The following is a 144,179-nucleotide window of genomic DNA, read 5'->3' as shown; positions in this document are numbered from 1 at the left end:
TGACCTCTGTGATCATTTTTTTTTTAGGTTTTAAAAATCTTTCCTTACAGTGAATTCTTAACTAGCTTCTTAATTTACTGACATTAAATGAAAGTTCTAACAACTGTGAGGAAGGAAAGAGCAGGTTGTCAAATGCTCCCATTGCACGTGGCTCAGTGTCAAGGAGTGGCAAAGTAATGGAGCAGGTGTAACTAATAATTGATGCTATTCTCACTGTAGCTGCCGCTATTTTCTCCAGCAGATATGGAAGCTTTGATTTCTGTTCCTGAATGCACACAGATATACTTTCTTAATTTCCATTTCAGTTGGAAATCTACATAGAAGTAGACAAGTGGGTTTTAAAGATGACCCAACCCAATCCTTTCATACAGATGAAAAGAGTAAGGCCCAAAGAATTGAAACAACTTTTCCAGGGGAAGGGAATTAGTCAAAGAGTGATATGGTTAGGCTTTGTATCCCAACCCAAGCCTCACCTTGAATTGTGAACTCCAAATCCCCATCATCCCCGTGTCAAGGGAGAGACCAGGTGGAGGTGATAGAATTGTAGGGGCAGTTCCCTCATGCTGTTCTCGTGATAGTGAGTGAGTTCTAACGAGACCTGCTGGGCTCCTTCCGCTTTGCTCAGCACTTCTTTTTCCTGCTGCCTTGTGAGGAAGGCGTCTTGCTTCCTCTTCACCTCTCGCCATGCTTGTGAGTTTCCTGAGGCCTCCCAGTCATGCTGAACTGTGAGTCAAATAAACCTCTTGTCTTTGTAAACTACCCAGTCTTTGGCAGTGTTTTACAGTAGTATGAAAACAGACTCATACAAAGAAAGCTGGGTTTAGAACTTACGTCTCAAAGTCCCATGGTTTCTCTGCCCTATTACTTTGTCCTGTTAATATTCTTTTCCTTCTTCTTTCACATGTTACCTCATGGCTCATCCTCTGCATCCCATCCAGTAGAAGAGCTAAGAACTGCATTGCGATTGGGTTCTGTTTGATTTAGAAATAAATTATCCATTTAAGTGAACTATAGGAGCTGCCAAGCTGTCTCTAAAAACCTCGTGTTTGAAGGCTGGGAAGGGAAAAACATGAAGCTATTTAATTCAGCACATTCAATAAATAGATTCTGCTAATGTTCTTTGGGAGGGCATCATTTATTTGCCCTTTTTCTGTGGCTGTTGTGAGGGTATTTGTGGACAGTGAAGGGTGGGTAATTTGCATTTTAATTTAGAATTTACTGAGTTTATTGACCTCTTGTTTTTATTGTGCTCTCCTTGTACTTTTCTGTTAATCAAAAGCACATTTAATTTGTTTCTCAGTTTTTTTTTAATCTGAAAGATTAGAATAATGGGCTTTACTTCACAAGCTTATTAGAGATTAATGCGTTAATGTATGAAAATATTTGGGAAAAGGCTCGTGGATAGTAAGCTTTGTATTATTAACTGTTATTTGTGTCCTTATCCTCATCTTTGTGGTCATTTTTATCATTATAATCATGATCCTGCAATATCTAGCTCAGATCTTTCACTGTGGCTAGTTTTTCAGAGAACCCTGGTGGGAAGTAATATTTCTCCTCCTCAACTACCATGCTATGTATAATTTATGCTTATTTGTGATTGTGTTGTTATTTTTATCATGTGCGTATTTTATTCAGCAAATGTTAACTGTGCCTCTATGAGCTGAATATTATGCCAAGTTAAGGAGCAAATCCACACGGTCCCTGCTTTTCCAGGATTTACAGTTTAGTGGTGTGATTTGCTTTTGGACAATATTGATGTTGCTTGCAAGTAATAACCTACTCAGAGTATATATCCTTCGGCACACTGTAGGGTGGGTCAGAAAATAGTGGCTTTTTGTTTGGGTCCCATTAGTTGGGTGGTTTTTTTTAAATATTGTCACCTAAGCTGAGGACAGTTGTAAGTTTTGCCTAATGATTATTGAAGCACCTCACTTGTCTGCTGTGAACGGAAAACATAAACTTTTGATACGCCTTGAGCAGAGAACTCTAGAAGCAGGCATCCGGTGTCTTGCATAGTTCATCTCGTTCCTGCCCCAACAATTTCCAGGCTTGAGACTTCATCCTTGGTCTGAATGTCTGCAGCTGTGTTTGTAGCCCAGCAATATCCTAAGCATTTTGCTGGCCGTTCCTTGATATAGACAAGTGAACAAACTTTTCACTTGGGCTGACACTTTGTAGAAGTTGGCACAATTGCTTTTGCACCAACCTACTATTTATTTTTGCTCACAGCAACCTTTGATATTATTTTTCTGGGGTACTAAGAGTTAGTTTCAAAGGATGTTCACTCCTCAGTATGATTTTCTGTGAAATCTCCTGTTGCACAGACCAAGTGCATAGACTTAACAAACTTTGCTTTTTGTCTTGGGAAGTTTATTTTAAGCCAGGGCTCAAATATCACTTCTGGTGCTCTTTGTACCTTACCATTCTTTCTTTCTTTCTTTTTTTTTTTTTTTTTTCGAGACAGAGTCTTGCTCTGTTGCCAGGCATCGGGCTGGAGTGCAGTGGTATGATCTTGGCTCACTGCAACCTCTGCCTCCCAGGTTCAAGCAATTCTCCTGCCTCAGCCTCCCGAGTAGCTGGGACTACAGGTGCACACCACCACGCCCAGCTAATTTTTGTATTTTTAGTAAAGAGGTGGTTTCACCATGGTGGCCAGGATGGTCTCGAACTCCTGACCTCAAGTGATCCACCTGCCTTGGCCTCCCAAAGTGCTGGGATTACGGGTGTGAGCCACTACACCCAGCTACCATCTTCGTTTGAGCAGAACTACTTGTTCTTATGCTACTACTTACCACACTGTACCAAAATCTCTTTCCACTGGTTTAAAATATAGAAATTACTCGGCTGTGGGGATCTATAGGGTCTATATCAATTGCCTACTTTACCTTCTGCTTCCTCTTACATGGTAATCTTACCCCTGCTTGTTAAGTTACAGCTCTTGTACCCTCCTCTGATGGTTTGCACTAGAAGTGGCTCTCCACAGCCTTTTGCACTGGCTCTACATTGTGCCTGGCACACATTCTGTTGGCACCATCTCATTCCTGATGCATCAGCTTCCACTACTTAAAGCAGGCCTTTAATATTACAATGACGTAATGTTGCGTATATGTCTTATTTGTTTCAATCTTTCTTAGATTTCTGTAACATTACCACATGGGATAGGAACTCCATCTTGTTTATTATTGTATTCCAAACACTTAGCGTGGCACATGATAGGAAATCAAGCCCGTTTGATGCTGTTGTTGACAAGTAGAGAAGATGGATGTGCATGGTTCCACAAGTACATGGTTATCAACTGTTACATGCTACAAGGCAAATACCTCAGAGCTTTAAGGACATCTCATGGGCGATTAGAGATGGCTTAACTAAGAAAGCAGTGTTTAATCTGACAACTGAAGTAGGAACAGTGTGTACCTAGGAAAGGCAGACAGCATTTCCCAAGTGAAGGGGAGGAGTTAGCATGATGCCTTCAAAGACCTAAGTGAAGTCCAGTGTGGCTAGAGCACAACACAAGCAGAAGATGAAAACTGAAGGGAAAGGACAGTGTACATAGCTTTTCTCTCAGGGGGATTGGAAACCCTTTGTGTGGGAGGGAGGGTGTGTGTGTGTGTGTGTGTGTGTGTGTGTGTGTCAGAAAGTGGGGATGGGAAGAGCAGTGTCTTTTTTTCTTTTTGTGGTGTCTCCAGTACAATGGCTAGCGAATAGGAGCTCAATTACTGATTGTTAATGAGGCAGAAGGGGCTTGGAATTAGTGCATCTTTCCAAAGCTACCTCATACGTAGCATCTGTTATTACACAGTATGGAAAAGAGCTCTTTAGGGAGTGTGACATTGTTGTGCAGTCATTGGATGTGTCTGGAATTCCTTCTTCAGCACATCTTCATCAATCACATTCTATTCCTTATTTCTTGCAGTCTTAACTTAGAAAATATCTGTCTCCAAAGAGCTGAATGGGATAATTTCATGAAAATTAGACTTCGTTTTACCCTATAGAACAGGCATCCCCAAACTTTTTACACAGGGGGCCAGTTCACTGTCCCTCAGACCGTTGGAGGGCTGCCACATACTGTGCTCCTCTCAGTGACCACCAATGAAAGAGGTGCCCCTTCCTGAAGTGTCGCGGAGGGGGGCTGGATAAATGGCCTCAGGGGGCCGCATGCGGCCCGCGGGCTGTAGTTTGGGGACGCCTGCTATAGAAGAATTACCTGTTGTCTATTTTCAGAGGCAAAAGAAGCTCTGGTCTGTGGTTTCATTAAGGGAAAATGCTCAAACTGCCACCAAAAAACTTTGTTCTGAATTTCATTTATTTCTGTTAGAAAAAAAAATAGTCAAAGGAATTTGTTTAGAATGAAACAAAATGAAAATGAAATGCTTTCCTTTTAAATCACACATTGAATTTTCTTTGAGTTTAGAGTTCTTTGAACATGGTCTTGGCTGGAAGATTCAAGATCAAGATTCAAGATAAACATGAGAAAAGAATGGAAAATTCCAATAGACTTAGATACCAATAACTAGTAGAAACATGGAATTATTTGAGTGGCAATAAGATTGTAAGCATTTTGTAATAAGTTGTGCTTTAAAAGTTATTTACTAGTTACTCGAAAGCTGAATATGTTAAAATTCAGCAAATAAAGACTTATTTTCCATTATCCATTTATCTTAACCTTTGCTTCACTTGGTCATTGCTATGAAGATCAAATTGACTATAGTCAAGAAATGCATTCTAACTAGACAAAGTGGAATCACACTCTCCAGTTGCCATGTTTAATTTGTACTTTACACCTTAACATTCAAAAAGACAGAATGTTATTGTACTATGAAGCTGGTGTTGATGAGGTCACCCGGTTCCTATACCACGCTTTTGTATAGCACTTACTGATTTGACTGGCTTTAAAGATTATACCCTGAATAATATTTTAAGTGAAAGGGAGAAGTACCTGGAAATGTCCTTATTATTTATCTTGAATGTGAAGTTTCAGGGTTTAAAATAGTCTTTTATATCCATTTTAAAGTACTTTAAAAAATTTCGCCGGGCGCGGTGGCTCAAGCCTGTAATCCCAGCACTTTGGGAGGCCGAGGCGGGCGAATCACGAGGTCAAGAAATTGAGACCATCCTGGTCAACATGGTGAAACGCCGTCTCTACTAAAAATACAAAAAATTAGCTGGGCATGGTGGCACATGCCTGTAATCCCAGCTACTCAGGAGGCTGAGGCAGGAGAATTGCCTGAAGCCAGGAGGCGGAGGTTGCAGTCAGCCGAGATGGCGCCATTGCACTCCAGCCTGGGTATCAAGAGACCAAGTGCGAAACTCCCTCTCAAAAAAAAAAAAAAAAAAAAAAAAAATTCATTGTCCCAAGTGCTTATTGAGAATTTTAAACATAGATTTAAATTACCAGTTTATTTTGTGGTGTTACTGTATTAAACATATTGTATTCTTTTAAAAGTGCTGATAGTGATAGAAAAAAGTAATTAAAATATATCATACAATTCTTATTAAAAAGTTCTTAAAACTAATGATGGTTACTGATACCTAAATTTGGATTAATGCCAGAACAGGGGATCTTGAAAAATGATACTTTAATTAGGAACTTAATTTCCTGACCCATCACTTACTTCATTCCCCTGTGTTTTTTATTTTGGTACAACGAATCCTTTGGCATATAAATCTTGGAGGATACGGCAGAGTACATTATTAACCCACCAAAGCATATTAATAGATACAAAAATCTGATTTATGAAGTAGTGTGATTGACCAGAATTGATGCAAATCGTGTGTACAAGTAATTTTCTTGCCCAGGAGAATGTGTCGGTATTTATAACCTTTTAGAACTGAGTGGCAATATTTGTAACTGGCTTGGAAATAGGGCTTTTACATCTGGATAGGAAGATCAATGCTTGTCACTGAAGTAAATACCATAGGTACAGGAGTGGCTGACACGTGGGGACTGCCCAATTAATGAGCTCTTGATGCTTTTGCTATAGCACCAGTTCTCCGTATGTAGCTCCCTGGCCAGCAGCATCCACATCACCTAGGAACTTGTTAGAAATGCAGATTCTCAGCCTCTACCCCATACATACTGAATCAGATACCACCAGGATGGCAGGCGGGTGGGTAAAATTTAACAAGCTCTCCAGGTGATTCTCATGCATGCTAAAGTTTGAGAATCTCTATTTGAGAAGTTTAAATGTATTAGGATTTTGTTATCCCTTAAGAAAAATGAACCTTACTTCTCTGCTTGTTTTCTCGACAACGCTTTCCTAACATAAGCTAACATTTTGTGACACTTTGTTTTGTCCCCAGTGTCTTCAGCACAGTGCTAAGCTGTTAAGAGATGATCTCAATCATTGCTAACATGTACTGTTAATAGATCTATTTTAGAGATGAAAACACTGGAGCTTTAAGAAGCCAGAAAGGGTTGGTCATGGGGGCTCCTGCTTGTAATCCTAGTACTTTGGGAGGCCAAGGCAGGTGGATCACTTGAGGTCAGGAGTTTGAGACCAGCCTGGCCAACGTGGGGAAACCACCTCTTTACTAAAAATACAATAATGAGCTGGGTGTGGTGGGAGATGCCTGCAATCCCAGTTACTCAGGAGGCTGAGGCAGCAGAATTGCTTGAGCCCAGGATGGGAAGGCTTCAGTGAGCTGAGATGTCATCACTGCACTCCAGCCTGGGCAGTGGAGCAAGAATTCATCTAAAAAAAAATATGAAGCCAGAAAGTTGTTGAAGGTCACCTAGCTGGCAAAGGTAGGTGGTATTCAAATCCAAGCAGTCTGATATTTGATCTTTGTTACTATTCTAAAACATTCTTCATTATTGACTAATTATAGCATGCGCTATGCTGACAAATCTATTAGATTCCCCTTTACACACAGATCTTTCCAATCGCAATCTAAAATTGGTAGTTCAATATACAATTCCAACACATACTCCTGGGAATAGGATACAAAGCACAACCTCCTTGTTAGGAGGCAGAATTCATGACTGGAGATCCCAGTTGAAAAATCTCAGGTGAATTATATCAGGAAATATTCTGAATTATTAGCCCCTGATTTTTATTTATTGGATGAAATGTGAAAAATGACAGAATGAGAGGCTTCACCTGAGAAAGAAGAGTGTGCTTAGGAAAAGAAAACAGGCGATGGCACGGTGAATGTAAGGGAAAAAGCCTCTACTCTTCGTCTTTACCTTCCTTGACTGTTAATATTTAGACTCCACTCTCACCAATTTAGTGTAGTGTCCTTGGAATTTCCGTGCAATGCTGAGTGTGCCCTCTATTTGTCACTTGTCAATGACGAGCAGTGATGTTGGAATTCCGATGGGGAAAAAGATCCAATTATATTTGGGGGCACTTCGGGTCTGTAATAAGCGGCAGAATTAGGCTATTATCACACTGTGATGAAGCCATCCTCTGCCGTCAGCAGCTTGCCTTGTAGAACCTCATCAGATATCCTAGTAGGTCAACTCCTCAGTTGCACATTTAAAGCATAGGACCCTACAGGGCACAAGAAAAGGCTTTGAACAATTGACTGTAATCTTCTTTTTAATGTTATGTTTTCCGCAGGATAACACCTAATTGCTTTGTAAATGGTCCCTTTTTATTTTTTGCCTTCAACAATCTTGCACAAAAGGCAATTACAGATTTTTTTTTTTATTGCATAAAGTACATTCTTAGGCCTATTTCCTTCCATTTTTATTTATGCCGCCAAGTCATACAACTTGTGTAGTTTGCAGTTATTCTTCTTTGTCATCTTCCAAGTTACATCTTTGATTTCTTAGGAATTTTCATGTGCTTCGAAGAGGTGAATTGCTGGGGGACCACATCAACTACACTAACATGACTTGCTATAAAGGTAGAAAAGGGAGGCTTGCTCACTTTTAATTAACGATGTCACTCTCAGTGCACAGATCTCTAAGACTGAAGAGCAGCCTTGGGTAGAGAATTTGGAAATGATGAAGGCAGGTTCTTTTTGGCGAGACAAGCAAGATGCTGAAGTAACCTTCCTAGAAGTTACTAATTCTTCACTGCTGCTTCAATCTCAGAACGAGGGTTACTCCTAAAATGCAGAGTGCACCTTCCCTCTGAGCAGCATGGCCATCTGTAGCAGCGTGTGGGCTCTGCACGTGAGAGCCGCAGGAAGATGGCCTTATTCTCAGGTCTGAGTCCCCCTCTCTCTCTCACAGGTCACTGGTGCTGTTTTTTCGCGATTACACTTTTCTCACTGCAAAAGCCCAACTTCCTTCTTAGCTCTTTATAGTCATGAATCTTAATTATTCTGCCTACTTTGGCTTGTGAGCCTGTATTTTATTATTGGAAGAGTTCATGAAAAGGGGATTTGGGGTCTTTGCCTTTGTAATTAAAAACGTGGCTGAGATTATGCAAGTCATATTACTTTGTTTTTCAGTAAAATGTAATTGTTACATGAAACAATGTTTGTCCTCTTCGCATGACTTTTTCTTGGTGACTGAATGGCGCTATAGATATTTGTGACCTTCAAAAATAAGAATGAAACTGCTACGTGTGTAGAAACGGCATTATAGGAGATTTTGCTTTTTGATTTATTTGTTTGCTACTGTATTTTGTTTGCATTTGAATAGCAAGGAAAAGCAACCTTGATATGTCAAAAAATTATTCTGAATTTCAATATCTTGTTTTAGATCGTCAAGCTGAAACCTATATTCTCTGTCATTAACATACGGTTAAGGCAATTTTGGCTGGATATGTCGACACACTTCCACTTAGACATCAGAATGTTTTGGAGAAATCGGGTCTGCAAATGGCATGACTTGGACTCTTGCACAAGCTGCGTGTCTAGCCAGATGCTTGACTTTGTCCAGTCACAGAACTGCTCTGGCTTGTCTTTTATGCATACATTGAGGGACTCCTGTGAGATGCTCTGAAAGCTGGTTTTAGATCTCAAGTTCTGATTTGTTTATATGTCCAAACAGGACAGAAGTCCTAATAGGCTAAAAGCTAATGAAGAGTCCACTTGAGCAGGATGGTGTTCTTGTAGTGCCAGGCTCTTTGCAGAGTTTACAAATTAAGCACACGTACCCTTTTCACAATGCCCAGGCCAGATCAGCTCGTTCCCCGTTGTCCATGAATGAGGTACATAAGTGATTTATAGAATTTCCAGCGGTTAAATAAACAAGATGATTGACCAGAAAGCTCATTTCTGACAAGGCCACTGAAATAGTGTCAGTATTCATCAGCATGTTATCAGCTGCCTCACAAAAAATGAATGCTGCAAATACTTTGAAGTGTCCTTCCAATCATTTGATCAAATATTTTAGCTTTTTATGAACAAATCAATTTTAAATGTTGAGTTATATATCCTGTTTTGTTCTGTCAACATTGTCTTTTTACAATCTCAAATACTGCTTTTGTGCCCATTTTACATGTAGTCCATCTTATAAGCTTTTGTTCCTAATAGCTGAGTTCCAGTACTTAGTCCTTTCTGATTACTTTAAATATGTGATTTCATTTCATGTTTACAATAATGCTATGAAGAAGGTATTATGATGATTGCTATTTCACAGAACTGGCAACTGAACATTAGAAAACCTAAGTAACTTGCCAAAGGTCATTCAACTATTAAGTGTGATGAAACCAGGATTCACGTGGAGGGTATGTGACTGGTTTGTTGGTCCATAGCAACAACTCTGAGGATTTAATTTGTGTCCTATAAAGAATAAAATGTATTCAACTAACTTGTGTTGGAGACTCCTCATTTTTTTCGATTTTGTCTGAAATATCTGTATAATTCAAGAACATGGCCATTTTGACCTCATGTAAGTCCTTTAATTTTTCTGTGTCTTGGTGATTTTTTTTTAACTTCTAAAAAATGGGTGATATGTTCATTATCATCTTTCTTAAGGGATTGTTGTGAAGATTAAAATAATGCATGTGAACATACTTTGGAAACTGTAATACCAACGTACTTTGAAATTCCTTTAAGCAGGAATTTCAAGTAAGTGGCTTTGAAAGGAGTCTAAACTGAGATAATTTGGCAAAAACAAAATCCAGGCAGTTAAGATCAATTGTTTTTCTCTTGAATTTATTAGATTTTTTCCTTGACTTCTAGATTTCTATTTGAAGATGAAAAGACTTCTAAAAACAAAACAAGGAATGAACTAAATCATGAAAGTTCGTGTATCACAAAGGATTGAAGCATTCATGTAGCAGAGGTTTCTAAGTTGAAATGTGTGCTAAGTCCTCAAATGCACAGGCCCTTACAGGTGCTTGGACCACCACAACAAACAGGTTTCAACCTTGTCAAAGCTAACCTGTGATCATTTGTCATAAAGGTTGACTAACAGGTCCCTAAATAGGTGTGAAGAATATCACGGAGGCTCAGAGATATAAAGAGACTTAGTGAAGGTTGACCAGCTGGCTAGTGGCAGAGCTAGCACTAACTAAAGCCAGCCTCTAACGAAACCTTACTATTCCCTTAAAACCAGCTAGCAGGATACCACAGATGACAGATGAGTAACAGGAAGAAGGCAGTGCCTTTGGGCTTGGAAGGAATCAAGTGGGTGTTTGTGTACAAGTTGCAGTGGGTTTTTTCTTCCATCCTAATCTTGTCAGAAATATTTCTGGGTTTCCTGGAAGTTCATCCTAGGTGTGACGAGCCTGTTTCCTTCCTCTCCTGATCATTATGCTGCAGTACCGTCCCCCGGATCGCAAATTCACTTTGTGTATTTCTTGGCCACCGGGCATATCATGTGATATTTGTTTACACTCACCTGCATTTTCCATCTTCCAGGCTTACATACAGCACACAATGATATAAATCCTTAGCTGCTGCCTGGCATTTGGGTGCCTTATTTACTGTGCCATACCTCCCCCGCTGTTTAATATAATCTGCAAATCTTGCTCTCGGTCCCAAGTCATTTGTCTACATAATTAAAATATCCAGTCACTTCCAACACTGATAGGTTTCATATGTCTCACTAGTAATCTCTTTTCCAGACAGTGAATATTTTGCTTTTATTTATTTTGCTTCTTGGAAGGAGAGGGTGCAGGGCAGGCTCAGATGTTCCAGAAGTCTAATTTGCTTTCTCTAAAGTTCTAAAGAACCACAGCTTTTTTAGTGTTTACTTACTTGCCCAGTGATTTCTGACATGTTTCTTTTTAATGAAAGAAATCCTGGCCAGTAATTAGAGTAAAAAATACATCAATGGCAGCTTGATGATGGGGAACCATTTCACCTGCTTGGAAGTCTTAATACTGAAAATTAGATTTGAATACATTATCACCATGTGCCAGAATGCTTATTGTTCCCCTTTCTAATGTCAAGTAGGGACCGATTCTGGATAACAGAAATTGCATTAGACAACTAATTGTGAATTCTTAATGGCTATGAAGCTGTTAACTAGGGGCCTGACTGCATAGGGGCCTAGAATGCACTAACTCTCACAGACATCTGGCAAATTGCATGGCTGGGAAATTCTCTGATGTTGGGACCTTTCTGCGAGTTGCGTGGGAGTACTAAACAGTGTAAACCAATGGGGCTGTCCTCATTTGTAAGTAAAAGTGTCTGTGTGGAGTTCTTTACAATGCCCACACCCGTGGGCATTCCTCAGTTGCCTAAACTTCTCTCACCCGCTTAGATGCGTCACAGGCATCCTATAGCTGACATTGGAAATTGTTTTAAAACAAGGTGTGCCTTTGGAGTAGGTAATACATTGATTTAAACAAACAGTGATAAGTAGGAGAATTTGTTTCCAAAATGGAGAACTGTCACAGCTTTGAGAAGTGTCATGAACGTAGGGAAAAAGGCCAGAGGAGTGAGGTGGGGAAAGGGAAAGATAAACCTTGCATATTATGTGTTAGATTTTCCTAGACACAGACTTCGTCATTAAGGAAGTTCAAGTCTCTACATAAACCACTACATTACTCACGGTGCTGTTTGAGATTGAACCTTCTACCTTTGCAAAATGCACCTTTGCATTAAAAGTCCTAAGATCAGCCCAGCCTACTGAGCGTATAAACTTGTCCAGAAGTTCTGGTCTCCAAAGCGTAAGTGTGAAATGCAGGAAAAGATAGATGAGGTTCCATTTTCCTCAGCATCTCCCCAGTTCCCTGCCCCGTATTTGCTCTCCGAAAAGAGAAGAGCCATGCATCTTGGTAAGTCTAGGGACAAGAGATGGTACTTTTACAGTCAGTGCAGGCTCTGTGAATCTTTCTAAAAATGTAACCTAGAATTTTCATCAACACTGTTGGTTCTGCCTAAGCGGTTATCATCCCGGGAGGTTTGAGTTGAGATAGTACTTTGTTTTTCTCTGGTGAGGAACTCAATTTATTCCTAAAGTTTTTCCTGAAACTGTCAAGGCCCCAAACAGAGAACAAGCCAGTTAAGAAGCTAAGTGCTTCACCAAATAAATGCAAGTCTTAGAAACATAGTTTATTTGATCATTTGAAAGATGTAATTGTGGGCAGTGTCTTACTTAGCTGGCGCATGTTCATATGGCCATGCCAGTAGTTAAACATATGGACATGATTGTTTTTCTTAATTTTTTAAATTGACATACACAAAAAATGGAATCTTTCTATTTACAGTTCTATGAGTTTTGACAAATAGTCATGTAACCAAGCTCAGAATCCACATAAAGAACTGCTCATTATTTGAAAAACTCCTTCATCTTGCCCTTTGGTTTTATACTCTCTCCTGACCCTTAATGTCCGAAAACCACTGATCCATTCTCTTGAACTATTTGGCTTTCTGAGCCTGGCTTATTTTACTGAGCATAGTGACCTTCAAGTTCATCCGTGTTCCATAGGTCAAAAATGGTAGGTTTTTTTTTTTTTTTTTTTTTTTTTTTTTTTTTAAGGCACAGCTGTATTCCATTGTATATATGTACCACATTTTCTTTATTCATCCATTGATGAACATTTATGTTCATGGTTTCATGTCTAAGCTATTTTGATAATGACACAGTGAACCTGGGAGTGAAGATACCTTCCTGAATTCCTGACTTCACTTTTTTGGATTTATACTCAGAAATAAGACTGCTAGGTCATAAAGTAGCTCTGTTTTGAATATTCTAAGACATTTTCATACAGTTTTCCATAGTGGCTCTACCAGTTTTCATTCTGACCGACAGTGTGCAAGCTTTCCCTTTCTTCACATAATTACCAACGTTTGGTATCTCTTTTTTATAACTAGCCATTGTATTACATCACTCAGTGACGTGCTGCCTAATCTTGTGGTTTTGATTTGGGTTTCCCTGGGGAATGGCAATGTTGAGTACCTGCTCATCTACCTGTTGGATATTTTTACGTTTTCTTTGTTAGAATTCTATTCGGTGTTCTGCCCATCTTAAAATCAGGTTTTTTTGGGCTACTGAGTTGTAGATTTTCCTTATGCATTTTGGATATTAACCATTTATCAGATACTTGGTTTACAAGTATTTTCTCGCATTTTGTGGTTGCATGTTTATTTTGCTTTCTTTGCTCTGTAGAAGCTTTTTAGCTTGATGTGATCCCACTTAACTGTTTTTCTTTTGTTGCCTGTGTCTTTGGTGTCATATCCAATAAATAATTGCTAAAGGCAATATTAATAAGCTTTTTCTTTCTAGAAGCTTTATGGTTTCAGCTCTTACATTTAAGTCTTTAATCCATTTTGAATTAATGTTTTTGTATGGTTTAAATAAAAATCCAGTTTCAGTCTTCTATATGTGGATATCCACTTTTCCTAATGCTATTTATTGAAGACACTATTCTTTCCCTATTGTGTATTTTTGACAAATTTGTGGAAGATCAGATGACTGTAGGTGAACAGGTTTATTTCTGGGCTTTCTACTTCTTTCCATTTGGGTCATGTATCTGTTTTGGTGCCAGAACCATACTCTATTGATTACTGTAACTTTGTAATATATTTAGAAATAATAAAAAAAATAATGTCTCTAGCTTTGCTGTTTTTGCTCAGGATTTTTTAGACTATTCTTGGATTTTTTGTGGTTTCACAGGAACTTTAGAATTTCTTTTTATTTTGGTGGAAAAATAACACTGGAATTTTAATAGAAATTGCATTGAATTTGTAGATAGCTTTGGTTATATAGACATTTTAGCAGTAATTCTTCCAATTGATGAACATAGCACGTCTTTCCATTTGTGTCTCCTTTACTGTTTTATCAGTGTTTTAGAAATGTAATGGGTAAGTCTTCACCCCCTTGGTTAAGTTTATTCCTAAGTATTAAGATTTAACACTATTTTAAATAGGATTATTTTCTCTCTCTGTCTCTCTCTCTTTTTGAGACAGAGTCTTGCTCTGTTGCCAGACACCAGGCTAGAGTGCAGTGGCACAATCTTGGCTCACTGCATCCTCCGCCTCCTGGGTTCAAGCAATTCTCCTGCCTCAGCCTCCCGAGTAGCTGGGACTACAGGCACACGCAACCACACCCAGCTAATTTTTGTATTTTTAGTAGAGACGGGGTTTCACCATGTTGGCCAGGATGGTCTCGATCTCTTGACCTGGTGATCCGCCCACCTTGGCCTCCCAAAGTGCTGGGATGATAGGCTTGAGCCACCGCGCCCGGCCTATTTTCTCTTTTTTTATATTTTATGGCACTTTAGGTTCTGGGATACATGAGCAGAACATGCAGGATTGTTGCATAGGTACATACGTGGCAATGTGGTTGCTGCCTCCATCACCCTGTCACCTGTATCTGGCATTTCTCCCTGTTACCCCTTCCCATCCTCCCTATCCCCCACTGTCCCTTCTCTGTTGCCCCCCCCAACAGACCCCAGTGTGTGATGCTCCCCTCTTTGTGTCCATGTGTTCTCATTGTTCAACACCTGCCTATGAGTGAGAACATTCAGTGTTTGATTTTTCTGTTCTTCTGTCAGTTTGCTGAGGATGATGGTTTCCAGATTTATCCATGTCCCTACAAAGGACACAAACTCGTCATTTTTATGGCTGCATAGTATTCCATGGTGTATATAAGCCACATTTTTCCTGTCCAGTCTATCATCAATGGGCATTTGGGTTGGTTCCAGGCCTTTGCTATTGTAAACAGTGCCACAGGGAACATACGTGTGCATGTTTCTTCATAATATAATTATTTATAATTCTTTGGGTATATACATGGTAATGGGATTGCTGGGTCAAATGGTATTTGTATTTCTAGGTCCTTGAGGAATTGCCACACTGTCTTCCACAATGGTTGAACTAATTTACACTCCCACCAATAGTGTAAAAGTGTTTCTATTTCTCCACATCCTCTCCAGCATCTGTTATCTCCAGATTTTTTTTTTTTTTAGTGATCACTGTTGTAACTGGCATGAGATGGTATCTCATTGTGTTTTTGATTTGCATTTCTCTAATGACCAGTGATGATGAGAATTTTTTCCTGTTTGTTGGCCTCATAAATGTCTTCTTTAGAAAAGTGTCTGTTGATGTCCTTTGCCCACTATTGAATGGGTTTGTTTTTTTCTTGTATATCTGTTTTGGTTCTTTGTCATCTGCAAACAGAAAATTCTACTACTCAATTTCTGATTTGGGTGGCTTTTATTTGTTTACTTTTGGCTTCAGGTTAGCGCAGAAATGCGTTGGAAAGTGTTATTTCTGTTCTATTTTCTGGAAGACATTAAAGAATTGATATTTCTTTCTTAAATATTCAGTAATGTACTCCTTGAAGTAAACCATAGAGATCTTAAAATTATGTACGTTCCAACCTCAATTTCACTGGGTTAAAAGGAAGTTTTTGCCTTTGACTTTTTATATTCTTTCCCTGAGAACTGGAGCATGGACATGTGTTTGATTCACCTTGAAATGTGCAGCAATAGACACACTCTATGGCATGGCTGGGCAGTAAGTAGGAAGAAACCTGTATCATTGGATGCCAGTCTGGGTAGGGGTACCCTGCCAACTTAGATTCCTTGTTGTTATGTAAGTAAACCACTACACTTTAGAGTTTTTTGTCAAAGTGATTTAGCCTTCACCACATTTATTCTAATTTAAAATGAAGTCCCTTTTGTCTGAACTTTACTGGGATTCACCTGCAGGAGGTCTGATGGGATTAAGCAAACAGTGGAAGAGGCTATGAGTAGTTACTGTTTCTGCTACGGAAAAGGTCACCAGTCAGAGTAAGGGCAACCATGCAACAGCAGACAACATTTCCTGCACATTGACATTTCTTGCAGCATGTTTAAGAAAGAATAAAGGTATATCTCAAGATCTTTGGTAGGTATCTTTCACAGTGTCCTAAACTTTATATTTTATCACAATTAAGGAAATTAAAATCTTAAAGCCAGAGAAATTAGTCTTCCTTGACTTCAGAGAAATCCTAAAACAAGATGATTGTATAACATTTAGAGTAGGTAGGATTACAAGAATTAGAGATTATCTACTTTTGTGCCTTGAGACCGACGTGTTTAGACTGCAATAGATGATAATTAATAAATCGAATGAGCTTCAGTAGATTTGAACTCTTCAACTTACGGAGCCACTCTAGTTATAGGAGATACTGCTACAATTTAGAGGACTAATAGCAGTGGGCAGTTTAAAAAAAAAAGCCAATCCATGAAACAAAACAGAAAAAAGGTTTTCTTCACCAAACTGAGTTTCATAACTAGAAAATGTAAATAGCTCCTAGCATTCTCTTTTTCCTCTCCTGTACTTTTTAAATTCACCGTGATACTGATACTACCATTAAAGAAAAGAGAAAGCCTATGGCATTTGATCATATGCAGAAGATAAGCACATTCTCTGATCTGGCTATTCCACAGATAGCTAGACGTGCTGACATGTGCATTAGGGTACTTGACACACGCACATCAGTCTTTATAACATTGTTGTAATAACGCTCAGCTGAAACGATTCAAATGTCCGAGGGTGCAATGGGTAACATGCCATATTCACACAGAAGAAAATTAGAGAGCAATGAAAATGAATATATATCAGGTACATATGAAAACTTGAATTGATCTGGAAAACATAATTTTGCCCAAAAGAAACAAAACTTAAAAGTAATAAAACAGTATGTCATTTAAAGAACACTCTAAAACCTAACCAAATGAATTTATTTGGGGATGCATACATAAATAGGTATTAATAAAACAATAAGGAAGTGATTGTTTCCTTTTTAAAAATATTTTATTGCACTTTGGGTTCTGGGATACACGTGCAGAACATGCAGGATTGTTGCATAGGTGCATACATGGCAATGTGGTTTGCTGCCCCCATCCCCATCACCTATATCTGGCATGTCTCCCCATGTTGTCCCTCCTCAATCTCCCTACCCTCTGCTGTCCCCCCTCTAGTCTCCCCCAACAGACCCCAGTGTGTGATGCTCCCCTCCCTGTGTCCATGTGTTCTTATTGTTCACCACCTGCCTGTGAGTGAGAACATGTGGTGTTTGATACTCTGTTCTCCTGTCAGTTTGCTGAGAATGGTGGTCTCCAGCTTCATCAGTGCCCCTACAAAGGACACAACTCAGCGTTTTTTATGGCTGCATAGTATTCCATGGTGTATATGTGCCACATTTATCCTTGTCCAGTCTATCATCAGTGGGCATTTGGGTTGGTTCCAGGTCCTTGCTATTGTAAGCAGTGCCACAATGAACATATGTGTGCATGTGTCTTTATAATAGAACAATTTATAATCCTTTGGATATATACCCAGTAATGGGATTGCTGGGTCAAATGGTATTTGTATTTCTAGGTGAGCATGTGAGCATAACATGAACCGTTTTTTTTTTTTTTTTTTCTTTTTTGAGACAGTCTTGATCTGTTGCCAGGCGCTAAGCTTGAGTGCAGTGACGCAGTCTCAGGTCACTGCAACCTCCGCCTCCCAGGTTCAAGCAATTCTTCTGCCTCAGCCTCCTGAGTAGCTGGTACCACAGGCACCCACCACTGTGCCTGGCTGAGTTTTTCTATTTTTAGTGGAGACAGTTTTGCCATGTTGGCCAGGCTGGTCTTGAACTCCTGACCTCAGGTGATCCACCTACCTCACCCTCCTTAAGTGCTGGAATTACAGGCGGGAGCCACCACACCCAGCCCCTTGTTGTCATTTCTAATTGTGTTTATTTGGATCTTCTCCCTTGTTTTTCTTTATTAGTCTAGTTAATGGTCTGTCTTACTAGTGCTTTGAACGAAACAGCTCATGGATTCTCGGATGTTCCGTATGACTTTTCATGTCTCAATTTTATCAGCTCAGGTCTGATTTTGGTTTTCTTCTGCTAGTTTGCGGTTGATCTACGCTTTTTTAGTTCTAGCTGTGATGTTTGGTTATTAGCTTGAGTTGTAAGTTTTTCATGTGGGTGTTCAGAGCACTGCCTTGACTGTGTCCCAGAGATTCTGGTGTGTTGTATCTTTGTTCTCATTAGTTTGAAAGAATTTCTTGATTTCTGCCTTAATTTCATTGTTTACCCCGAAGTCAAGAGTACATTGTTTACTTTTCATGTAATTGAGTGATTCCATGTTTTGAGCGATTTTTCTTAATATGGATTTCTGTTTTTATTGCATTGTGGTCTGAGAGTGTGATTGGTATGGTTTTGGTATTTTTCAAATTGCCAAATACTGTTGTATGTCTGATTGTGTGGTCAGTTTTGGAGTAAGTGCCATATGGCAATGAGAATAATGTACATTTAGTTTTTGGGCACGGAGCTCTTTAGATACCTGTAAGGTCCTTTTGGTCCAATGTTTGAGTTCAAGTCCTGAGTACAGTTTTCTGTATGAAAACTGAAATTATCAACAAGTCTGTAGATTGAGTAACCCCAATAATACATTAATAAGTTTTTAATAGCCTTTCAAAATAATTCTGAATTTAATTGGAAGATGACATAGGTACTAATTAATGTTTTGGGGGAAAAAAGTAACACTTATTTTTCAAATAAGTGAAACAGCATATAATTAATAATTAATTAAATTAATTAATAATAATTTGTTAAATTAATAAATAATAATTAATTCAATTTCAGTATTCACAATGACTTTATATGATGTAACTATGAATAATGAAAATCAACTGTGTATAAAAAGGCTCAGATTCAGTAGTTAAAAGATGCATGCAACAGTACTGTGATTCTTTTAACCTTTGCATTAAATATGAGTAATAATGATTATGCTCTTAGTACTGTGATAAGGACATTTTCAAATAGTGTTGGTGTTACTTTAAGAGCATTTAAAACATTTCTATGGTTTGACAAAGTAATTGCATTTCTAGGAATCTGTTCTGAGGAAATAATCAGAATGCTATCAAATATAGAGAGCTGTTCATAATTTAGTATTAAGAATTTAAAATTCAGAACTTAAAACTGTAAATAGCATGATCCCAATTACTTAAAATAAGTTATGTGTATAAAACAGAAGGCAGGGTGAAAAAATTCAGAAGCTGGATAACACTGGAAAATTTTCCCTTTTAAAAATTGTTACTGTTTATTCCCAACTTGAGTGTATATATGTTCTTGGAAAATACATGCATGGCATATATATGACTTAGTTAAATAGTACTGTATTAACTCATTCTGTTCCTACTTGTTTTCACTACTGATTGGATTTTTGACCCCTCTTCGATGCTGGAGTACATTCAATAACTCTTCCTGATTACTGAATTCTGGTCATATGTAACTATCTGTTAATAATTCCTTGTCCACTTTCCCAGTAGTAGACAACCATGTTGCCTCCAACTGTCTACCCACTAAGTGATGCTGAAATAAGCATTTTCATACATTTTCTCCCATCTGTCAAATTGTGGACCGTAACATGTTTATGCTTGAATTGACTCAGTAAGTGACCTGTCCTTCGGAATGTCAGTGGTACATTTGACTTGTGGAATCATGGCTATTTGTTTTTTCCTCAGTTTGTGTGAATGATCTTTATAGAAATTAAAGTCCTTAAAATGAGTTCAAAAGGAAGAGGTCTGAATAGATTCCAGGTCTTCCTGTATTGTTGATTTTGCTAGTTGAGGTTTTGCGGTCTTGCGTGCACTCCTCCTGTGGTAGACAGAATAATGGTCCCCCAAAGATGTCTAAATCGTAATCCCTGGAACCTGTGAATATGTTAGCTTAGATAGCAAAAGGGACTCTGCAGACGTAGTTAAGTTAAAGACCTTGAAATGAAAAGATCTGGGATCATCCCAGTGGACCCAGTCCAATGCCACGAATCCTTAAAACTGGCAGAGGGAAGCGTAGCATTGGGTCAGTTACCAAACAGTGTGTATATTTGTAGTCACTAGAACACATCAAGAGTACTTACTAATATATATATTTCCCCTGCTAGAGTCATCTCTAAGTAGGCTGGACAATGTCTGACACATAGCTGACCCCTGATAAACATTTTTGACTTTTTTATACAATCACTCTTGAAAAAGTAGGTTGAGCTCTACTGTTGACTAAAAGTGCTTCTGGGGACAGCAGTGTGGAGGGGAGTTCTTGGCTGGATTTTATTTTGGAATTCATGATTTTTATTTGCAGGATCTTTAGGATTTGTGAATGTTAACCTGATATGGCAGAAAAAGTACATATCTGAAGATGTACTTAAGGATTTTCAGGTGGACTTACTGTAATCACAGGAGTTTTTATAAGAGATACAGGAGGAGTCAGAGGCAGAGGACAAGGCAGTGTGGTGACAGAGACCAGAGTGAGTCTTGGAGATGGAGAAAGAGATCACAAGGCAAGGCCCACTTGAAGCCTATAGAACCCAGTGGCTCCAAAATGACCGTTTCAAGAAAATACCTCTCCCCTGAGTGGGCACAGGCCTTCACCACTGCTGCTGCATTCCAGTCTTTTAAGAGTCTAATTAAATCCTCCATGCTGATGGCTAGCACCTTCAGTGGCTCACAGCACACAGGTGTCACGGCTTGTGAGGTGTACTGTGAGTCACTGCTGTTAATAACCCTTAAGCTCCTGGACTTCATAATCTATTTAATGTAGAAAGGATTTAAGCTTATCCCCACAATACATTGTCATTCTATTGCTCATTCTTCTGCATTTTGCTTTCTTATGTAAGACAGTTAGGGGTGGCTGTATAATTAGTGTTCCTAGAATTGTACATAACCACATTTTCCTGTTGAAGATGTTGCAAAAGAAGATGTCATGGTGTAGCTTAAAATAAAAACCCATCAACTGGATGGGTGGATGTGTAGCTGAAGTAGAGGAATGAGTCAGTAGTAATAAGGTTCTGAGACTTGGTTCCTGAAAGGAATGGAAATTGTTCAGGGGAACATTTTTGGTAGTGGAGGGGTGTGTGTGTGTGTGTGTTTGAATTATTTATATGTTTCAGGCAAATAGAAGACCTCAAGATAGCTGCTAATTATGAAACTGAAGATTCAAAGAGCACAGGAGAACAAACAGGGATATTTAGGGGTCCACAGATAATATTGTTGAGTATTACATGAGAAAAAAATTTATTTATTATAGAAAAGTGTGAAGGAATGAGTCTTTGGGAATCTGAAATATACCTGCTGTCACTCTGTGGAAAAGGTAAGGGGGGCAAAAACATCTTTTATGGAAGTCGTAGGAAATAAGTCATTATTACACAGTATCACAGATATCAAAAGAAGAGAGCATTTTTTAAAGAGGTACTCAACAGTGGAATTCCCGTAACAAGTTTTCTTTGAGTGTCAAGAGAGAAGGACTTGACTTGGTTGTGTCAGGGTGGTTGCAGAACATAATTCTGGGGGATGCCGTTAGTAATCTTGTCTGTGCTGTGAATGTTTGCCTTTGGAGTTGTGCAGTGCACAGCTTGTGCAGCTGCTGTTCAGGAAAGATCAATCACATTATTGGAAACATTTAGGGAGAGATGCATAGCTAGAGGCAGACTGGAGGAGGAGAGGGAAATGAATGCTGATACACGTCAGGAGGAAAGGGAGAGTCAGAGGTGGAAAAAGGCATGCAGAAAGTAAATGTTACAAAGAAAGTTGTTCTCAATAACTTCCTTTTTCTCATTCAAGTTCTTTGCTCTTTCCTTGATTTGGACTGCCACTTCTCTAACAAACTCTGATCTATTGTTCCAGACTAGGCAAACTTCATCTCTCTGAATCCTTCTCCCATGGCTGCAAAGAGAACTAACAGCTTTTTAAAAAGATCTGTAATTTTATAACATTTGCTGTAAATTTTGTCAACAGCCTCAACATTGTATTGAAATTGTGTGTCTGTTCTCCCAATAAACATGGCTTTTGTCTCGGGGGTCTAAAGTATTAGGTCCAAGTAGGAGATAAAAAGATGGCATAAGGAACAGACAGATGGACTTTGTGCAGATGCATGTACCGTGGCTGTGAAGTGCCCAGAAGCTCTATTAGCTCCTAATTAGAGAAGTTTGATGTCTGCAGATCCTCCTTGTAGTAGACCTCTATAGCAGTGTTTCTCAAATTGTAATGAACATTTTGCTAAGTGAAGATTCTGATTTACTAGGTCTGGAGTGGCAGGATGAGATTCGATATTGTTAACACGTGCTTAGATGAGGCCAGTGCTATCGGTCTGAGGACCACACTTTGAGTGCAAGGCTCCAGGCTAGATTGAGTAGCTCTAGCGCTGTGACTATTGTAACACCAAGTGTTTGAAACTGGCTTACATTTAGACTAGTAAGAGATCTGACCTTATGGTTTGGGAACTGGATCCTTAGGATCCTCTTTTCCTACTGATTTTTCTTTTTTGAGGCTTTGCTTTAATTTTAACTTGACAAACAAAAATTGTATGTTGATGATATACAATATGCTGTTTTTAAATATGTAAACGTGGAATGGCTAGCTTGAGTGAATTAACAAAGGCATTACCTCACACATACCTTCTTTTCTTTTGTGGTGAGAATGATTAAAATCTACCCACAGCAAGTTTTCAAGAACATGGTATATTGTTATTGATGATGGTCGTGATGTTGGACAGTAGCTATTTTGAACTGGTTCTTCCTGATATTTTGTATCCTTTCACTAACATACCCCCATCCCATCATTGGGCTCTGGTAACCACCATTCTACTCTTGATTTCAATGAATTTAATTTTTTTTAGGTCCCACATATATGTAGGGTTGTGTGATATTTGTTTTCCTGTGCCTGGCCTATTTTACTTAACACAGTGTCTCCAATGACAAGCTTTCCTTTTTTTAAGGCTGAACAGTAGTTAATTGTGTTTATATACTACGACTTTTTCGTTCATCTATTGGCGGACACTTAGGTTGATTCCATGTCTTGACCATTGTGAATAAAGCTGCAGTGAATATGGAGGTGTAGATACCACTTCAACGTAAGGATTTGATTTCCTCTGGATATGTACCCATTAGTGGGATTGTTGGATTATGCTGTTCTATGTTTACTTCTTTGAGAAGCCTCTTAATACAGTTGAGACCTTTGTCTCCACCCAAATCTCATGTTGAATTGTAAATCCCAGTGCTGTAGGTGAGGCCTGATGGGAGGTGTTTGGATCATGGAAGTGGATGTCTCCTGGATTGGTGCTGTTTTCACCAGAGTGAGTAAGTTCTCTTTGAGATCTGGTCAAGTTCCTGCTCCTGCTTTGCCTTGCACCATGGTTGTAAACTTCCTGAGCCTCTTCAGTAGCTGATGCCAGAGCTATGCTTCCGGTACAGCCTGTAGAACTGTGACCTAACCTCAGAGACGTATTGATAGCAGTTCAAGAACAGCCTAACACACCTCCACGTTTTCCATAATGACTATACTAAGTCACATTCCAACAGAGTGCAAGGGTTCTTTTTTCTTCTTACCCTCTTCGATACTTAACATTAGTCTTTATGATAACAGGCATTCTTACAGATGTGAGGTGATACCTCATTGTGGTTTTGATTTGCATTTCTCTGAGGAGTTACTCTGAGAATTTTTTTGTATGCTAGTTGGCCATTCGTATATCCTCTTTTGGGAAATGTCTCTTGACATTTTTTGTCCATATTTAATTGGTTTATTTTTTTACTATTAAATTAAGTTTCTTACATATTTTGGATAATCTTATATCAGATGTATGGTTTACAAACGTTTTCTCACTCCATAGGTTATTTCTTCACTCTGTTGATTGTTTCCTTGGCTGTGTAGAAGCTTTTTATTATGATATAATTTTGCATACAAATTTTTGTTTTTTGTTGCCTGTACTTTTGGGTTTATATTCAAAAACTGTCACCCAGATCAGTGTCATGGAACTTGACCCCATTGTGTGTTTTCTTCTATTAGTTTATAGTATCAGAATTTACATATAAATCTTTAATCTGTTTTGAGCTTATTTTTGTATATGATGTGAATGAGCATTTAATTTCATTCTTCTGCACATGGATACCCAGTGGTCCCTACTCTGTGTATTGAAGGGACTTCTTTTAACATTGTGTGCTCTTTGCAATCAATTGAATGTAAATGTGTGAGTTTAATTCTAGACTTGATATTCTGCTTCAATTATTGTTTATTTCACTACCATACTGTTTTGTTTACTATTGCTTTGTAGTATATTTTGAAGCCAGGTAGTGTGATGCCTCCAGCTTTGTGCTTTTCACTCAAGATTGCTTTGACTATTTGGACTCTTGTGGTTCCACACAAATATTAGTATTGTTTGACTATTTCTGTGGAAAATGTCATTGAAATTTTGATATGGTTTTCAGTGATTCCCTAGATCACTTTGGGTAGTATGGATATTTTGGTAATGTTAATTTTTTCAACATAGGAACATGATATATCTTCCCATTTGTTTGCATCTTCTTCACTTGATTTAATCAATATTTTGTAGTTTTCAGTGTACAGATCTTTTACATTCTTAAAATTATTCCTCAGTATTTTTGGTAGCTATTGTAAATAAGATTATTTTCTTAATTTTCTTTATAATTTGTTAGTGTATAGAAATGCCATGTATTGCATGTTCTAAAGTTTTTTGGTGCATTCTATAGAGTGTGTGGTGGTTTCTTTTTCTTTTCTTTGGTTTTTTTTTTTTTTTTGTTTTGTTTTGTTTTGTTTTGTTTTGTTTTGTTTTGTTTTGTTTTTTGAGATAGAGTCTCAGTCTGTCACCCAGGCTGGAGTGTAGTGATGTGATCTTAGCTCACTGCAATCTCTGCCTCCCAGTTTCAAGCAATTCTCCTGCCTTAGCCTCCTGAGTAGATGGGACCACAGGCACCCACCACCACACCTGGCTAATTTTTGCAAATTTAGTAGAGACAGGGTTTCACCATGTTGGTCAGGCTCCTGACCTCGTGATTGCCTGCCTCAGCCTCCCAAAGTGCTGGGATTTCAGGTGTGAGCCACTGAGCCAGGCTAGGGTTTCTGTTTTTTGTTTTTTGTTTTTTTACACTTAAGATGAGTCATCGTCAAACAGGGATAATTTAACTTCTTCCTTTCAAATTTGGATACTTCTTATTTATTTCTCTTCCCTAGTTTCTCTTGCTAAAACGTCCCATACTATGTTGGAAGAAGTGATAAAAGATGGCATCCTTGCCTTGTTCCATAACTTAGAGGAACAGCCTTCAATTTTTCCCTGCTGAGTGTAACACCATCTGTTGAGTTGTGATATCTGGCCTTTATTGTGCGGAGGCATATTCATCCTACGTATAATTTGCTGACCATTTTAATCATAAAAGGATGTCAACTTTTGTCCAATGGTTTTTCTGGATTTTTTGAAATGATTATGCAGTTTTTTTTCTTCATTCTGTCATATAGGTTATCTCATTTATACATTTGTATTAAAGTATTTTTGTATCCCTGGGATAAATCTGACTAGATCATAGTCAATGGTCCTTTTAATATTCCACTGAATTTCATTTGCTCATATTTTGTTGAGATTTTTTGCATCTATATTCTAAGATTTTAGCCTGTAATTTTCTCTTTTTATAGTTTTCTTGTCTGGCTTCTCCCTCAGGGTAATAGAGACCTCATCAAATGAGTATGGAAGTATTCCCCCTTGGTCAATTTTTTGAGAGTTTGAGAAGGACTGGTAATAGTTTTTCTTTAAACAGTGAAGACATCAGGTTCTGGGCTTCTCCTTGATGGAAAATTTTCTGTTACTGATGTAATCGCCTTACTCATTATCTGCCTGTTCAGGTTTTCTGTTTCATTGCGATTCACTCTTGGTATGTTGTCTGTATGTAGGAATTTATCAGTTTTTTCTAGGTTATCCAATTTGTTGGTTATCCAATAGTCTCTCATAAGCCTTTGTACTTCTGAGATATAGGTTGGTTATTATGTCTCCTCATTCCTTTCCGATTTTGAGTCTTTTTTTTTTTTTTTTTTTTTTTGGTCTAGCTAATGGTTTGTTGATTGTGGTTATCTTTTCAAAAAACCAACTCTTAGTTTTGTTTTTTTTCTCTCTATTTTTGCTCTGATTTGTATTATTTCTTTTCTTGCAGCTTTGGGCTTAGTTTGTTCATGTTTTTCTAGTTTTTTTGAGGTATAATGTTTCTACTGACTTAATATTTGACATCTCATCATTTAGACAACAGGCAAATCCAGGAACTCTATTAGGATATCAGAGAGGATACCAACATCACTGGTATCATAGTCATTAGAAACTAATAGTTGAGTTGGTTATGAAATTCAGTAGTAGAGAATATGGTCCTGATAAAACAGCAGACACAAATCTCCAATTTTAATAGAAAGAAAAATTTGTAAGTTTCATATTTTGCTGGTAAAAGTATACATTGAAATGTCCATTTTAGAAACTGGTATTTATTAAGGATGAACATAAATATACCTTATCACCCCAATATATGTATATAGTTGACCCTCTATAGCTATGGCGTCAGTGTTCATGAGTTCAACCAACTGCTATTGAAAAATATTTGGGAAAAAAATTTTATGTGTACTGAAATGTACATACTTAGTTCTTTTTCTCAACAATAAAGCAAATCCACTATGTGGCATTTACATTGCATTACGCTTTGTAAATAATCTAGAGATTTAAAGTATATCAGCAGATACGGAATTGGTCCTGGAACCAATCCCCATGGATACAAAGGGATGACCATATGTGTGTGTGTGTGTACTAAATATGTTCATGCTTTCATCAAAAGACATAAATAAGAGGGTCTATAGCAGTGCTATCTATAATAGCTCAAAGCTGGAATTATTCTACACGTCTGTTAACAAGAGAGTAGATGAGTAAATCAACATAGCTACACCATGAAATATGTCTGCAACAGTGAAAATAAATGATCTACCATCATGCAACAATATGAATGAATGTCACGAACAAAATGTTGAGCTCAAGAAGCCAGACACAAAAGAGTGCATGCTATCTTACTCCGTTTATGTAAAGTACGAAAAGGGAAATCTATGCTGTGAAGACCCAGGAAATTGTTTTCCATGGGTGAGTGGCTTTTTTTTTTTTTTTTTAGAAAGCACGTTGGGGTCTTCTAAGGTGCTCACAGTAGGATTTGGTTTCATAATCTGAGTGCTAATTATGAGGGAGTGTTTGGTTTATGAAAATACAGCCAACTGTAACTTAAGGGATGAATGTTAGACTATCATAAAATAGGAAAATTTTTAAAAAAGAAACTTAGGAGCTGGGTGAGGTGGCTCACGCCCGTAATCCCAGCACTTTGGGAGGCCAAGGTGGGTGGATAACCTGAGGTCAGGAGTCCTAGACCAGTCTGGCCATCATGGCAAAACCCTGTCTCTATTAAAAATATAAAAATTAGCCAGACTTGAGAGGACATGACTATAGTTCTAGCTACTTGGGAGGCTGAGGCAGGAGAATTGCTTGAATCCAGGAGGCAGAGGTTGCAGTGAGCTGAGATTATGCCACTGCACTCCAGCCTGGGTGATGGAACGAGACTCTCTCTCAAAAAAAATAAATAAATAAATAAATAAATAAAGTTTGGTTAGCTGAGGGAGATAAGACGATAAAAGAAAAAGCAATTGTAGAAGACTCCAAAGATAAATTTTATTCTCTTTTGAGCCAATTATGTATATAGCAAGCTCTATTTTTTAGGTGGTTTTGTGTGAACATAGGGTCTGTTACAAGACCTTTATTTCCTGATATGATTCTAATATAATGAGAATATAAAGAATTTACTTCTATTACGCCTTTTGTTTTCACAGGATTTGATATAACTTAAAGGAAGTGTGGGTACATAACCTGGTGAATTAATTTAGAGTAAAACACCAGTGGAAATCATTTTTGAATTTCTGATAACCAGAAAAGCCATCTTTACTGCCACATATCCTAAGAATTATCAAATTTACTTCTTCATGCGCTGTATTGCATTCTCGTTCCTCACTAACTAGCTAACTTCTAGTGAGTAATAAACTTCCTATGCCACTTTAACACCAAGAGTAACCCAAATACCTTCCTCGTTTTGTTGCAATTTTAGCACTTGTGACTATGTGAGATTATCTTGCTTTTTTTTGTTGATTTTGTCTGGTTATGTCTCTAGAGTTTAAGTTTTAAAACTATTCATTGCTGCATATCGGATGCTAGAATGGTACAAGACACGTGGTGAGAAAGTTACTTCATGAGTGAAAAATTGGGGTTAGATTAGCAGGCCCTTTTTAGTTACAACTCTGAAGCTCTAACATTGCACGTGTGGTTTTAGAGGTCCAGATGGATTTGAGTGAACAAACTCCTGACTCTGGAGATTGGCTCCTCCACAGTCTAATGCAAAAATCAGGCTAAAAGTGGATTAAACGGAAACTCAGAACCTTTCAATGCTCCCTCTCACAGTAGCAACGTTATGAATTTAGTCTGGTGGATGTTAAAACTTAGGAGAGATAGTAGGGGCCCTAGCATCACATTTACGCAGCCTTAGTAAAGGGCACAGGACAGCAATGACGTAGTACTTGAAGTAGCCGCATAGTGAAGTCTAACTCCCAGGTACAGTTTCTGATACCTCAGTAACTGCACGTGCAGATGTGAGTGATCACATACTATGAGTCTGAGATTATGTAGACAGTGTCAGCATAGCAAAGGCGTTGGGTCTGGGGACCCTTTAATTTCCATCTAGTTCTGCACCTCCCTCAGGGTTACATGAGTAATTCTGTTGTATAATTAGCACCTCTCATCAATGTCAGTTTGTTCTTACTTGATAAACAGTTGTAACATTCAGGTCAAGGTACTTGAATTGGTGCAGAGCCCTCTGGGGCGGGGAGGGTTGACCCTGTGGCTCAGTCTGCAGACACCTCTGAGGCTAGAGACAAGGTCATGGAAGTAGCTTGTAGAACCTTTCTTCCAGCCAGGCCTAGGTTGGGCCTTCTGGAGTTTTTAGTATTAATAGTGTCATTTTCAAGTGCTGCTTTGTGGCAGGAGATTTTCGTTGTCATCTTCACAATGGCCCTACATAGATCCCTTTTATAGACAATGAAATGAGGGTCTAAAAACTGCCTTATGCATGCTCACTGGATGGGTGAAGGAGTCAGGTTTTGAGCATGTTTTAGTTAAAAATGTGACCAAATGCAACTTTTTGTTTTCAAATTTAATTTTGACTGAGCCAATTGAAAAAGGGAAGCAAACCAGCCCTTCTGTGATAACACCCTCAGTGTGAGCGAAAGTGTGCGATGGTGGTTCTCAGTGTGGTCCAGGAATATCTGAGGGTTACAGCAACTGTTTGAGGCGGCCATGGGATCAAAATCTTTAAAATAATATTAAGACATTATTTGTTGTTTTGACTCTTAGTCTGATGGATGTAGAGTTTGCCAGAGTCTGCATGACATACAGTATTGAAACAGATGGCATCTAGAAGGTGTTATGGGAATCTAGCTACCTTTTCTTACACTAGACATTAAGGAGATGTGCAAAAACATACCAATGTTACCATTCTAACTATATTTGAGGAAAATACAGCTTTTTAAAAAACAGACTTTTAAATGAACTGTAATGGATTTATTTTTAAACTAATACATATTTAAAATATTTTATTTTCGAATGCTAAATGTACATTGATATAACCCACGTAAGCCGAAGCTCTTAGGGGTCTTCAAACTCTTATTTTGTTATTTTAATTTTTTATTGTGATTTAAGTTTTGGGTACATGTGCAGATCTAGCAGGATTGTTGCATAGGTACACACATGCCTTGGTGGTTTGCTGCCTCCATCTCACCCCCCATCACCTATATCAGGCATTTCTTCCAATGTTATCCCTCCCCAGTCTCCTCACCCCCACTGTTCCTCCCCTAGCCCCCCACCCTCCAGTAGACCTCAGTGTGTGATGTTCACCTCCCTTTCCCCATGTGTTCTGGTTGTTCAACACCCACCTATGAGTCAAAACTTGCAATGTTTGATTTTCTGTTCTTGTGTCACTTTGCTGAGAATCATGGTTTCCAGATTCATCCATATCCCTACAAAGGATATGAAATCATCCTTTTTTTATGGCTGCGTAGTATTCCATGGTATATATGTGCCACATTTTCTTTAGTCTATCATTGATGGTCATTTGGGTTGGTTCAATGTCTTCGCTATTGTAAATAGTGTTGTAATGAACATACGTGTGCATGTTCAGAATGATTTACAATCTTTTGGATATATACCCAGTCATGAGATAGCTGGGGTAGAGAGCCGTTGACAGGCAAGGACTGGAAATGTTGGATAGCCTCAGGATAAGCTGACAAGCTGAGTAACTACTGTTGACTGAGTTGTTCCCGTGACCCTGCCTCTTGGTCTGCAGCATTAGAGATGCATCCAACTCAGTTCTCTTTTCTAGGGATTTCAGCCCCTGGCCTTCTCTTTGTGGATGTCAGTTGCTGAAATAGCAGCAGTGAATTGGAAATGATTCCATTTCTGACCAGCAAAGATTCACAGAACATACGTATTGAATGTCATTGTTTATTTGCCTGTGAAAGTGTCTCTTGCCTAGCTTTTGTAATGTGCTCTGTTTTCGAGGGCTGGGAGCTTTATTTTCTCTGGAGACTTGACTCCGATAGTTGAGTTGTTTCTTATCTGCTGTGGTTCAGCACATTTTAGAAGTGCCAAAGCAGCGTTTTTTCATCTGTCCACTAAATTTCTTTCCCTGAACAAGGAGCCTCAGGAAAGAAGAAACGCAGCTGGCAACACAGATGCTCCCCATGATCTCAGTTTGGAGCATGTACCTGCTGTCCACTTCGGAGCCACAGTCTCTGAGGAGGGGATGTCTCTGCTGAGATGTATGAAGGTTTGAGGAAGACAAGGATTTTAGAGAAGAAAGACATCCCCAATTTTTCCTGCTACTTTCCCACTGTTCTTACTGAGTCTATTTAACGTCTCACAATTAAGATGCACATATGTTTTAATAATTTTTTAATTTTTATTTTTGAGGTAGAGTTGCACTCTGTGGTTCAGGCTGAAGTGCAGTGGTGTAATCTCAGCTTACTGCAACTTCCACCTCCAGGATTCAAGCGATTGTCCTGCCTTAGCCTCCCAAGTAGCTGGGATTACAGGTTGCCACCATGCCCGTTTTTTTTTTTTATTTTTTATATTTTATTATTATTATTATTTTTAGTAGAGATGGGGTTTCACCATGTTGATCAAGCTGGTCATGAACTCTTGACCTCAGGTGATTCACCCACCTCAGCCTCCCAAAGTGCTGTGATTACAGGTGTCAGCCACTGTGCCAGGCCTTGTTTTAAGAATTTTAAAATTACAATTGAATACTAAAAGTAAAAATGTTCTGTGGTCCTGGAACTCTTAATAATACTTAAAAGTGAAAGAATGAATTGAAGAAACGGAGATCAAATTAATGCTGAATATTTGGGGGACAGATTTATCTTTATACAACCTGTTTGCTCACGAAGTTTTATCTAGCTGTCACATTTTCTTTTTCTCATTGGTATGACTTAATGCCCTTGCAATCCTATGGGTTATAGAGCCTAGAAACCTCGATTTAAGTCCCACGTTCATCATGTGGTAACAGCGTGACACTGAGCAAGTCACATTTAGTCATTGCCCTTGCTGTAACTCTACCTGGTAAATTTTATTTTGAGTCTTAAGGAGAAAAGATCTCAACTCTTGTGGATCTGCCTGCTTGGGAGTGGACTCGGACATTGTAAAATTAAGGTTTTAACTTTCAGGAGTTCCTTTAAGTTGAGCAGTAGAAAAAGCTTTCTCTTTTTTCTTGTTTTTTTTTTTTTTTTTTTTTTGAGAGGGCGTCTTGCTCTGTAGCTGGGCTGGAGTGCAGTGGCACAATCTCGGCTCACTGCAACCTCCGCCTCCTGGGTTCAAGCTGTTCTCCTCCCTCAGCCTCCAGAGTAGCTGGGACACAGGGGCGTACCACCATGCACAGATAATTCTTGTATTTTCAACAGAGACAGGGTTTCACCATGTTGACGAGGATGGTCTCCATTTCCTGACCTCATGATTCACCTGCCTCGGCCTTCCAAAATGCTGGGATTACAGGCATGAGCCGCTGCGCCTGGCAAAAGCTTACTTTCTAGTTTCACTGTTTATTGTAATGCTATGCAGAAGGGGAAGGAGACAATATTTTGTTTGTTTGTTTGTTTGATTTGGAGTCTCAATCTGTCACCCAGGCTGGAGTGCAGTGGTACTCTTGGCTCAATGCAGCCTCTGCCTCCCGGGTTCAAGGAATTCTCCTGCCTTAGCCTCCCTGGTAGCTGGGATTACAGGCATGTGCTACCATGCCCGGCTTAATGATACATAGATAAATTTTTTAGTAGGGATGAGGTTTCACCATCTTGGCCAAGCTAGTTTTGAACTCCTGACCTCAAGTGATCCACCCATTTCGGCCTCCCAAAGTCCTGGGATTACAGGCGTGAGCCACCCTGCCCGGCTGGAGGCAAGTTTCTTATTTTGAGAGGTGGCACGTATTGTTTGGTCTTTCCCATGTGGCTTCTTTTCCAAACAGCTCTGTACATGGTGACAAGATGGCTTCTGTGTCTCAATTATGGCTTTTGTTATTTTGTTCATCTAGAAATATTGGCGTGCATTTTCATGTGTATGCTTTTCATTCCCATCTAGTAATTAAAAATAAGGAAGATACTGCTGGAAATGGTCTGGTAATGCTCCCTCCCTTCCATGGTGGGTTTTTTTTTTTTTTTTTTTGAGATGGAGTCTTGCTGTGTTGCCCAGGCCGTAGTGCAGTGGCATGATCTTGACTTACTGCACCCTCTGCCTTCCGGGTTAAAGCGATTCTCCTGCCTCAGCCTCCTGAGTAGCTGGGACTACAGGTGCACACCACCACACCCAGCTAATTTTTGTATTTTTAGTAGAGATGGAGTTTTACCATGTTGGTCTACCATGTATTTGATGGATTCTTGTTCCATGATCTCGAGACAGGTGATAGTGTTTTTGACTGAGATTGTATGAGGCTGTGTTACAATATCTGTATAATACCTGCTTGGGTCTAAGAATTCCTTTTGAGACGTTTTCTTAAATCAAACTCAACAGAAAAGCTGATTGTGGTGGGAGGGAGAGCTGCACTTGGTTATTAGCTGTCATAGCCCACACCAGGGTCTTTCTGATGGCTCAGGTCCTTTAACAACTGAGAGCAGAGAGGCATGTGAGACAGCTCATGGAGATGTCAAGCAAGCCTGCCTGTGTATGTTTTGTGGATCCTGCTTCAGATGATGCCTAACTTAGAGAAGTGGTGTATTTGTGAATGCCAGCACTTAATCTTTGTAAGTGACTTTGAAAGAAAACAATCTATTTTTACAAATTGAAGATGCTCTGGTGTTTGTGTTCCTTCAAAATACATATGTAGAAATCCTAACTTCCAAGATGGGAGGTGATAAGGTCATGGGGGTGGTGCCCTCATAAATGGGATTAGTGCCTTTATAAAAAGAGGTCCTAGAGATCCCTGGACCCTTCCATCAGGTGAGGATGCAGGGAGAAGGTGCTCTAAGGTATTTTGCTATGGCAGCCTGAATGGAGTAAAGCAAGAAAAGAAATAGATTGTTGCCTTTACATTTCATTTTAGTAACTGGTCTACTGGGTTCAGGAGGAACTGACCTCAGGCAGATGGAGTGTACTTATAAAGCAGTTTCAGTGAAACAGTTGTCCCCTGTTAAAATACAGTGGAAAGAGCTCGTGTTTTGTTGGAGTCAGATTTCCCTGGATTAGATCTCCATCAGTGCATCTCCAGCAGCCTCTGAAACCACTCTGTTTCCTCAACTTCAGAAGGAGCTGAGAAGAACCTGTGTGCGAATACCTACCTAGGCTGTTTGAAACGTTGAAAGAGATTCTAGGAAAGGAGTATCTAGCTCAGTGTGCCTAGAGCGTGTTTGACCCTCCACAGTGAAGTTATTGTCAGTGCTGAATGGAGGGGCTTGGTTCAGTTACTGTATTTTGTGTATTAATATACCAGTTTCTCAAGGAGAGTGCTCCTCTAAAGCCATAAAAATAAAAGTTTTTTTTTTTTTTTCGTTTTTTAAGAGAATGAAAGAAGCGCCTCAAAGACAAAGGGTCTTTTTTTAAGGAAAGGCTTACAAGACGGGCTACTGCTGGAGAATACATTGCCTCCAGCAAAATTTGATTTCATCCAGCCTGAATTGGGCTCTCAGAGGAAGTCCCAGCTGGGGAACTTCCAGCCACTCGAATGATCTGCATATGAAGAAAAACGCGATGAGGAAGTGGAAGGAATTAGGAGCGGAGCAAGATGAGAGATGCTCATTTTTCTTACTGACATGACATCTTTATAAATCAGCGCAGTTCTTTTCCTCCTGGATTTAAAATGTCAATATATTCTGGTAGCAAAAGGGAGATTAAATCAATGTTGGCAGAGGTAGAAGTCTAAAAGGAGGTAAGTCTTCACTAGTAAAACTAGGCAGAAGAAAAAATGGCTATTTGAACTATCTCAATAGTTTCTGTAATTTTTAGGATTATACTTCACCATTCAAGCAAGGACTGTTTCCACCTAGTTAAAATTTTCTCATAGTCAAATCTTTCTACTGAAAATTTCAGCTTTTCATTGAAGAAAAGCTGTTGGTAAGTTAATGATACATAACATATATATTCCTGTATATACTCAGGAATAATGTCTCTCTCACTCTCTGTGTGTGAATGTATATATATGATAACATACAGATTATCCTAGATCTGTGAGTTAGCGCATGGAGAAATGTTACCCTGGAGAGTCATCTGGCACTACAAAGACCTTATGTGCATGAGAAATGAATCTTTGTGTATTTAAGCTACTGATATGTTGAGCCTGTTGGTTACTGTAGCGTGATTTAATAAGATTTACATGGGTCTATTCTTGCTCAAGTCAAATTGAAAACACAAATAGTTGATTGTTGATGAAAATTTACTAGTGAATTACATATTTTAAAATAGAATAACATAGTGACACCTCAGGAGATGTTGGGAAATAACCCCCTTGGACAGCTCTGGAAAATAAATAAATTCTAGGGTGTCATATGTGGAGGTCTTTCTGGAGGACAGTTCTCTGGGCATCCTTGGAGTGACCCACTTCGCCCCGGTTATCCTGTAGTTCTTAAGAGAAACTGTAGAACATGCTTGGATGCAGCTTCCTGAGATGAGGAGGAGCTGGGTGGAAGAGCCTGGGCTTCATTCTGCCCCCGAACCAGGAGATCCTTCAGTGATTTAGCCCAGAGTGCTAGGTGTCCCCTGGGTACAAAGCCCAGGGTGGGCTGCTTTCCGTGGTCCTTTAGCTGCAGTGTAAGTAAGGCACAGGCAGATGAAATTCCATTCTGCCCAGGGAAGCTTTCTTCAGCCTTGAGAGACTAGCTTTCCCTGAATCCTAGACTTCTGCTGTCCCTTGCTGCTCTTATCTCTTATCTATGCAATAAACCTAACTTGTGGGAGAGAGAGAGAGAGAGAGAGAGAGAGAGAGAGAGTGTGTGTGTATGTGTGTGTGTGTGTGTAGAAGAGTGTGTGTATGTGTGGAGGAGAGTGAGTGTGGGGGGAGAGAGTGAGAGCGTGTGTGTGTGTGTGTGTGTGTGTGTGTGTGTAGGAGAGAGAGTGTGTGTATGTGGAGGGGATAGGGAGAGAGTGTGTGTGTGTGTGTGTGTGTGTGTGTAGGAGAGAGAGTGTATGTGGAGGGGATGGGGGGGAGAGAGAGAGAGAGAGAGAGAGAGAGAGAGTGTGTGTGTGTGTGTGTGTGTGTGTGTGTTACCAATCCTTGGGCAAGTGGTAAAAGTGCAGGTCAAGATGCAGCTGGCTGAAGCCATCGTCAGCGCACAGTAAACTTACTTCACACATTCTAGAGGCAAAATTCAGTCTTCTGCTCTTTGCTTTGAGATTTCTCAAATGTGAAAGGAAAAATTAAGTTTAAAATTTTGAGACGCTTCAGCCTTTCTTGTAGGTTATTGGCAAAGTATTTGAAGTGAAACACATGATGATAATTGTTCATAGATTGTGCCTGATATTAACTTTGAATAAGAAAATCAAAGGAACACTGACTCTCGGTGCAGGAAGAGGCTTTCTAGGTATTTACTTAATCCATGGATTTTTTTCCTCTTTGAAGGGTCATCCACCCTTGGATGCCATCCCTGGAGAGGACACCATTTTGAAGACAGCTCTGGTGTGAAGGGAGGGACGCAAACACACTTTTCCTTGGATTGTCTCACTTCATTAAATTATCTGGTAGATTTGGCTCCATAGCTCTTTAACCTGTGTCGTTCTTTTAAGTTTTCTACTTTTATGCTCCTTTTACGTTGAACAGTATCTGATCGTGGTAGGCTTGGCTTCATGTGGCTGCTGATGCTTTGCTCAAGGTATTCTGCTTTCCTGGAATACGAAAACTTCCCTTGGGAGTATTGCAGTTACAATCGTTCATGCTTTCGATGTGCTCATTTCCATGTTAAGAAGTAGATAGACTGTTGAAGTCTGGATGATGCAAAACTACACAGAAGAATGAAAGGGATATTGGAGAGAACTTGTGTGAAGGGGCCTTTTGCTGTAATTGCTTGTCTGGAATCAGTGGTCATTGTAGCAGCATAGCTAGAGTGAGGCTAAAGTTTTGTCTTTATGGCATTGTGGAGAGAGACACAGAATCTTGAGAGTACCAGTTGGGCATAGCAAGCAAAGGGGAAGTGATCTTTGTGCAGGGTCAGGGTGTAGGATTAAAATTTATATTGTACTCCATGAAAAATGTATTAGTTACATTAAATAGTTATGAGATGGTTCTGTGAATAAAAAATGGAAGTTTCTGTGACAAAACATGAATGTGTTACATGACACTACTTAGGTTTACTGGTTATTATTCGTCAGCTTGTGAAATACAGTGTCATTAGTTTTCACATCCAGAATGAGTTGGGATGCTTCATTCATTAGTAGGCTTTTGTTACTGCTAGACGGCTTTCCTGTAAAATTGTTAAGTGCCACCTTGAATCTCAGTAAAGATAAATTTTAAATTCCTAAATTCATGTCAATTCTCTTAGGTAAATCACAAATGCATACATTTGAGTGAATTTTTATTCCTGCACTTAATTGAAGTTGGAAACACTCGTTCTTTTAATGATTTCTTTTGCTAAATCTGAGATTGCTTATTAGTGACTCAAATATGATTGTTGTTCCTTTTATTCTTTTCTTATTGAGCTATCAAAGAGTTTTGCCAAAGGCGTCTAGATTTCCCTTGTTACTCTTTTTTTTTTTTTCCTCCTGAAATATGGTGTAATTCAACTGGGTCCAGTGTTTTGTCAGATTGAATAGTTTTAATTGCCTTATTTGCAATGGGAAAATCTTTTAATATTTTGCTTTGCCCCTCAAGAAATTATATTTCCAGCCATGTGACATTTCTCTCTCCTTCATTTATGAATAACAAGATGAGGCTACATGCTTAGATCTTCAGTTGCAGGTGTTATCGTTTTTCCATTTCTTTATCTTCCCTTTCATTCTCATTTCCTTCCTCTTTATCTTTTTATCTTTCTTTAAATAAAATTGTTCAGTGAGCCATATTTAAATTGTATTCTTTCTGTCTCTCCTTGTATTTTTTGAAGGGGATGGAGGTTTCACCCAGCAATTCCACTTTATGTTTTCTCTCCTTCTAGATCACCCTCATGATAATTCCGAAGTCAGTGTCTTTCTGCACTGAGAAGTGAGTAGTCAAGTCACTGTCAAGTAATTTCTTTTTGTGACCTCAGAAGGCTTCATCAAACCAACTGCATTTCACTCTCTTCTGCTCATTTGCTAAAGTCTGATTGGTTTCAAATAAAATCGGCCTTTTATAATATGCTTTAAAGTCCTGGTGCCCATCTTTTATTTTCACATAAATCATTAATTTTTTCTATCAAAAACCTTACATTGAACATAAGTGAATGGAAAACAATTTTCCTCAAAGCTTTGCCCAAAACATGCCCTTTTATACTTAAAACTGTGCATTTGTTCAAAAGGATCTCTTTAAAAATTTAAAATGGGCCTATACCTATTCAAACCCCACATTATGAACACGATTAATAACACCAAAATTTCAGTGTCATAAAAGTGTATCTGTCCTTTTTTTTGGCTTATTCAAAGCTTTGTGACTTATTTCTTGTTTTAAAACTCTATAAAAGTCTTAATGTGCCTTCCTTTAAACATGTTCTTTCTCTAAGAACCCACTCATCCTTCTTCAGCTGTAATATTCCCTGTTTGGACCTAATTCAGGTGCAGATTTCAATGATAAATACCTGTCACACAGATGATACTCCTACCTATTTAAGTGCTTCTCTTAGTCTTTTGGAAGTGGCTGTTTTAAACTTACATTTAATACTTTAAACAGAACAAAATGAAAACATGACGTATTTTAGTTTCCTAGGCCTACTGTAACAAATGACTTACAAATATGATGGCTTAAACCACAGAAGTTTATTCTTGCGCAGTTCTGGAGGTCCGACATTCAAACTCAAGGTGTTGGGAGGGTCCTGCTGCCCCTGGAAGATGGAGAGGAGAATCCTTCCAGTTTCTTCTACTCCCGAGCGTACCTTGTCTTGCCCTCTTTGACTCTGTCTGCTTAGGACCTTTTCTCTTTGATCTCTGTGCCCCAGATCTCTCTGCCTTTCTCTTTAAAGGGCAACTATCCATTTCATTTAGGGTCTACCCCAAATCAAGGATGATCACATTTTGAGATTCTTAAGTTGATGACATTTACAAAGACCCTTTTTTCCAAATAAGGTCACATACACAGACTCTAGGGGTGAGGATGTGGACATAACTTTCTCAAGCGATGCAATCCCTTGCACTCCAACATGACAGCACACTGTCCCTTCTACTTTCAACTGTTCCCATTTGATTTTCAGTGTGTTAGTTGGAAGTCTTAAAGTTTAGATTATTAGTATCCAGTAGAACAGCAGATTATATGTAAGATTATATACGAAGATAACATACATATACACACATACATATGGAAATGACATAAATAATATATGATCTCTTACAGTTTCTAATAGTGTTTTACACATACTTATTACTATGGTGAGAATGGCCAGCTGGCACTCTTAGGAAGTTAAATAAGTTTTGTTTTATATATGACAAAAGGTCTAATTACTCCAATCAAATATAAAAATTACACATTTCATTCATTAACTTTTAAATTCTTATAAATTACTTTCAAATTATCTATTTTCTTTCAATGTTGACAGCAACTTTAAAAAGTAGAATATTCTTAATTTATTTTTGAAATGGAATCTCACTCTGTCACCCAGGCTGGAGTGCGGTGGTGGGATAGTGGCTCATTGCAACCTCTGCCCCTTGATTTCAATTGCTTATCCTGTCTCAGCCTCCTGAGTAGCTGGGATGACAGGTGCATGTCACCACGCCTAGCTGATTTTTACATTATTAATAGATACAGGATTTCCCCATGTTGACCAGGCTGGTCTTGAACTCCTGACCCCAAGTGATCGACCCATCTCAGCCTCCCAAACTGCTGGGATTACAGGCACAAGCAACTGTGTATGGCCATTATCTTTTATTTTAAAGAAGTTAGGTTTGTTAATATCTTATGGCTATTAGTGATGAAAGCAGAGCCTACCCCCAGGTATTTGATGCTGAGTTCTGTGCTCCCTTCACTGTACAACATTACTGTCATATTCACATTAAATGAAGTATACAAATCATCTATAAAATACCAACATGTAGGTTTATCCTCTTCAGAGTCAGTCATTATGTGATTAGTGAAATTGCATCTATTTTATTTAATCTTTGTTCAACAAAGTTATTTAATAATTTTTTTACCAAATTTAAAAAGATGGTCAATCTTAGGCCTTTGCTTCAGTTCTTTTTCCAAAATAGTGTAATCATTTTTTATTTTTTTAAATTTTTATTTTTTTTAGAGTTAGGATCTTGCTGTGTTGCTCAGCCTGGAGTGCATTGCTTATTCACAGGCATGATTATCGCACAGTAGAGCTGAAACTCTTGGGTTCAATCAGTTCTCCTCCCTTAACTTCCCAAGTTGCTGGGTCCACAGGCCCACAACACCAAGCCAGGCTGTACATCAGAGTTTTAATTGATCTAGATCAGTTAAATCTAGATCAACCATCGTAAACCAGAAAGTAAGCATGTTCGAGTGTGCAGTACATACAATCTCATTGCAGTTACTCAACTCTACCGTTGTAGTGCAGGACGCAAACAAAAAAGAATGAGTGTGACTGAGTTGCAATAAAGTTTTATTTATAAAATCATGTGTGGGCCAGGTAGGACTCATGGGTCATAGTATGTTTTCTCTTGACCTAGATCACTGGTCGCTAAGTGGGTGTGTAGACCCTGGAAGTTAAAAATGGTCTATTGGCATACAAGAAGAAAACATAATTTCTATTGGTATTTGTTTTTATAAAAAGAATAAGAACATAAGTTTTGTTAATGTATGTAATTTATAAATACATCAAAAATGAGGAAGTGTGTGTCCAGTATTTCGCTGGTCAGGTTTGGAAACGATGCCCTGTAGAAGTAACTGGGAAATATAATGGCTTACAGGTTGATCCTAGCAAAAAGTAGCATAAATTGTTAGAGGTAAATTTTACTATGTAAAACATGTATTAAAATCTTGTTGTAACTAACTGATCACCCAGTTAAATTTGTCACAGTTTGATGCCTATTCTATGTTGCAGCTTTGAAGGCACATTTTGCCACAAAAATGTTACAAGATACGTAGATGAATTATTTGTCACAATTAAAAAACTTACTGCCTTATATTCCTGGCATAAAATATTTTCTGGAATAATTTTTACACTCTTAAATGCTTCCAGCAGATGTTTGTTTTCAGTGCTCACAGGGAGGTAGAAGAATTTATTAAAAGGTTGATCTGTTTTTCCCCCCTCTATTTTCCCTTCTCTTTCCTCGCTTATTTTAAAATGGTATCTATACTTTGTAATTTCTTGCTGATGTGATTTTAGCCAAAAATAATTAGGCAGAAATATGAGAACATTGAGAAGCAGCACAGAATTAAAGAATATCTGAGCTTTTATCAATGTCATGGCTAGTCCACCTGTAGCATAATAATTCTTCCGGGCTGCTGTAAAAAGGTACCACAGACTGGGTGGTTGCAAACAGCGGAAATGTATTGTCTCACAACTCAGGAGGCTGGTGTTGGCAGGGCCGTGCTTCCTTCAGTCCGTGGGGTAGAATCCATCGTTGCCTCTGCTAGCTTCTGATGATGATTGTCAACAGTGGACATTCCTTAACTTGAGCTACGTCACTCTAAGCCAGGCGTCCCCAAACTTTTTACACAGGGGGCCAGTTCACTGTCCCTCAGACCGTTGGAGGGCTGCCACATACTGTGCTCCTCTCACTGACCACCAATGAAAGAGGTGCCCCTTCCTGAAGTGTGGCGGGGGACAAATAAATGGCCCCAGGCATGAGGCCCACAGGCCGTAGTTTGGGAATGCCAGCTCTAAGCTCTGCGTCTGTTGTCACATGGCTTCTTCCTGTATGTCTTTGTCTTCACATGGTCTTCTTTTATGAAGAACTCCATCCTTATAACCTCATCCTAACTTGATTAGACCTGCAGTGATCTTATTTCCAAACAGTCATATTTATAGTACTGGGTGTTAGAACTTAGTGTATCTTTTGGGGGAGCGTAATTCATTCGAAAACACCAACGATTAGGGAGACGAGAGAGATTTTGAAGAAGCAAGGAGGACAGGGAGGAAGATTCTTCAGGACCAAGAAAGGGATATGGGTCTGTTGGTCATGCAAAAAAGTGAAAGATTGGCTTTTTACACTAGAGAGTAGCTGTATGGTGCACTGAGGGAGGTGAGACCTCCTTTATACCCATCAGAAGTCATCTACCCATGGAAGAGGCACTAAAAATCCGTAGGCAAAATGAATCATCTGGTTGACATAAAACAGCTTTTGTCATTAACCATCCCAGTTCTGGCAAGAAAGGCACGTTTAAAAAATGGTCAAGGAGGCAGAGATAGGGGTTATGCATAAGTCACAGCATGGACTTCCACCTACTGAAGATGATGTAGTTTCTGACACCTCTGATTTCTACACTTGCCTGTAATAGAGACCAACACTTAGCTCCTGGGATGGTACTGGTTACTGAACAGACTACTGACTGCTCCATGGCAAGTGACTGCATTGGCGTCTTTCACCCTGGAAGAGCAAGTGCTTTGTTCTCACAGAAATGGACATCTACTCCCTGTATGTCTTCATTGACCTGACTGTAAGGCCTCTATCAATACCACTAATCTGGCTGTCTCAGAATGGCTGATTCTCAGATACGGGGTATCATACCTCCTACTATCCAACCAGGGAAACAGCCTCCCAGAGAAGGAGGTGAGGGATCCACTGGTTCTATCAGATTTTGTATTACCCAGAAGATGCCAGCTTGAGAGAGCTCAAGTATGGCTTGCTCAAGATGCAGCTGAAGTGCTGGTTTAGTATAGATACTTCTTTAATGTTTTTAGAAATCAATGGCAATATTAATTTGCTTACCTTTGCAGGAATTTGTAGTGTTTTGGAGATGGGGGTGATAATATTGTAGCATGTGACTAATTCACTGCTAGGAATGGCAAAGCATTCTTCAGTACATGGTATAAACATTGAATCACAGACTTTGATGTGTGCTCTTTCTCTACTGAAAACCAAGGGGCAGAAGTAGGACAGATGTCACGTACCATTATTCCCAGTGTTCCATCAGAAGTTTTGTGCTTTCCATCCTCACAGTTATGGCTCTGCAGGGTCAGAAGTCCTATCCCCAAAGAATGTTCACTGCGGGACATAGCAAGTTTTTCACTAACGTTAAGTCCCATCTGCTTCTCAGACACTTGGAGCTTCTTGTATCCAGGGAGCAGTGGGCAGGAAGAGAAGCCAGTATCCCATCAGTTGTAACTGACCCTATGACTGTTAGACCATGCAGTTAAGGGAGAATATGTCTGGGACTCCAATCTTAGCTCTTTCAGGGGATCTGCCTCGTTTTAAGCCAAGCACATGTACTTTTTAGGCAAGCCCCAGCCAATGACTAAGCAGGGCATCATACAAGAGACTAGCAAGTTCTGTTTACTGAAGGACTCTTCTTACGTACAATCTTTTTTTTCTGGAGCTTCTACTTGGATCGATAGAAAATTTTTCAGGAATGCATTACTGTCTGATTTCTTCTGCCTGAAAATGCTTCTACCCTTTTATTTCTGCAGGTGCTTTTTCTTGCCCTCTACTTCACCATTTTCATTCCTATCTTCATCTCAGCATCTGTTGACATCTTAGCTTCCTGGAGAACCCAGGCTGTGAGATTGGACTAGGAAGGAACAGGGTTGTAGATGGGTGATGCTATGACAACCAGGACGTTTGAGTGTCCTGTGGGTGACCAGCATGGACTGATGGCGGTAATCAAGAGAGCTTCTAAGTGACCTGTTATTATACAAGAGCCAGGGAGTTGATAAAATGGGGAAGATTACAGGAGGGGAAAATTATGGTTGCATTTCCTAGAGCTGAATAAAATGGTGCTTGGAATTAGAATTTTCTTGCTTGAATGAAACCAAAAGATGTGATCTAGGTCAATAAAGGAACATATATGGAGATGTTTATTATAGCTTATGGTGGTGGAGAACTGGGATAATCAGAGTTTTCCTTACTGGAACTCTTGATGTTTTTCCGTTTTGATTTTTTTTTTTTTTTTTTTTTTTTGGAGACAGGGTCTCATTCTGTCATTCAGACTGGAGTACAGTAGCACAGTCAAAGCTCACTGCATCCTCCACCTCCCATGCTCAAGTGATCCCCTTAACTTCCGGTTCCCTAGTAGCTGGGAATACAGGCATGTGGCAGCCATACCTGGCTAGTTGTTTTTATTTTTTATAGATGAGGTCCCACTATATTTCCTAGTTGAGTTTTGAAATCCTGGGCTGAAGGTATCCTGCTTTGGCCTCCCAAAGTGCTGGGATTACAGGTATAAGCCACTGTGCCCAGTGTCTTAATTTCCATGAAATCAGTGACAATATTTATTTTTTTTGCCTTTGTAAGAATGTGTAGTTGGGGCTGGTAATCATGTAACATGTGATTAATCCACTATTTTGGCCTGAAATAATATCCCAAAGCTGTCTTTCTAATAGGAAATAAGTTTATTTAACTTGGGGTTTAAAGCCTTTCAGTAGATTCTTCATATTTCTGGGGTAAAGTTCAGACCACTTCCAAAACACAGGCTAGGTACCTAGTGTGTCAGCCTCTGATCACCTTCCCCTCATTCCAGCCACATTTAGTTGCTTACATCTCTGAAAGATGCTGTGGTCTCTCAAACCACACAAATTATGCTATGTTGGTTTCCAAGTGTCAAAGTGGCTTCGAGTAGTCCATTTTTCCTGATGTGTACAAGTCAATATACCACTTGCATTGACAGACCCATTTGCTTATAGCAGGCGTCCCCAAATACAGCCCGCGGGCCGCATGCAGCCCCCTGAGGCCATTTATCCGGCCCCCCGCCGCACTTCAGGAAGGGGCACCTCTTTCATTGGTGGTCAGTGAGTGGAGCACAGTATGTGGCGGCCCTCCAATGGTCTGAGGGACAGTGAACTGGCCCCCTGTGTAAAAAGTTTGGGGACGCCTGGCTTATAATAATAAAAGTAATTCACCATTGTAAAAATGGTATAAGCAGCTTATTAAAAGAAAGGCAAAGAATCAATAAAGCAGTGGGTAACTGAATAGTTGTACAAGCTTTAGGTTGAAGCTCACTGGAGAAACCAACATAATTATTAGAATGAAATCAGACATTCAGTGTATTTGCAGAGTTTTTAAAAATTATATGTACCAGTTGACCTAGTTATTGATTACTGTGTAGTAAGCTGCTCCAAATCTTGGCCTTTCTAGTACGGCGGTCTCAGGGTAGTGTGACTTACACGTGTCCCCCAGCTCCCAGACACCCCGTTTCTAGAGTCTAAGGCAGAAACTCCAGGGTCTTTGATGACCCAACTCTAAAAGTAATGCAGAATCACCTCTCCCATATTCCACTGATCACATCATCCATTCCCAACTCAGGATGTGCAGGACTCAAAAGCATGAATTGCCAGAATTACTGAGTTTTGGGAAAGTTCATTAATCTGACCTCATTCCTAGAAGAGATAGCAAATAATGTGAAGAATCTGTTAAGTGAATGGCGAGTGTAAGACTATCTGAAAACATCTCACATTGTTTTTTGATCTACTTTCCCTTCAATTGGACCAACTTCCAAATTAATAGAAAAATTTGGCCACCTGCTGTGAATTGAGAGGCCACAAGACAGACCAGTGCCATGCCCCAAAATAACAGGTCAGTAATGTAGCTCTAAAATGCTTTTTCTTGATGCACTGCAGATTTTTTTAATGAAGTGAAAATTTTCTTTTAGGTGTTAATACATTACCAGCTCCTTTTCAGTACAGTAGTACAGTAACTCTTAACTTGATCTTTGGATGCAATAAGAAATTCTGGGATGTGTAAATTTTTTTTTTTTTTTATAGCAACGTAGAGATTTTTGACCACAGTATGCATAAATTTGAGGTGTAGATGAATGAGAGTTGTGAATTGGATCTAGAAAGGTAATTAGGATTATAGAGCATTTATGAGAAGACAAAAGCAGAAACATACATAGGAAAATCTTGGAGATAATGGAGGCAAATGAGCAAAATGGTTTTATGCCTTAGAAGACAACATCAATTTTAGGTGGTAAGTGGATGAGGCATAAAAGGTGATGGGAATTAATGGGAGCTTTCTGTTCCAATACCATATGCATCACAGTACCCATATTCTGGGCACTTTAGGATAGCACTTGGAGAAATCATCTACGTGAGTACTTTCTTAGTCACATATAATTTCTTTGCTAACTGGAATTCTGATGAAAACAAAATTTCTCCATTTTGTAACACAAGTTTATTTTCAGACTAAGGAAAGAGGAAATTCTGAAAACCTTTTCATAAGCAACAAAGGAAAATGAACATTAATAACACTGTACTAGCTCTTAATTGTAGTTGGTATCGTTAACATTTTTAGGGACCTTTTCGTGTTTTTAATCTTAATAAATTAGTAATGTTTATAAAATTTTTCTTCATTGGCCCATGGTCATAAAACCACAACTTTTTAAAATGTTGTAAATTTCTTAACTTTGAGTTATGCTGTAGTGATGATTTTCACTTGGTCTAATGCCCTGAGGTTCCTGAGGACCAACTTGAGTGTTGGGGCAAGAAGAAAAACAAAAGGCACAGAATAGGTAGCTGAATGGAAAGGGATAAATTAAAAGACAAACATCAGAAAGAAATGAAGGAGCAATGTAAGGAAGGAGAGAGGGGTGTACAAGTTAGTCTTTATAATTTCTGCTATGCAATTTGCTTACATACTGCTTGCTATTTTTTTCTATAAAAGGTCAGAATGAGAGGTGAACCTCATTTGAATTAGAAGGTGACAGGTAATTATAGGTGACTCTTTTCTTCCCTAAAGATCACAATCCATTGTGGCCAGGACATCCGTTGACACTGTGAAAGACTGAATCCAGCTGAGAACAAAGATGACATTGATCTTTTTTTCACCTTTTAGACTAAGTACTTGAAATATATTTGAAATACAATAGTTTGAAAGCCAAGGCATCAATGTATTTACCTTAAAAGATCCAGGCTTTGTAGAGAAAAGAATAGATGTTTAGGTTCCAAGAAGTTCAGGCTAGATCAGAGCTAAGATTTTATAAAAGTAAAGCAAAGAAAAGAGAACATGCGAGAATGAGCAGTTTTTTTCCAAGAAGAGAGGAGAGAGAAGCCCATTTTATTATTACTACTGTTTTGAGGCAGTCTCACTCTGTCACCCAAGCTGGAGTGCAGTGGCATGTTATCGGCTCACTGCAACCTCTGCCTCCTGGGTTCAAGTGATTGTCCTGCCTCATCCTCCCAAGTAGTTGGGATTACAGGCATGTGTACTGGCTTGGCTAATTCATATATTTTTAGTGGAGATGGGGTTTCACCATGTTGGCCCGGATGGTATCCAACTGCTAACCTCAACTGATCCACCTGTCTTGACCTCCCAAAGTGCTGGGATTAGAGGAGTGAGTGAGCCATTGCACATGGCCAAGAGAAGCCCAGTTTAAGCCAGGAAAGGAACTGGAGAAAGAGAAAGGAGAGCAAGAATGTTGCGATCTGTCCTTGTAGACAAAATCTCAGGATTGGATAGAGAAACGCAAAAGAAATAAAAGGACAGAAGGTCCATATACTTTTTATACCTGCAATTTTTGGAGGGATCAGCTTCCAGTATTGACATGGAGTGTGGTATGCAGTCCAGAGGTCTGAACAAATAGAGCTCTTTTACCCCAACCTAAGCATAGAAGGAGAACATTCAGAATCTTTGCTAGCATAAATGCTAACACCGATCAGACTGGGAGACCACAAGAGTCCTGCGTTCAGGACAAGAAGTGGACCTCAAATGTTTGGTAATAAGACCCTCAAGTTGGGGTCAGACACTTCATTGGGACCACGTAAATCGGCAGTACATGAAACAGATTCCATTGAGGTCTCAGAACAGACTTGGACTAGGAATTACTTCCTTGTATCCGTGGCATGAAGGAAGTTTTTCCCTTTATTCCTTATCAGTCCAGGTAGAGAGGAAGGAGAAGATGCTTGAGATAAGAGAAAACCCTTGTTAAGATGATTATATTTTGAATTGACTGAGTTTAAATCCTTAAACTGAATCATTTCCCAAAAGTTTACTTTCAACTGAACAATACTTTGTTACCTCGAATTGGCAAGATTAAGTATGTTCAGCTACTTAGAGGGAAAAGAGGCTTGTGAGCAAGTCGAGTTCAATACAGAGTAACATTTTTACACAACTGAGGTAAAAAAATACTTTAGTGCAGCTACATAGCTATCTTTTTCATTACATTTTAAATTTTGCATTGTAGTATTTTAACTCTCCCTAACTCTTGCTATGTAACTATGGCTAACATAATTCTAATATTTACACTGGACTGAGAAAGTTGTTGATAAGGTTTGGCTGTGTCCCCACCCAAATTTCATCTTCATTTGTTGCTCCCATAATTCCCACATGCTGTCGGAGGAACTCGTTGGGAGGTCCTTGAATCATGGGAGTTGGATTTTCCCATTCTGTTCTCATAATAGTAAGTCTCCTGAGATCTGATGGTTTAACAAAGGGCAGTTCCCCTGCCGTCCTGCTCTTGCTGCTGCCATTAAGATGGGGCTTTGCCCTTCTCCACCTTCTGCCATGATTGTGAGGCCTCCCCAGCCGTGTAGAACTGGGAATCCATTAAACCCCTTTTTCCTGATAAATTACCCTTAGGTATTTCTTCATGGTAGTATGAAAAAAAAAATGGACTAATACAATTGAAGGAATGGACAAGATCTTACAGAAAAATGCCGCTAACCTCCTCGACGTTTATACACATACAGACTAAGTGTATGTAAAAGCTTACTTTACTTACAAGGAAACCAGTAAGGTACTAAATGTGGTTAAAAAGATAGAAGAAAACTGGTTAGTGAGTCCCTCAGGAAAGTTATACTGAGATAAGATTCCTAATGTAGAGTCCTATAGGGTAATGATAACATAATATTTGGGCTTATCTTTTCTGTTGTACAGAAATAATTTGCTTTTTTTACTGGATAAAAATCTATAACTTAACATGGAGCGTTATAGAATCTTGGCCCTAATAAATAATAAACGGCAAGTCAAACACTAGTATGTTTCCTGACAGTTACATCATCCATGAATGGATCTGTCAGTTCATGTTCCAGTGTGACATTGAAAGAACATGGAGTCCTCATTTTGCCTTATGTTCAAGGTTTGGACAATTTTTAAAACACATGCTTTATTATGATCTTCAAACCTAGGGACTTAATTGTCTCCTTGCTGGGCTCTACTGTCTCATTACTAAGCTTATCTCATTTTGCTGGAGCAAAAAGTTGTAAAAAAAAAAATAGTACAAAATCTATTGAGGAAAAAACGAAAGATAAGAAATCAAAGGAGAAAGATGGAATAAACCAAGTCTAACTGAAAACTACTTTTTGGTATTGCAAGTAGCCAATTTTAGGGCTGAGTCTTTTAAAAGCTGTAGTCCTTCCTAATGGTTACTGCATTTAAAAGATGCTGTTGAATTCTGTGCTGCTTTGTTTTCTATGAGTTACAGTTACAGCTTTATATTTTGAAGCATTAATTTAATTGCAGATCCTGAGGCAGGAAAGTACCTTAATTGTTAAAGGTCATGAACCTGGTCCTATTAATGCTGCTCTTAGCTTACTGAGCCACGTATCTCAATAGTTTTCAAACTTTACACATTAGAGTCACCATGAAGCTTCTAAAAGTCTGACCCCATACCAATTAAGTTAAAATCTGTTTTCAGGTGGGATTGTTTTTTGTTTTTAAAACTATTCAGATAACTTTAGTGGTTTTCCAGGTTTAAGAACCATTGGCAAATATTAAATTTTCTTGTGCTTGTGCTTGTTTTTTCCCTACAGCTATGAGAGAGAGATACCCACACAGACACACAAACCCACACAGACACACAATCCCACACAGACACACAATCCCACACAGACACACAAACACACACAGACACACAAACACACACAGACACACAATCCCACACAGACACACAATCCCACACAGACACACAAACACACACAGACACACAAACCCACACACACACACAAACATACACAGACACACAAACTTACACAGACAAACCCCCCCACACAAACCCACACAGACACACAAACACATACACACACACAAACCCACACACACACACACACACAAACCCACACAGACACACAAACACACACACACACAAACACACAGACACACACACACACACACACACACGCACAGGAGTTTTAGAAAAAAATCTTTTACTGGTGTTTCTTTATCCTCTCTTCCATTTCTTTTTCTGTATTACTCGCTCTTCACTGTAGCAGCCCGGGTGTTTTAGGGCAGGATTATAGAGCGGTGCATAGGAAAGATACCTCTGCCCTTACTTAGGACACTAGGACTCTCAGAAGACATCCATCAGTTCTGCAGTAGAGCAAAAATTTAGGGTAGAGCTAGCCATTTCCTAAAAATCTTTGTCGTCGTGTTACATGTGAAATGACATTCACATGCACAGCTTTTGAGTTTACCCGTATATTGCTTTCCCAGTCAAACTGTACACTAGAACATAGTTTTGAGACATCATTGAAGGATAATCTTAGATCTGTTTTTTAAAAGAAATTCTAAATTATACTTTAGTAATAGATCGCATGTAACTTACAAATGACTTGAGCCATCACAGTATCTTTTGAAAAAGTTAAGCTGCAGAAACACAGATGGAACTCAAACTGTTGGGAGTTCAGGGCTCTCTTCAAGACCTACTATAATACTTATCACTGAAGTTGGCTCTGGCTTCCAAGAAAACCTCTCCTCCCACCTTGCTCTAGTCCCACATCTGCATAGAAAAATCTCTAAAACAAACCCAAATTTTCATTCTTCATAAGACTTAAACAACCATGTATAACTCAATTGACACCTCATTTGTCCAACAGTTAGATACATTTAATATATCAGTATAATGGAATTTTGTACCATCATTAAATCAAAACTTATAAAAGCAATGCAAGAATGTAGAATAATATCTGACAATAAATAAGGGGGGAAGCACACATAAAAATAGCCTGTACTGCTATTTAATGTTTGTATGCCTTTGAATAATAATTAGGAGAAAACATACGGAAGTGAAAATTCAGATTTTAAAGTCTTGAAACAAAGCACTATTTAAAATGTATCTGCCAAACCCACCCCATGCATATATTCTAGAAATTTCTTGCTTCCAGGGCCCTAGAATTATTGCTTACTGTCGATTTTTAGGACTGGCTTGGTTTAGAGATAACTGTTTTTTCTTCTTGGGTATTAAGATGTGAAAACTTCACATTTGTCTTGTGTTTATTTCCAATTTATAATTCTAGAAATGGCTAGAAAACTGGGTATCTTTGCCTTTGCTTTGAACTATTTTGTAGCGTTACATGCTTTCCATGTCATACATCTGACAGCTACCCTTTGAGTGAAATGATCCGTTTACTTTGCTAAGCTTTTAAGAGAAAGTGGTCAAAATGTCCATGTTATGTTTGTGCTCCTTTTGGTGGGTAATGCCCATTAATGTAGTAGGCCTCAAAACAGCCAGTTAATTGAAGGAAGGGTTTAGCACTCTCCTAGCAGTAAAGGTATCAGCAACAGCAAAAAGTCAGCATTTTGCACAGCTGAGAGATTAAAGAAGAAAAAAACCTGACTGCGACTTACCTCCATAGCTAGTGATGTTAATAACGATAGTCCTTTTGCTTTGGATCTGTTATTAAACTTTTCTTAGAAGTTCATTGGAATGGGTCCATTTCATTACATCTTCAGTTTGGCTTTTAACTTTGGCCAAGTCTACAATTTGTCTACATTTGGCCTTTGTTAATGTGATCACCCCGGCACCATCAGACAGCTTCTGTTCCATTCTGTGGAGTTCCAAACTCCGTTTTTGCGGTGCCGTTCAAAAGTGTGGGCTGCACCCCACCTTTCTAAGTCTGATTTTATTAGTAGGTAAGAATGTCACCATTCTCAGATGCAGTACTGGATAAAGGTATAAATTATATTTGAACACGTTAGGAACCTGCAAGAGGAGGCAGCTAAGAGTTAGGTGGAGTGGAGAGACAGAACCATTGGCTTTTTCCATTTGAGAGATAACTCTGTGTGCATATTTCTGTGTAGGAGTTCTTAATACAGCTATTTGTGTTTGTTTCTAAGGTAAGAACATTCTCTTTCCATGAATTCTTGGCCTCCTGAGAAATCTCCTATTGTTTTATCTTGGTTTTGAGTTGCTTTGATTTTATTCTTGAGGCTTCAGAAGAGTCTCACCCTAAATTTACACTGTAAATTGTCTTCCTTCCTTCTAAGTGCAGAATCCAAGGGTTTTTTTTTTCTTTGTCCCAAATCTGAGTCAGTAAGTGCCTTTGTCCACTCGGGCTGCTAAAACAGAATGCCATAGGTTGAATGGCTTATAAATAACAGAAATTTATTTTTTACAGTTCTGAAGGCTGGAAAGTCCAAGATCAAGGCACCAGTCATTTCGTTGTCCAGTGAGGGCCTGCTTCTTAGTTCATAGATAGCTGTTTGGTATCAAGTACAAGGGAGCACCCCAGGATCTTTGTTTTTTTAAATGGCACTACTCCCTTTCATGTAAGCTCTGCCCTCATGGGCTAAGCACCTCCCTTCTAATACCGTGACTTTGGGAGTTAGTGATAAAGGCATTAAAAAGACATTACATAGGCAGACAGTTGAGGGTACAGAAGTCCTCAGTAGGGTTTTCCTTTTAATAAAAAGCAGCGTCCACATATATTTTTTTTTTCTAACAAGGAGCAGCCGTTATTTCCTTGAGGTTACTTGTTTAGTTTGATTTTGGCTTTTGTCTTCCATGTTAGAGATTGTCTTTAAATATGTGCTTCACCTTGGTAGATTTTAGGTAGACTGACATGTACCTTAGTAAACATCAGAAAATAAACTTCCTCTATCTTTACGTGTATTGAAGTTAATTACATAGATATGTTAAAAATATACTATTTTCATAATGTATAGGCAATATACTATACAATGTTTTATAATGTTACACATAACATGTTATATATAATTATTTATTATAAATGTAGATAGATTAGTTTTCTATTCCTGCATGACAAATGATCATGAAGTTAGTGATTTTAAATAACTTCCGTTAACTAGCTCACAGATCTATAGGTCAAATGTTTAAGCAGGCTTAGCTGGGTCCTCTGCTAAGGGTATCACAAAACTAAAATTATGGTGTTGGCCAGTCTCTTATCTGGAGACTCTGGGGAAGAGTGCCTCCAAGTTTACTCAGGTTGTTGGAAATTACAGTTCTGGGGTTCCTGGTCCTCACTATCTGCAATGCCAGCAGTGGCACATCAACTCCAACTTAGGCTTTGAATCCCTCCCTCCCTCCCTCCCTCCCTCCCTCCACCAGCTGAAGAAACTTACTGCTTTTCAAGGGCTTATGTGATATTCTTCTGATGCACCTGCATATTTCCTTCTTGCCATACAATGTAACAACTAGGGAGTGATACCTCATCATATTCACAGGTGCCATCCACACTCAACAGAGGTCATTGTTGGAATTCTGTGTACTACATTTGCCAAGGTAGTTGAAACACAGTCAGTCATGCTGTTGCAGGGGAAGAGGATCACAGGGATTAAGAACTCCTTAATCAGACTCTTAACTAACCTTCTCCTTAGTCCTTCCTCTGGAGATCACTTGCAGTGGGGGCTGGTGTCATTACTTTCTGACTACTTCCTGAGTTCTGCCCTCTGAATCAGAAGTCACTTTTTAGCCAATTACAGTGCACATTTCTTTGCTCAGGCATCTGTGTGCTTTCGATCTTCTGGACATGTGTTGACATCTCCTGCCTTCAGTTGATCTCCTCTATTATTATTGTTCTGTGTTTCTACCTGCTATGGTCTGAGTGGATATATCCCTCTAAACTTCCTATGTTGGAGCTTAACCTCCAAAGTGATAGTATCGAGAGGTGTGGCCCTTGGGAAAGGATGAGGCTATGAGAGTTCTGCTCTGATAAATGAAATGAGTATCATTAAAGGGCTGGCATGGCCGAGTTTGCCCCTTCTTTCCATTCCCTCCACCACGTGGAAAGCACCATCTTGGACGCAGAAAGTGAGACTGCCCCAGAGATGGAATCTGCTGGTGCCTTTACCTTGGGCTTCGTGACTTCCAGAACAGTAGGAAATAAAATGCTGTTGTTTATGAATTACCTGGTTTGCTGTGTTGTTACAGCAGCGGGAATGGGCTGAAATACTACCCGTTTATTGTTTCACTGTCCTTGAACTTTACTGCTGTCTATATGACACCTTTTTTTCATAGATCAGCGTTTTTTCTGTTAAAAAATATATTTTATGGCACCACAAAACAATTGAATTAGGTAAAAACTGACATTGAAATCAGAGATCCAAGGTTTTTAATTCCTTTCATAATGTTGTGACTCATCTCACCGGCTCATGAGTTTTCCTTTGAGAAGACAGCTTTCTTTACAACATTAAAATGTGTTAACCAGAAAATGAGATATTTATTAAATTATTGAGGTGATTTTTAATGACGTACCGAGAAGATACATGTTTGATGACATCTGAAAGTTTTGGCTTTATTTTTGTGTGGTTGGTGTTCTGTCAGTATTTTTTAAAGCTTTTTTTAAAATTATTTTTTCTTACGTTACAACATTGCTTTTAGATGGTAACAGATGAAAAACTAAATAAATATGCAAACCTCAAAGGCATTCATAGCCTTATTGTAGTTTTGTTTTATTGATGTGTTCCTTGATGTCCCTCATGATTTTTTAAATACTTCACCTTTTCTAAGATAAATTCTCCAGACGGAAGCAGTCGCCTGGTGGAGGACAGAGCAGCAAGGTGTGTACTCCCTTCTTACCTTTCAGCAAAACGAACTGATTTAAATCTGATCTGTACTTTGAAGAATCTTGTTTTTAAAATATAGTCCCATTAGTCCTAATTTAGAGATAGCATAAGCCCTTGCTTGAGTAATACATCTGTTCCTGGGTGAATGATGCATACCTATTTACTAATTGGTATGATAATCATAAAACATAGTTGATTTTTTTTTCTCACCCATTAATTTTTTTAAGCCATTAGCCACTGATAAGCAATAGGAAGAAAGCCAAACACCACATAAAAGACAATAAAACCCTCATAGTGTTAGGAAGATATTAATATCTAAGGAAAATAATACTTTAATTGTATCATTTTAACGATAAGCTTTATAACATCTTTAAGGGACTGCAGACTTGACCCTTGAACATGAGTAAACATAATTGATACATAGACAATTAATTGCATCATTTTAGAGACATGTTTTATAACATCCTTAAGGGACTATAGGATCAGAAGTGACCCCTGAAGATTAGTAAATATAATTTATTGATAGGTTTCCAATTATATCATTCATGAATGTTGATCTTTTACTGAGGACTTACCTGGATTAAAAGAGAATTTCGTGTTTTAATATAAATAGGTTGCGATTTATATGGGAAATTATGGGTATTATACAATTTGTGGTAGGTAGTTTTCCTTCCTTCTGGAATTCTGCTAAATTTCCTTGTCAAGATGCTTAACTTCTAAAAGGCTTGGTTTGTCTTACTTGTGACATGAAACTATAGAGTAAGGCTATATAAGGAAATACATGTATGTCATCTAGATTTTGTGTGGATATTAGTGTGATATAAACACTAAAAGTGACAAATAGTATTTTCTTTAACTTTTCTCTCTGTTATGAGTTATTTGCGGAAATTCCTGTATTATATATAGGTATAATGTAACGATGTGAAGAATCACTTCCTTTATTTTTCAGAATATATAGTTGAATATTGAAAATTGTGAGGATTAAGGAGGTTGAGTTGCCAAATGATAAAAAAATTGTACATGTTTTGAGTCCCCCAAAACTTAACTACTAATAGTCTGTTGTTGACTTGGAAGCCTTATTGATGAAATAAACAGTTAACACGTATTTTGTATGTCATGTATATACATATTATGCTATATTGCAGTAAAGTAAGCCAGAGAAACATGGTCAAGAAAATCTTAAATGAGAGAAAATAAATTTACTATCCATTAAGTAGAACTAGATTATCATAAAGTTTTCCATCCTTGTCGTCTTCATGCTGAGTCGGCTGAGGAGGAGGAGGAGGAGGAAGAAAAGATTAAGTCTTGCTGTCCCCCAAGGGCAGCAGAGGTGGAAGAAAATGTACATATAAGTGAAACTGCCCAGTTAAACATGAGTTGTTAGACAGTCAACTATACAGTATTGGCGCTGTGCCCAAGAACTACGGAAAAACAGAAATGGACACACCCTAGTAATGCATAAAACCAAGCCTTACAGGATCATACGCAGGTAGATGGGTGACAAATTCCCATCCAGAATACCCTTTTAAAAAAGACAGCATAATCTAGAGTCCAGAACATAAGACAATATAGCACATAGGTAAAGAAGGAGAAAAATGTGACACATAAGGGAAAAGTCAATAGGAACAAACACAGATATTGGAATGACCAGAAAGGCTATAAAACAGTTGTTTAAAACGGTGTATGCTCAAAAATTTACATTAAAAATGATGAGCATCATAAATGAAAGAATGCATAAACCATGTAAAATGGAATTCTAGGACTGAATTGCCTAAGAAAAATTGACTTGATCAAAGGAAAAATGCAGCAAATAGAAAAGTTACACAGTCAGTATCAAATTCAATCAACAAGTTCTTTAAAAGTAAATGGTTTCAGTACATTAATTAAAGACATATTACAATGTGGATTAAAAACAATGACAATGATAATAACATGACCCAATTGTAGTTTGTGTATGAGAAACTCATGGTAAATACAGAGATTCAGATAGTTAAAAGTCAAGGAAGGGAAGAAGACTGACTACCAACACTAATTGAGAGAAAGTGGAATCAGCTATGTTCACTTCAGACAAAGTCTTTAGAATTTGTGATGCTATGGATAAAGAGATACATATATAGGAACAAATTATCCAAAAAGACAAAAATCCTTAATATGTGTACCCCTAATGAGAGTGTCAAAATACATGAGGCAAAAACTGAGTAGAATTAAAAGATAAATAGAAAAATGCACCAGTAGAGTGAAGACTTCAACACCCCTCTGCAAGTCATTGGTAAATCAGGAAGGCAGGAATAGAAGTGATGTGACTAGTAGGTCAATAGATAGACCAAATTCTGAGCCAGAACTATTTAACAATTAAATATATTTTGAAATAAGTGATGAATCAAAGAAAAAATCCCAAGAAAAATGTAAAAACATTATGAACTAAATTAAAATGAGAATACTTATCAGAAGATTGATAGGGTGTTATGAAATCAGTGCTTAGAAAGCATTAAAATGCCTAGAAATTCAAAAGCTTAAATGAAATGAAAAAACTTGCTGAGAGTCTCAACCTATCAATACTCAAACAAGAGAAATAGAGGAATAGATAACTTGAATAGCTCTACATCAACTGGAGAAATCAAATCAATAATAAATTTGCAAGAAGGAATTTACAAGGACCAGATGGCTTCACTGGCAAATCGTAGCAACCATTTGAAGAAGAAATAACACCAGTTCTCCACAAGCTCTTCCAGAAGAGAGAAGGAATGAGGCCAGCATTACTCTAGTACCAAAATGAGATTAAAAAAAAATTACGAGGAAGAAACACTGTGAATTAATATATCCAATGAGCATAGATAAAAAAATTCTCAGCAAAATATTAGCAAATCAGAGCCAATAATGTATGAAAATAATATGCCACTAGGAAGTGATATTTCAGGCAACCATGGTTCGTTGGGTCAATATTTGAAAATCAGTGTAATCTGCCAATGTACAGGCTAAAGAAAAATCATAGGGTCATGTCTTTAACATGGAGCATTGACAAAACACAACACACATTTATGATTTAGAAATTCAGCAAACAGTATAGCAGAATACCTCTAATTGATGAAGAGTATAGTCTTGGCACTTTTTGCCTAAAATTGGGAAGAAAGAAAGATTATTCTTTATCATCACTTCTGTTAAATATCATGCTGGAAGTCCCAGATAGAGCAGTGAGACAAAAAAAAAAAAAAAGGTAAAATATAGATGGCAAAGGAGGGAACAAGGCAATATTTCCAGATTATATTACTGTGTTTGTAGAAAAATCCTAAAGCATATAGGTAAAAACTCTTGAAACTAATAAGCAATTACATCCAGGTCACAGAATTGAAGGTCTGTATACAAATGTCAGTTGCTTTCTGGTATTCCAGCACTAAAAAATTAGAATTTAAAAAGATCTACAATGATACTTAAAAAATGAGATACTTAGATACAAATCTAACATATGTACAAGATTTGTTTGAAGAAAACTGAAAACACTAATGAAAGAAATCAAAGATCTAAATAAATGTACAGATACATATTCATTCATGGGAAGACTCAATATTGTCAAGATGGCAGTTCTTCCTGGCTTGACTTAATGCAATCCTAAACAAAATCATGGCAAGCTATTTACAGATACCCAATGAACTGAGTCTAAAGATTATATGAAAAGGCAAAAATCTAGACTGATCAAGACAACATGTGTTCAAACAAAAATCTTCACATGACAGTTTATAGCAGCATTATTTGTAATCATTAAAAATTGGAACCGTCAAGATTTAAAACGGAGCGATTAAACCATGTAAATAAATGGATGCATCTTAAATGTATAGTCATAAGTAAAAGAAGATAGTCTGAAAAGGCTATGATTCCATAGTATCCAATGATTTCTATTGCCTTATTCGGTCATATAATTTCATTTATATGGCATCCCGAAAAGACAAAATGATAGAGAAGGAAAATAGTGTTTGTCAGGGATTTGGGATTTGGGGAAGATTGAATAGTTGAAGCCCAGACAGTTTTTTAAGAGTAGTGAAACATATAGAATAGTATTACAATGCCAGATTTCATTTGCAAATGCATTTTTTGAAATTCATATGTACAACTTGACAGTACAAAGAGTAAAGCTTAATATATGCAAATTTAAATAATTTAAGAGGTAGAGGTATTCCACAATGGAATGCAGAATGTGCTAACAGTATCTAAGTGTGTTACAAATACAAGAAGCAACTTGACAGAAAGGATTAGGGAAAAAGGCACTGACCTAACTAACTTTGGAAGTGAGTGAAATCTGTAAAGCTAAAGGAAAAGTAAGTGGCACGTAAACACTGTATTGTGGTTGATGAAGTTGTTTCTGAAACCAGTACACAGGCATACCTCAAAGATGTTGCAGACTTGGTTCCAGGGTTCCAGACCAGTGTAAATAAAGTAAATATAATAAAGTGAGTCAGAAAAAATTTTGGTTTTCCAGTTCATACAGAAGTTACTTTTATACTATAGTGGAATCTATTATGGGTACAGTAAGTGGCATTATGTCCAAAAGTGGATATACCTAAATTTAAAATTTTTTTTTTTTTTTTTTTTTGAGACGGAGTTTCACTCTTGTTACCCAGGCTGGAGTGCAATGGTGCCATCTCGGCTCACCGCAACCTCCGCCTCCTGGGTTCAGGCAATTCTCCTGCCTCAGCCTCCTGAGTAGCTGGGATTACAGGCACACGCCACCATGCCCAGCTAATTTTTTGTATTTTTAGTAGAGACAGGGTTTCACCATGTTGACCGGGATGGTCTCGATCTCCTGACCTCGTGATCCACCCGCCTCGGCCTCCCAAAGTGCTGGGATTACAGGCTTGAGCCACCGCGCCCGGCCTTAAAATATTTTACTGCTTAAAAATTCTAATAATCATCCTAGCCTTCAGTGAGTCATAATCTTTTTGCATAGGACTCTAAAATTTTGACCAATTCTCTCAAACCCTGCCACTGTTTTATCAACTAAATTTGCATGATAATCCAAATTCTTTGTCATTTCAACAGTGTTTACAGCATCTTCACAGTAGTTTCCATCTCAAAAAGGCACTTTCTTTGCTCATGTATAAGAAGTAGCTCTTCATTCAAGTTTCATGAGATTGTAGCAATTCAGTTACATCTTCAGGCTCCTGTCTTCTAATTCTAGTTCTCTTGTTTAATCTACTGTGTCTACAGTGACTTCCTTCACTAAAGTCTTGAACCCCTGAAAGTAAACAGGAGGGCTGGAATCAAGTTCTCCCAAACTTTAAATGTTATTTTGATCTATTGCCATGAATTATGAATGGTTTTAATGGCATTTAGTAGGATGAGGTCTTTCCAGAAGGTTTTCAACTCAATTTGGCCACATCTGTTGGAGTAATCACTATGCTAATTACAGAATAACAAAATGTATTTCTTAAATAACATTTGAACATCAAAATTACTCCTTGATAGTTAGAATGCACAATAGAAGTTGTGTTAGTAGACACACTTGAAAACAACACCAATCTCCTTGTCCATCTTGATCAGAGTTCTTCAGTCAACATGTGCATTGGCAATTAGCAGTAATACTTTGAAAAGAATATTAGTTTTTTTTCTGAACAGTAGATCTCAATAATGAGCTTAAAATATTCAGTAAGTAAAGCTGTAAACATGTATCCAAGCTTTGCTGTTCCATTTTTGAGGCATATGCATAGTAGATTTAGCATAATTAAGACTTTTAGAATTTTCAGAATGGCAAATAAGCCTTGACTTCAACTTAAAGTCACCAGTTGAATTAAACCCTAACAAGAGTCAATTTATCCTTTAAAGCTTTGAAGGCCGACACTGACTTCTGGTCTCTAGCTATGAATGTCCTAGATGGCATCTTCTTCCAACATATAGCTGTTTTATCTATGTTGAAATCTGTTGGCTGGGTATGGTGACTCATGCATGTAATTCCAGCACTTTGGAGGGCCGAGGTGGGTGGATCATTTGAGTTCAGGAGTTCGAGACCATCCTGGCCAACATGGTGAAACCATGTCTCTACTAAAAGTACAAAAATTAGCTGGGCATGGTGGTGCGTGCCTGTCGCACCAACCACTCGTGAAGCTGTAATCCCAGCTACATGGGAGGCTGAGGCAGAAGAATCTCTTGACCCTGAGGTATGGAGGTTGCTGTGAGCCAAGATCGTGCTGTTGCACTGCAGACTGGATGATGGAGACTCTGTCTCAAAAATAAAAACCCTCAAAACATAACACTCTTGTTCAGTGTAACCATCTTCATCAATTATCTAAGCTAGAACTTCTGGTTTATTTGATGCAGTTTCTCCATCAGCACTAGATGCTTCAACTTGCACTTTTATGTTATGGAGATGGTTCTTGTCTGAAGCCTCAGGAACCTACCTCTACAAGCTTTAGACTTTTCTTTTGCAGCTTCATTATTTCCCTCACCTTTCATAGAACTCGATAAAATTAGGGCTTTGCTTTGGGTGAGGCTTTGGCTTCAGGGAATGCTGTGGATGGTTTGATATTCTATGCAGACTACAAAAATTTTCTCCTCATTAGCAATAAGGCTGTTTAACTTTCTCATCCATGTGTTGACCGAAGTAGCACTTGTAATTTCCTTCAAGAATTTCTCATTTGCATTCACAATTTGGCCAACTCTTCGGTGCAAGAAGCCTAGCTTTGGGTTTATTTAAGCTTTGACCGTGCCTTCCTCACTAAGCTTAAACATTTCTAGCCTTTAAAGATGTGTGACTCTTCACTTAAACACTTAGAGGCCATTGTAGGGTTATGTATTCGCCTAATTTCAATACATTGTGTTTCAGAGAATAGGGAGGCCAAGGAGGAAGAGAGTCGAGGAACGGCTGGTTAGTGCAGCAGCCAGAACACATACAACATTTATTTTTTATTTCGTGGGTCCAGTTCATAGCACTCCCAAGTGATAGCAATAATAACATCAAAGTCGCTTACCACAGTTCACCATAAAAGATAGAACATTAATGAAAAAGTTTGAAATAGTGTGAGTTACCAAAATGTGGACAGGGCAAATTTGAATAAAACAAGGTAGGCTCTATATATGTATATTGAAATTAAGCAATTAAATAAATGGATGCTGATGGTAGGAGCGAGATTTCTCACTGTTAGAGTAGACCACAGATAAGCCAGAGGGAGAATAGAATGATTTGTGTGGTAAATAGTTCTATGTATCATTATAAACCCACATTTAGCTTAATATAGATACAGATGGTTACATATAGATATTTTTATAGACATGTATATACATGAGGAATATTCATGTTGGTACTTCCTTACTCTGTTAGTTGAGAAAGACTAGAAGCAATGACACCTCAGTAGGAAGTAAGCCTACCTAGCACCCAGATCTTGATTTCTAAAATTATTTTCCAATAGAATGAATGAGGGTTCTTTGAAGAAATGGCTGACTTTAGGACTCGACAAGAAACATACTAAGATAAGCAGGACATCTTTGAGTGCCAAAATGTAAGGAATTTCTCAGCTTCCTCTTGTAAAGCAATGCAACAGACACACATAAAATAATGATAGGCATATGTCAAAGGGACACAGAGGTGACTGAAAGAGCTCCCAGTGACAAATGCTGGGATGTCTGTGGGACATAACACTAATGTAAGATGTTAGCTAATGGAGGAAACTGGGCGTGGGTACTGAGAATATTCTGTATTGCCATTTTTTTTCTGTGAATATAAAACTATTCTAAAGTAAAACATCTGCTAAATGTAGTCATACAGCCATGCTGTTTTTCACTTTTAATACAGTATTTAGTAAAATATATGGGATAATCAGCACATTACTATAAAATAGGCTTTTTGCTTAGGATTGCTTTGGCTACGTGGGCTCTTTTTGGGTTTCTTTTGAATTTTAGAATGATTTTTTCTAATTATGTAAAGAATGACATTGGTAGTCTGATAGGAATAGTGTTGAATCTGTACATTGCTTTGGGCTGTATGGCCATTTTAATGATAGGTTTTCAATCCGTGAGCATAGAATGTTTTGCCATTTATTTTAGTCATCTTTGATTTCTTTCCACGATATTTTCAAGTTCTTGTAGCTATATTTCACTTTCTCGGTTAGCTGTATGCTTAGGTATTTCATTTTCTTTGTGCATTCATGATAGTAAGTTACACGGAAAGAAAATGACAGCAGAAAGAAATGTAGACTCGGGAATCCAAGCTTCTTTGATCGTGTAGTTCTGCCTTCCGTAGTAAATACCTCTTGTATTTGGTGATGACTGGGGGAAAAAAGAATATGAAGGAGCATAGAATACAGAATATGACTGGATGAGACTATCATTTCACCCATATTTTACTGTCGCATTTTTTTTCAACCAATGCAAGTGAAAAGAGTTTCACGGAAACCATTTGGAGGGCTTTCTGTATTTTTCCTGGAGTTTTGGCTTCAGGCAACAGAATAAAGAAAAAGAGAAATCTACACTTCCACTAATGGAATAGCAATGTATGAGTGGGAACTGGCTTGGAGTCACTTTAAAAGGGATCCTTCCCAAAAGGACCACGTGGAAAGGAAAAAGCCATTCCAACACAAAGAATCTAGGGTTGACCATGAAAGCTCTGTGGCTAATGTAGGCAGTTTTAAGCCTCCACTGAGGAGAATAATTACCAGCATAGTCCATAGATTTTGTCTGAGGTGTCTTCAATAAGAAGAAAGGGAAAAAAATTCATCCTACCAAAGAAGGAAGCAACCATGTACCTGATATGTCCAAAGGGAGCTAATGCCAGATTGCAGTTGTGCCCACCACTTTTTAGAATTGTAAGCTACTTTATAAGGCTAATTACTGGATGTGTTTGGACACTTGGCAGTTCTGTGATAAACTTTTCTAATTTGGGATTCATATGTCTTATTCTTTGACTTGGAACAACCTAGATAGATTTTACATGGGAGTTACATAGCGAAGCATAATTCGAATTGTGAGACAATTCAGAAGAACTACTGTCTGCCAATATTCTCTAAGGAAAAACTCCTCTATTCAACATCATTTTTGACTTGCCAGTGTTTTTAGCACTAGACAAGAGAAATCATTTGCTTAGATTCATGTATACTTGGATGATATGTATCAAGAAAAATTCACGTGACAACCTAGTAAATAAAAAGAGCCACGGGGAGTGAGAACTAAAAGACGAGATACTTAGACATGCTATAATACAGAATAGGAGGAAAAGAAGTTGAGGAAATAATGTAAAGGTAAATATTAACAAAGCATGAAAGTAAATTGTTTAATCACGTAATTTCATCTAAAATTAACATAATAGCTGAAATTATAGTCGAGTAAACATTGGATGAGCAGTGTGTTTTCTTTAGCTCTTTTGTATTTTGAAGTAGTTAAGGAGGCAGATAATTGGGAAATCTTGGCTTTAAGTGGTATGGCTCCTACAGGTTTAAAAGAACTTGTACTGATCCTTCTGTAGGAGGGAAGCCAGGACCCTCCACGGTGCTGTATATTCTTAATCCTTAGGAGAAAACGACTCTAATAAAATAAAGCAACACTGTGAAGAAAACGAGATGATTTCAATCTACGACCCTTTAAAAAGCCTAAGTCTCAAACCCAATAGGTTAGTTCTCCTCTTCCATCCTGTCTGGTATTCTATTAGTCGGTAATCTTATTTTTGTTTGCTAGAGAGGAAAGTAGCCACCTTAAAGGGAATGCCAACTAAAATAAAGTGGGATATTTACTAAATTCATCACAACATAATGTAGTCATTGCTGTTAGGTTGAAACTTTGTAGTTGCTGGGACAAGGTGGCTGTATTTTGCTTATAAATCTTGAGGGTCAGAAGGTAGATGGTGGTAGGCAGAATAACACCCTCACACAGATGGTAATTTCCTAATCTCTGGAAACTATAAATATGTTACCTTCCATGGCAAAGGGGGATTAAAGTTGCAGATGGAATTAAGGCTGCTAATTAGCTGAATGTAAAGAAGGGAGATAATTTTGGATTATCCAGGTAGACAGTGTAGTCACAAGGGTCCTTAAATGTGGAAGAGGTGGGCCTAAAGGAAGATGAGAGGGATGTGATCTGAGCAATGAATGTTCCATTGCTGGTTGGAAGGATGGAGGAAGAGGGCTGTTGGCCAAGCCACTTGGACAAACTCCAGAAGAGGGAAAGGCTGTCAGTGGATTCTCCCTGAAAGAGGGACACAGCCCTGCTGACACCCTGATTGTAGCTGAGTGAGGCCCATTTTATACTTTCTGACTAGAGGTGTAACATTTGTTTGTTTGTTTGTTTGTTTTTTAGGTTGCCCTTTTTGTGGCAATTTGTCACAACAGCCATAGAAAATCAATCTAACGGGCATTTGCTAAATTTTTCACAACATAATACGATACAGTATAAATCAGCCTGATTTGTAGCCTGTTGACCTGCATTTGTTCACATGTCTACGTCCATCTGTTTCCCCTGTTCAGAAGCCTGGTGGGAGAACATGGACTCAGGACTTCCCCAAATGAGCAGTTTCTAGAAATATGTGGTCGTGAATTAAACTTTCAGCTGAACTGTAAATTTCTGTTCTAAATAGTCATTGCCCTTTGACTATCAGTTGACTTGAGATATGTATAGTAATTTTTCTCAATCGTCAAACTTGGTGAGAAGGTTAGATTTCAGGCAGCAGTTAGAAGGGTACACTCTGACATTTGTAACCTTGTAACTGTGGAAGCAACAGCAGTGAGAAAATTACTAAGAAAATTTAAACAGTTGGGAGTGAAACAGTTGGACATTCTCCTGATAAAGTAAATACCAAGTGAACAAGAGTTGGGGAGACAATAAAATAGATACTGGACCACAGTTTTTAATTGAAAATGGCCCACCACTCTCATTAATTCTGGAAATAGAACTTTTTCCTCAGACTCAGACAAGGTCAGATACTTCTTGAATGTTACAGACAGAGATCATATTTTGCTTTCCTTTTAACACTGTAGCATTGGTTACAAGGTATGTATGTTTATGGACTAGAATGAAATTTGGCTCTGGGTTTCTTGCCAATGGCCTGGTGATCTCGTGCTGGAGTTCAGCAATGGACTTTGGCAATACGAGAAATCCCATTAACATAGAAGTCTGATTTCCATTTAAAATTTCAAAGTACTTTCCTTCTCAATTCTTTCCCTGCTCGTGACTATAACTTCTTGAAGCTTTTGATCTCTATGATGGTGTCCCCTGAAATCGAGTACTTGCTTAAGTTTTGTCAGTTTTATTTTTTCAAAAAATTTACTATTTTCTTTTTGTTGTTGTTGTTGTTGTTGCAAGTTTATTTTGTTATGATCTTTATTTCTTAAACTAAGAAATAGTTTAAGAAATTAAACTATTGGATTGGTTTGCTCTTTTATATGTCTTTAAGACGCATGATTAGGTTATTTAAAGGTTTTGTTTTTTGATATAGTCACTTATAACTATAATTTTTCCTCTTAGTACTGCTTTTATTGTATCCCATAAGCTTAGGTATGCTGTGTTTCCATTATTACTTGTTTCATGAATTTTTAAAAATTTCTTATTTCTTTATTTGGTCATTCAGGAGCACATAGTTTAATTTTCATGTGTTTGTAATAGTTTCCAATATTTCCTGTTGAATTCTGCATTTATTCCATTGTGGTCAGAGAATATGCTTGATAATTTTTTTCTTTAAAAAAATGTTTTAAGACACTTTTGTGACCTAACATGTGGTCTGTTCTCGAGAATGATCTATGTGCTGATTAGTAGGAGGTATATTCCGCAGCCTTCGGATGAAATGTTCCATAAAGGTCAGTTTGCTCTACAGTGCAGACTAAGTCTGATGTTTCTTTTTTTGAGTTTCTGTCTAGGAGATGTGTCCAACACTGAAAGTGCAGTGTTGAAGTCTCAAGCTATTCCTGTTTTGATGTCTCTTTTTAGCTCTAATAATACTTGCTTGATATTTTCTGGATGCTCCAGTGTGAGTGCATATATGTATATAAACATATCCTGTTACTGGATTGACCCTTTTTCCCTTATATAATGACTTTGTCTCTTAGAGTTTTGGTCTTGTAACCCATTTTGTCTGAAAAAAGTATAGCTACTCCTGCATTTTTTCTTTTCATTGGCATAGAATATCTTTTTCTTTTCTTTCTTTCTTTTTTTTTTTGAGACGGAGTTTCGCTCTTGTTACCCAGGCTGCAGTGCAATGGCACAATCTCGGCTAACCGCAACCTCCGCCTCCTGGGTTCAGGCAATTCTCCTGCCTCAGCCTCCTGAGTAGCTGGGATTACAGGCACGCGCCACCACGCCCAGCTAATTTTTTGTATTTTTAGTAGAGACGGGGTTTTACCATGTTGACCAGGATGGTCTCCATCTCTTGACCTCAGGTAATCCACCCACTTTGGCCTCCCAAAGTGCTGGGATTACAGGCTTGAACCACCACGCCCGGCTAGAATATCTTTTTCTATCCTTTTCAGTCTATGTGTATTTCTGTCAATAATCTTTGTTTCTTGTAGGAAACAGATCATAGGGTCTTGTGTTTTCATCCATTCAGCCACTTTGTCTTTTGATTGGAGAGCTTATTCCATTTAACATTTTATGCTATTATTGATAAGTAATCAATCCCCATTTTTTTTTTTCTGGTTGTTTTGTGGTCTTATTTCCTTTCTTCTTATCTTCCTTTTAGTAAAGAAAGATTTTCTTTGGTGGCATGATTTAATTTGTTGCTTTTTATTTTTTGTGTATCTGAGGTATGTTTTTTGATTTAAGGTTACCTGAGGCTTGCAAATAGTGTCTTAAAACCCATTATTTTAAACTAACAACAACCTAACACTGCATAAACCAACATGAAAAAAGAGAACTAATAAAAACTCTACACTTTAACTTCTTCCTCCTACTTTATAACCTTGTTTCTCTTAGGTCTCATGGTACTGACTCTGTTTCAGAATTCTATAGTTGTTTTGATTTGTTTATCATTTACTCCTTCTACTTAACAGTAGTTTAAAAAGCACAATTACAGTGTTACAATATTTTGGGCTTTTTTGTGTGCTTCCTACTACCAGTGAGTTTTGCATTTTTAGATTATTTCTTCTTGATTATTAACATCTTTATCTTTCAGATTGAAGAACTCCCTTAAGGATTTCTTACAGGATAGGTCTGGTGTTGATAGAACTATCTCAGCTTTTATTTGTCTGGGAAGGTCTTTTCTTTGGACATACTATTCTATGGTAAAGGGTTTTTTTGTTTTTTTGTTTCATTTTTTTTTCCTTTAGCACTTTAAATGTATCATGCCACTCTTTCCTGTCCTGTATGGTTTCCACAGAGAAATGCGCTGCCGTTCACATTGGAGCTCCATTGTATGTCATTCGTTTTTTTTCTATTGCTGCTTTTAGAATCATTTGTTTATCATTGATGTTTGGAGTTTGATCATTAGATGCCTTGAAGAAGTCATCTTTGGATTAAATCTGCTTGGTGTTCTATAACCTTCTTGTACTTGAATGTTGGTATCTTTCTGAAGATTTGGGAAGTACTCAGTATTAACACTTTCAATAAACTTTATACCCCTATCTCTTCCTCTACCTTCCTTTTAAGTTCATTAACTCTTAGATTTGCCCTTCTGAGGCTAGTTACTAGATTTTGGAGGTACGCTTTTTTGTTTTTTATTCTTTTCTCTTCTATCTTCTGTGACTGTATTTTCCCATAGCCTGTCTCAGGCTCACTGATTTTTTTCTTCTGCTTGGTCAATTATGCTATTAAGTGACTCTCTGATGAATTCTTCAGTATGTCAATTCCATTTTTTAACTCTAGAATTTGTTCAATTCTTTTAAATTATTTTAATCTCTTTGTTAAATTTATTCATAGAATTCTAAATTCCTTCTTTGTGTTACCTTGCGTTTTCTTGAGTTTCCTCAGAGCAACTATTTTGAATTCTCTGTCTGAAAGCTCACATCTTTCTAAGACTCCCGGATTGGTCTCGGATACCTTATTTAGTTCCTTTGGTGAGGCTATGTTTTTCTGGATAATGTCGATGCTTGTAGATGTTTGTTGTTGTCTGGGCATTCAAGAGTTAGATATTTAATGTAGTCTTCTCAGTCTCCATTTGCTTGTTTCTTACCTTCTTGGGGAGGCTTTTCAGGTATTTGGCCTTCAAATACCTGGGACTTGTTCTCCAAACCCATAACAATGTAGTTTTTGTAGGCTTGTAGAGGTACTGTCTTGGTAGTCTTGGATAAAATCCAGAAGAATTCTCTGGATTGCTATGCGAAGACTCTTGTTCTTTTTCCTTAATTTCTGCCAAACAGTATCTTTCTCAGTTGTGCCAACTGGAACTGAGGGGTGCGGTGATGCAAGCAACCCTGTGGATATCCACCACTGGGACTGTGCTGGGTCAGATCTCAAGCCAGCATGGCACTGGGTCTTGCCCAAGGAACACTGTAACCACTACCTGACTACCACTTCCTTCCACGCAAGGCCCTAGAGCTCTGTCATCAGCAAGTAGTGAAGCCAGTCAGGTTTGTGTCCTTCACTTACAGCGAGTTTACCCAGGCCGCAAGTGGGTTCAGTGATACTGTCTGGGAGTCAGGGATTAAAGTAAAAACCCTTAGAAATTTTCCTGATTATCTAGTCTACCGTGGCTAACCTGGAGCTCAAACCACAATGTAAAAGTCTTCTCACTCTTTTCTTCCCTTTCCACGACAGAGGAGCACTCCCCATTGGCACCACCACCACCGTCCCACAGGGGGATTCTGCCAGGCCACTGCCAATGTTCACTTAAATCCCAAAGGCTCTTCAGTCAGTCTGGTGAATTCTGCCAGGTCTGGGACTCACAATTCAGGGCGGTAGGCACCTCTCTGGCCTAGGGCAGTTCCAGGTATGCTGACCAAGAGCCTAGATCTGGACTGAGTAACCCCAAAATCCCACTTGTTGCTTTGCCTCACTGTATCCCAACTGTTGTCTGTGGTGCAAGACAAAATCCCCTGTACTTTTCTGAGCACTTTTTTCCAAGCAGAAAGTCTTTCACTATATCCACCACAGGTGGTCATGTGCTGATTCACGCCCCTATCTCAGAACCCAAGAGCCCCCAGCATGTTTCCTGGGTATCACTGCTGAGTATTGCAGGTCCAGAGGCTCTCGAGTCACTAGGCTGTGAATCCTGCCAAGTCTGGGTTCTTGCCTCAAAGGCAGTAGATTCCCTTTTGGACCAGGTTGTGTCTAGAAATGTCATCCAGGAGCTAGGGCTTAGAAAGGGGGCCTCAGAATTCTGCTCGATGTCCTATCCTACTGTGGCTGAGCTGGTATACAAGATGCAAGACAAAGTCCTCTACTTTTTTGCTCTCTTCCCCTTAAGCAGAAGGAAGGAGACCCTTCTGTTTCACGAACAGTACTGCCTGGGGTTGGGGAGAGAGTGGCACAGGCCCTCCTTTAGCTACCTCAGCTGCTGTCTCCCTAGGTCCCGTGCTACTCTAGTCCTCTGGCTCTGAGCCCAGCCAGGCACTAACAGGTGCCTAGGAATCGCAGTCCCTGTGGCCCAAACTGCTTTTCAAGTTTACTTCAGGCCCCAAAGCACTTCAGCCTTCACTGGCGAGGCTTGCTGAGAAATCCGAGAGTTGTGGTGGTGGCATGGTGATTCCCCTCTGGGAAGGCCTGGTCCTGATGCTCCCTCCATGCATGGGCACTGGCTGAGCCCAGCGCAGCTTTGTTCTCTGCTGTGACCAGGCAGCAATGAGTTCAATGCAAAGTCCCCCAGTCACTGTGCTTTCCTTCCCCAAAGTGCTCAAACCCCCTGTGCTGTGCGGCTACTGCTGGGGCATCGGGGAAAGGGTGGTACCAGTGATTCAGGTCTCTCTCTCTGCCTCCCATCAGTGCTTCTCTCAAGGATATGAAGTTAAAACACTTCTTGTAATGGTGCTTTTCTGTGTGCAGATAGTTGTTAAAATTTGGTGTTCCTGTGTTGGGGGGGTATTAATATCGCAGGCTTCTATTCTACCATTTTGCTCCACCCCCTGTATCAACTGTGTTTAAGCTTCAGTAAGACGTATTATATGCTCATTAACAGTAATTTCTTGTTGCTAAAATGAAATAATGAAGATAAACAATAGTCGTGAATGATTAACGTAGATTTACTAGATGTGCAAATATATTTATATAAATAAATGCAAGTTGGTGAAGTAATATGTATGAAAGCAAACATTGTTGTTTCTTTCTATAGATTGTTGCTGAGAAGTTTGTAACTCTAAGATAATTTTTAGGGTTTGTTAATGCTAAAATTCAGTTGACTAGTCAACTCATTAGAGAGCTTCTGTAAATTAAATTTCCTGGGATACAGCTGATGTACTCAATTTGTAAATGAGTGGGACAGGAAGAGAGTTTTAAAAAGTCCTTGGTGGTTCTAGTGACTAACTAGGTTCAGAAATAATAGTAAATTTATTTGACTTCATTGAGTGTATACTCTGAGCTTAGGTCTGTATGTCACTTTCCAAATGCTCACTTGATTAACCTGCATAAAACCAGACTATTTCATTAGCCCAATTGACAGATGTGGAAACTAAGGTATAGTAATGCAAAGTAGCATGCTTACGTTACAAATAAGTAAGTAATAATTAGATTTAAGTCCAAGCAATTTGGTTCCAGGCCCCGAGCTGAGATGTAGTTTACTATTCTACTGAGGTGTAGGACATACCTCTATGAAAAAATTGTCCTTCACTGTGGTGCACTATGTGGTCATTCTGTGACTCTGGGCAAATCACCAGCTATTACTGGCATTTTACCTTGCCTTGTGGCAAAGCCAATAGAAATTGTGATAAAGTTTGGGATTTACCACATGAACACTGGGCCGTCTTAGTCTTATAAACAGGCAAATCTAGTCTAACAGGTTTGAATTCAAGATTTAAGTTTTTTCTAGTCTTCACCCATAGAAAAGTTGCTTTTGAGAAGTCATTATGTATGCTCTGTAAATTCCCTTGTGACCAGTTTTAATACCAACCTTTGCCTTCTGTGGGAGATACCAGGTATTAGGTGAGTGGCGACGTCATTTAGGAGAGAAATTTGAACCTGCTACAATTAATGAAAAGAGAAGAACCATGTGTGCTTTCTAACCTTTCATTTCTCATGAGTCACAGAAACCTTGCAGCACCTTTTACAAATGATGATGATACACACACGTGTCTCTTCACCAGGACTAAGAACTCTAGGCTTAACTGCAGCGGTCATACAGATCTGATTTGGATGATATGACTTAATTCAAATACTGTCTGCATTGAACTGACTTGGGCAATGCTGTCAAAACAGTTGCATCAGCCCCAGACATCCCAGACCCCCATTTACTCTGATGTGAATTGGGAATGGCAGCAACTCTACCCACCTTTCCTAAAGGCATGTGGGAAGGCTTTGAGGTAGTATATTTGGAAGCACTGTGAATTCTTTCTGGAATGTCCAAGATAAGACATTATCATAATGGGTTCATCTTATCTGACATATTAAAAATAATTGTGACAGTAGGAGGGCAAAGCTGTCTCATGACTGCATGGTTAATCTAAGGCTTTAGTGGCCTGTGGGTAGAGGAATATATTAGTTCAATGTGATGACAATGGGAAATTGTTTAATTATAACAGAACATAGCACAAAAGATAGGATTATTGCCTAGGAACAGTGTGAGATTCAGTTCTTTCCTATAGCTTTCCAAAGTTACTTTTAGTTGTTCTACTCAAAGAGCTACTCAGCGTGACAGGAAGAGTGAAGGTTTGAGCTTATCTGACATTGTTAGAAGTAGGCCAGAGAGGATGATCATTGGAATGTTCCTAAAGTCTGTCAATGTGGTCTTCAAGGAAGCTCACTTTGCTCTTCAGCCCTTCATTGCCACTTTGCAGCTCTGAGAGTTGCTTTTTATGTAAGTTATTTTACCACACCACCTCCCTTCCATATCAAAAACGTCCTCTTTTGGATGCAGTTTAGCAGTGATCACTAAGAGACCCTGTGTTCTCCACTGGTGTTCTCTGGGTTGAGATCATGATGCTGTATTCATTTATTGTATCTGAGGTCAAAAGAAGAAAATGTGCATGCAGTAAAATGTTCAGTGTTTAACCAGGTGGGAAGTGGAGGCATAGTTGATGTTTGGTGTGTGGACAGCTCTGCTGAATATTTCTTGGTAGTGTTTCCTCTCCCATCTTCATTAATGAATTACAGCTCCCAGCTTACCAAACAATAGTATAGAGTGGGTTTTGTTATGATAAACACAGTATACCAAAAAGACTACTTAGATTGTTTCAACATGTAAAATTAATTTTTAAAACAGAGAGCAAAAAAAAAAAATAGTTCTCAGGACTGGTAACAAGGTGAAGAACCTGGCTATTTAGTTTTAGTACCTTTGTGAGGGAAGGTCATTTCTTATTTTACAAACCTATATTAAAACTCCTTCACAAATAATGCAAATTTAGAGTGGACTTTATTTATATTAAACATATCACTGGGTTTGTTGTATCATTAAGAGATAGCCCCCATCAATTCCTAGCTGATAGATTATTTTCATTATATGCTTTCTTTTAAGGCTACTTGAAAAGGAGGGGTCCTTTTCAGCTAATGAGCTTTCAATGACCACAATGGCATCTTTTGTTAAGGTGCTTTGAAATTTGATTAATTGGGAGAACAGCCCTGGTCTTTTCTGCAGGCATCATTCATAGATCATTCCCTGTGATCTGCAGCAAAATCATCCTCACTTTATTGCTGGTGGAGGGGCTCTGTAACACCTTCAGAACCTATTGGAAATGAACTCTATTCTTCACAAATGAAATTGCTTTATAAAATAACTGTACCCATCCAGAATGAGACAAAACACAAAATACTTTCACCTGATGTGTAGTAGAGATTGTTTCATTGGGTAAATAACTTGTTGGAGTGGAGAAGATACGAGAGATGGTAATGACTAACTGAAATGGTCAGCCAAGGCAAGCAGGGAACATTTACTTGAGCAATTGAAATATCCTTTGAAATCTTGCCTGATAATATTTTCCTGGAATGTTTTGCAGTTTGGTTTTATTTTTCAACAAAATCGGTACAACTCTGAAGTTTTTTTCATTGTTAATGCATTTACGTTCCCAGTGGAAAGATGACTTACTAGTATCAATCTTTGAAATGTATTTTCCAGTGTTACAAAGATTTGATGCCATATATTTTTTGAAGTCATTATTGATCATTATCTGCACCTACCTCGCTTGCTTAAGATTTTCTGGCATCTAGACTAGTCCTAATTTGCATTTGACATACCGTTTTTCTCTGCATGGATGGAAAGTAGAAATTACAAAAGAAGTTGTGTACTACTTCTCAATTACAAAAGAAGTTGTGTACTCAGTACTACTGAGAGCTCTTTCTCATGACACCGAATTTACATGTGGCTAGTTAAGCAGCAGGGTGAAGTTCATTTCCAGAATAAGATAGCAAGTCCATGGCCCAACCAGAGGTAAGACATAGAAAACTTGTGGACCTTAAGAGTCCACAAGTCGATTTAAAAAGCAAAGGAATTAACCGCAGACTTCATGGCTGAGTTCCTCGGATGCACAGTCCCGAAATGGTTCCTTACTTTGCTTGGCCTAAGGAGCTGGAGGTGATCATTGCTACATGGCTCTGGAGAGATAGCTAGGGCTGCACTGTTGAGTTTCTCCGTGATCTAAGAAAGCCAGGGTGATTAGAGTCCTCTGCCCCTCTAAATTAAGCTCCATATTCCCAGGAAGTCAAGAAACCAAAGTTAGATGTTTCATGTTTATGTCTTGTATCCTTTCCATTATAACCTCATTGATTAAATGGACAAGTCATTAACCTCTTTAAACCTCAGCTTCCTGTTCTGCAAAATGGGATCATACTATCTGCCTTGGCTGTCTTATCAGATTGCTGTGAGGATGTGATGAGACACTGCCTGTCACATTGATTCATGAAACATTAAACACTCTCCATACCTGACATCACAATTTTTAGCCAATGCCTTTTAAAGTAATACTGGGTTGAAAAATTTGTATATTTAAAAGAAGATTTGGACTCTATTTTAGAGCTGGTCAATACAAAGATCTGAGGAGGGTGTAACAATAAAATTGGGGGGCGTTTTTCTGGAGATCCTCATACATGTCAGAACAGTTGCTGTTGGAAAACGATGCTACATTTCAAACTTAATTTTTATAGCAGAGTTGACGGATTTCTAAGATTTTTTTTTTTCCTTTTAGCCGTCTTGACTTGGTAATATACAGAGCTTTATATCAGAATACAAGTCCAGAGGGAAAGACATGAGATTATGAATGATAATTTGAAAATTAAAAATTGGTATGATTGACTCGTTTATGAAACGTAAGCATGAATATGTGATGTGGGAGCAATCAGTTGCATTGCTGCGGATTTTCTATAGGACCTCAGGATAAAGCATTGGCACCATAGTCTTCAGATCTTTGAATGATCAGAAAAGATCTCAGTATCAAAAAGGCAAATCTAAATACGGAAAAGCATCAAAAAATACATTCTTGGAAAAGCCGTAAGTTCTCCCAAATATGTTTAATGCTTTATTTCTCAAAAGTTGTCACTTTGATTTATTTATACGCATTCCCATCCATGGCGGTTCCTCATTTATGCACCCTGTTTTCAGTGTTTTAGTTAAAGGCATTATGGGGCCCTAAATTGTGTCAAATGCATTCTTGACACCTGCATAAATGTTTCAGGAAAGAATTATGAAATGGCAACATAATTAATTTTCTGTTGAAGAAAGCCTAATGGATCATAGAAAATGGCCAAATTGGCAGGTGTAATTTCAATGCATGGCTCTTAGTGTTACCCTAAAGGTGTTAGACTAATGAAATAAATAACGTTAAAAATAGCAGTTTACTTTGCTTTGTTTAGCCAGTGTTGTTGCTTCATACTGCCGTGTATCTCAACTTACCAGTGAAAACTTATTTAGGGTCATTCTCAGGATTAAAAAAGAAAAGCATCACACAATGAAACAGTGACATGATTTTTTCTTAATCTATCACTGTTGAGAATATTCTACAGATAAACTACTCAATTGACTACCTGTCCCAGGGACTGATTCATTGCTTCTGTTAATTTGAGAAGTTAGAAATGCTAAGCTAAAGAGTAAGTACTGATCTGAACTAGTTTTAAGTCTCCTGAAAACGGGAACGTGATTTAAATATTAACTGACTGGCATCTTGGTAGATTGATTCTTAAACCATTCCTTCATCACTGTCTTTTGGATTATCTCTGTCGGTAGCAGTATCCGGGGGGACCCATTCTTGATAATGTCACAAATGATAAGCATCATTTTCTTTAGTCTGCTCATAACTCATTTCTGCCTGTCAGCCTTCACGAGCCCATGCTTTCTTACACAACTCTTCCTTCCCACGTAGCCTGCATCTTTTGGCTCTGATTACATCATTATATCCCATATATCATTTCTGTAGACCTGGGTAACTGTTTTCCGGAACTTGAAAAACCAACGAGCTTATCCTATCCACACTAGAAATAGGGACTTCATGAAAAATGGTATCAGGAAGAACGCAGCTTGTTGACCGTAGGGTATCATTTTCAAGACGTTGTTCATTTCATCCCACTGCAAAGAGGTTTTTAGCCTTTATAAAATAAGGCTTATCTGTGACATCTGGCTAACGTAGAATGTCCCTAAGGAGAAAGAAACTGTGTACAGCAGTAGGTCAGAGTATGAAGGCCACAAACTGTAAAATGATACTTCTTTTGAGTATCTATGAGGTTAGTTCAGGTTTCCAGCCTTGACATCGGAGCTCAGCATAGAGGTAGGAGTACGGTCTGACACTGTGGCTCGAAGATGATATCCTCATGGCTCCCTGACCGAATTAATTTCTTTTTTTTGAGACTGAGTCCCTCTCTGTTGCGTAGGCCGCAGTGCAGTGGCATGATCTCAGCCCACGGAAAACCTTCACCTCCCGATTCTTGTGCCTCAGCCTCCTGAGTCGCTGGGATTGCAGGTGCCTTCCACCACTCCTGGCTGATTTTTTTTTTTTTTTTTGTATTTTTACTACTAGAGATAGGGTTTCACCATGTTGGCCAGCTGGTCTGGAACTCCTGACCTCAAGTGATCCACCTTCTTTGGCCTCCCAGATTGCAGGGATTATATATCGGCATGAGCCACTGTGCCTAGCCTGAATGCCTTTCCATTGGGTCTGCCAATGAGAAGTGCTGCAAATGCTGGAAAAGGGAGGAGAAGGAGAGGAGGGGAGGGTGGGGAAAGAATTTTGAGACTTTGGTTCCCGTTCTCTGCTCGCTCTAGTGGCTTGACATTATGCAGCTAAAACTCTTCTGCGGTTTCTGTTTCCGTTGGTCTCCTCTGTTGGCAATTTTGGGGAGCCTCACCCTTCTTTCTGTCATGTGTTAACACGACCAGCACCTCTGGAAGCCATCTTTTTATTCACGTCTCTGCATCTGGGCTGAATACTGTTTCCCGTCACTAGCTCTGTCCAATACAAGAGTTCTTTGATGCCGAGGTTGCAGAATTTGCTCTCTGCCACTCCTCTGACTCCAGAATTACCGATTACTGAGTAATCTCTGCCTGACAAATAGAGCAGAATGTAGTGCTGAGAGCAAGGGTGTAAGAGAGACTTGAGTTTGATTCTGTGCAAGTAATTTAACGAATGACACTTTGACCTTCCTTTTCTGTAAAATGGGAGTGTAATTATATCAACATCACGGTTGTGAAGACTGAGTGGGATAATAAGCGTAGAACCCTCAGCACAGTAAATAATACAAATAATACTGTGTGCACAGAATGCAGTAAGTGCATGGTAAGTGCTAAATATATTTTATTATGATGATGTATTTCCTAGCTACAAATACAGTGATAGTTGGAGGGGATGCTCATAATCAGTGGCTCTATGGAACAGAGAGGATTTGTTCATCATTAAGCATAGTGTAGATGGCATGGCGTTTTTAGCTCAAAGTGTGGGTGAGGGACTGGATGTGAAGTGTTGGAAATGGATGCTGCTCTGATCATACTTGTGGACCATCACAGCCTCTCTTCGTGGTAGCTAGTTCTGCTCCATTTAAGATGATCTGGGGAACATGTGGCATGCTATTTGGTCTGTCTGTGTTAAGAGGCTACCATCTGTTGCGTAATCATCAGGATTACTGATGTAACCTCTTGTTCTTGCATTTCTCTTTTTAAACAACCTTCTTAAGGTGTGCATCCCAAGTATGAAGAGTCAGTTTGCTCAGATAGCCATACAGTTGCACACGGTAAAGCTGAAACAAATTGTTTGCTTGATAGCTCTCAAAAGTGTCCTTTCTAGTAAAGCACAGTGTACAATTTTGGTTATATTTTTTAGGTTGGTAATTCTCGTAAGAATTCACAATGTTGTTTTTTGAATAGTATCTGGCCTTCACGGTTGCCTGCTGGGCTGATGGCTCTGAGGAGACAAGTCGAGGTCCACAGCTGTGAGCTTTCTACTTAGTGTCACTCTCAGTGGTGACACTAGCAAGTTGTCAATGATGACTGTTAGAAGCAAGATTTCTAACTATTCTGGAAGAACTTAATTACATAGATGCTAGTGGCTTGTCCGGGAAGCTGGTAAATGTGTATTGTTCTTTGTTATCCAAAATGTGAATTGTTCTTTGTTATCCAAAATGTGAAGATGAGTAATTTATTAAACTAGGGTTTGATATTCCCGTGGAACCACTCAGAAACATGACTGCCTTGGATGTGACTTTTTTTTCCAAGTCTCTTTCCTAATGCATAAATGGAGATAGTAGACCTCACAGCTTTCACGTAGAGATGAAATAATGTTAAAGCATTTATTACACTATCCGGCCCCCAGTGAGGTCTCAGAGTGTTAACTACTTACCTGGTATGGGGAAGACGTGACGACACAGTGCCGGATCCTGAAGCCGTGGTGGCAAACCGCCTACACATAGTCTCTTGTACTAATGGAGCTTCGAGTCTGTTTTTGGACTAATAGCTTCCATGATGTTGGCTTGCAAAGGTAAGTTTTACTCATTAAGTCCATATTAACCCATATGCTATTTTCTGGTTTTAATATTTTGGAATGAAAGCAATTTGAGTATATATAAATTGAATCTACATGATTGCAAAAGAAGTGCTGGGCAAGGTAAAATTTAAATGGTTAAATTGACATTACCTTCTAATTTCAGTATACTCTATTCTCTTTCCTTGGGCTACACTGGAAATTGCCAGTGACTGGATAAGTACAAAGTTGTTTCTAGTGGGGGTTGAAAATAAAAATTTTGCAGTAATACACATTTGGGCTTGAGTCCAGGCTTCCTAATTATTAGTGGTGTGACTTCAGGTTAGTTGTCTAATCTGAATATAAGAATGTTGTTGGCTGAGCACCTGTAAACTCAGTACTCTGGGAGGCCGAGGTCAGAAGTTTGAGACTAGCCTGACCAACGTGGTAAAACCCTGTCTCTACTAAAAATAAAAAAAAATAGCCAGGTGTGGTGGCACACACCTGAAATTCCAGCTACTCAGGAGGCTGAGGCAGGAGAATTGATCGAGCCTGGGAGAGGGAGGTTGCAGTGGGCAAAGATCATGCCACTGTGCTCCAACCTGCCTGACAAGGCGAGACTGTTACTGTAGACTAAAAGATAATAAGACACAGACTCACAGACACACAGGAAGAATGCCATGTAATGACAGAAGTAGGAATTTGAGAATGCTGCTATAAGCCAAGGAATACCAAAGACTGCCAAACCAGCAAGTGCCAGGAGAGAATTATGAGATGGATTCTGTTTCTGAACCTCCGAGAAAGGGAAAAACCCTCCTGAAACCTTAGTTTCCGACTTTTGCACTTCAGAACTGTGAGGTAATAGATTTCTGTTGTCGTAACCATAAAGTCTGCTCTGGGAGCCACAAGAAACTGATACAATTATAATTTTTCATCATTTATAAATGGAAAAGTCAATTATGTCATACGACATAAGGGGTGGGGCATTTAACTGTCTAATCTATACAATTATCTGCTTTTCCCAGACTGAGAAAGAGATCAATTTAATTAATGTCAACTATACGTAATAATTTATAATATTAAGTATAAGGTTACATATCTTCATACTCGATTACAGATGTTTATATATTAGGCGACAATACCCTTATGATTCTGAAATGCATGCAGTAGGCATCTGTGGTGAAACAATTTTTTCAACATCATATGACAAGGAACATGATTTCCTTATTTCTATACCGACTCCCAACTTAAGGTGAGACTGAGAAACCGTACCCTGATTTAATCTTCTTAATTCATTACCCTTTTTAGGATTGAATTGACAATCACAGCTGTTTTTCTTACGTTTTTTCCCTTGGACCAACACTCCTTTAAATCTGAAATTACTCTCTTCATTGTGCTGGATTCCATTTTCTCTTATGAAATATAAAATATAACTTTTTAAGTTTATCCATGGAGCTGAAGAAGACCACTAATAATGCAATACTCTACCGCTGAAATATCAAAATCGAATCATGGGCGCTATTGGAGATGGCTCTTCTATTCCTTTCTCTGCCAGTTACTGGTACTTATAGAGATGGGGGAGTGAGTTCAAAATCAGGGAAGATAATTGTTAGAATGTAAAGATTTCAGAATCTTAAAGAAATCTCCCCAATGACTGGGATTTCTATGAATACCTAGTAATTACTGATGTTATAGCTTAAATATATAATGGATCTAATTAAATTTATAATTAGTAAAAACAGGAAAAAGAATGTGCAAAAGGAAGTGTAGATTTGCTCTTCTGTTGGAAAGAATCTGACTAACTGAAAAGGTGTGGGTCATAAATGATGAATTGTACTATAGCGGTTGTCTGAAAGGGTTCTTTTTCGGGTGACAGTGGTGTTATGTGGGACAAAAACCTGAAACTATAGTTATATACTATCATACATGAATGCTAACATAGTAGTAGTGGAGATGGATGTTTCTAGTAAGGCAATTAAAAAACGATATGTATATATTAGAATTAAAGATCACTAGAGCTGATAGTAGCCCTGGAGGGTACCTAGGTAAAATGTCTTTTTTTTTTTTTTTTAACCAGAAATGCTGAGGTGTGGGGAACTGGTAGGCTGGCCAAAGCGTAATACAGTCAGCATTAGAAATCAGGTCCTCTGGTCTAAAAGCCAGTGCTCTTTTTTTTTTTTTTATGATAGGGATTGAAAATGGACTTCAACTTGGCATCAGTTTGGACCATTGACAGTAGAAGGCTGATCAGACTTGCTCTGACTGTTCAGTACTGTCTGCCGTGGATGATGTAATAGGAAGAATTAGACAACTTTTAGAGATTGTCATCTCTGATCTACGTAAGACTGATCCCGAACATACATATTTTTATAAGTTCACACACGCATATATCCATTTATTTATTTATATTTAGAGACCGAGTCTCACCATGTTGCCCAGGTTGGCTCTTGAGCTTCTGGACTAAGTGATCCTCCCACCTCGGCCTCCTAAACTTTTGAGATTACAGGCATGAGCTGCCAGTCCTGGCTCCCTGAACATAGTTTTAATGGTTACCTAGTGGTATCCCTAGAATGAAATACAAGATGTATCATACGTATGAGAAAGTACCTGTTTAAGGTGAGGGGTGTGTATATGTGTGTATGTGCTGGGATAGTAAAGGAAGCAAGCTTCTGCCTGTGGAGAAACATTTTCTTCAACTAAAAAACTTCTTAAAGCTCAAAGGCTAGTAAGATTCCCTTTTCACACGTAAGGAACTTGGGAATTTTTATTTATTTATTTATTTATTTATTTATTTATTTTATTGCATTTTAGGTTTTGGGGTACATGTGAAGAACATGCAAGATTGTTGCATAGGGACACACATGGCAGTGTGGTTTGCTGCCTTCCTTCCCCTCACCTGTATCTGTCATTTCTCCCCATGCTATCTCTCCACACCTCCTCACCCCACGATCCCTCCCCCATTTCCCCCCAACAGACCCCAGTGTGTAGTGCTCCCCTCCCCGTGTCCATGTGTTCTCATTGTTCAACATCCGCCTATGAGTGAGAACATGCGGTGTTTGATTTTCTGCTCTTGTGTCGGTTTGCTGAGAATGATGGTTTCCAGGTTCATCCATGTCCCTACAAAGGACGTGAACTCATCGTTTTTGATGGCTGCGTAATAGTCCATGGTGTATATGTGCCACATTTTCCCTGTCCAGTCTATCATCAATGGGCATTTGGGTTGGTTCCAGGTCTTTGCTATTGTAAACAGTGCTGCAATGAACATTCGTGTGCATGTGTCCTTATAGTAGAATGATTTATAATCCTTTGAATATATACCCAGTAATGGGATTGCTGGGTCAAATGGGATTTCTATTTCTAGGTCCTTGAGGAATCGCCACACTGTCTTCCACAGTGGGAACTTGGGAATTTTAAAGTGACAGAGCCAGTGTGTGTTCACTTTTGTTCCTCTCTAACCTGCAGTTCTGCTGCTGTCTCATTGTAATTAATAAAATCAGGTTCCTCTGACTTTACCTTTGCTTGTCTCTGGTTAAAGTGTCAGTTCTCAGAACCTTCTCAGAAAAAGAAAACCATGTTCCTTCCTTTGGTACCAGCTGACTGTGGGGATGCCTTTCTGCCTTTCATAATACTTTGTCCAGTATGTGGATATTTACTATTCTGCAAGAACTCACTGGGATTCAGGAAATGGCAATTGCTATTTGACACCATCTTGTATTAACTTTGGAAAGCTTTAAGTAAGAACATCTTTTTCATTTTATACATGAGCAATCCACAGAGAAGGTGAGTGAACAACCAAGCAACCGTGGTAGTCTTCAGTTCTCACTATTATATTTGTCACTTCACCCTTTTGACCCATTCCTCATGGTCAGGGACCCAGGGCTAGCGTGCATTTCAGCTTTACCAAAGCTTTGGGCAGGCATTTTCAGAGGCACCACACAGCTAGGAAGAAGTGAAGCATGTCTTCCTCTTCTGGTCTGTGTTCCTTCATAGAAGCTGACTTGAGGCTTTATAACTGGAAAATGAACCTTTGGGAATCGGACTACTTTAGTCTGGAAATCAGTGTGAAGATTTGAGATTTTTGGGCCACAGACAGAGAAGTATTGTGTGAATTTTGGTGTTCCTCAGTCACTGCAGATCAGTGCTTTACCTACAAAAATGACAACTAGCAGAAGAAAACAAGGTCTAGAGCAATAAAAAAAATTACAACTGTCAATAAATGAGAAAATGCTGAAAAAGGCAGGGATTTCAGTTTCCTTATGAGTGACACCAAGACTTGGAAAGTAATTACTTTGCCTCCTGGTAAGCTTACTAAAGATTTCTGTTTAGAAGTTGCTCAGCCAGTAAAGGAATGAGAGATTGCCTTCATTGGTCACTTTGTCTCCTTTTTACAATCAATCAGTGTGATAATGGAGCTGTCACTGAAAGCAGCTGACTGCTCTGCTCTTTCTTAGCAGCAAATTCTTCTGTGCCCATCTTCGGCAGCTTTTCTCCAAGAACCGTGTATCCAGGGTATGGATTATAGGCACTTGCTGACGGCCTCAAGGAAAAAGAAACTACAGTTGCATTCAAAGCAGTCATAGTCCTTGAAGCCTCTATGCATCCAAGTGCATAGTTCAGCCCTTCAAAAAATACGTTCTCAGATTAATAGCTTCTGGAAACTCCACAGAAGTCACACTCTATAGGAGGCTGACAGTGGCACCTTTCTTCTTTTTCTAGCATACTGTTATAACATGGTTATCTGTAAAATTCTTACGAGGAATTAAATGACAAATCTTCCCTACGTCTCATTCGTTTTTATAATTCAGTAATCTTGATGATTCTTCTATCAATAGGGTAGTGGAATAGGATATTACACTCATTTTACAGCTCAAGAGTTCCAGATAGAAAATGGAAAAATTCCTCATACAAGATGTGCTCTCAAGGGCTTTGTAGCATCCTCTTCTATGCTGTAAACATACCAACCTCTATCACACAGTGTCCCTAAGAATAATAAACAAGGTAAAATACAAAAAACGTTAATAGAAGTTAAGGAGAATTGGTTCTACATAGATTTTATTAAAGTTTTTCTATGACTTTCCAGTGGCTCTGGGAAAATGATATTCCAGTAATAAGAAAAATGTCAGTATGACCTGGATATAATGAATATCTTGTGTTTTGAAGGTCATTAGCAATAACAATGCCACTTCTATGGTAGGGCAGGCTTTCAAAGTCTGTGTAATGTGCATTCATTTATGAGAGCTCACATTTCTTTATTACCGTGTGTCCAGTTTCTGAAAGCATGCTATCTGGAGATGATCTTTCTCTGGCTGAAAAGCCTGAATGGAAGTCTCTGGCACTGTTCATTTCAGTTATTTGGGGAAGAAACCAGGGGCAACTAAGGTTACATCTGCAAAAAACCACTCAAATGATCTTTTTCAACAATGGATACATCGGTAGATGAACGAATTAGTTCAGCCAAGCAATCTACTGATTGAATACATCTATTTAAAAATCTATGCCATCTTTTATTATTAAACCTAATAGTCATTGGACAACATAGCAAAGGGAAAAATACCGTTAACCACAACTTCGTTATTCAGAGGTAACCTCTATAGTATTATGCTATGTTTTTTTCAGTCTATTTAATATGAATATTTTGATATTTACAAACTTCAGTTTTATATTGTTTTATTTATTTAGTATCATGTTAATGATATTTCCCCCATGCAATGGAGCATTCTGATTGGCTTCCTGTCCCATTTTATCATAACGTAAGTAGTTCTTTGTAGTTACTTAGGTTAGTTTGGATTATTAATATTAGTGGGGCTGAAATAATATCCATATCTGTATCTGTCTGTCATCTCATTGATCATGCTTTAGTTAAGAATTCAAGAGAAAGAAGGAGAAAAACCAACAAGCACAGTGATTTTGTATGAGACGTTGTCAGATAGTTTTCCGACGGGATCATACAAGCAGGGCATGGCAGTCCCTGTCTCCTCATAACTTCAATACTTCTGAATCCCACTGCGTGTTTGAAAAGCCAATTTTATATGTAAAACACCACAGCAAAGTGGCCTGGTGTTCCTCCCCCCGCCCCCCCGTGGCATGTGGTTAGGGTACAGGTAGCCATTAGGGAAGTTTTCACTAGAGAGCTGACGTGAACTGAGTCTTGAAGGGGAAGAAGTGAATCTGGATACATAAGGGGTGAGGAACAGAGGCCAACTGCTCTGTGCAAAGTGAGGTCAGGAGAAAGCATTGGCTCTGGGGCATGCGAATCGGATTGCATGGATTCTTGGTTGAATGGGGGACCGTGGAAGGGGATGCTGTAGAGACAGACATTAGAGAAAAAAGGGCCATGTATTTCATTATAAGGTTTTCAGTCTTTATCTTACACATCAGAGATTCTTCTGAGGCTTTCCTAAGACCTCTAGGTGTTAGAGTTACCCATGGCTTTGGAAAGAAGCTCCTTTGGGTCATTCTCTACTTTTTCTTTTAAACTCCTTTGTCACTTAATTTCTGCTTATTTTTGCAGCATGTGCTCCCACTTGGTTGTTTTCATCTCTGTCATCTCCATTCCACTGTGTCTGTCTTCTTGGAGTCATCATCAAAATCTCACCCATCACCTGACCCTTACTGGGCATGGGGACAGGGTGCTGGTGGCCTAGAGCAGTGGACTCATGTGTAGGGGCTGCAGCAAAGGGAGATGAGGCATGGAGGGACCCTCTGTGGGAACACACTTCACATGTCTGAGGACAAAGAGGGCCCGCTAGTGTCTGGCTCGTCGTACACCCAGCAGCTGTTTATGCAGGGCGGGATAGGCCTAGGTATGCATTGCCCTCATGAATGCACTAAAGAATGGAGGGATTTTGAAAAAATAATTACTTGAGGTTAAGGGGTACATGTGCAGGTTTGTTATGTCAGTGAATTACATGTCATGGGGATTTGGTATACAGATTATTTCATCACTCAAGTAATCCTAGCACCCAGTGTATGGTTTTTTGATCCTCACCCCCTTTCCACTCTCTACCCTCAAGTAGACCCCAGGGTCTGTTTGGTTCTTTGTGTCCATGACCACTCAATGTTCAGTTCCCACTTAAAAGTGAGAGCGTGTGTTATTTGGTTTTCTGTTCCTGGATTGGTTTGCTTAGGATAATAGGATAATGGCCTCATACAAGGATGTTCGGCAGAGAGGTAATATGAAATGTATTTTATTGGTTTAGAAAAAGGCCACACAATAATATGGAGACTAAGTGTATGAAGAACATATTGGGAGGCAGGGAGAACAGTTAGGAAGTCATCTTACTTGAATGAGAGAGAAAAGCAAGCCTGAGCTATGACAGTGGGAGCAGGACATGGATAGAAGTGACAGAAAAAGCTTTAAGGCATTTGTGACAGGTGTGTGTATGTGTATGCATATGTCCAGCTTTGTGTGTGTCTTCGTGTCTGTGTGTAGCTGTGTGTGTGCATGTGTGTAGCTCTGTGTGGTATGTGAGTATAGCTCTGCATGTGTATACATGTGTGATGTGTACATTTGTATATTTGTATGTGTCTTAGTTCCGTGTATCTGTGTCTATGTATGTATCTCTGTGTGTCTCTAGCTCTATAGGTGTATATCTCTGTGTATGAGTTTGTACTTCTGTATGTGTATGTGTTACTTACGTGTGCCAATCTCTGTATGCCTGTAGCTCCATGTAATTGTATCTAGGTGTTGTCTGTGTGTATCTCTGTGTGTCTGTGCACATGTGTCTGATGTGTGTGCGCATGTATCTATCTGCATGTGGGTGTCTCTGTGTGTGAGAGGAGTGGTTAGATAGGAGCTATTTTTAGTTTCTGACTGGAATGAATACGCAAAGTCCAATCGATTGATGAGGGAGGAGGACAAGACGAGCAGGTGTAATGGGAAAGATAATGAGTGGTGATTGTGTGGGTTTGAGGTGCCTCTAAATCACTGAGATAACTAGGTGAAGAGGTCCATGGTTGTTTCTGTCCCGTAACGACTCTTGTTACTACACAGTAACAAGCGTTACTTCTTGCTGTCTTAATCTAAGCATGTGAAATTTATATTCCTTAGATGGTGGTAAAATTTATTTTATAAGCTACGTATCAGAAATCTAAAACATTAATTCAGTTTTATCTCTGATTCACATTACAGCCATGTGATAAAAATTCATGATTTTTGGATAAGATGTAGGCAAAAGTTATTGTAAAATTATTTCATCAATTATTTGTTGCCACTTAGGATTTTTTCTTAGGTTAAACTGGAATAACTATTATAAGGATAAAAATATTTAAATTCTTTCTACTTTTATTTCTGGCAATTCTTATACTATAAATAGAAACATTTCAAATTTCTACAGGTGTAAAATTTAAAATTAATTTTGACTTCAGATAGATGGGAAAATTCAATATATTAAAGATTACAAAAAAATAAGCTTTATTGATAGTTTTATATTGTCTTAAATACTATAAAATTGGCAACTACAAGTTGCATTTTAGAAAATGTAGTATTCTAGTGGTTTTAATAGAGGTTTTAAAATAGTTTCAGTAAAATAATTTAGAAAATATAATTAAATATTTTTAGTAGTAATTACATTGATACTTAATTTTCTTGAAACATGACTCTGGATTCAGAAGAGGATAAATTACATTTATAAGTATGAAAATTGGACATATTTAAAAAAGACAGGCAATATTTTAGCTGTATTTTAGGTTAAGCTAGTCAAAGGTAGAAGTGAAGTCTATGTTAATTCTGGGGCTTAGATTGAAAATCTTCAGTAAAGAATTTAATGAAAGATGAGTTGATGCTATTTTGCAGTAAGATTTAATGCATCTAGCATATTCTCTTTATTTAAAACAAAAGTACTTTACATAATGTAAACAGTCTCTGCCATGGAGTCTAATGCATTCAAGACACAAGAGCTAATTAGTAACTATGGTAACTCTTAGGCCTCTGAAGTCAAAATCTCGTGGAAATGCTTAGCTGACAGTAGATAGCTCCATAATGTGCTTTCAGCTTTGATGAAAAATAATAAGCTAATAAGCTTTCTAAAGAAGGTGGTGGTTGGGGATTGAAGATACCATACTGAATTGACTTAGACTTTATATTTTTAAAATCTTTTCCTTCCTAAAATCTCCATAGGAGCAGGCAAATGGATCCAGATAAATGTTTCTTACTGAGGTGTTAAAAGGGAAAAAACAACAGATAATGAAGATAGAAATGAAAGAGGCATTTTGGGAAAGTTACCTAACAGCATAGTGTTTTGTTGCTTTGAGAAGCCCTTTATCCTTGCGTAAATCATAAAATAGGATTATCTCTCAAGTAAGTATTAGATTTATAGGTGTTTAAAAAAATGTTCTCCCACAAAGTTAGGAAAAAGGAAAACAACCTCTTTTTCAGGGGTCAGGGGTTTTCTTCTTTTTTTTTTTTCTTTCCTTTTTTTTTTTTTTTTTTTTTTTTTTTTAAATTGAGACAGAGTCTTGCTCTGTTGCCCAGGCTGGAGTACGGTAGTGCAATCTTGGCTCACTGCAACCTCCACCTCCTGGTTTCTAGCAATTCTCCTGCCTCAGCGTCCTGAGTAGCTGAGATTACAGGCACCTACCATGACTCATAGCTAAGTTTTGCATTTTTGGTAGAGACAGGGTTTCGCAATGTAGGCCAGGCTGTAGTTGAACTCGTGACCTCAGGTGATCTGCCCACATCAACTTCCCAAAGTTCTGGGATTACAGGCATGAGCTCCTGTGCCCAGCCCCTGTTGCCTGTTTATAACCCTGTCTACCTGTTTACCACAACTAACCCTTTCTTAACTACTAGCAACCACTAATCTGTTGTGAATTTCCATCATTTTCCATTTCAGAATGTCATAAAAATCTTACATATGATTCAAGAATCATATAACATTTAAACTTTTGGGATGGGCTTTTTTTCCTCACTCAGGATAACTTTCCAAAGATGAATCCAGTTTACTACATATATTACTAATTCATTCATTTTTAGTGCTAAATATTATTCCATGGTATAGATGTACCATAGTTGGTTTAATTACGCGTTGAAGAACATCTGGATTGTTTCCAGTTTGGGGCTATTAGGAATAAAGCTAATAATACAAATATTTGTGTCTAGGTTTTTACATGAACATAAGTTGTCATTTCTCTGGGATAAATGCCCAGAGTGCAATGACTTGGTTGTGTGATATCACTTGGTTAGTTTTCAAAGAAACTGCCAAAATGGACGAGAGATCCAGGATGGCCAAATAAGAACAGCTCTGGAGTGCAGTTCCCAGTGAGACCAACACAGAGGGTGAGTGAACACTGAATTTCCAATCAAGTTAGTACTGCCTGCAGACCAGGAGATTCCCAGGCTGAAAAGCGCCACGAGTTTCCAGCATGGTTGCTTCAGCCAGCGCAGCGGGTCTCCGCACAAAATCTCACACAAATCTGGGTGGTCTTTTCAGCTGGTGCCTGGAATGTCTGGGAGACAGAGCTGCCCATTCAAAGGAAAAACAAAGGGGGCTGAAACAGGGAGCCAGGTGATCTGGCTTAGTGGGTCCCACCCCCACAAAGACCAGCAATCTGAAATGCTCTGGATTGAGTTTTGCAGCAAGTGCAGCTGGACCCCAGACAGTCCAGGTCTGTTGGGGAAGGGTGTCCGCCACTACCCAGGCGGTTCTAACTATGCCTCTATGAACAAAACCACAAGGAAGTTCATACAGCGGCTGGGCAGAGCCCATGGCAACTCAGCATGACTCTGCTGGCAGACTGTGACTGGGCTACCTCCTTGGTGGGCGTAGCCACAGCTACCAGTCTGCCATAGCTCTGAAAAATCATAGCAGCCTGTCAGGATCTTGAAAATAAAGCTCCAGCTTCCCAGGACAGAGCACCTGGGACAAAAGGTGGTTATGAGTTCTGCTGCAGCAGACCACACGTACCTGCCCAGCAGCTCTGAACAGAACAACAGAGCTCACAGCTTAGCACTTGAGCACCTATAAGGGACAGACTGTCTCCTCAAGCAGCTCCCTGACCACCCTATATCCAAAGAGTCATCTCATAATGGAGAGCTCAGGCTGACATCTGGCGGGTAACCTTCAGAAGAAACTGGCAGCACCCCTTACTGTTCTGCAGCTGCTGCAGGTGATCCCCGGGCAAGCAGGGTCTGGAGTGGACCTCCAGCAGCCCTATAGCAGAGGGGCCAGACTGTTAGAAGGAAAACTAAAAAACAGAAAGAAATACCTTCTTCAACAAAAAGAATGTTCATCCACTCAGAGACCCCATCCAAAAGTCAGCAACTACAAAGACCACAGGTAGATAAATCCACAAAGATGGGAAGAAACCAGCACAAAAAGGATGAAAACAACAAAAAGCACAATGCCTCTCCTCCTCCAAGGGATCACAACTCCTCACTAGCTAGGGATCAAGGATGGATGGAGAATGAATCTGATGAATTGACAGAAGCAGGCCTCAGAAGGTGGGTAATTAACTCCTCAGAGCTAAAAGAACATGTTCTAACCCACTGCAAAGAAACTAAGAACCTTGAAAAAAGGTTTGATGAAATGCTAATGAGAATGAACAGCTGAGAGAAGAATATAAATGGCTCAATGAAGCTGAAAAAAACAACACTAGAACTTTGTGAAGCATACACAAGTTTCAGTAGTTGAATTAACCAAGCAGAAGAAAGGATATTGGAGATTGAAGATCAACTAAATGAAATACAATGAGAGGGCAAGATTAGAGAAAAAAGACTGAAGGGAAATGAAATTGCCTGTTTTCCAGAGGGACTTGACTATTTTACATTCATACCAACAATTGATGTATTTCTCAATTGCCTTGCAAGTATTTGTTTTTGTCATTATTTATCATTTTAGTTACTCCGGTAGTGTGTATTAGTATCAAATTATAATTTTAATTTGCATTTCCTTAATGGCCAATGATACTGAACATTGTTTAGTGTTTATTTTCTATGTGTATATGTTCAGTAAATATAACTTCATGTCTTTTGTCCACATTCTAACAATTTCTTAAAATTGTTGACTTTTGAAATTCTTTATATACTGTAGATGTTAGTCCTCTGTCAAATATGTGGTTTGCAAATATTTTCTCCTATTCCATAGCTTGTCTTTTTATCCTTTAACAAGTTCATCTTAGGGAAAAAGTTTTTCATGTTGATGAAGTCCAGTTTATTAGATAGATCATGCTTCTGTTTTCACAAGAGTCTAAGAACTCTTTGCTTAGTCTAGATCCCAAAGATTTTATCCGTGTTTTCCTGTTTTTGGAGGCTATTTTGAGTTAATTTTTGTATGAGATGTGGGTCTTAGGTGAAGATTTGATTTTTAGGTCTCTGAATAGCCAATTGCTAAATCATCATGTTTTGAAAAGGCTATGTTTTCTCTCTTGAATTGTATGTGTGCATGTGTGCATTTGTCAAAAATAAGTTGTACATATTCGTGTGGTTGTATTTTTGGGTTTTTATTCCCCTGGTCTATGTGTCTGTCTTTCTGCCAAATGCCACATGATCTTTCAGTTGCTATAATGATACAGGAAATCTTTAAATCTGACCCACTGATTTTTCCCACTTTATTATTTATCACAATTGTTTAGCTATTCTTGTTCCTATATTTTCCACAAGTTTTTAATAATTTTTTCTGTTTTTACAGAAATGTTACTGTCATTTATATATGAATTGTATAAAACTTGTAAATCAGTTTAGAAACAGTATCTTTTTAATGTTAAGTCTTACAATCCACAAACATGGTAAGCCTCTCCATTTATTTAGACTATAATAGGTTTCATCGATGCAATATAATTGTTAGCATATAAATATTCTACGTTTTTGTTAGTTACACCTAAGTACTTAATTTTTAAATGATTGTAATTGGCATTATATTTTTAATTTCTGTGTCCATGTGCTTACACTGGCATATTAAAATTTCATTGTTTTTTTTTGTATGTTTATCTCCTGTGATCTTTTTGAACTTAATGGTTCTGGAAGGTTTTTTTGGTGATTCATTGGTATCTTTTATGGAGGTAATTTTGTTATCTGCATATAAAGCCAGTTTTGTTTTTTCTTTCCGAGTGTTATACCTTTCATTTCTTTTTCTTGCCTTATTGGGCTGTCCAGAGCTTACAGTGCTGTTTTGTTTTGTTCTGTTTTTTGGAATATAACTTCTTATTTTTACATTTTTAAATTTAAATCTTTTATTTCAATAGGTTTTTGGGTAACAGGTGGTGTTTAGTTACATGAATATGTCTTTAGTTGTGATTTCTGAGATTGTGGTGCATTTGTCACCCTGCACCCAATGTGTAGTCTTTTAATTGCTCGCCACCCCACACCCTTCACCCCAAGTCCCCAAAGTTCAATGTATCATTCTTAGCCCTTTGCATTCTCATAGCTTAGCTCCCACGTATCAGTGAGAACGTGCGATGATTGTTTTCTATTCCTGCATTACTTCACTCAGCATAGTAGTCTCCATTTCTGTCCAGGTTACTGTGAATACCATTATTTCATTCCCTTTTTATGGTTGAGTGGTAATCCATGGAATGTGTATACCACATTTTCATCATCCAGTCGTTGTTTGATGGGGATTTGGGTTAGTTTCATGTTTGCAATTGGAAATTGTGCTGCTATAAACATGGCTGTGCAAGTATCTTTTTTGTGCAATGACTTCTTTTCATTGCTATATCAAATTGTAGATCTACTTTCTGTTCTTGAAGAAATCTCCACAGTTTTTCATAGTGGTTGCACTAGTTTATATTCCCACCAACAGTGTAAAAGTGTTTCCTTTTCACTGCACCAATGCCAGCAGCTATTTTTTGACTTTTTGGTTATGGCGATTCTTGCAGGCATGAGTGATACTGCATCATGGTTTTGATTCACATTTCCCTGATAATTGGTGATGATGAGCATTTTTTCATATGCTTGTAGGCCATGTGTATATTTTATTTTGAGAATTTTCTGTTTATATCCTTAACCCACTTTTTGATGGGATTCTTTGTTTTTTCTTGATGATTTACTTGATTTCTTTGTAGATTCTGGATATTAGTCTTTTGTTGGATGTGTAGATTGTGAGGATTTTCTCCCACTCTGTGGGTTATCTGTTGTGCTGATAATTCCTTGTTCTGTGTGAAAGAAATAATCAACAGAATTAACAGATGCTGATTATTTCTTTTGCTATGTGAAAGCTTTTTAGCTTAAGCTCCATCAATTTATCTTTGTTTTTGTTGCATTTGCTTTTGGGTTCTTGATCATGAAGTCTTTGCCTAAGCCAATGTCTAAAAGGGTTTTTCTGATGTAATCTTCTAGAATCTTTATGATTTCAGGTCTTATATATGTCTTCAATCCTGAGCTGGTTTTTGTATAGGGTGAGAGCTGAGGATCCAGTTTGATTCTTATATAGATGGCTTGTCAATTATCGCAGAACCTTTTGTTGAATAGGGTGTTATTTCCCCACTTTGTTTTTGTTTGCTTTGTCAAAGGTGAGTTAGCTGTAAGTATTTGGCTTTATTTCTGTGTTCTCTATTCTGTTCCAATGGTCTATGTGCCTATTTGCATACCAGTACCATGTGGTTTTGGTGACTGTGGCCTTATAGTATAGTTTGAGGTCAGGAAATGTGAGGCTTCCAGATTTGTTATTTTTGCTTAAGCTTGCTTTGCTATGTGGATTCTTTCTTAGTTCTATATGAATTTTAGGATTTTTTTCCCCTAGTTCTGTGAATGATGGTGGTATTTTGATGAGGATTACATTGAATTTGTGATTGCTTTTGGCAATATGGTCATTTTCACAAGACTGATTTTACCCAACCATGAACACAGAATGTATTCCTGTTCGTTTGCATTGTCTGTGACTTATTTCAGCAGTGTTGCAGAGTTTTCCACTTAATGGTTCTTCACATCCTTGGATCTTTGGTTAAGTATATTCCTAAGTATTTTATTCTTTTTTTTTTTTTTGCATCTATTGTGGAAGGGATTGAGTTCTTGATTTGATTCTTAGCTTCGTTGTTATTGTTATATAGCAGAGCCACTGATTTTTATATGTTAATTTTGTATCCAAAAACTTCGCTGAATTCATTTACCAGTTTTAGGAGCTTTTTGGATGAGTCTTTAGGATTTTCTAGGTATATGATTGTATCATCAGCAAACAGTGAAAGTTGACTTTGTCTTGAGTAATCTGGATGCCCTTTCTTTCTCTTCTCTAATTGCTCTAGCTAGGAGTTTGAATAGTATGTTGAATAGAAGTGATAAGAGTTGGCGTGCTTGTCTTACTCCAGTTTTTAGGGGTAGTGGTTTCAACTTTTCCCCATTCGGTATGATATTGGCTGTGCATTTGTCAGAGATGACTTTTATTATGATACGGTATGTCCCTTCTATGCCAAGTATAGAAGGGTTGCTGAGGGTTTTAATCATGCAGGGATGCTGGATAGTGTCAAATGCTTCTTCTGTGTCTACTGAGATGAATGTGTAATTTTTGTTTGTAATTTTATTAATGTGGTCTCTCACAATTATTGACTTAAATATGTTAAACAATGCCTATATCCCTGGTATGAAACCTAGTTGATCACGGTGGATGATCTTATATGCTGCTGAGTTTGGTTGGCTAGTATGTTGAGGATTTCTGCATCTGTGGTCATTAGGGGATATTAGTGTGTAGTTTTGTTTTTGTTTGCTTGTTTTTTCTATTGAGACAGAGTCTCACTGTGTTTCCCAGGCTGGAGTACAGTGGCTTAATCTTGGCTCAGTGTGACCTCCGCCTCCTGGGTTCAAGCAGTTAACTTGCCTCAGCCTCCCAAGTAGCTGGGATTCCAGGCACCTGCCACCATGCCCATCTAATTTTTTTTTGTATTGTAGTAGAGGCAGGGTTTCACTGTGTTGGCCAGGTTGGTCTTGAAATCCTGATCTTGTGATGTGCCCACCTTGGCTTCCCAAAGTGCTGGGGTTACAGGCGTGAGCCACCACGCTTGACCTAGTTTTCTTCTTTTGTTACATCCTTCCCTGGTGTTGGTATTAGGGAGATACTAGTTTCACAGAAAGATTTAGGGAGGATATTCTCTTTGTCTTGTGGAATAGTGTCAATAGGATTGGTACCAATTCGTTTTTGAATGTCTGCTGTGAATCTATATGTTCCTGGTCTTTTTTTGTTGTTGGCAATTTTTAAATTACCATTTCAATCTCACTGCTTGTTACTGGTCTGTTAACAGATTCTATATCTTCCTGGTTAAATCTAGGAGGGTTGTATATTACCACAGATTTATCCATCTCCTCTAGGTTGCCTAGTTTATGCACATCAAGGTGTTCATAGTAGACTAGAATAATCTGTATTTCTGTGGTATCAATAGTAATGGCTCCCATCTCATTTCTATTTCAGCTTATTTGAGTCTTTTCTTTTCCTGACTGATACTGCGTATCTATAGATTTTATTTTTTCGATGAACTATCTTTTTGATTGATTTGTCTTTTGTATTTTTTTGTTTCAATTTCATTTAATTTTGCTCTGATTATCATTGTTTCTTATGCTGAGTTTAGGTTTGGATTGCTCTTGTTTCTCTAGTTCTATGAGGTGTGACCTCAGATTGTCTATTGTTTGCTCTTTCAGACTTTTTCATGTAGGGATTTAATGCTGTAAACCTTCCTCTTAGCACTGCTTTTGGTATATCCTGTAAGTTGTGATAAGTTGCATCACTATTATTCAGATGAAAGAATTTAAAAAATTTTATCTTGATTTTATTGTTGATCCAGCAGTCATTCAGGAACAGGTCATTTAATTTCCATGTATTTTTATGTTTTTGAGGTTTTCTTTCGGTATTGATGTCCAATTTTATTCCACTGTGGTCTGAGAGAATACTTGATACAATTTTAATTTTCTTAAATTTACTGAGACTCCTTGTGTGTCCTATCATATGGTTTATCTTAGAGAATGTTCCATGTGCTGATGAATAGAATGTATGTTCTGCAATTGTTGGGTATAATGTTCTGTAAATAACTCTTAATTCCATTTGTTGTAAGGTATGGCTTAGGCCCGCTTTTCGTTTATTGACTTTATTTCTTGTTGATGTGTTTAGTGCTGTCAGTGGAGTATTGAAATCCCCCAATATTGCTGTGTTGCCATCTAGCTCATTGCTTAGGTCCAACAGTAACTTCTTTATAAATTTGAGGGCTTCAGTGTTAGACGCATATGTATTTAAAACTGTCGTATTTTCCTGGTGAACTCATCGTTTTATCATTATATGGTGTCCCTTTTTGTCTTTTTAAACTGCGATTGGTTTAAGCCAGGGTTTTGTCTGATAAAAGAATAGCGACTCCTGCTCACTTTCTGTATCCATTTGCATGAAGTATCTTTTCCACCCCTTTACTTTATGTGAGTCTTTCTGTGTTAGGTGAGTCTCCTGAAGACAGCAGAAACTTGGCGGTGAGTTCTTACTAATTCTACCGTTCTTTATAAGTAGAATGTTTCCGCCATTTACATCTGATGTGAGTATTCAGATACCAGATACTACTTTATTCATTGTGCTGTTTGTTGCCTGAATACCCTTTTTTTTTTCTTTGTGTTACTGTTTCATAGGACCTGTGAGATTTATGCTTTAAGGAGGTTCTATTTTGGTGTATTTTGAGGACTTTTTTCAAGATTTAGAGCTCCTTTCAGCAGTTCTTTTAGTACTGGCTTGGTAGTGGTGAATTCTTTCAGTATTTGTCTGGAAAAGACTGTATCTTCCCTTCATTTAGGAAGCATAGTTTCACTACACATAAAATTCTTGGCTGGTAATTGTTTTGTGTAAGGAGGCAAAAAATAAGTCAGCAGTCCCTTCTAGCTTGTAGGGTTTCTGCTGAGAAATCTGTTAATCTGATAGGTTTTCTTTATAGGATACCTGAAACTTTTGCCTCACAGCTCTTAAGATTCTTTCCTTTGTTAACTTTAAATAACCCGATGACTATGTGCCTAGGCAATAATCTATGATGAAATTCCCAGCTGTTCTTTGAACTTACTGTATTTGGAGATCTAGATCTCTAGCAAGTCCAGAGAAGTTTTCCTTGATTATTCCCTCACATGTGCTTTCTGAACTTTGACATTTATCTTCTTCCTTGTAAACACCACTTATTCTTAGGTTTAGACATTTAACAAAGTCCCAAACTTCTTGGAGGCTTTTTTTTTTTTTAAATTCTTTTTTTGTTTTGTTTTGTTTGTCTTTGACAGATTGGTTTAATTTGAAAACCTTGTCTTTGAGCTGTGAAGTTCTTTCTTCTGCTGCTTATTCAGTTCTATTGCTGAGACTTTCCAGGGCATTTTGCATTTATCTGAGTGTGTTATGGATTTCCTGAAGTTGCGATTTTTTAAAAATTTATGTTGTCTGTTTTACTGAATAATTTTCCTTTCATAACCTGTATCATATTTTCAATACTTTAAGTTGGACTTTACCTTTCACTCCTGATTCCTTGATTAGCTTGATATTTGACCTTCTGAATTCTTTTTCCGGCAATTCGGAGATTTTGTTTTGGTTTGGATCCATTGGCAAACTGGTACGATCTCTTGGGGATGTTAAAGAACCTTGTTTTGTCGTATTACCAGTTGTTCTGTTTTTCTGGTTCCTTTTCATTTGGGTAGTTTGTCAGGGAAGATTTGGGATCCAAGGGCTGCTCTTTGGGTTTTTTGGTCCCACAGGGTCTTCCCTTGGTGTAGCGTCATCCCTCTTTGCCTAGGAATGGGGTTTCCTGAGAGCTCCTGGGCTCTGGGCTGGTACTGGGGAGTGTCTGCAAGGAGTCCTGTGATGTGATCTGTCTTCAGGTTTGCAGCCATGAATACCAGTACCTGCTCTGATGGAGGTAGCAGGGAAGTGAAGTGGACCCTGTGAAGGTGTTTGGTGGTTTTTTGTCTAGTGCACTGGTTTTGTGTTGGTTGGCCTCCAGCCAGGAGGTGGTGCATTCAAGACTGCCTTAGCTGTGGCCCTATACAGAGCATGCCAACTTGACCTGGGGATACCTGGTGAAGTATTCAGGTTTCTCAGGCAGGGCCATAGACCTCCCAAGAGATTATGACCTTTGTGTTGAGCTACCAGAGTGGGCTGACAAAGGCAATCAGGTAAAAACAGGGATAGGCGTGTCTGAGCTCAGCCTCTCCTTGGGCGTGACTTGATCTTACTGCTGTGGAGGATGGGAGTGCGGTTCCCAGCCCAGTAGAGTTATATTCCCAGGGAGATTATGGTTGCCTCTGCTGAGAAATACAGGTCTCCAGGAAAACGGTGGAAAGCTGGCAGTCACAGGCCTCATCCTGCTCCACACAGCCACAGTCCTAAGGGAACTCCTCCTCCTGTGTCCCCACAACAGCTCTGAGTCTATTTCCAGGCATCTGGTGCCCAGAACTGAGAACTTGACCAGATCACAAGACTCTGCATTGAGAACACAAGCAGACTCTCGGGAAACTGCACTGGTGATCCAGTTCCTTCAAAGAGTCTGTGGATTCTCTCAGCTTTCCTAGCATGTTCTAGTGGCAGTACTTGGCCAAAAGTTCATGATGTGAGTCTTCACGTGCTGCTCTGTTTGTCTGAGGGGGAGCTGCAGGCTAGTCATAACTACTGTTCACCATCTTAGTCCCTTCCCTTTCACCACTATTGAACAAGTGTGATGAAAATGGATATCCTTGCTTTATTCTGAGTTTTGCGGGAAGGGCTTCAGTGTTTCCTCTTGAAGAATAATGTTGCTGGCCTGGTGCAGTAGCTCATGTCTGTAATCCCAGAACTTTGGAAGCCTGAGGTGGGTGGATCGGCTGAGGTGGGTGGATTACCTGAGGTCCCAAGTTGGAGACCAGCCTGGCCAACATGGCAAAAACTTGTCTCTACTAAAAATAAAAAAAATTAGTTGGGCATGATGGTGCATGCCTGTAATCCCAGCTATTGGGGAGGCTGAGGCAGGAGAATCACTTGAACCCAGGAGGTGGAGGTTGCAGTGAGCCAAGATCGTACCACTGTACTCCAGCCAGGGTGACAGAGCAATACTCCATCTTGGGGGTGGGGGAAAAAAAATAAAAGGAAAAAGAAGAAAAAAAGAAAAAAACGTTAATATTAGATTTTTTTTTTTTTTTGAAATGATCTTTATCAAGCTAAGGGAGTTTCCGTATTTGAATTTTTTGAGAGTTGTTATGAGTGGGTGCTGAATTTTGTTAAATGCCTTTTCTCATTGATCTCATGAATTTTACCCTCTGTTTTGTTAATACAGATTTTCACTGAGGGATTTTTTAAAAAAAATATTAAACCAGCCTTATGTCTCAGGAATAAACCACATTTAGTTATAGTATATGTTTGTCTTTATATATTATGAATTCTATTTGATAATTTTTGGTTAAACATGTTGTGCCTTCATTATTTAATGCTGTTAGCTTCTTATTTTTACTTTCTGTATTGTATTTGTCTCATTATGGGGTACAGAAATTCTAAGTTCATATAATGAACTGGGAAGTATTCCCTCTTCAATTTTCTGGAAGAGATCATGTAGAATTAGTGTTAATTATTCTTTACAAAGAATTCTCCAGTGAAACCATTGGGACTTTGTAGCATCATTTTTAGGAGTTTAAAAAATAATAATTTAATTTTCCTATTACTTATAGGGCTATTCAAATGAACTGTTTTATGTTAAGTAAGTTGTGATAGTTTGTTTGTTGAGGAATTGGTCCATTTCATCTAATACATCAAATTTATGTATATAGAGTTGTTAGTATTTTTGCTCTTCCTTTGATGTCTCTTCTGTCTATAGTGATAGCTCCTATTTCACTCCAGAGTTTTGTATTCATGTCTTTGTTCTTTAGTCTTGCTAGAAGGTTTACGTGTTTACAGATTGTTTTTGTTGTTGTTCCTTAGGTCCCAAGTTCTGTGGCCACTCTACTTTCTTTACTCCAACTTTGAGGGTTTTTAAAGAAATGTGAGTTTTACATATACAATATCTAAAGTTTTAGTTGTACCTAGTGGGATAAATCAGGAAAATATATCGATTTCATTTTCCTGGAATTAAAATGTAAAATTTTACTTGGTGATGCATTTCGAACTGCTCTAAGTTTTGCAAGATTCTAATGATGGTTTTCCTTTTTGCCACTGAAGCCAGGGTAAACACTGTTTTGATAATTCAGTAACGGGAAGCCATTGGAGAAGGTACTTTTTCTCAATCCTTGTGTTATTGCTGTAGCAGTTAAAAGTCCCAAGCCGAATTCTCTGAACTGGACAGTGACAACTACCTGAAATCATGGTGTGACTTCAGTAAAACATTTGGCCTTTTTTCATATATCAGATGTGAAGGATCATATGACGTCATTCCCATTGGGCTAAGCAGTGAAAGCCTCACAGAGTTGAAGGGACTCAGAGGCTGAATGGAAAGATTTCTCTGTACGGTACCTGTAGCTCTACCAAGCTACATCAAAAAGCAGTGTTTTTACTTTTAGTGCTGAAGTGGTAAATACCCCTAAGTTTTAGAAATTGGAATATTAGCAACATTTAATAGTGAAGCAAATGATTGAGAGAAAAAGGAAATAGGGTGAAAAATTAGAAGGGAGATTCAGAAGAAGAGGTAAGAAGATAGAGAGCAGCCTTGACAAAAATGATGCCTGATGACTTGGAATGGTCAAAGGGAGTGTAAGTGAAATAGGAGTCGAAGGCTCGTGTGCGCGTTCAGAGACGCTATGGGTGGAGACAGGTGGTGAGAGAACACAGCAGCTCCGCAGAGAGGAGGGTGCTGGAGTGGAGAAGAGACACAGGGATGGAAGTCAGGAAGACAGTGTTAGGGTCTCTAGCAAAGAACATCAGAAAGGAAAGTAATTCAGCTCATACACAGGATGTCTGAGGAGACTGAGAAGGCCTGTTAGGCAAGTGAACACTCATGGTAACAGAAACCCAAAGTATTTTGAAACAAGATCATCAAAGTTGATCGAAGATATTTGGGACTACAAAAAGGGGAAGATGACAGTTTCAAAGTAACTTAAAAGCACAAGGCTGGCTGGTCTCGGTGGCTCAGCCCTATAATCTCAGCACTTGGGGAGGCTGAGGCAGGTGGATCACCTGAGGTTAGAAGTTCGAGACCAGCCTGGGCAACAGGTAAAACCCTGTCTCTTCTAAAAATAAAAAATAATTAGCTGGGTATGGTAGTAGGTGTCTATAATCCCAGCTACTTGTGAGTCTGAGGCAGAAGAATCGCTTGAGCCCAGGAGGCGGAGGTTGCAGTGAGCAGAGATGGTGCTGTTAGACTCCAGCCTGGGCAACAAGAGTGAAATTCCATCTCTCTCTCACACACACAGCACAAGGCTTCAGAAAACAAGGAATTATGATTTAAAAAAAAAAAAGGAAAAAACACAAACAGCTTCTATTCCAGGCGTCCCCAAACTATGGCCCGCAGGCCGCATGTGGCCCCCTGAGGCCATTTATCCGGCCCCCCGCCGCACTTCAGGAAGGGGCACCTCTTTCGTTGGTGGTCAGTGAGAGGAGCTCAGTATGTGGCGGCCCTCCAGTGGTCTGAGGGACAGTGAACTGGCCCCCTGTGTAAAAAGTTTGGGGACGCCTGATCTATTCCATTGAGTAAATCTGTCTTTATTTACAAATACACGTCTAAGATGCTCTAGGGAAGGCACAGATGCCCTTGCTTCCTATTCCAAAAGCTGTATAATGAGGTAAGTACCTAACGATTGTAAAACAGCAGAATGTAAAAGTGCTCTAAAGGAAATAGAACCCAATAAGAGAAGTTTAACCCAAATGGAAGAAATGGATAAAGAAAAGCCTGCTAGAGACAGGTCCTAAATCATGACTGTACTAACAATAGAAGAGAATGGGAAAGAAGCATTATAGGCAGGGGATAAGTATGTGCAAAGGCACAGAGGTAGGAGGTTAGGGAAACTAATGTTTAAGCAGTGGTAATCAACCAGTGAAAGGTTATGTACATGGGGGGTAGTCTTAAGAGGTAACTTAGGGGCCACTTGGTAGACACCCTTAAATGCCAACAGCCTACACAGAAGCCAAGGGAATGTCATGGAACCCAAGTTTGATCTGGTCACTTGAAAGGCTTAATCCATGTCCTTACTGTGATTAGGATAATTAACTTTATCCTGGGACCCAGAGGAGCCTGCCTCCTGCGTGTCTTGTTTTGAAATTTGCCTGTGCTTCTCTTTCTACTCATCAAATTCTGACCCAATTGGTTTTCTGTATTATTATTATTTTTTTGACTTTTATTTTAAGTTCAGGGTTACATGTGCAGGTTTCTTATACAAGTAAACCTGTGTCATGAAAGTTTGTTGTACAGATGATTTCATCACACAGGGATTACGCCTAGTACCCATTACTTATTCTTCTTGATCCTCTCCCTCCTTCCATCCTCCCGTCTCTGGTAGGTCCCCATGTATGTTCCCCTCTGTGTGCCCATGTATTCTCATCATTTGGCTCCCACTTATAAATGAGAACGTGTGGTACTGGGTTTTCTGCTTCTGTTACTTGACTAAGGATAATGGCCTCCAGCTTCGTCCATGTTCCTGCAAATGACATGATCTAATTCTTTTTTATGGTTGCATAGTATTCCAGGGTGTATATGTGCCACATTTTCTTTATCCAGTCTATCATTGATGGGTATTTAGGTTGACTCCATGTTTTGGCTATCGTGAATAGTGCTGCGATGGACATACGTGTGCATGTGTCTTTACAATAGAACAATTTATGTCTTGGGCAGCTTCCCTTGTTTTCCAATCTTTCAACTGTCTTATTTACTGCCTCAAGTGTATGCATAAATGTTACACCTTCAAGAAGGAGTTCCCTGACTTTGAATCAAGGCTAGCTTTCCCACTCTCAAACATATTCCCATTGTCCCTACAATGTTGTTTCCTAACAATTAAACATGCTCTTTAAGAAAATAATTGGTTTGTCTTGTTGTCTACTACGTGTCTTTAACTGGATCATGAAAGAAGACCCTGTGTCAATTGCCCCTTAATAAAAACTAATTGAATAAGTGAATGCCAAATTAAATACATGTTCTCACTGAAATAAGTGATGAATAAACACTGGAAGCATTTTGATGAGAATGGCAGAAGCTTGAAGATGGTTTGTAACATAAAAATACAAGCACGTCTAGAGATAGGCATCAGATCATAATTGCGGATCTTCTCAGTTCTGTGCTATCTCATCCTTTTCTCGGTGGCTGTTTGTCCTTTCTACCCAACACCTTGAGGTTACTGTGGCCTTCTCCTGATCTTGGCTCCACTCTCCTATTTACCCTGTGGATGTTTCTCACATTAAGGTCCAAGGACAGGGATATCCGTAGGTATATTCTTGGAGGTTGATAGATTTTATGAGAACTATAAGATTTGAGTTCCATTGTGATGTTAATCACACAAAGCTACTTTGCCTTTTAAAACACAAAATTTCTGTTTTTTGCTGAGATAATTAAAAATTTACGAGACATTGTTGTTCTCAAATGAGGCTTGCAGTCCTTAAACCAGCATCTTGAAAGCTAAAGTCCATAGGCTTATTTTTTGCCTTTTTCTTTTTTCTTCCCTTTGGTTGGGTCTGCGGACGACTCAGATTTTGAGAAACGTTGCCTGGACAGCAGCCAAGCTGAAGAGTGAGACAGACGGAGACAGTGTCTTTGACACAATAGTGATCAGGGACTAAAAAGCACGTTGCAGTTTGATAAATCATATGATGGGCAAAACTTGAATTGTGCCAAAATTTTTTTAAGGAGGGAAATGACAACATACAGACAAAGGTATTAATTGAAGGAGTGCAAAAACCAAGTAAGACTCAGATAGGAAGTACATAAAAGCAGCCAACAACCGATCAACAAGTGGGTTTTAAGAGATTTTGTTAAACTTCAAATTTACTTGGCATCATCAATAAATGTCTCAAAAGTCATCAGACATTTCAGTGTTCTTATGTAGTATGGAACAAGCTCAAATAAGTACTAAAAATACATGAATGAATCTTTTAAAAATAGGGAAACAAGCCATCTAAGTGAATCCAGTTTTTAGTGGTAGGCAGAGACCCTGCAGTCTTTTACTTAAATATGAAGGATGTGTAATTACCACTCGAGGATCAAGAGGATTTGAATTTTCATATGGCCTGTAATGAACAATTACCTTGATTCTTGTTTCTGGCGTTTTCTTCGCTGACATTTAGTTAGCAGATGTACCTTGTAACTTTACTACTACCTCAGAAGTTTTCTAACTCTGTCCCCATGAAGTGCTGAAGCCACAGTTTCCTAGGTGTACCCAGCCAAGCATTGATGAGAGCATGTAACTCCCAGTATAGCTCACGGGGACTCCCTAAGTACTTGAAAGCAAAGAAGAGACTCCCAAAGGAGTGTTTGTTTTTCACCCTGATCCACTGAATGTCCCACTTAAGGGTAATATAAGGAACAATTTTTCTTTTTTTCCACACACCTCTTTAAGATCCACATCTTTTGTTTTTATCCTGATAGTCTCTAAGTGAGATACTGCGATCTTGCCAGGGAAAAAGATTCCTCTCTCATTGGCAAGGGAGCAGGGAGTATGGCTTTAAATGTCTTTTAACATCTTTCTTTCAAATTTATAAGTATTTATGCAGCTTCCGTCTCTGGAGGGTAACCCTAAACATCAATCCTCAGCATCCCTGTAATATCTGCAGTTCACAAGTGGTGTATTAGCAACTGGAAATCTGTTACTATGGTTACCACCTATAAAAAGGTCACCTTCAGGAAATTCTTTGTGTGTGCAAGATAATACTAGGATAATGAACTTCGTTTGGAGAGGAAGTTTGGAGAGGATAAAGAACAGAGTTTGTTATGCAGGCCTGTAATTACCTAGGTGATATTGGAAATCTGTATATTATAATCAGTGTTCTGTATTTCAGTAATAAGAAGTACATAAATCAGATGCTATCTAAGATAGGATTTCAGGATAACACCGGCAGTAATGCCCTCATAGGGAGAGCAAGCTGTGATGAAGGGCAGGATAGAGTTGATGTAGTTTGTTTCTTCAGTGCTAAGTTTCTTTTCTTTATTGGAAGTTGCTTGGATGTTTTAAGCCAACTAATAAGAGACCAAGAAAAGAAAGTTTTTCTTGAGAAAGATTAGGCTGCTTTTAACTACTAAAAAGAGTATTTAGCTGCAATGTGCAATCAGTCAGACACAACTGAAATCTCTCAAGTATTAGCGCGATTTTAACTTCTAAAATCCGGGAGCATTTTAAGTTCCCAGCCTGTGAACTACCTGCATATTCTCTAATCTCTCTGTCATTAGGGATTTAATCTAACATTTCACACGCGGCCGCACTGGTCAGAGAGCTTCGTTAGCACTTTGTGACTTCTTCATAGCATGTCTGTCAGATTTGCTTTGGGTGCAATTAAAAACTGGCTATGATCCAGTTTGGCATCTATGGTGAGTTCATGAACCAGAGGGAGAATTGAGCCCCCTGTGTGTAGACACAGAGCATCTCCATTGAATTCTGGCCTTTGACCTCCTGACGGAGTCTTCTCTGTTGTCTGTCTGTATGAAACACAGCCGCTGTCAAAGCTGCCCTCCATCGCTCAGCCCTGCTACACAGCATTATGGGCAGCACAGGCAAAGGAAGTTTCTGAGGGAGTCAGTGAAGACCATGTGCCTCTTCTGTGTACAAGCTACAGGTCAATAAGCATGAAAATCACTTTGGGGAGCTAGTGTTCTTTTAAAGCAATATCGGGTTGTCAAATAATCTCGGGTTGTCAAATACAAAAGATTTTCTATTTGCAGGCACATTCCTTTTTTGAGTTTTAGATACTCTACTCTTGTCCAGAAAGTCATACATACTTTGTCAGTTCCTTAAAACGGGAGACTAACATCCGAAGGCAAAACCGCTCTCTCCAGTCACAGGGCAGTGTTCTATTTACTATGTTAACCCCTGGAATACAGGGGGCATGCATATTATTTTGCTACTTTGTGACTAAAATTTCAAGAAGGGCCTTTCTGCTCAGGATCATTTCAAAGTGTAATTTTTAGAAACTTTCTACTTCCCACACATCTTGGGATTCCACCAAAAAATACTGCTTATAATCTGAAGACAGGCTAAATCCTGGGGTCTGTTATAATACATGGAGAGAAATGTATTGACAAAGGCTTGCCAAGAGCCGTCTTTTTGCTCGTGTGCTTGGAGAACAGTGAAATGATAGGATGAGAGGAAGAGCTCTCAGAGGAGGAACTTTTTGGGTTCCGTATCTTTAGAAGTGGAATGTAACGTTTGGGCAGCCATTTTTTTCTTTCATCTTTATATATCAGCTTGGGAAAACAGCTGGAGAGACTGGTATTGATACGTCCTTAGTGCTTCCTGGAAGGGCTTTTCAGTTCCTAATACACATATCACAGTTCTTTGCTTTGTGCGTTTTCCTCACCATCAGTGTCTTACTATTATTTATTTAGAGGTCACTACTCATGTTGATCATTTAGAACCACTTGGAAAATAACTGAGAATCCGTAAATAACATTTTTGTTTTAAGTATGGAAATAATGGATATTGTAAATCCCAGGCACTACAGCAAAATGTTCATGTTCCTGCTCATTCTCTGGTCTCCGGTATCTCAAAAGCCAAGGGCCTCATTTTAGATCAAAAGCAGACAATTTCAAGGCAAGGATTAGTGACTGCTAGAAACAAACAGGAAAGCAGGAGCTGTTAACAACTGATCTATGAATAGTGAGGGAATAAAACAAATTATATAAAATAAGTAAAAAGAGTCACATACCAGAGCAATCTGAGGCCATTTAGTATGAAAATAAATTAAAGCAGTGCCTCACCTTTGAGGGTACCACTACTGACTGCTTGGTATAACTGAGATGGAAACCAATAATTTTATAATGATAATTTCGAATTAAGACAAAATGTATTACATTTTTTCTGTTTAAAATATACCATGTTAATTAACGTTTACTGGGTTCAAAATAAAAGTGTAAACAGAAATAAGTATAATTGATTTGAAAATTTGATTAAAAGTATAGTTCAAAAACTTACATAGACATAAACCTTATTTATTTGAAAAGATTTGCTTATGTGGGTTATTTGCCCATTTTTGCTTGTTACATGAGTTTCTTGCCCTGAAATAAAAAAGGATTGGTGAAGAGCTAATTGTTAAAGCTTATGGGCTACCATCAGTTTTCTTTCCTTCTAGACACTAAATAATAAAATCTATTCTTCTATATTTCCCAAGATTTTAGGTTCATTGTAATCACGACACCTAAAATAGTCTCCGTGAAACAGCAATGGGGGTGAAATAGGGTCAGGCACATGTTCTGTTCCTTTCTAAGTCCTTTCCTAGTTCCTTTTCCATAGCCTGTTTCCTTTCCTTACCTGTGGAGAGCCGTGTCCTTACCAGGAGAGAGTTGTAGAAAACACTAAGTCCATCTCCGTCTTAGCAGGTGCCTGTGTATGGTTGAACACAGGGACCTGAGATCAGTGGATGAAGCGGTCCTCCCAGCCCTCGCACACACCTCCTAGTCTGCTGCTTCCCTGGGTTTCAGAGTTCAACGTGGCCAACCTGGGAAACTTCGAGACTCACCACCACTCAGATTTTGTTCTGACTGTACAACTATTACCATGATCCCCAAGGTTGCTGCCAGTCTGCCCCACATGTTGTCTGGTGACTAAATGGGCCTCAGTTGCATTAGACCACGCTGACTGTCCCAGTCCGTATCTTATCTAATCTGTGTTATCTGCCTCCTCCCTGCCACTCAAAAGACAACTGTTCATACTATTTCCGCAGCTGTTCTCACATGCTGAAAACAGCAAGAATAGAAACAATATACAACAAATATAAAAAATTCAAAGGCACAAAGGCAAAAGGGAGACAAATGGAAATCCTATTCACCTTCAAAAAGTCTTCAACAGTTAACCAAGTCACTCTGTTTCTGATACCATTTGAAGCACGTTTTCTCATGCAATGCTTTGACATCCATGTGAACTAAGTGTTTTTACTGTTACCCTCAGCCTCTTGGATCATTCTGAAGCTTTTTGAAGAAGGCTTAAGGAACTTGCCTGAATTACTCAAAGCCAGGTTTGCAAGTTTGACCCCCAAACTCTTGTTTTCAATGTAATGCTGCATTGCTTTCCCTGTTTATATATATTAAACATATTTATACACACACATACACACACACACACATTTAGTATATACCAATATGTATAATATATACTATAGCATACATAGTATACATAGAAAATATATAGGTAAAAAAATACAAGTATACATATATAGTATATTGCTTATTTGTACACTTTCTCCTATAACTTCTTTGAAGATAAGAATTACGTGATTTATTTTTCTATATCTTTATTTTGCTGAGTAAATTATTGAGAGGAACATGCTAATTACACTTTGCTATTTTGATTTTTTTTTTTTTTTTTTTTTACAAAACATAGTGGTTAAACAAATATGCTTTGGAATCATACAGAACAGAGTTTCAGTGAAATTTCTACCATTTAATATTTGTGTCCTTTGAAAACATATTTGATCTCAGACACAGTTTTCCCAATTTGATAATAGCTACCTTATAGACTTTGGAAAATAACATACATACAATAATGTGTATAATGCCTAACACATAGGTTGGAGCTCTTGGTTAGTGATAATTGTGCTTATGATACTTCAGACTATTAAAATTGTACACCACATTTGAAATTTTTCTGAGTTTTATTAATCATGCATGTATGACCACAAAGGTACAGGAAGTTAATTGTAGAAAAATTTGTAATAGAAAAGTATACAGAAAATGCAAAATCAGGTGTAAGGAAGGGGTCCAGTTTCTGTTTTCTGTATATGGCTAGCCGGTTTTCTCACTACCGTTTATTAAACAGGGAATCCTTTCTCCATTGCTTGTTTTTGTCAGGTTTGTCAAAGACCAGATGGTTGTAGATGTGTGCTGTTATTTCTGAGGTCTCTATTTTGTTCCATGAGTCTATATATCTCTTTTGGTACCAGTACCATACTGTTCTGGTTACTGTAACCTTGTAGTATAGTTTGAAGTCAGGTAGCATGATGTCTTCAGCTTTGTTTCTGCTTAGGATTGTGTTGGCTACAGGGACTCTTTTTTGGTTCCATATTTAAGTTAAATCACTTATTTCTAACTCTGCGAAGAAAGACAATGGTAACTTGATGGAAATAACATTGAATCTATGAATTACTTTGGGCAGTATAGCTATTTTCACAATATTGATTCTTCCTAACCGTGAGCATGGAATGTTTCTCCATTTGTGTCCTCTCTTATTTCCTTGAGCAGAGGTTTGTAGTTCTCCTCAAAGAGGTCTTTCACGTCCCTTGTAGGTTGTATTCCTAAGTATTTTATTTTCTTTGTAGCCATTGTGAATGGAAGTTCACTTATAATTTGGCTCTCTGCTTGTTGGTTATTGGTGTATAGGAATGCTTGTGATTTTTACACATTGATTTTATATCCTGAGACTTTGCTGAAGTTGTTTATCAGCTTAAGGAGTTTTGGGCTGAGATGATGAGGTCTTCTAAATATACAATCATGTGATTTGCAACCAGAGACTATTTGACTTCCGCTCTTCCTATTTGAATACCTTTATTTCTTTCTCCTGCATGATTGCTCTGGCCAGAACTTCCAATACTATGTCGAATAGGAGTAGTGAGAGACGGACTAAAGACTTAAATGTAAAACCTAAAACTATAAAAACCCTAGAAGAAAATGAAGGCAATACCATTCAGGACATAGCAATGGACAAAGACTTCGTGACTAAAACATCAGAAGCAACTACAACAAAAGCAAAAATTGACAAATGGGGTCTAATTCAAAAAGAGCTTCTGAACAGCAAAAGAAACTCTCATCAGAGTGAACAGGCAGCCTACAGAATGGGGGAAAATTTTTGCAATCTACCCGTGTGACAAAGGGCTAATAACCAGAATCTACAAGGAACTTAAATTTACAGGAAAAAAACGAACAACAGACAACCCTATCAAAAAGTAGGCAAAGAATATGAACAAACACTTCTCAAAGGAAGACATTAGTGTGGTGAACAAACGTGAGAAAAAGCTCATCACTGGTCATTAGTGAAATCCAAATCAATACCACAATGAGATACCATCTTACTCCAGTTAGAGTGGAAGTTATTAAAAGTCTGGAAACAACAGATGCTGGTGAGGCTGTGGAGAAATAGGAACACATTTACACTGTTGGTGGGAGTATAAATTAGTTCAGCCATTGTGGAAGACAGTGTGGCTATTTCTCAAGGATCTAGAACCAGAAATACCATTTGATGCTGCAGTCCCATCACAGGGTATATACCAAAAGGATTATAAATCACTGAACTATAAAGACACATACACATGTATGTTTACTGCAGCACTATTTGCAATAGCAAAGACTTGGAGCCAACCCAAATGTCCATCAGTGACATCCTGGATAAAGAAAATGTGGTACATAAATTCTGTAGAATACCATGCAGCCATAAAAAAGGATGAGTTCATGTCCTTTGCAGGGCCGTGGATGAAGCTGGAAACCATCATTCTCAGCAAAGTAACATAAGAACAGAAAACCAAACACTGCATGTTCTCACTCATAAGTGGGAGTTGAACAATGAGAACACATGGACACAGGGAGGGGAACAACACACACCGGGGCCTGTTGAGGGGTAAAGGGGAAAGGGAGGGATAGCGTTAAGATAAATACCTAATGTAGACAGTGAGTTGATGGGTGCAAAAGGAAGCAAGCCAGAATGGGACTTGACCATTTTTTTTTTTTTTTAACATCAGTGATTCTTGAGGTAACTGAGTCTGGAGAACACTTGTTAAGTTCACACAGAAAATCTTACCAACTTCTTTATAGATGTTTATTAATAAGAACAGTCTTTACAGCACACTTCCATCTTGTTAGTGATATTTAGGGTCTGTACTTCGGTATAAAGATTTTACAAATACAATCCTTTTAAATACTTTCGGATTATCTAGATATTAAAATATGCATTATTAGAGAACTGTTTCATGATGAAAACATATCAGCATACATTGTTTGTACTTACACTTTTATTAAAAATTCCTCCTGTGGTTACTAAAAGAATAACTCTCCCTATGATTTCATTTGCCTGCTAATATTAAGTAATTGCAGGTTGCTGGGCATGCTAATGAACTAAAATTTCTCAGGAAGACAGTTACAGCAAATTCCTTTACATATGGTACACATTTTTCCTTTTTTTTTGGTGTGGAAGAAACCTTGTTATGCTGAGAGAAAGGTTACATTAGGAATCATCGACATGTTAATTTTACTGGAGCCAAAAGACATCTGGATTGTACACGCTAAATACTACATTGCCCATGTTGACTCAGAGCAAAAAGAAAAAAAAATGTTTCAGTTCATGGCTATTTCTTTAAAAACAAAACAAGTATTTGGATGCTACATCAAGCTGTCATGTACAGACTGCAAATGGAATGTTCTAGAGCGCATGTAAATGGAGCACATTTGCTCACAATTCATTAAAAAACTCTTACGGAAAAAGGACTCAGCAAGACTTAAGAGCAGTGGGTTGTTTTCTGAGCATTGATTACCTTAGTGACCATGGGCAAGTTTTTTATTTTTATGGTGTTACTTTTCTCTTTAGTAATAAAGTAACGATCATTTAGATAGCCCTGAAAATGAATTCCCAGCCAAAAATTCTATTATTAAAATATAAATCTGAGTGTTTGTTTAAAAAAACAAAAACAAAAACAAAAAAAGAACTAGCATTGTTGACACAACCAAAATAGCACCAAAATATTTTCAAAAGTTCACTTTAAGATGCTATTCTTTGGGCCGGATGCAGTGGCTTATGCCTATAATCCCAGCACTTTGGAAAGTTGAGGCAGGCAGATCATGAGGTCAAGAGATCGAGACCATCCTGGCCAACACGGTGAAACCCCGTCTCTACTAAAAATATAAGAATTAGCCAGGCATGGTGGCGCACGTCTGTGATCCCAGCTACTCGGGAGGCGGGAGGCGGAGGTTGAGGTGGGAGGCAGAGGTTTCAGTGAGCCGAGATCGCGCAATGGCTCTCCAGCCATATGGCAGAGTGAGACTTGATCTCAAAAACAAAAACAAAAAAACCTAAAATGTTGTACTTAGTAGAGAACAGTGTGGGAGGCAGGACGTAAGCCCAGCACTGTTTTAAAGGTTACAGCTTTTGGGATCAGATAAACCGGAGACTTCTTTCTCCTGACTTAGTGGTTTTGCTGGATGTGTGACTTGGGAAACTTAGTTTTTCTAAGCTTTAGTGAAAAATAATGTATATGTCCTAGGGTAGTGAGGGACTGATGAAGACACACAATTCACAAATAGTACCTAGGGACAATCCTTTCTTCTATGTTACTAAGTATTAAAGAGTTTTAAATGCTTCCTTTCATTTAGATCAAATTTGTTTCTGTAAAATGGTTACTTTTATTTTTTTTTCCAGGCAGATATGTCCATAGCAATAAAAATTCTGGCAGTGGTGCTTCCTTCTGATTCCTTACAGGACATGCTTGTGTATGTCACATAGACAAGTATCAAGTGTGTGCTACAAGCAAGATGTCAGAGTAATTGTTATTGATGGATGGCACATATAGCTGTGATTCATATAATAAGAACTATTGTCTCCATAATATTCTAGACGAGCCCAGCAAGTCTAAGTACAACTGGTTGAATGGCAATATTCAGAATTGCCTTTACCCTTGGAATAAAGAACATAATAGTATTTTCAAAAGACAGCCATTGAGTAAATATATTTGTCTGTCTTGAAAATACAAGGTTGACAACTGTGAAGGCTGCCATCATGTTTATCACCAGAACATCTAAGGTTTGATAAGAATAAGCATAAATACGGTTTTACTAATAATATGCTTTACACTAAAACGGGCAATGACTAAAGGTCTGAAAGTTGTTTATTTTTGAAAAAATTTCCATTTTTTTCTTCTGAGAGAGAATATATTGTTTGTATAAAGATTAGTGGCTTTGTGGACTGTTTGAGACACTATTTAATTTTAAGAGAAGCTTTAAACTTGTAACTAACTGAAATACCATTGCTCCCATTCTTAGAATGCTTAGCTTGGCCAAGAAGTCTTAAGTGAGTGAATTTCATTTCTCAAGGGACTTCTGAATTTCACTTTTAAATTTGAAATCTAAATACAGATATTTTATTTTGATAGGATATTTTTATGCATTGATATTGCCATTTTCTTCTTATTTTAATTCAACCCAGAAATCTCCAGAGAAACTAAACTAATACTAAGAATACAAATAATGTATGGAAAAGTATGTGAAGTCCTGTATTTGAAAAGTTATGATTGATGCCTCCACCGATTCTATACTCAGCCAGAGACTTCACAGCAGTGAATTTCAGTTTTGAATCATAAGAGAATTGTTTTTGGTTTCCTATTCATCATTTTGCTGATCAAAATTTATTTACACTTTTTATCTCTTATTTATGTTTTTTATTCTCTATATAACTTTATTTCTATAACTTGTTTTATTCATCTTGATTTATTTTATAATTTTATAGTATTTCCTTGATCCTTTCTTACAAACAAATTCTTCTTGAAATTTTCTTTTCAGTATTTTGGAATGTCTGTATGCTGTTTCTAAAAACCTCCTTTCATCTACATTTTTCTCATTGCCAGTCACTATTTAAAAACTACGCTTTTGACTCTTCACTTTTAAGACAAATTCAGCATGTATTTCTTACCCCCTCCATTCCTACTGTTTGGTTTTATTTATAATTTGAGTTTTGAAATTCAGATTATAACTCTTAGGTTAAATACTTTTCTTTTTTCTCTTTCAAAAATCATTCTTAACATGTTCATTCCATTGAGTCACAAGAAGAAAATAGTCATTTTGACTTAATGTTTAATAAGCTTTCATGTTCGCTGTCGTTTCCTATTCTAATTTCTTTTTCTTGAATGCCATTGTCATGTTCATTCCAAGACTGAAGTACTTATCTAGTTAGGGAAGTTTTCACAGGAGAATATTTCCCGAGTCTTGAAAATATTTGCCTTTCTCTTTTCATATTTTCTAGTATACAGTTTATTAGTCTCAACTCTTCCTTTGATAACAGTATAGATATTGTTCTAGCATTTCGAGACAATTTTATTTGCTTGGCTGCTTGTAATATTTTTTTTTTTTTTTTTTTTTTTTTTGAGACGGAGTTTCGCTCTTGTTACCCAGGCTGGAGTGCAATGGCGCGATCTCGGCTCACTGCAACCTCCACCTCCTGGGCTCAGGCAATTCTCCTGCCTCAGCCTCCTGAGTAGCTGGGATTACAGACACGCGCCACCACGCCCAGCTAGTTTTTTGTATTTTTTAGTAGAGACGGGGTTTCACCATGTTGACCAGGATGGTCTTGATCTCTCAACCTCGTGATCCACCTGCCTCGGCCTCCCAAAGTGCTGGGATTACAGGCTTGAGCCACCGCGCCCGGCCTATTTTTTTTTTTGAATCCATGTAATTGCAAATGTGTATCTGATTATTTGGAGTGAGAATTTCCAGTATGTATTTTTAGGTGCTTTCTCCATTTAGAAAGGCTGTCTGCTACATATAAACGCTCACTTTTGGATATAAAGAAGCTTCTTAAAAAGAGTCTCATGTGATACAAAGAGCCTTTTTGACCTCCTTATGGATGCTTTTCTGAAGAACCTTGCAGCTAGCTAGGCCGTGTGACTTACGTTGAGTAGGTTACTTTCTATCAGACTTTGTTTTTGCAGTCACCAGTATGTGTTCACTTTCAGTTAGGTTATAGATTATCTTGTCTCTAGTGTATTTTCATAAGCATTCTGGTGGGATATAGGGAGAGGCCATATCAGGGAATAAGAGGAAGGTGTAATGTGTTAAACCCGAAGCCTATAAATAATGAATATAAGTGACCTGGAAAGAGAAGGCCTACCAGGATTACAGAAATAAAAATTGTTTCATTTTCTTATCTCAAGCCTTGTCACCTTTTCAAATAGACAATTTGAAAAGTTTATCAAAGTTTAGAATAAATGTAGCCTGAGTGATACACGAAGTCACACAAACCTCAAAAGAATGAAGTTGTAAAATTGGTTTCTCCTTCTACTCTTCAGGCATCTTGAATATCACCACACAGAGCCCCTTCCTCTATTCACCATTACCTGAGCCAGTGGCTCTCATATCCTCACATTATTCTGCAAAGAGTATTACACCCATTATTCTGTAAAGGTAGAATATTTCTACCAGGTTCTGATAATCTTTTAGAAGCCATTAAACAGTTAAAAACAATTATGTTTCCTATGGATCTTAGAATGAAGAATAATCTTTTACTTTTTGTTGTAATAAACTTTCTTAAAAGATTAAAAACTTGCAAGGCAAAACATTTTCTTTCCCTAACTGGAGAATAAATAGGAAAATATCGATACTATCATCATTAGAGTAACACAAATGACAAAAATAATAAAAGAATTTGACAAAACAATGTCGCAAGAAATTTGTGCTCTTATTTTTAGGGTGAGCCTTGGATTTTAGGATGTAGCCCTTCTGAACTCTCAGCCCAAAGCCTGGGAGTTTATAAACATCTCTCCTGGCTGGCTGAGTCTAAAATCCAACTTTCTTCAGGCACTAGGTGGCATCTGATCTATCTCCTTAGCTCTTCAGTCCCTGTGTTCTTCACTGCTGGTCCTTTTAAAGTCCCGTCCCTCTCATCCACAGTTCAAGTGGTGATCGAAGACCCAAAGGGGAATCATTTTGCCTAAATTAGAGGGTCTTTTTTTTCCTGCTCTTGGCTCTTTAATACCTATTCCTCAAATCTCAGCTGCAGAGCTGGCCCTAATGCTCATCCCTGCTGCCTTCACCTAATGTGTATGCCTTTCTTTGCCCTCAGGGAGAAAGCTGGATGCATGAAATTTGGGAATCAACCTTTTAAAGATCACAGACATCCCAAATTCCTGCAAACTATTGTTTTATATATATTGTCTAGTTTCTACAGGTGTTTTTGGCAGTATTTAAGATCCTTATTAGTTATTTCTGAAAGACATTTTTTGAACATAGGCTTATAATGCAGCTATAAACTTGCCAACCAGGTTTTCATCATTTTCATGTATTATTTTGGTTTATTGCCTTTGGACCTACACTACTGTCTGAAATTCTCCTTTATTTCTTTTCTTTCTTTCTTTGTTCCTTTACACATTGTCAGTCTTCCCCAGTAGAATGAAATCTTTATGAACTCCATCTCCATGAACTCTGAGATCTTACCCGCATTGCTAATGACTGTAGTTCTAGCTGCTAAGAGAATACCTGGCAGGTAGCAGATGTTTAAAAAATATCCGTTGACCAAATGATTGCTAATTATTTTGCCTACTAAAGTACTGTGCAACATGGTATAATATTGGAGTTGGAAACTGGATAAATAGGTACCTTGAAGGTTTGTCATGAACATATATTTTTAAAAAGCAAGGAAATGTTTTATGTTCTTCCCAGTCCTCATAAAGCATACCATTTTATCTGAGATTTCTAAAGAAATAGATATTTTTGCATTTAAAATTTCATAATTATATTTTTATATTATACAATTTGTAGTATGTTTCTATTCTGATTTCAAGCTGGCAGAGGTAGTTTGTATTGCCTTCACAATGAAATATCTCTTTAACTTTTTCAGAGTTTGAATTTTACTTTTTCTAACTCATCCTTGATTTGAAGGGACATGAAAGTAGCTTTATGAGAACCACTTGGAGATTGATATTGCCATGATTCTCTTTTGTGCTGTGTTTGTTATGTCTTTATACATGTGGAAAGATTTCTAAATGAAACTCTATATAAGCAATTTAGCAGAAAACAGACATCCCACTACCAGGCTGAGGAAAATAATAATCAATGATAATAAAACCTTCTTAAAATGTTATCCTTATGTCAGAGGGATGAGAAAATTAATGATGCTTTCTGTTTAGAGAGTGCTTTTAGATCAAGATTCAGCTTGAAATTCTAACGGGGAACATGCCTTTTCTGAAAGGGTACTTGGTGATTAAGAACAGGATAGCACAGATGGATTTGTTCTTGTTCTGGAAGAAAAAGTTCCTGAAAGAGAGTCTCTATGAATAGGTTATATGGAATTGTCAACAAAAGCTAGACCAGTGCAAAATTAATGAGAGCAAACCTCACTTTTGGGGAGAAAGTCATTAAACGGTGGGGGGACCTTGATACTGAATAGAGGACATGCTATTGGGATATCATTTAGTAATAATAAATTGTAGATTTTGAATAGAATGAGTGACTTTGGTGCTGGGGACTCTAAGAAAGAAAAAAATGCAGACGTGACTGAGACCCGACCAAGGCCTGATAGGAATACGTATATTTAAACCATGTGATTAGATGAGGCACTGCTTGGAAAGAAAGAGCCCCTAACTTATAATGGGAACACATGGACAAACACAGATAAAAGTGAGCCTTTGAACCCTTGAATCTGTCTTGAATCTATTTGCTGGTAGAAGCAGCACTTTCTACCCCTCCCCCAAACCAGCCATTCTTTATGTCATATTGGTTTGCAAACAAGTTGGTACCTGTTCAGGCAGTGACTTACATCCATCATGTTCTTTCCTCTAAACTTTGAGTTTATGTAGCTCTATGAGAATGGTTTTAAAAGCTGTAATATCAGGCTTAAAGATAATCACATAATAGTCATTTTCTCCAGCTCCTGAAAGACCAAAAATGTAAACATGAAGACAACAGTCATTGTGATTACTAGAGAGTTAGATTTTTTAAAAAATTGTGGCATTGGTTAAAAAAAGTTTTTTCCCCCAAAAGAAAAATTATATAATGGTGATCATAATTTCATCTCTGACCTCAGTAAGATAGCCTATGTTCTTTCGAATTCAATGCGTTAATTTTAGTTTAGAATTCAACTTCCTCTGAAAGGCTGTGAATATCCTATATTCGTTGGAAGTGTTGATAAGGGGAAGAGACCAACGATTACTTGCTGATCCTGAAAATATTGCCTAATGATCTATAGTTTGGAGATTCCTTTGGTTTATTTTGTGGAATATTTCAATAATATGTGGTAGATAACGCAGAATTTCCTTAAATACTCACAAGTTACCTTGCATGTTATAAGTAAACAGGTAGAAGTAAGATGAGACATTCATGAGATGATACATGATAGTAGATGTCTTTTGCAAGAAACTTTCTAGTTGATTTAGTTTAGTTTTGAAACACCTAGGAATAACGGCTGTCCTTAGTTTAAAATTAGTTTTTTTCATGCTGTACATAAGAAATAGAATTTTATTATCCTTATATAAACAAGAAAGAATTTATGGGTGTAATATGTGCGGGGCCTTGAGTTCTTTTGAAAAGTCTTTGTAAAGCTTTTGTTTCACTTTCTAGTTGATTCAGTTAAAATTTCTATTTTTTTGTTTCATGTAACAAAGCAGTGATTGAGCACTTTCTATATGTTTTGGAAATAATTAGAATAAAGCATAGGCTTAACCCTTAAGAATCTTCAGGCTACTGAGACAAGATGTGTGTATAAAATGCGTGGAAGTGATGTGTCATGGTAGAAGTATAAAAACCAGCTTTCTTTTCTGAACTTGCGTAACTCTTTTGTCTGTTATTGAAAGAGTCATGCTAATACTCCTGGGTTGAGAAGGATATAAATTTCAAAGAAAAGATAGATATATTTAACTACATAAAATAAAAACATGTAAATCAAGGAACAAAAAACAGGAGGCGAGAAAAACCTCCGAAAAACTATTTGTAATTAGTCAATATCAAAGGGTTTATGGCAAAAATAAAGATCTTTTTTAATAGCTAAGAAACTGATAGGAACATCACTCAAACATTAACAAAAGACGTAAACAAAAATTTACCGTTAAGTTTAAGTTTCAGTCTACATAGTTAAACTTATTAGTGCATTTATGTCTGGAGTTGCAATTTTTGAATTTTTGCAATCAGAACTTGGCAATGACCTTGAGCAGTAGGATCTAAATAACTCCCACATGCTGAATGTTCTAGTAATGGAACATTATGCATAAATATATACAGCAGTAGAATGTAACGTTTTGCTTATGAAATCAAATAATTTTTAAAATAAAATATAGGACTCTTTGCTGAGAAAGATGGGTTGAGATAATTGCCACTGGGTGAATGTGAATTCCTGTATCATTTTAAAAAATACTTTAAACATCTATTGAGAGGAAAACTTTTTTTTTTATATCCAGTAGTTATACTTCTTGACACATTCTAAGATGTTAACTATGAATATGGTCAGATTGTTATGCAGACATGCTTAATATAGCAGTATTTATAATAGGAAATGACCAGAGGAAACCTAAATGTTCGAGAATAGGGGAAGTTGATCAATTCATTGGGTTAAGTAATTCAGGATGCATATGTGTGTACTTGTGTATTCCACATAACAAGCAGGGATCAACTATACATAGATGCTGCAGGCTCCTTGCTGTATCTGATTGTGAGGTCCTAGAATATGGTTATCATCTTCTTTTATTTTGTTTCTTTTGTCCTCACACAAAGACCCCAGCTAATTGGGATACTGGGATTCTTTATCTAGTTGAGTGACCCAGACTTTATTTCTGAAGAGTGTGAATCCTAGGGGAGTATGCCTTTTTTTTTTTTTTTTTGGTTGGGGGTGGAGTATGTGGTGGGAGCTGTGGATTTGTTGCAACTTTTTATTCGATGTTGAAATGAAAAATAGGAGTACTATTGTTTCAAGTACTAAGTCCTTGACCTAGAAGTACTAAGGAGTACCCCAGAAACGGCATTCACTTCCGTAAATAGCGTTCCACTCCCAGTTATATAGTAGCAACCCAGTTTTCCTGGTGTCAGGGTAAATCACTCTCTGCAGCAGCACAATATACTGTGTTCTGTCTGGAGGTTTGGTTGCATGTGGGACCCAAATGAACAGGTAGCAGCTCTGGCTTTCAATAGGGTGAAATTATTGCCGTCCCCTACAGAATGTACTGCTGTGTTGGGAGAACAGGCATTCAAATCAGAAAAGTTCCCAATTTGAGAGAGAAAAATATAAATACTCTGTGGATGGGTCGTTAGGTAGAATGGTGGAAGGAATCACTCTTGCTTTTATCTCTTGATTCCTAGATCCACAAATTCCAGCAATGGTAGAGACAGCACCCTTCTCTTAATGGGAGTGTTTGAAGAATAAGCCTGTCTAGTTAGAGTGTGTGAGCACCTGTCTGCTCACAACACATGTGCCCCCTTATGCTCTACCTGTGACCATCAGTGTGCTGAATAATTTGAAAGGTTTTGATAGGAATATCTTTGAATATAACTAAAGAGAAAGCTTTCATTTTTATAAGAATGTTTGAATATATAACTAAAAAGAAAGAATTCATTTTTATCAAAAGTGTTTTGCAACTGCCTCTCAGTTTAGAGTCATAATCTTTACCTTCATCCAGGTCAAACCCGTATCAGAACCCAGCACATACTACGTCTCTCATTAAGAAAATTCTGAAAAAACGTTCTAGTAATTTTCCCTCTACATCCTTGACCGGTCTCAAAAATAATTACTTGTGCCTGTTTAATATCTACCTTTGCTTCATCCTGTCTTCCAAATATCTAGTACTCTCTTATCCTAATATGTGAACTGCCATTCAGAAGTGCTGACGTTGGGCTTAATACCAAGAGAGTAGAAAACTTTTGTGTCATAGGTAAGCTCCAGGTATCCTTGTAATCTCTAAAATAAATACCTTTTCCTTTCAACTTCTTCTCCCCACTTGTATATATAAATGTACTACCTCTAAGAAAAAAAATCATGCCTTCATTTCTACTCTTCAATAGAAGTTACCTGATCTGGTACCTCAGTTTTTCTTTTGAAGTTGAACTTGGCTCTGAACCTAGTTCTGACATTTTCTAGCAATTTGCAGGCATTCATCCAGTGCTTCGCTTCTCTCCAGTTGGAATATTGCCATGAATGAACAGGTCTCTAAAAACCTGACCACAACCTGCTTAACTTCCAGTAACAGAATTTGTTAGTGTCGTCTGCTTTGGCTCAGGTCAGTGTTGGCCACCCACAAAGGCACTTGAGCTCAGCTCATCAATGAGACACTTTATGTTGGAAATGATTCTTTGAAAATTTGTCTTGTACTACTGGCCCCAGGTTTCTTCCCCAGGGAAAAAAAACATAGTTAATTGTTGTTGTTGTTGTTGTTGTTGTTAACATACAACTTATTCTTCTCCCATCTTTATTAAATTGTCCTTGTTGTCTCAAAATTAAAGATCTTTGTCTCTGTCATAATGTCTTCCCAACTCTTAATTTCTAGCATTTAAAATTTCTCAACCATTTTAGGTTCTCCTTTGCCCAAATACAGTTATGCCATCTGACTTCAAATAATGTTTCTTTTCCACGCAACCTATGAAATGATACTTTCTGGCTGATTCACAAATCAGTGTTTTCCATCATTTGTAAGATACAATGTGGAGCTGCTAAACTAATTATCTCGTAGGTGATGTCTCACTGCCTACTTAAAAAGTGTGAGAAGATTAGCATGTTTAAATTAAACCACATATACTCGTGGAGGATTAATTACTTGGATTGCCAACGAAGAAGTCATCATATTAATGTAATGAACAAAGAAAACTGCTTTTATGAAAAAAGATAATAAAAAATAATTTGCTGAATCACTAGCATATAGTAGAGGCGAATGATAACAGCATTCACAGATGTTATCCTGATACAAATTACAAAGAGCTGGACTCAATTATTATCCCGTTATCCAGCTATTATTTTTGATAGTTCTGAAAGAGCTAAATTCGGATATAGCTAATAAATATTAATGATGTCAGAAGACAAAGTCTACATTGAGACTGCTCCAGATATGTGTCATCACCTTCATTAGAATATTGAACGAGGCTGTCAGTTACCATGGCCCATGAGGTGAGGTGCTTGTAACCTTTCCAGCAAATCCATGAATTCATCTCTGTAGTCATATTTAGAAATAGGAAAAGATGTAAGATGCATCAGAAGCAACCAACCTCAAGAAAATGCATGACAGTCTGACAGCTTGAAAACAAATACGTCAGCAGTACAGGTGAGAGTAAAGGCAAAAAAGAACATCTTAACTATGTTGGAGAAAAACAATTGGGGTCACATTGCTCTTCTCTCAAGCACACATAGAAATGAACAGGGCCTCTTATGACTTCAAATTCACATTTTCTTTTGAAATACATGTGGTTTTCTATAACTAAAAATTAGTAAACTAATTTTTAGTTACAGAAATTTCAGCAAAGTATAAAGAAAAAATTAAAATCAACTCTATTGCTACAGTTGTGAGAGTAATTGCTTTCATTTTGTAATGTTATGAATAGTTTTAACAAGTAATTACACAAACCATACTTTCTCCTGAAATTTTATTTAATATTAAATTAGGAATACTTTATTAGATGATAAAAATCATTTGAAAATATTAATGACTTCATGCTATTTTAAGAGATTAATGTATGCTTATCTGATTGTTGAACACTTAGGTATTTTTTCACACTCTTATGAATTCTCCTTCTCTGAATCTTTTTATGTAAATCTGTTAACAATCAGATCATTTCCTTAAGATAGACACCTGGAAGTATAATTACTGTATATTAAAAATGTATGGCTCTTGATAAATACGAGTCACTGGGCCAAGATGCAGAGGCAACCTATGAATTTGACTATGGTACTTGGAGCCGTATTTTTGCTAAAAGTACTCACTAATGATGGGAGAAGAAGTTGAGAACCAGAATTGTTGAACAGGGCTTGCATAGCCTTGCAGTGATGGGAAAAGACAAGAGAAAAAATAAAATCCCCTGAGAATTATAGCAGGCAAATAGTGTCTTACATATGTTTGAATGAGAAACATACAAAAATTCTAAAACTGAAAGTAACACATTGTAAATTAAAGGTACGATAGGTAACAGCGTATTAGAGCTGAAGAGATTGTTAATGCAAAGAAAGCAAAGTTTAAAGAAACAGTCACTAAGCAAAATAGACAGATGAATGGAAAATACAGAAGAGAACATAAAACTTGTTGGCTTAAGGCGCTTAAACCCTCTGTCCAAAAGTTAGCTGACTACTTGGCTAATGAGGAAAAGATTTCAGTGACTCTACATAGCAAAGAATGCAAACTTTATAAAATCAGTATAGGTAAGTCACTAAGAAAACAAACACCACACCACAGCCACCATTATCTCAATAAACTACTACTGCAAAAAAACTCTAAGTGGAAAAAGATTCTAATTCCCAGTTTCCACATGAAATCATTTAAACGTACAGCTGAACAGCAAAAATGCAGTGTGCAAAGAAACAAAGTATGGCTGATGAAAAGTGGGGAAAAGCAGTTATCATAAACTTTCCCTGAGGAAGTGCAGACATTGGATTTACGAGACAAAGACGTCAAATTATTCATTGTAAATATGTTCCAAGAACAAAAGTAAACCATATCTAAAGTATTTTAAGAATGTCTCGACAAATAGAAAATATCAGAAAAAGATGAAAAGGAATCTAATACAACTTACAGTATTGAAAAGTAAAATAAGTGAAGAATTCACAAGAAAGGCCCAACAGCAAGTTTCAGCTGACAGAAGAATGAGTTGGTGAGTTAGAAGGCCTATCAATTGCAATGATCTGGTTTGAGGAGTTAAAAAAAAATTAAGAAAAATAGAGCTTCGGAGGCTGATGAGACTCCATCAAATGTATCAATATGTGTATGATGTGACTGTCAGAAGAGAAAGGGGAAAAATTTTTGAAAAAATGATTATAAAAAATCCCAAATTTAATAAAAATACTAATCTGTGTGTTCAAAAAGTTCAAATAACTCTAACGTAAACACAAATTCATATTTCAGCTTTTCATAGGCAGACTGTCAAAGCCAAAGGCAAAGAGTATCCAAAAGCAGAATCCGTTGAGAATCTCTTCGTTTACAAGGGATCTTCAGTAAGATTAATGGCAAATCATGGAAGCTAGAAGTCAGTGAATCACATATTTAAAGTATTGAAGGAAAAGACTGCCAGACCGAAATTATATATTCAACAAAGCATCCTTCATAAGAAAAGCAGAAATTGAGACATTCCCAGCTAAACAAAAATTGACAGAATTTGTTGCTAGCAACTCACACTACAAGAAATACTAAAAAGAATTTTCTAGGCTCAAATGAAACAATATTAGACAGTAATTTAAGTGTACATGTAGAAATAGAATACTAATAAAGTTTATTACAAAGGCAAATATGAAAGACATAAAGGTATTTTTGCTTGCAGTTTTTTTCTAGAAAACAAGTGCATAGAGCAATAATAAGGTGTAATTTGCATGACAGTAACAGGAAAGGAATTCAGCTATATAGGTGCAAAGGTTTTAGATGCTGAGAAATTAGGTTAATATTAATTCAAGATTATTTGAAATACTAATTGAAATAAAAAACTCCACTAAAAAATAACTTAATGGATATAAAAAAAGAAACGATAATTAAAATGATAGAAAATACCATTTTAACACAAAAGATGACAATGGAGGTAGAAATAAGCAAAGCACATGAGATACATATCAAAACGGCAAAATGATAGAAAATCCACTTTATGTACTTAATTGAGACATTATTGAAGACTCAAGCCATGGTAATTAGGGAAAAAAGAGATTAAAGGTATTCAGTTTGGAAAGAATAATGTAAAACTGTATATTCATAGATTATATAAATTTCTATGTAGAAAATCCTAGAGTCCATGAAAACATCTATTAGAACTAATAAGTTCATCAAGGGTGCAGGATGCAAGCTGTCTATACAATAATCAATTCTATTTCTATATTCTAGCAATAAAAATCTGAAAATAAAATTAAGGACACAAATTTATGATAACATAAAAACAACAAAAATTTAGCTATAATTTTACCAGCCAAGTGCAAGATGTGTACATGGAAAGCCACAAAATATAATTGAAAAAAAGTAAAGAAGTAAGTGAAAAGATATCCCACGCTTCTAAATTGGGAGAGTTAACAGGGTTAAGATAGCCATACTTCCCAAACTGACCTTAGGATTCAACACATTTCTATGAAAGTTCCAGGTGTTTTAAAAAAAATTTTTTAAATTGACAAACTGACATTAACAGTTAAATGAAAATACAAAGGCTTCTAATAGTCAGTACGATCTTGGAAACAAAATTGGAGAAATTTATGCTCCTCAATTTCAAAACTTAATACAAATTTACAGTAATCAAAATAGTGTGGTATTGGCATAATAATAGACATGTAAATCAATGAAATAGAATTAACCATCCATAAACATATGTTTACAGTTATGGTCAGTTGGATTTATAACAAGGGTTCTAAGAAAATTCACTGGGAAAGTGGTTTTTCAACAATCAATGTTGAGTTAGCCACAGAGACCCATACAATAGAATGATCTTGGACTTATGTCTCACATTATAAACAAGGTTAACTGAAAATTGATCATAGATCTAAATGACAAGACTAAAACTATAAAATCATTAGAAAAAATCATAGGTGAAAATAAATACGATCTTTCGGTTGGCAGAAGTTTCTTTGATATTATACCAAAGCATAAGCAAAAAAGAACAAGTAGGTAAATTGAATGGGATCAAGATTAAAGACTTTTTGTTTCAAAGGACATCTACCATCAAGGAAGTTGAAAAGGCAGGGCATGGTGGGTCACACCTGTAATCCCAGCTAGTAAGGAGGCTGAGGCAGGAAAATTGCTTGAACCCAGGAGGCGGAGGTTGCAGCGAGCCAAGATGGCACCACTGTACTCCAGCCTGGTAGACAGAGTGAGACTCTATCTCAAATAAAAAGAAAGAAAAAAGACTACCCTCAGAAAAGATGACAATATTTGCAAATCATATGTCTGGATACATGTTCTATATCCAGAATACTTCAGATATTTTTTCAACAATAGAGAAAAATAATCGCATTTAAAAATGAGCAAAAGATTTGAATAGACATTTCTCCAAAGATTTTACTAAAATGGATAATAAATACATGAAAACATGTTCAACATCATTCATCACTGTAGGAATGCAAATCAAAACCACAGTGAGCTACTCTTCACATTCCCTAAGAGAGCTTAAAGAAAAAAGACAAACAAAAATGAGAATGTGGAGAAATTGGACCTTCATACTTGGATGGGGGGATTATCAAATTGTGTAACCACTTTGGAAAACAGTTTGGTAATACTTCAAAAATTTAACATAGTTACATAACTCAGTAATTCCTTTTGGGGGAATAGTCTCAAGAATTGAAAGTATTGACATAAAAATTCTCACACATAGGTGGGGGTTGAACAGTGAGAACACATGGACACAGGGAGGGGAGCATCACATACTGGGGTCTGTCAGGGGGAAATAGGGGAGGGACAGCAGTGGGTGGAGAGTTGGAGAGACATAGCATGGGGAGAAATGCCAGATACAGGTGATGGGGAGGAAGGCAGCAAATCACACTGCCATGTGTGTAACTATGCAACAATCTTGCATGTTCTTGACATGTACCCCAAAACCTAAAATGCAGTGAGAAAAAAAATTTTTTAAAAAATTTGAACATATACGTTCATAATAGCATTATTTGTAATCAGAAAGTGTTAACCCAATGTTCAACTTAATGGCTAAAGATTACGAAATATTATTTGCTGTGAAAAGGAGTAAATTAAATAGAGATTCTAAAAATACCTAGAGATGCATAAAAGCTTGAATCTTGAAAACATGCCAAGTGAAAGAAGCCAGGCACAAAAGGCACTGATATGTGTGATGACATTTATGTACAATCTCAGAAAAAGCAAGTTCATAGAGACAAAGTAGGTGAGTGATTTCCAAGAAACTCTATGAGGAAACAATAGAAAGTGAGTACGAATGGGTATGGGGCTTCTTTTGGGGATGATGAAAATACCGTCACATTATATACTAATGATCATTGTACAACTCTGTAAATATACTAAAACTTACTGATTTTTTCACTTTAAAGTGGCAAATTTTAAGGTGTGTAAAGTATATCTCAATAAAACGTTCATAAAACATACAAAAAGGTACAAGTCAAAATAAATGTAAACTTAAAGCCTTATCTATAGTTACTAACAGGTGTTTGTCAGAAAAAAGTAAAATCCTGATGGAAGCATTGATGTAAAAGAAATAATGAACAGTAATAAACAGGGAAAATATTTTTTGGGTAAATCTAAAATGTATGAAACAAAACTTTAGACAAATAACTGAATAAAATAAACTGTAATTTTAGTTTAATGAAAAGGTAAATATTAAAATTAACATAAAACAATAATGTCTTTAGATAAATCATTTCCATAAAAAATATTTTTTTGAGTTGGAATTGATTTTGAAAAGCCAAATGATACTGGTGAGTTCTTTAAAGCTTTTTAAAAAAATATGTCTATGATATTAAAAAAAGTTCTGTACATACAAAAGGTGAAAAGCTTTCCGAGTGATCTATAAAGTTTCATAAATGTGATGCCCAAAATTGATTGATTAACACTGTAGTGGTGTTAGATCTTATGATTAAGTCTTTAATCCATCTGGAGTTAATTTTAGTGTAACGTGTCAGGAAGGGGTCCAGTTTCTGCTTTCTGCACATGGCTAGCCAGTTTTCCCAACATTATTTATTAAACAGGGAATCCTTTTCCCATTGCTTGTTTTTGTGAGGTTTGTCAAAGATCAGATCATTGTAGATTTGTGGCATTGCCTCCATGACCTCTGTTCTGTTCCGTTGGTCTGTATCTCTGTTTAGTTACCAATACCATGCTGTTTTTGATTACTGTAGCCTTGTAGTAGAGTTTGAAGTTTGGTAGTGTGATGCCTCCAGCTGTGTTCTTTTTGCTTAGAATTGACTTGGCTGTACGGGCTCTCTTTTGGTTCCATATGAAGTTTACAATGGTTTTTTCCAGTTTTGTGAAGAAGGTCATTGGTAGCTTGATGGGGATAGCATTGAATCTGTCAATTACTTTGGGAAGTGTGGCCATTTTCATGATATTGATTATTCCTAACCATGAGCATGGAATGTTTCTCCATCTGTGTTCTCTCTTATTTTGTTGAGTAGTGGTTTGTAGTTCTCCTTGAAGAGGTCCTTTACATTCTTTGTTAAGTGTATTCCTAGGTATTTTATTCTCTTTGTAGCAATTGTGAATGGCAGTTTGTTTTTGATTTCGCTCTGTTTAAGTCTGTTACTAGTGTATAGGAATGCTTGACCTAACACCATAAAAACCCTAGAAGAAAATCTAGGCAAAACCATTCAGGACATAGGCGTAGGCAAGGACTTCAGGACCAAAACACCAAAATCATTGGCAACAAAAGCCAAAATAGACAAATGGGACCTAATCAAACTCCACAGCTTCTGCACAGCAAAAGAAACAGTCATTAGGGTAATTAGCAACCAACAGAATGGGAAATAATTTTTGCAGTCTACCCATCTGACAAATGGCTAATTCCAGAATTGGCAAAGAACTAAAACAGATGTACAAAAAAAAAAAAACAAAAAAAAAACAAAAAAAAAAAACAAAAAACAAGCTCACTGAAAAGTGGGCGAAGGATATGAATGGTTTTCAAAGGAAGAAGTATATGAGGCCAACAGACATATGAAAAAATGCTCATCATCACTGGTCATTAGAGAACTGCAAATCAAAACTACACTGAGATACCATCTCACATCAGTTTGAATGGCGATCATTAAAAAAATCTGGAGACAACAGTTGCTGGAGAGGATGTGGAGAAATAGGAACACTTTTACACTGTTGGTGGGAGTGTAAATTAGTTTAAACATTATGGAAGACAGTGGGGTGATTCCTCAAGTACCTAGAAATAGAAACTCCATTTGACCCAGCAATCCCATTACTGGGTATATATCCAAAGCATTATAAATCGTTGTATTATAAGGACATATGCACATGAATGTTCATTGTGGCACTGTTTACAATAGCAAAGAGTTGGAACCAACCCAAATGCCCATCGATGATAGACAGGACAAGGATAAATGTGGCACATATATGCCATGGAATACTATGCAGCCATAAGAAACAATGAGTTCGTGTCCTTTGTAGGGACATGGATGTACCAGGAAACCATCATTCTCAGCAAACTAACACAAGAACAGAAAATCAAACACCACATGTTCTCACTCACAGGCGAGTGTCGAACAATGAGAACACATGGACACAGGGAGGGGAGCATCACACACTGGGGTCTGTTGGTAGGGGGGAAATAGGGGAGGGATAGCGGGGTGTGGGGTGTTGGGGAGGGATAAGATGGGGAGAAATGCCAGATATAGGTGATGGGGAAGAAGGCAGCAAATCACACTGCCATGTGTGTACCTAGGCAACCATCTTACATCTTCTTCACATGTACCCCAAAACGTAAAATGCAATTTAAAAATATATATTATAGTGAAAACCTATAAACTATCTTCTTTGAAAAATGAAAGAGAACATATAAAATAATAGCCAAATTAATTCTATAGTACAGTTGCAGTTTGACCAAGAAGTATTTATAGAAAAAATGCAATTATCACTTAAAGTTATTAATACATTATATATGAGATCCAAAAAAGAAAACCAGTGATAACTAGATGATGCCCAAAATCTATTTAACAGAGATTATAATGTACATTTTTGTGAAAATCTAAAACACAAATACAAGATACATTTTATAAACTAGAAAAGAGTGACACATTAGTTGAGAGGGTATAATTTCTAAAAACATGCCCTAAGAAGAATGTAAAACTTGCAATCAAATATACTATAGTATAGTTGTGCTATAGAATTAATCTTATTGTGTTAAATCAGAGTATCTATATTTTTAAAACAGGCATAAATATGCTATCTATAAATGTTCTAAATTACTTATAGAAAAAAGAAACCCAAAGGCATTCCTTGGACATAGCAATAAAGTTACTGAATTTCAAAGCTGAAGACTTCTACCTGGTTCTAGGCAAACATAAATCACCCATAGGAAGTCACAAGTCAGAATGGTTTCTTAATTTTATGCAGTGTTAGCAAACTCTGGTATGCTGTTAAACAAATGTTGTAATAATCTGAGGAAAATTGTGATAACTTAGAATATAGATTACATATTCTAGTTTTAAGAAAAAAACAACTTTCCCCATGGATATATGGCTCGGTAATGACTCTGTCACTTAAAGATCCTTCATGATCACATCAGCCAATCAGTGGATGATTCAAAACAAGAGAGAGAAGATGTGAATTGAAAGGACTTGCAGTTACCACATTGTCTCTTTTTAAAGTGCAGATGCCAAACAGCTGTTGCGTCTATGATTAGGAAACATAAGTTTTGTATACAACTACAAAGTAATATTAAAATGTAAACTTATGAAAATCAGATGTACATGAGGATGGACAAGTGAGGTAAGACCTCATTTATGCCTGGTGTTCCATTACTGAATGCTAAGCATGTGGGAGTTACTTATATCTTCCTCAAGGTCATTTCCAAAGTCTGATTGCAAAAATTCAAAAAATGGCAACCTCTGGCATAAATGGGTTAAAAAATACTATTTTTTTTTTCTGGTGAAGAGAAAATGCAGCAGATTCTATTTAAAGTTTCTAAGTACAAAAGTAAAAAATGCACTTATATTTTTATAATCTCTATAAGGGAACTAGAAAAAAATATGCTATCTATAAGCATTCTAAATTACTTATAGAAAAAAGAAACCCAAAGGCATACAAAACAAGCCAAACCACAACCATGTAGCAAACTCGACAGGACGTATTTATTGGAAAACAAAAAATAAAATAAAAATGCTTTGATAATAATTACACAAATGCAACTAGAACAAGTTAGATCAAACAATAAAATAACATTTCACACTACATTAAACAGCTTACTAAACTCTAAATCAACGTGCTTCAGAAATGCCACGCACTAAAAGCTTGGGAGAAACAAAGGAGGCCAAATAAAACAAAGCAAACGAAGTAGAAAACAGCTTATTGTTGCAAGGGAAGGTTGAACTTCGGGGCAAACACACTAATTAGGAAGTAGAGGTATGCTTTTAATTGACAAAGGCTACAACTAAAGCTGAAAATCAATTGCCCTGAATCACCACATACAGAATAGCTCATCATCGATATATATATTGCCGAAAGAACAGGCTGTTTAATAAACGTACGATAAAATGTCTGATTCCATTTTTGAGATTTGATTCCTGACAGCTTTCAGGTTATCCACTCTCTTTGCCCTTCTGTCCGACACCTAGGCAAGTCACTTAGAAAGCTTCCTGCACCCTTTTCTTTGGTGGTGGTGATGGTAAGCTCTAACTGTAGGAACCCTGGTCGTGTGTATGGGAACCCTCACCCCAGCCTCAACCCCTAACCACATGAAAAGCCAGGCCAGTTTCCTTTCTGACCTTTCTCTGAAGCTGTTTGGGATCCTGCCTTACTCTCTCAAGAAAGCCTCCATATAAAGAATAAACATTTTCAAACCCTCTTAGTGGATTTGTGGCCATCACTAATTTTGACAGTTTTAGGTGGAAGTTTCATCCAATATTTAAGTGATGATTACAACAGAAATAGACAGTTGCATCAGGATCAATTTTAATTTGAATCTCTAAGTTTAGGCAAAAAAATGAAGAAATAGAGGGCTTAAATATCATAATTAGGTATATCGAAGTAATATGCATGCATGTATATTTGATTATATTTTATGGATTTAATCATTAGTAAAGATGTACTTCTACATCTTTGTGTGTTTACATTTGTATGTGTCAACACAAACTAAACACACAATATTGAACCTTCTAAATACAGAGTAAACCTGCTTTGAAGCAACCAATGAACGCTAATAAATGACTGTTTATAAGGGCATACCCGCAAAACTAAAAAAAATTCAAGAATAGAAAAATACAGACCTCTTTAGTGTACTGTTAAATAAAACCTGGAAATTGATGAGAAACATAGAAACTGAAAACCACAAACCACTCAGGAATTGATTTAATTAATTTCTTATTTTTGTCTTTTTTATTGTTTTATACAAGGATTAGACTGTGATTGAATTTGAATTAATTTTCTCAGCCCTAGGGGTTGTAGCTTCCTCCTATAGTAATTGCTTCTCAGATTCTTCAGCATCTATTATTATTAGTAATAGTACATTTTCTGTTTTCTTTTCCTTTTTTTTTTTTTTTTTTTTTTTTTTTTGAGACAGAGTTTCACTCTTGTTACCCAGGCTGGAGTGCAATGGCATGATCTCGGCTCACCGCAACCTCCGCCTCCTGGGTTCAGGCAATTCTCCTGCCTCAGCCTCCTGAGTAGCTGGGATTACAGGCACGCACCACCATGCCCGGCTAATTTTTTGTATTTTTAGTAGAGACGGGGTTTCACCATGTTCACCAGGATGGTCTCGATCTCTCGACCTCGTGATCCACCTGCCTCGGCCTCCCAAAGTGCTGGGATTACAGGCTTGAGCCACCGCGCCTGGCCCATTTTCTGTTTTTTTACACCTGGTTGGTAGTTAATTCATATTAAATTTTTTTCTGCTGAAATGTAGTAGTTTCTTTCTCCAGACAAGACCTTGACTGATAGAGAAATCCATCCTTACTCTTCCAGATACTTAATCTTAGCGGCATAAGAAGCCAGTTTCCTAAGTCTGTATCAAGTAACCACATCTCCTAGTTGATTGGATTTTACATGCAAATCACTCTAAAACGTATAATCACAGATTCTCCAATGACTTTGCCCCAGAGAGGTGTCTCATTTAATCATGTCACTATTTGCTATTGTAAAAGTCAGAGCTCATGTGCCATGTCTTAAGTACTGAGATGATTTCTCAACACCAAAATAAATTTGATTAACGAAATACTCTTTCCCTGATTACAGTAGATGACAGAGAGCTATAATAAGGTCCTGAAATCACTTCCAGTGAAAGCATTGCTCATTCTTGTGGTTTAATTTTGGTCCAAACAGCTATCACAGTAGGTAAATAGATGTATTGATGGTTTAGAATCATTTTTGTCTTGTTTCATGTGCTTAGTAGGGCATTCAGAAGTTTTTAAAAACCTCAAAAAATAATAAATATTTACATTTTAAAATGTAAGATTCTCAAATATCCTTTTGCTAATATAAAAAATTAGGTAAATATAGCTGAAAACATTTTAGCATGATAGTATTAGATTTCATTTTCTCCTTAAATCGTCATATTGTACTGTCAATGTTAAAATGAAAGGTAGTTTTCCTATGATAGATTTGAGATACATATATATGAGTGTACAGATGTTATGTCTTTTGAAGAGATCTGTATTCCGTTTATGGTAACTTGCCAAAGTTTTTAGCTCTGTTTTACCTTTCTAGTGGTTTCATATATCATAGCTGGAAAGTGTGCAAACTTTTTTTAAATTGACACGTTATATAGAAATAATTCCAGACATTTTCAAAGGAAAGAGTATTTAAAATTCAGGGACTAGTTTGTTTTCAGCTGATTCCCAAGAAAGTGGTACAGTATTTTCCTAATTTAATGCATTCAGCCCAGCTCTAGTAAACACAGGTTTTCAGGAAATGGAATATTATGCAGTGGGCTTCATAGTCCATAGTTTTTCTGGGACTGGGATTGGCATAGACTTCTATTGGTCAGTCTTTTAATCTTCCTGGTTTGAATTGCTGAAAAGGACCTGGAGAATTCCACTTTGTGGCTTGCTAGAAATATGATAAGATCTCTGGATCTTTAAATATAGCAGCCAGTTTACTATGATTCTTCTTTTCCCTGAAGGAGGAAATGCTACTTGCTGGGATTGAATTGCTTATGAAATATAAAAAATACAGAAGTTTTCTACATAATCTACTTAGAAATAAATACATGGAATTTAATTTAATGCATGGTCTTAAGTAGAAGAGTCAATTCATGCTTTTGGAATATAGGAGCAGAAGGAAGTTGAGCTTTAAAGAGTATCTTTTGACATAGCAAGACCTATGTTTATAAAAAGTATAAAATGTATATTTTGAATTTCTGTGCAACAATTAAACAGAAGTTGTGTTTATTCTCTCATTTTTCTAGTAATCTACATTCCAGGGTATGAGTTTGATTAATTTCATTTTATACTTACATTGTCAAAGTAATAAAATTATGGTATGGTATGGTTTGCTGTGGTCTGAATGTCTGTGTCCCTCTAAAATTCATATCTTGACATCTAATCCTTAACGTGATAGTATTAAGGGGTGAGGCTTTTGGGAGGTGATTACGTCATGAGGACCCTGGCTTCATGAATGGAATTAGTGCTCCTGTAAAAGGGGCACATGGGAGCTTGTTTGCCCTTTTCACCATGCAAGGACACAGCCAGAAGCTGCCATCTATGAAACATACTGAGCACTCACCAGACACTAAATCAGCGGACGCCTTGATTTTGGGCTTCCCAGACTCCAGAATTGTGAGAAATAAAATTCTCTTGTTTACAAATTACCTAGTTTACGATACTTCATAAATAGCTCAGAGACTAAGACATGATGTATGTGTGTGTGTGTGTTTTGTGTGTGTATATGTGTGTTGTGTATATGTGTGTATCTGTCTATTTGTGTATATACACGTGTATATGAAAATACAGATTTTCTAAAGGGGAATTTATTTGCCTAATACCCATTGTATGGATATAGTATAATTCATTTAATCTCTCTTGATGGAATTCTGTTGCTTCTAATATTTTTTCTCTTAAAATACTACAATTAAATATTTTTTGCTGTAAGATGATTTCTCACAGTTGGAATTGCTTGGTCAAAGGTATGCACATTTAAAATTATGATGCATTGCCACAGTATTCCATAAAATTATATACTAATGTCCTTAACGTTTATTTATTTATCTTTATATTTTTTGAGACAGGGTCTCGCTTTGTCACTCCAGCTGGAGTGCAGTGGCACAATCTTGGCTCACCTGTAACGTCCACGTCCTGGGCTCAAGCGATTTTCACACTTCAGCCTCCCAAACAGCTGCGTGCCCCCACTCGTGGCTAATTATTGTATATTTTGTAGAGATGGGGTTTTGCCATGTTTCCCAGACTGGTCTTGAATTACTGGACTAAAGGGATGCACCTGCGTCGGACTCCCAGAATGCTGGGATTCCTGGTGTGAGCCACTGTGCCTGGTATCCTGGCTCTCCATAAACCAAGACAACCCAATTAGTTTACCAGATGGTTTTCATATACAATCATTGGAATTGAAGGAATTTGGAAAACCTTTCCCAGGAAAGTCATTTATTTTTTGACTTCATTGATGATGTTCTTTGCTATAAGGTAAATTTTCCGTCTTTTTCGGTATTTCGTGACTTTCAAACCATCCTTTAAAGGGCCATTTTCACAATTTCTAACCCAAAATTATTTATTTTGAAGTATCTCCCCAAGATTTCATCAAATATTTTAATGATTTGTTTTTTTTTTTTTAAGAATTTTCACATACACCGTTGAATGATTTCTATTTTAATAAGTAGAGTTTGATTCCTTTGGAAGTGATTTGGTAGACAACATGAACGTGAAATCCAGGTTTTTTTTTTTTTTCTAAATGGTTAGATGGTTGTTCCCAAAGTACACCTTAAAATAATATATTTCTTCCAGTGATTTGAAATGCTATCTTTTTTATTTTATAGTAAAGAATTCTGCTATTTTATGCACAAAGTAGTTAATAATCAACTCCTTGCAACATTATTACTACCATAAGCAAAATACCAAGAGGAATTTTGAAATTGATATGACAAACTAATGCTATTTTTTTTTTATTATGCTTTAAGTTCTGGGGTACATGTGCAGGTCATGCAGGATTGTTACATAGGTATACACATGCGATGGTGGTTTGCTGCATCCGTCACCCCGTTATCTACATTAGGTATATCTCCTAATGTTATCCCTCCCCTAGCTCCTCCACCCACTCTCCCGCTATCCTTCCTCTCCCTCCTCCATTCCCCAACAGGCCCTGGTGTGTGATGTTCCCCTACCTGTGTCCATGTGTTCTCATTGTTCAGCACTCACTTATGAGTGAGAACATGTGGTGTTTGGTTTTTTCTTCTTGTGTCAATTTGCTGAGAATGATGCTTTTCAGTTTCATCACCGTCCCTGCAAAGGACATGAACTCATTCTATTTATGGCTGCACAGTATTCCATGGTGTATATGTGCCACATTTTCTTTATCCGACCTGTCATTGATGAGCATTTGGGTTGGTTCCAAGTCTTTGCTATTGTAAACAGTGCTGCGGTAAACATATGTGTCATGTGTCTTTATGATAGAATGATTTATAATCTTTGGGGTGTATACCCAGTAATTGGATTGCTGGGTCAAATGGAATTTCTAGATCCTTGAGGAATTGTCTCACTGTCTTCCACAATGGTTGAACTAATTTACACTTGCACCAACAGTGTGAAATAATTCCTGTTTGTCCGCATCCTCTCCAGTAGCAGTTGTCTCCAGATTTATTAATGATCGCCATTCTAACTGGTGTGAGATGGTATCTCAATGTGGTTTTGATCTGCATTTCTCTAATGACCAGTGATGATGAGCATTTATTCATATGTTTGTTGGCTACATGAATGTCTTCTTTTAAAAAGTGTCTGTTAGTATCCTTCACCGACTTTTTGATTTTTTTTTTAATTGTTTTTGTTGTTCTTGTAAATTTGTTTAAGGTCTTTGTAGATTCTGGCTATTAGGCCTTTGTCAGATGGGCATATTGCAAAATTTTTTCCCCATACTGTTGGTTGCTGGTTCACTCTAATGATAGTTTGTTTTGCTGTACAGAAGCTCTTGTTTAATTAGATTTCATTTGTCTGTTTTGGCTTTTGTTGACATGGCTTTTGGTGTTTTAGTCATGAAGTTCTTGCCTATGCCTATGTCCTAAATGGTGTTGCCTAGGTTTTCTTCTAATGTGTTAGGTCTTGTGTTTAAGTCTTGAATCCATCTGGAGTTACTCTTTGTATAAGTTATAAAGAAGGGATCTGGTGTCAGCATTCTGCATGTGGCTAGCCAGTTTTCCCACCATTTATTAATCAGGTTGTCCTTTCCCCATTGCTTGCTTTGTCAGTTTTGTCAAAGATCAGATGTTTGTAGACGTGTGGCATTACTTCCAAGGCCTCTATTCTGTTCCATTAGTCTGTATCTCTGTTTTGGTTCCAGTGCCATGCTGTTTTGATTACTGTAACCTTATAGTATAGTTTGAAGTCAGGTAGCATGATGCCTCTAGCTTTTTTTTTTTTTTTCTTTCTTTCTTTTTTAGGATTGTCTTGGCTATGTGGGCTTTGGTTCTATATGAAATTTAAGGTGGTTTTTTCCAGATGGGTGAAGGTTGTTGATGGTAGCTTGATGGGGAGAGCATTGAATTGATAAATTACTTTGGACAGTATGGCCCATTTTCAGAATATTGATTATTCCTAACAATGAGTGTGGAATGTTTTTCCATCTGTTTATGTCGTCTCTTATTTCCTTGAGCAGTGGTTTGTAGTTCTCCTTGAAGAGATCCTTTATGTCCCTTGTTAGTTGTGCTCCTTGATATTTTATTCTCTTTGTAGTGATTGTGAATGGGAGTTACCTCATGATTTGACTCTCCATTTGTCCATTATTTGTGTATAGGAATGCTTGTGACTTTTGCACATTAATTTTTGTATCCTGAGACTTTGCTGAAGTTACTTATCAGGTTATGGAGATTTTGGGCTGAGATGATGAGATCTTCTAAACATACAATCATGTTGTCTGCAAATAGAGACAATTTGATTTCCTCTTTTTCTAGCTGAATATCCTTTCCTTCTTTTCTTGCCTGATTACTCTGGCCAGAACTTCCAATACTATGTTGAATAGGAGTGGTGAGAGAGGGTAAATACCCTTGTCTTGTGCCAGTTTACAAAGAGAATGCTACCAGTTTTTGCCCATTCAGTATTGATATTGGCTGTGGGTCTCAGAAGTAGCTTTTATTATTTTGAGATACGTTCCATCGATACCTACATTATGGAGAGTTTTTTTTAGCATAAAGCACTCGTGAATTTTGTCAAAGGCCTTCTCTGCATCTGTCGAGATAACCATGTGGTTTTATTTCTTTGTTTCTGTTTACGTGATGGATTACATTTATAGATTTGCATATATGGAACCAAACTTGCATCCCAGGGATGAAGCCAACTTGATCGTGATGGATAAGCTTTTTGATGTGCTATTGGATTCAGTTTGCCAGTATTTTACTGGGGATTTTTGCATCAATGTTGATCATGGATATTGGCCTGAAATTTTCTTTTTTAGTTGCATCTCTGCCAGGTTTTGGTATCCGGCTGATGTTGGCCTCATAAAATAAGTTAGGGAGGAATTCCTCTTTTTATGTTATTCGGAGTAGTTTCAGGAGTGGTACCAGTTCCTCTTTGTACCTCTGATTGAATTTGGCTGTGAATCTGTCTGATCCTGGACTTGTTTTGCTTTATAGGCTATTAATTGTTGCCCCAACTTCAGGCCACCTTATTTGTCTATTCAGGCATTCAACTTCTTCCTGGATTAGTCCTGGGAGGGTGTAAGTGTCCAGGAGTTTATCTGTTTCCAAAAAGCTTATTTTTCCACAAAGAATGTTTTCTTCCCCCCTCTGATATTGAGTAGTTTAAATAACATCAGACCTACATGTGATTTACAAGTTTGAAAAATATCAGCTGTGAAGTCATTTAGGCTTGGATGAAGCTGTTTAGAAAACTTACTTTTATTGTTAGTTTTAAAGTAATTTCTGATGATTTACAACTGTCTTAGAAATATCTTATTCATCCATATTTTCAAAGAGAATTTCATAGAGTTGAGGAAAATATTCTCAAATTGATCCACATTTAGGTTATTCATTCTTGTTTATTTTTTGTTACTTGAGTTTATCCTTTTTTTCATTTTGCTAATGTGCTTATTCTGAGGGTATTTCAGAAATTTGTTTTTTAATTATCAAACCTACTGTTTTTAAAATAGGAATATGTTTTTTACTTATTTCATATTACTCCATTAATTCTTGAGTAAATTTATAACTCATTTTAAGTTTTTAAGCTAGTAAATTTTTTGAATCACAATTTTAGAAGTATTCACTTTGTGTTTGACACCTAACAGCTTTCACTGTCATTCTTTTCTTTTGAGATGGAGTTTCACTCTTGTTACCCAGGCTGGAGAGCAATGGCATGATCTTGGCTCACCGCAACCTCCGCCTCCTGGGTTCGGGCAATTCTCCTGCCTCAGCCTTCTGAGTAGCTGGGATTACAGGCACACGCCACCATGCCCAGCTAATTTTTTGTATTTTTAGTAGAGATGGGGTTTCACCGTGTTGACCAGGATGGTCTTGATCTCCTGACCTGGTGATCCACCCGCCTCAGCCTCCCAAAGTGCTGGGATTGCAGGCTTGAGCCACCGCGCCCGGCTCTTTTCTAAATATTCTGTCATGTGATTAAAATTTTTTCCTTCTGAATGGGGTTTTATGTTTCTATTTTTGTCATTTTCTGGTTTTTGCTTTTCTGTAGTCAAATAGTGTGGCCCATATTTCCATATTTAAGTTTCTTGAGAGTTTTCTTATGGATATGCCCTAATATATGATAATAATATGACCTTTGGGTATTGTAAAGAAGCTAAACGCTCCAGGTTTCAGAATTGTGTATGTTTGGTATATTAATACCTACTGAAACACACCCTGCATGTTTATATCAATCTTAGATAGATAAAGGCATAAATAAATACATGTTATATACACTGCATTCTTATTTGTCTCTTAAGCAGAGCAATATTACATTAAAATGTCATAGCAAATAAAGTTTATTTTTCAATACAATTTATGTTTTTTAATATAATCGTATATCTGTGTGAATATCTTAGAGTTTTGTATAGATGAAATCATACAGTATGTGTTCTGCTGATTTCATTGTCTTTCTACATTTGTTGTTTCTGATGAGAACTCCAATCCTTGTCTCTATTCTTCTGCATGCGAAAAGTCTTATCTCTCACTGCTTTTATCTGTAATACAATCATTCAAACCTGGCTTTTGATACATCCTGCACAAGTTGATATTTTGTATTTTGTTTTCAATTGAAAGTATTTTCTAATTTGCCTTGTGCAATTAATTTATGAGTTACTTAGAATTGTGTTGATTAACTTGTAAGTATTCAGTGATTTATTTTCTTGACAGTCTCTTCTGAACTTTTCTGAACTTAATTCTAATGTAACTTAATTATTGTCAAACAAAGTATTTTTATGAATTCAATCTTTGTGAACTTACTAAGATTTCTTTTATGGCCCTTAGAATATGGCTTATCTTAATAAATATTCTGTATGCACTTGAAAATCATGTGTAACTTTCAGGTTTGAGTCTATAAATGTCTATTAGATAAATTTGATAGTATTATTTACTGCTTCTTTGAGTTTATTGATTTTTCTGCCTAGTCTTTCCACCCATTATTCAGAGAGAAGTATTAAAATTTCTTATTATAATTGTGGGTTTGTCTATTTCTCCAGTAATTTCTATCAGTTATATTTTTGTTTTCATTACTCTGAAGTTCTATTGTTAAACACACTGTTGAAACTGTAATCATTATGTCTCTCTTCATTTTAGGTAATAGTCGTTGTTCTGAAGTTTTCTTCTCTTGTATTAAATACTGCTACTTCAGCTTTGTTATGATTAATGTTTGCAGAGTGTAATGTTTTTCTTCATTTTACTTTGAACTTTTCTCTGTATTTGTATTTAAAATACTTTAGATGGCTTTTAAATGCTTTTTTTTTTCAGTTTAACACACTCCGCTTTTGCATTGGAATGTTTAAACATGTATGTTTAATTTTATTATTAATATGGTTTTATTAAGTCTACCAGTTTGATATTTGTTTCCTGTTGTTCCATCTCTTCTTAGGCTTTTTTTTTTCATCTTTTCCTGTTTTATCTTTTATTAGCCTTTTTTTAGTAGTCCTTCATATTTGTACTATTGGCTTCTTAGCTATATCTCTTTATCCAATTCTAGTGGTAGTTCCAGCACTTACAATATGTATCGCTATTTATTATAGTCTACCTGCAGATAATACAACACCACTTCTCATATAAGAGACTTTTCGGTTATGCCTCCTGCTTTTGCATATGTCTAATCCTCTTAGTAGTTGCTATCATTTTTGTTCTAGACACTCTGTTATCTTTTAAATAAATCAAAAATTTAAAAAGTACTTTCTGTTAATCTTTACGTTTATCATTTCTGGAACTCTCCATTTGTTTGGATCCAAGCTATTGTTTGTTATTGTTATTTCTGCCACAAGAATTTTTCTTTTTTTCTTTGAGCAGGAGTCTTGCTTTGTCACCCAGGCTGGAGTGCATTGGCATGATCTTGGATCATTGCAACCTCAGCCTCCTGGGTTCATGCATTTCTCCTGCCTTGGCCTCCTGAATAGCTGAGATTGCAGGTGTGTGCCACCATGTCTGGCTGATTTTTGTACTTTCTGTAGAGATGGGGATTTCACTGTGTTGGCCAGGCTGGTCTAGAACTCCTGACCTTGTGATCCACCTGCCTTGGCCTCCCAAAGTGCTGGGATTACAGGTGTAAGCCATTGTGCCTGGCCTCACAAGAACTTTCTTAAACATTTCTTCTCATGCACATGTGCTGGTAACAAATTGAGAGAGAGTTTTCCTGGAGATGAAATTCTAGGTAAATAGGGTTTCCGCTCCTTCTTTTAACACTTTAAAGATGTCATTTGACTGTCTTCTGGTTTGCATATTTTCAGATGAAAAGTCTGCAGTTAATCTTATTTTTGATCCTTTGTGTACATGTCCACTTTTTCTTGGAATCCTTCAAGCTTTTCTCTTTATTACTGAGTTTCAGAAAAGTTGTCATAATATGCCTTAGTGTGATTTTATTATGATTCACTGAACTTTGACTTTATTGGCTTAAAGTTTTTATCGTGTTTATCATATTTGCAAAAATTGCATCCATTCTTTAAAATACTGTTTTCTTTCTACCTGTCTAACTTCTCCTGGGATTCTAATTATACGTACATTAGACTTATGTTCTTAAATTAGACTGTTTGGTTAATCTTATCTGGTGAGTTTTTCATTTAACGTATTTGTTTTGCAGTTGTAGAATTTCCATTTGGTCCTAATTTACAATTTTTGTTTTGTTTTTCTTCTGGGTAATGTTTTCTTTTAATTTCAGTACACATTTTTAATGGCTCTTTGGAAGTTCTTTTCTGCTTATTTCATAATTTCTGTCATTTTCTGGTATCGTTTCTGTTGACATATGTCGTCTGCCTGTGAGTCACAATTTTCTGCTTATTTTATGCCTGGCAATTTTTTTTTTAAATTGAAGCTGCAATTTTATATTTTACTCATATTAATGTAGAATTTTGGCACACGGTATGGGTAGGATTGTGCCCCTTCCTCCCAATTCGTATGTTGAAGTCCTACCCCTCAAAACTTCAGGATGTGACTTCATATGGAAATAGGGTCATTGCAGAGGTAATGACTGAAGTTGAAGTGACACCGGAGTGTGGGCTTGTAACCTAAGATGACTGCTGTTTTTACGTCATATATCTAATATCACTGGTTTAATGGAGAAGGGAGGAATTTGGGTATGGACATGCATTGAGGAGGAACTCCTTGTGAACATTAAGATCACCATCTATAAGCCTACAACAGTGGCCTGGAACAGAACCGTTCCTCACAGCTCTCAGAAGGAGCCAACCCTTCTGTCTTCTTACTCTCAGACTTCCAAACTTCAGAACTGCGGGACCACACATTTGTGTTGCTTAAGTCACCCAAATTAATTTGCGGTGCCTTGTTACAGCAACACTGGCAAGCTAATACAATATGTTCCATTAAATATTATTAGACTTTATTCTGGAAAACCAAGTTACTTGAGTACCAGTATGATCATTTTCAGGAATGTTTTCAATCTTTGTTAGGGCAGATTTGAAAGACCATATACTGAAAGACCAGTTGAGTGCCATTACCAAGGCATGACTTCTTGGTTGACTAGACTGAATCCCCTGGGTATTCGGGAAGCACTCTCTGGCTTGTTGCTACTGAGACATATCTAATGACCCAGAGCCACACAAGGTATCTGTTCAGCTCATAGCTCACCACTTCTTTGCATGGTTTTGTGGGATTTTACTTTGTGCATGAGCAGTAGAATATTCAGCAACAGATTCATGGGGTACTCTACTTAGTTTCCTGAAGCTCTTTCTTCACACAGCTTTATGCTCATACTGTATACTACAAAATTTATCTTCCTCAGCCTTCCAAAGTGCTTTAATCTGTCTTGTCAACTGAGGTGTTTTAAAGTTTCAGAGACAATTGATATTTACAATAAAAGGTCTTAATTTTTTTTGAGACAGGATTTTACTCTGTCACCTATGGTGGAGTGCAATGGTATGAATGTGGTTCACTGTGACCTTGACCAACTGGGCCCAAGTGATTCTCTCACCTTTACCTCCTGAGTAGGTGGGTCCCAGGTGGTGTGAGCTACCTTGCCTGACCAATTGTTTTGTTTTGGTAGAGACGAAATCTTGCTGTTTTGTGTAGGCTGGTCTCAAACTCCTGAACTCAAGTGATCGTCTTGCCTTGGCCTCCCAAAGTGTTAGGATTAGAGGCATGAGCCACCATACTGAGCCTAAAATTCATATTGATACTGACTTTGAAACAGCTATAATATAACCTTATCTGACTTCTGAAAACCAAAAATAATCTTAGGTTGTCTTGAATAGCAATGTGTATATATATAGATATAGATAATTAATTGTCCCATTTTATTCTTTTAGGTACTTCTCTGAAGTATTTTTTTCCCTCTGTTGGACCATACTTTGAGAAAAATGGTAGTCAAGTGATAAAATGGGAAGATTGCATTATCAGTCAGCTCAAGCTGTCTTTGAGACATCAAATACAGAGATCTAAAAACAAGGTTACTTAATTGAAAAGCATGAACTAATGTAAAGAAACAATGTACATCAAAAATATGTTCTTAAATTCAGAAATATATTATCAAAAGCCTGGATTTAGAGATTGAGCAATACGAAATTCTCTAGGGCAATCATAATCTCATGTATGCAAGTAAGAATAGCAACATGGACAAAGCTTTAATTACTTAGGACTGGTGTTTTTAACCCTCAATTATTTAGTCTTTCTGTTGTTTTGTGCTTAAGATTCATATTGATGAATACTTGTGAATTTGTGGCAGTAAGTGGTTTAAGACTGCAGTATCTAAAAGTCTTACGATCTTTTCTGATAGTTTTATGAACTTAGAACTGTTACTGCTGATGCAAACACTGTATATCTTTACAGAAGCAATATTTTCATTATTCTTCAGCTGCTACAAATGGTTTTGAATTGGTTAGTTTTTAGGTCAGTTTTCCTAGTTGCAAACAACAGAAGTAAGCTAATAAAAGCAGGAGTGTTACTTTGAAGAATATTAGATTGCTCTCTAAATCACTGGGAGGACTGAAGAAATTGACGAATGGTCAAGGGTAGAGGAACAATGCTCCACCTTTGCAGGAAAATACACCCAACATTTCTGCTGCCATAGAGAAGCACCAAATACCAGAAATTCATCTTTACTGCAGCCATTTCTCCCAGGCATCAAAGATTCACCTGCTAACACTACAGTTGTTCTCAAAAGGTTGATACTGTCTTGTCACATAAGCAAGCAAAACTTAATGTCCACACCAAGCCTACTTCAACATTATTTACTTCTAAGTCAGTCTCCTGTGAAGCATTTTGATTAAGAGAGATGTATTTAGTCTTTTATTTCCAAAACAAAGGCAAAATATTTGAATTCCGAATTCTAATTTAGGAAGCGGAACTCATAAGATGTTACTAATGTAGATAGACTAATGAAAAAATGATTGGCAGCCATGAATATGACA

The sequence above is a fragment of the Saimiri boliviensis genome, chromosome 4 (assembly GCF_048565385.1).
Source record: "Saimiri boliviensis isolate mSaiBol1 chromosome 4, mSaiBol1.pri, whole genome shotgun sequence".
Classification (NCBI taxonomy): Eukaryota; Metazoa; Chordata; class Mammalia; order Primates; family Cebidae; genus Saimiri; species Saimiri boliviensis.
Note: the sequence above shows the minus strand (reverse complement) of the source record.